This window comes from Prorops nasuta, unplaced genomic scaffold (assembly GCF_024137725.1).
Source record: "Prorops nasuta isolate Cenicafe-Biocafe unplaced genomic scaffold, Cenicafe_Pnas_1.2 PNAS00006, whole genome shotgun sequence".
Taxonomy (NCBI): domain Eukaryota; kingdom Metazoa; phylum Arthropoda; class Insecta; order Hymenoptera; family Bethylidae; genus Prorops; species Prorops nasuta.
This window is the reverse complement of record NW_027116803.1, coordinates 1,731,227-1,874,366: the sequence shown is the minus strand read 5'-3', so window position 1 is coordinate 1,874,366 and position 143,140 is coordinate 1,731,227. Positions and strand designations below refer to the sequence as shown.

The 143,140-nt window shown below is 36.9% G+C and overlaps 11 protein-coding genes across 26 annotated transcripts; 8 read left to right on the top strand and 3 right to left on the bottom strand.

Annotated features, from left to right (window-relative positions):
* Positions 1–47,861: 47,861 nt before the first annotated feature.
* Positions 47,862–49,765, top strand: LOC136774595 (cuticle protein 7-like). Its single transcript, XM_066729003.1, has 3 exons — positions 47,862–47,873; positions 48,096–48,336; positions 49,617–49,765. The coding sequence occupies exons 1-3, from the start codon at positions 47,862–47,864 to the stop codon at positions 49,763–49,765; spliced, it is 402 nt and encodes a 133-aa protein (XP_066585100.1).
* Positions 49,766–59,594: 9,829 nt separating this feature from the next.
* On the top strand, positions 59,595–66,030 carry LOC136774036 (putative leucine-rich repeat-containing protein DDB_G0290503). Its single transcript, XM_066728078.1, has 6 exons — positions 59,595–59,745; positions 60,890–61,008; positions 61,238–64,457; positions 64,514–65,161; positions 65,254–65,491; positions 65,581–66,030. The coding sequence occupies exons 3-6, from the start codon at positions 62,689–62,691 to the stop codon at positions 65,842–65,844; spliced, it is 2,919 nt and encodes a 972-aa protein (XP_066584175.1). The 5' UTR covers positions 59,595–59,745; positions 60,890–61,008; positions 61,238–62,688; the 3' UTR covers positions 65,845–66,030.
* Positions 66,031–66,388: 358 nt separating this feature from the next.
* On the top strand, positions 66,389–70,974 carry Tmem63 (transmembrane protein 63). Of its 2 annotated transcripts, none has more exons than XM_066728079.1 (13): positions 66,389–66,643; positions 66,774–66,947; positions 67,172–67,301; positions 67,505–67,722; positions 67,809–68,085; positions 68,160–68,263; positions 68,342–68,534; positions 68,599–68,716; positions 68,784–68,980; positions 69,052–69,378; positions 69,465–69,740; positions 69,803–70,036; positions 70,158–70,974. In XM_066728079.1, the coding sequence occupies exons 2-13, from the start codon at positions 66,913–66,915 to the stop codon at positions 70,359–70,361; spliced, it is 2,313 nt and encodes a 770-aa protein (XP_066584176.1). In that variant the 5' UTR covers positions 66,389–66,643; positions 66,774–66,912; the 3' UTR covers positions 70,362–70,974. The 2 variants fall into 2 exon arrangements, with proteins under 2 accessions (XP_066584176.1, XP_066584177.1); XM_066728080.1 differs by having other exon boundaries at positions 66,771–66,947.
* A 118-nt stretch (positions 70,975–71,092) lies between these two features.
* Positions 71,093–78,418, bottom strand: LOC136774035 (histone-lysine N-methyltransferase NSD2-like). Of its 7 annotated transcripts, none has more exons than XM_066728073.1 (15): positions 77,954–78,148; positions 77,567–77,776; positions 77,157–77,427; positions 76,643–77,049; positions 75,825–76,557; positions 75,576–75,739; positions 75,165–75,486; positions 74,838–75,060; positions 74,572–74,773; positions 74,079–74,508; positions 73,739–74,006; positions 73,375–73,595; positions 73,090–73,310; positions 72,113–72,149; positions 71,093–71,228 (listed from the first exon to the last, which is right to left on the bottom strand). In XM_066728073.1, the coding sequence occupies exons 2-15, from the start codon at positions 77,726–77,728 to the stop codon at positions 71,107–71,109; spliced, it is 3,783 nt and encodes a 1,260-aa protein (XP_066584170.1). In that variant the 5' UTR covers positions 77,729–77,776; positions 77,954–78,148; the 3' UTR covers positions 71,093–71,106. The 7 variants fall into 7 exon arrangements, 6 of the variants coding, with proteins under 6 accessions (XP_066584170.1, XP_066584169.1, XP_066584168.1 ...); XR_010822707.1 differs by lacking the exon at positions 71,093–71,228 and adding an exon at positions 72,280–72,487 and having other exon boundaries at positions 72,016–72,149; positions 77,954–78,146; XM_066728072.1 differs by lacking the exon at positions 77,567–77,776 and having other exon boundaries at positions 71,097–72,149; positions 77,954–77,989; positions 78,094–78,418.
* Positions 78,419–78,771: 353 nt separating this feature from the next.
* FucT6 (alpha-(1,6)-fucosyltransferase) lies at positions 78,772–83,501 on the bottom strand. Of its 3 annotated transcripts, XM_066728377.1 has the most exons (7): positions 82,582–83,501; positions 82,411–82,484; positions 81,463–81,669; positions 81,185–81,358; positions 80,882–81,100; positions 80,709–80,790; positions 78,773–80,639 (listed from the first exon to the last, which is right to left on the bottom strand). In XM_066728377.1, the coding sequence occupies exons 2-7, from the start codon at positions 82,434–82,436 to the stop codon at positions 79,578–79,580; spliced, it is 1,770 nt and encodes a 589-aa protein (XP_066584474.1). In that variant the 5' UTR covers positions 82,437–82,484; positions 82,582–83,501; the 3' UTR covers positions 78,773–79,577. The 3 variants fall into 3 exon arrangements, with proteins under 3 accessions (XP_066584475.1, XP_066584474.1, XP_066584476.1); XM_066728378.1 differs by having other exon boundaries at positions 78,772–80,639; positions 82,411–83,501; XM_066728379.1 differs by having other exon boundaries at positions 78,774–80,639; positions 81,463–81,742; positions 82,411–83,497.
* A 245-nt stretch (positions 83,502–83,746) lies between these two features.
* P32 (complement C1q binding protein P32) lies at positions 83,747–85,613 on the top strand. The gene is made up of 5 exons (XM_066728382.1): positions 83,747–84,088; positions 84,280–84,430; positions 84,508–84,710; positions 85,181–85,269; positions 85,375–85,613. Exons 1-5 carry the CDS (start codon positions 83,872–83,874, stop codon positions 85,522–85,524), a joined length of 810 nt encoding a protein of 269 aa, XP_066584479.1. The 5' UTR covers positions 83,747–83,871; the 3' UTR covers positions 85,525–85,613.
* A 142-nt stretch (positions 85,614–85,755) lies between these two features.
* Positions 85,756–88,463, top strand: Lst8 (MTOR associated protein, LST8). 2 transcript variants are annotated; one of them, XM_066728381.1, is made up of 8 exons: positions 85,756–86,075; positions 86,201–86,412; positions 86,587–86,739; positions 86,811–86,872; positions 86,931–87,081; positions 87,197–87,399; positions 87,468–87,610; positions 87,692–88,463. In XM_066728381.1, exons 2-8 carry the CDS (start codon positions 86,290–86,292, stop codon positions 87,814–87,816), a joined length of 960 nt encoding a protein of 319 aa, XP_066584478.1. In that variant the 5' UTR covers positions 85,756–86,075; positions 86,201–86,289; the 3' UTR covers positions 87,817–88,463. The 2 variants fall into 2 exon arrangements, with proteins under 2 accessions (XP_066584478.1, XP_066584477.1); XM_066728380.1 differs by lacking the exon at positions 85,756–86,075 and having other exon boundaries at positions 86,098–86,412; positions 87,692–88,462.
* Positions 88,464–90,059: 1,596 nt separating this feature from the next.
* On the bottom strand, positions 90,060–96,592 carry Gga (ADP-ribosylation factor-binding protein Gga). 2 transcript variants are annotated; one of them, XM_066728109.1, is made up of 12 exons: positions 96,580–96,592; positions 95,455–95,521; positions 95,182–95,342; positions 94,878–95,111; positions 94,619–94,795; positions 94,315–94,534; positions 93,901–94,251; positions 93,677–93,809; positions 93,225–93,604; positions 91,733–91,899; positions 91,537–91,647; positions 90,060–91,465 (listed from the first exon to the last, which is right to left on the bottom strand). In XM_066728109.1, the coding sequence occupies exons 2-12, from the start codon at positions 95,489–95,491 to the stop codon at positions 91,373–91,375; spliced, it is 2,064 nt and encodes a 687-aa protein (XP_066584206.1). In that variant the 5' UTR covers positions 95,492–95,521; positions 96,580–96,592; the 3' UTR covers positions 90,060–91,372. The 2 variants fall into 2 exon arrangements, with proteins under 2 accessions (XP_066584206.1, XP_066584207.1); XM_066728110.1 differs by lacking the exon at positions 96,580–96,592 and having other exon boundaries at positions 93,901–94,239; positions 95,455–95,591.
* Positions 91,873–98,357, top strand: LOC136774050 (acyl-protein thioesterase 2-like). 2 transcript variants are annotated; one of them, XM_066728113.1, is made up of 8 exons: positions 91,873–91,901; positions 96,848–96,939; positions 97,222–97,253; positions 97,322–97,384; positions 97,457–97,504; positions 97,583–97,829; positions 97,898–98,062; positions 98,126–98,357. In XM_066728113.1, the coding sequence occupies exons 2-8, from the start codon at positions 96,892–96,894 to the stop codon at positions 98,171–98,173; spliced, it is 651 nt and encodes a 216-aa protein (XP_066584210.1). In that variant the 5' UTR covers positions 91,873–91,901; positions 96,848–96,891; the 3' UTR covers positions 98,174–98,357. The 2 variants fall into 2 exon arrangements, with proteins under 2 accessions (XP_066584210.1, XP_066584209.1); XM_066728112.1 differs by lacking the exon at positions 91,873–91,901 and adding an exon at positions 95,850–95,947.
* Positions 98,358–100,449: 2,092 nt separating this feature from the next.
* On the top strand, positions 100,450–103,331 carry LOC136774048 (beta-catenin-like protein 1). Its single transcript, XM_066728111.1, has 9 exons — positions 100,450–100,674; positions 100,822–101,198; positions 101,267–101,598; positions 101,671–101,894; positions 101,970–102,152; positions 102,222–102,369; positions 102,451–102,617; positions 102,682–102,865; positions 102,940–103,331. Exons 1-9 carry the CDS (start codon positions 100,645–100,647, stop codon positions 103,026–103,028), a joined length of 1,734 nt encoding a protein of 577 aa, XP_066584208.1. The 5' UTR covers positions 100,450–100,644; the 3' UTR covers positions 103,029–103,331.
* A 560-nt stretch (positions 103,332–103,891) lies between these two features.
* Positions 103,892–142,522, top strand: LOC136774325 (uncharacterized). Of its 4 annotated transcripts, none has more exons than XM_066728537.1 (13): positions 103,892–104,447; positions 125,070–125,550; positions 125,650–128,022; positions 135,796–135,890; positions 136,269–136,398; positions 136,544–136,647; positions 136,762–136,939; positions 137,062–137,305; positions 137,378–137,552; positions 137,647–137,773; positions 137,851–138,024; positions 138,149–138,231; positions 139,177–142,522. In XM_066728537.1, the coding sequence occupies exons 3-13, from the start codon at positions 125,752–125,754 to the stop codon at positions 139,373–139,375; spliced, it is 3,780 nt and encodes a 1,259-aa protein (XP_066584634.1). In that variant the 5' UTR covers positions 103,892–104,447; positions 125,070–125,550; positions 125,650–125,751; the 3' UTR covers positions 139,376–142,522. The 4 variants fall into 4 exon arrangements, with proteins under 4 accessions (XP_066584634.1, XP_066584636.1, XP_066584633.1 ...); XM_066728539.1 differs by adding an exon at positions 138,597–138,635 and having other exon boundaries at positions 125,070–128,022; positions 139,177–139,313; XM_066728536.1 differs by having other exon boundaries at positions 125,070–128,022.
* The last annotated feature ends 618 nt before the right edge of the window (positions 142,523–143,140 follow it).

Below are 143,140 nucleotides of genomic sequence, written 5' to 3'. Positions count from 1 at the left end.
CTATTCGGAATAAAAAGTAATCTAATTTTCTGCTTGGTCTTCTTTCTAACAAATCACCAACACGAACCAAGAGCTCTTGACTGGAATAAACAACACCATTTCAGGTATACAAGTTATTTTTACGTGAAATCCAACGTTTTCGGTTATTGCGTGTATAAAAGGGACAGGAAGTAATGAATGAAATGGTGAGAAGCAGGAGGCATGCATAGTGCTGGGTGGATAGTTGTAAATTTGGCCCGAGAGCAAGGCGAAAAGTAGTGAGAAGGAGAGGTGGAAAAAGCATGCACGACCAGGAACGCTAATGTATAATTGAAATATTCGTTTAAGTGGGCGGCGAGAAAGCTCAGATGGGAATGAAAACGGGCGCGAGGGGGTAGAAAGGATAACAACGCGAGAGTTATGCATGAAAAAAGGGGAAAGAAACGGAGAGGGAGGGAGAAGGAAATAGAGCAGGGATAGGAGGAAACTTATTTAATGCGCTAAATTTCCATCAACAAATTCATAAAATTATACGAAATTATCCTGATTAAAATGACATTGGAAAAGCAGCTTTCTTCAAATATTATTTAATCTTCTTTATTTATTCAAGTTGCTCATTTAAAATACACAATAACGTTAATAATAAATAATGTTAATGGAAGTTCAGCATTAAATAAGTTTTAATTTAACCGTGTTTAATAAAGATTTATGGTTGAAAAACAAAAACTATGCGAGTAGCTGTACAGTGTGGAAGTGGTGGTCGCTGAGCGGTGAGAAGAGAGGGGGGGGGGGCGTTACAAGTTTAAATACGCTTCCCTACTTCACGCTGCACGCTATTAGTTGATTCAAAAAAGGAATATTTAGATTTAAAAAGTCATAAAAAAATGTATAACAGCATTTTGTTTATAACAATACTGAGAAAGCTGTGGTTAAACTGTGGTCGATACTTATAACTTTAAACCTTGTGTGGAAAGGTTTGTGTTTTCAGTGCTATAATAACTCACTGTACTTATATATGCATATAGTATAATAATAATAATTAATTAATATCTCTCTCGTTACTGGAAACTTGCTAATTAATCGTCATCCAGCTGTACGTGGCGTTAGAATTCATACGTCGAGACTATTCAACTGCAAACTCCCACCTTATTCTCCTCTCAATAAAATCCAGTCACGTCAAGATTTAATTTCGTTCAGGTATCCTGAATTCTCGTCTCTCGCGCCTCTTCCCGTTCTATGTGCAAGCCTATAGCGATATACATGCACAACATGTGTTCTCCATGTATGTGTATCCCTCCCTACCTCCCTACCCGAGTAGTACAGGTCTTTCTCGAAACTGCGAATCGTATTTTCGTAATGATAGTATGGAAAATTCTTGCTGCAAAATTTCGAGCTCTTTCATAATAATGCCGTGCAGATTCCAGAGGCGCAATTTCGCATGCTTTGAAGATGACGAAAGGGATGTTGATGGTGGTAGGAAAAAAGAAAGAGAGGAAAAGGATGAGCGTTGCTGTGGAGCCTCGTGGCACGCAAAAGAAGAATCTTTAGCAGCTCCTACCTTCCCTCTGGACTGCCTTTGCTTTCCACGAATGTCTCTTTCTCTCTCTCTCTCTCTCTCTCTCTTCCTTTACCCCCCACCCTCCCATAACCACCTCTTACTCACTCTCTTTCCCGTAATCGATTACGATCACATGGAGACCCTACATAACCTAGATCGATGCCAACCTGCGCACTCGATATAAGAACGAAACTACTGCGTGACCTAAATTCTTAGAAAAAAAAACTCACGATTCTCAATAAAAAAAAAAATCTAATTTGACGCGCGAAGGTATCCGTCCACTCGAGTTTATCTGAAAAATAAATGCGAAAATTAATAACGTTCTTAAATCAATCAGACGATATTGCAAAGTGAAAGTATCTGGTAATTTGGATTTGAATGGGTATATATCTATAGTATATATATATATATATATATATATATATATATAGTATCCTGACGGGGAGACGATGAAAGAACAGCGACTATGGAATAAAGAGGATCGTGATAAAACGAAGGGAATGTATAGAAAGACTGCGAAATAAAGAGAAAAATGCGAATAGAAAAAAGCCAAGTATCCAAGTGCCTATATCGATCCTATTTGCTCGCTGAAATCGAAATGGAGAAATTCGTAGAATATTTCTAGCGAGAAAGAGAGAATATCGTGTTGTGCTGGTGTACAGTAGCAAAACTACTGGTGCATTACTGTATAAGGAATCGTACAAAATCATCGTTTCGTGTGAGAAAAATTCATAACCGTTGAGAAAGTGTGGATATCCTGATATCCGATATGCATTTTTGTATATTCGATCCCGCGCGAGTTTCAGCTTGAGAAACTGAAACAAGCTGCGCGTGTTCCGATCGGTTTTACCCCCTGAAGAGCATTAACGTATAAACGGTATAGAATTTGATAACGGTTAATTGTGAAAACTATAATATATTGCCGACTAGTTGAAATTAATTGGCTTAAATGGAATAGAAGAGGAAATATGCGAACGACAATAATAACCAACTGGCCTAAAAACGCCAATGCGATATTGAGAATACTTGGGCGGTTATACGCGCGCGTTCATCGAAATATGATATTACGCATAAACGTCACTGTTATTCCAACTACGCAAAATAATTCGATAAATCGTCCGTTTACTGCAGCGTAATATAATTTCCCCACTCGCGGATGAATAGTCGAAATTCTGCTCCAACGAGACTTCCGCCGGATGTTTCTCTTTTAGTAATTATCACTTCGCTTCCGGTATTACGGTAGAAAATTGTAATTTAGCTCATCCCCTGGCAATTGTAGTAAAGAAAATCTGTCGTACAATAAATGCCTTATGCTAATATTGATAATCCACGAGAGAATCGGTATTGTCTTTCTTTGCAATTCACAAACGGATTGTTGCAATAAGCAACCTTCGGGTGGTTTCTCTGTATAATGGCAAAGGTAAAGCTCTTAATCGTCGATGCTATCTGCATCTATCTCCGCAAGGAATGCAAACGTAATTCATGGAAACAAAGTGATTTAATTACGCGAATCGATCGTAACCGAATAAATCGTTTTGCTTTTGGTATACGTGCAACAAATTGGCATTCGCTATTGCGGCCTGTATCGAGAATCAACGAAACGCGAGGTGGACGAATTCGTTTGCATTAACATGTAATTTCGCGCCTAACGGGATTCTCTATTTCTCTTCTTGATCCCCCCGCCTCTCCTTTCTCCTCTGCCCTCCTGCCACAACCCATTTCGCGTATTCCCATTTACCTCTCGCTGCACAAGCGAAACGCGTGTCATAAGGCAAAAAGGGAAAATCAGACAGTCTGGCCAGACCTCTCTTTCTCTTTGCATACGCTAATGAAAAAATCATTCGCACCAACGAAAATTTCGCATGAGATGATCACGCACTGGATGTATAATTTATGACTCTCATTTTTAAAAATCACACAAAATTAATTATAACCATACGTATATATATAGGAGAAGGAAGCCGAATTTTTAAGCGATCTAAGCAATTTATGGAATATAAAGAAATATGAATAATTTCAATAAAAAAGATGTAGGGACTTGAACAATCTTGTTCAAACAATTATATGCTTCGGTCCAATTAAAAAATTCCGTTTCCTAAATTGGATCGATAGCGTTCTAAAATGTACCAAAAATATTTTTAAAAATCGTAAATGGTGTAGTAATGGTTATCTCTTTTAAGGGTCGTTTTTATTGGAAATCATGTGCAACATTTCAGCAATTACTTTTTTCTTTAGATATTAAACAAAACCAAGTAAGCGTGATTTTCTTTTACTATTTTTCTTCTGCTTGCTTGTTCTACTGATCTTTTATTTTATAAATGCAGCGTGTAATAATAGCAACATTCCAAATTATTTATTTATTTCGAAAACCTGATAATCAACCTTCGAACTTCTTATTACCAAACGTGATATGTCATAGTCTAATTCAGGAAACTACAAGATGGTCTAATTTAAGCAACTCGTTCAACAATTTTAAAAATAAAATAAGCGTTGTTAACTGTATTTAATACATTTATTATGGTTATTATGATGCACAACAGAGCTGCTCTCTGAATCAACACAATAACATAATATTATTACTTATTTTCCAAGGAAAATAAGGTTTCTTATTTACTTTTCATTCAAAATTATATTTGCAATTTGAAAAATATTAAATTGTGTTTATACGTAACAACTATAGGCAATGCTTTTGACGAAACAATGAAATCGGCAAACTTACGAGTAAAATTATTTATGCATTACACATTTCAACTGTTTAAAACTACGAATATCTTATGCTAATAAAATTACATTAGCGGCCCAATTGAATCAACGGTTCAAATTAAATTACCCTTCCCTCTCGGTTTCATCATTATAATAGCAATTTCACTAAACTCTCTATAAATGGAAAAAATTTCTTATATTTCACCATTTAAACGAACTGTTGAGCCACGCGAATACCTTTTTTTATTCTTCGTTATATACCAACACACATCGTCTACTTGCACGCACGTTACAGCTATAAAAGCGGCTAGTAAATTTTGGTTACACAGCCGCTACGTATGAAAAGATAAACAATGTGTATGGGTCGATTGGTTCAAAGCAACGGTGAAAAAGATGCAAAAATCATGCCTTTTAACCAGAAATTTCGTGCACGTTACTAACGAGGCCCCTAGGTATCGTCCAAACGAAGCGTAACCGTAAAACCCATAAACGTTTGCGATTGCTATCACATATATGGATAGATAATGGAGAGAGAGAGAGAGAGAGAGAGAGAGGGAGGGGGAGGGTGAAAGGAGGGGTGAGGAAGGGGATGCAAGGTGAAAATTCCAGAGAGAAAGCACGAAAGTAGAGTTTACCCAGGAAAGTTGCCCACTAGCATTTACTTCCGCGGATAACTTTCGTTGGAGAGCCATTGCGAAATCACAAATTGATTCAAGGCGAGGAAGAATCCGCGAAGGAGATACAGGGAGTAACGCGAAGCTCGAAACTGGTTTTGCCTTTGGAAGTTGGTTCGTTAAACTTTGCTTCACTTCAAAGTACGAAAGAATTTTCAAGAAAACGTCACGTGCGATCGGCTGGTGTTGGAATTGTGGTAGGGGTTGGAAAGGGGGAAAGAAAGGGTTGGGAGGGATTGTTGCGCAGGTGCTGCGTGCTGCGGTAGAAAGAGAAGGTGGGGCAGGGGGGAGGGGGGTTGCAGCTGACTTTTTTACAACCGTTCATTAGAATTCCATCGTAGATTTTGGCTCTTCTGCTATGCAAATAAGACGCTACAGCGAGTTAGTTTAACTGCTCGAATGAAAGTCAAAGCCTAGCAACGCACGCACGTTTGGACAAGTCCCATGAAAAAGGAAAACGGTTAATCAGGCAGGAGTACATTTCAGGCTGATAAAAGGTCTGAGGAAACGATGAATGGAAGAGGAAAGCTAGCAAGGGATGATATGCGGTAGAAAAATGTTGGATTCTTGTGCACACTCGATCCCACCCTCATCCTCCGACGAGTCTTTTCAGCTTTTCAAAGTTCAAAGAAATCTGCGAACGTGGTCAACCCTCTGCTCGTTGGAGGTCATCGAGTTTACCCCGAGGGTCTAAGCTAAAAGCTCGGCGAATTAAAGGAATAAACCTAACGTGCATATTTTTTCCTAATACGTGCAAAACATCACTGATGTGTATAAGCAAAATCGAATATTGATCTTGGTTTGTAAAACGAGCAACTCGTAGTAATCTGTGAGAAAACGATGCTTGATATGAAATTTGAAGAATAAAGGTCTATCAGTTTTCAACAATCTTCTCGAAGCTCTTTCGAGCACCTGATGGTTGTATTACATTTATCCCAGGTGTAAAAAAGCACACCATTCATCTTCCATAATCATACCTGGAATACTACGGTGTACGATAAATTAGAAATAAGAAGGTTTTACTCTCTGATAAAAGGAGTTGCTAGAAACACATTTTTAGCTTGGCAAGTTGTCTCGGCATTCGCTGATGGATTCATACCAGCAAAGAATGTTATTGTAAAATAGAAATTTTACTTTCTGGTATAAGGTATATAATTTTAGGTGCAGTTGCATTTCCTACCACGACGTTATTCAATAGCCACCACACTGATCTTTCATCGCCTGTTGCACAACTCCAATTTTTCTTTTCGTTTCCTCAAAAGTTCCACGACGCTATGAGGTACGCGTTAAATTTATTATGTCTCACTATTACCATGGGGCGTGAATATTTTTCATAAAAGGAAGTTGGTAGGTGGGTATAAGAACGTCGAGGAATAAGGAACAGTGTGATTTTCATATTAGTTTCCAGAAGATTAAAATTGAGTGTTGGAGAATGTAAAAGTGCCGAATGTCAACTCTACAGGAGTTGGGGAATAGGAGGGAGATAATCTAGATAGAGAGAGTGGGGGCTTCTTTCATAAGACGCCTGCTTCCAGAGACTTTTTCGTCATATCTACGTATATATATATATATATATATATACAGCCATCGATAAAGTAAGTAAGCGAATTATAAGTATATATATTATATGTAATATAGCTATGGAGTATAACAAATCGTTGCTGACAGATTTGATTAACTTTGGGACTACTACCTAATGATCCTAATGGAACGAGGCAAGTTCAGGCTATTACATCGGTAAAACGACTTGAAGTTTTAAGAGTTCTGCTCGCAATGTTCGATATAAGTTGGAAGTAGAGCAGCATGCGTATCCAAGATTAAGGTTAACAAAGCACAAGGGTCGAAGGTCCCTGATGGACAAATGGAATACAGTTCGTCAATGTCGTTAGCACTGAGCTACGATCCTAATCGAAAATGGACAGCTCGATATTGCGAGCGATCCGTCCAAATGGCGAAAAATACCTCGAATGGACTACCATCGATCGATCCAAATTTTCAACATTAATACGAGGAATCTATTCCGGAGAAAAGGCTTCGTGGAAGAGAAGCCGGGACGGACGGTTATAAAAGGAACCAAGCGGGACCGTAAAAAATAAACTATTGTTAAAAGGTGGAAAAACGAAGGGCGCATCAATTCTCGCCATAAAAAAATTGATGGTAAAAAATTTGCAGGATTTCTCGAGTGAGCTCTTGCGGCAGATAAGGATCTTGGGAAGTATTGACCGACGGTGTACTTTTAGAAAATTTGCACTGCACCGATGGGACAAAGGACAATTTACGCGGAAAGGGCGAAGAGCCCTCTGCTGGCCATCAAAGCGTACGTGTTTCGTGGTCCCCTTTATGCCAACCGACGACTACGACCGCGACTACGACTAAGACTACGACACTGCCAGCAGCTAGTGTCACATCCACCAACGTACATAGCAGCGTGTCGAGGTCGCTCGAACGGTTAATTCGAGTCCTCGTTCCTTCTTGCCTGCCTGCCTGCCTGCCGCTCGTTTGCTGCAGGAGAAAAATGAAAAGCTTAAAAGGAGAATAGAGCAAGAGGGGGGGGGGGAGGACGTAGAACGCAAAGAGTTGGAAAAAGAGAGACCGAGGAAGCTTTGTGGCGAAGAAAGCATAAGGAAAACCGTAGAAAGGGGAGTATAGGAAATTATTGAAGGATGGCCGAAGGGTAAACGAGAGAGAGAGAGAGAGTAGAATAGCGCGAAATCACAAGTTGGCAAGAGGCATGTAATGTCGTCGGATTTGCAATTCCATTACTAGCTCCACCGGCTTGTAGAAGGTGCAAGAGTGTGAGTTTAGGTTTCTGTGGGTGAAAAGGGTGACGCTGCTCCTCTTGGTGTTCTCCTCGCTTGCTTCTCTTGGGACTCTTCGGGTTTCCACGGGCCGACCACTCACCACCCCCTCACACGCACACACTACAACCAAGTCAATTGAGCTTCGCAACCCCCTCCCCCCTCCCTCCCTCCCTCTCTCTCTCTCTCTCTCTCTACGATCTACCAACGACCTCTCATATTTCCCTCCCTTCCCCATTCTACCAAGCGACCATGTCATACATTAGCTATTATATCGAGCTTACTGCCAGCCATAAACCTGCAATTTCTTTCGGCGTCGATTACTCGAGCAAAAACAGTTTGCTAGTAGCTCCGAGAAAGAACCTCCAATTGGTACCGGAAGCCACCGAAAGGAGATGGAGAGACAGTATGGACAGCGAAGAAGAACAGAGGAGACTTTATTACATTACCCAGCTTTAATATCTACTCCTGACGCAAAGAAATACGTGATCCAATTTTGCCAGGCTGAAAGGTTGCACCAGCTGCTGGTCAGTAAAATTCTCTGGCAATTCCACTGCTCCCACCCTTACCCCCCACTACCACCCCATCGCACACACAGACTTTCTCTTTCTCACTCGATTCGATCCGACCATTATAATTTTATTATCAGTCGATAAATCGGCCAAATGGCTGACAGACCATACAACGCAATAAAGCAACATCAGGCTACTATCAGGCGAGGCATCTAAATCATATTTGGTCAAAGTTCAACTCTTAAACTCGGATATCCAGCTATATTTGGCATATGTCATTAGTGGTCACGTGCTCCATCAAAAAACGATAAAAGAATGATTTGCGACCCCCTATTTCCCCATTCTCCCTTAATATTACAGCAAGGCAGTGTTTGGTCAACATGCAATGCAAATAGCCGAAATTCATTGTGTACTCGCAAATGATGTACACGCTTCGAATACCTGGTTCCCGTCGATTTCGAAATGAAATTGACATGGTGGATAGGTGGTTACAGTGCATCGGACTTGGATTCCTAAACGTAGCATGCTCGGCATCTCTCTCCCTCTCTCTCTCTCTTTTAAACAGAGAGAGAGAGAGAGAGAGAGAGAGAGGAGAACAAGGAAACGCGTTGGTCTGTTAGACGTCACCAGAGAGAGAGGGTTAATTTAACTCTCCAGGGAGGTAGAGAAGTGTGGGAAGTCAGGGGTGAACATTGGTGTTATGGATGTATGCTAATGGAGACCTCTGGAAATGTCTAACATCTAACATTTCCAATTGCCTATACGCAACCGGACCAACCACACATCTCGTTTATACGAATACTATATAAATATAATAGTGAAACGCGCAAAATTTTCAACCTCCTGGTAAAACCAGAATTAGTATGAGAACCCAAGCAGTGCGATGCTGCAACTTTGGGAACTATTATCCAAACTTATTTTCTCGTTGAAAATTAATTCCCACAATTTCTAGCAACTGCGACGCTATTTAAATTACTGTTTGAGCAACAAAGAAAAGAGGTTTTATTTGATAATCGTACTGGTTGATAGAAACATTTACATCAGTTTTACCAGAGTATTACAGTGCCTCAATTGGAAAATTCCACATTTATGCGAGGAGTAGCAGAATAATATTTTTCCTTCATAGTCCAGCTCGACACGAGTTGAATCTTCTTGATATTTATATAAGACCAGCCTGCAAACGCTCGCATTTATTCCTACACGTGTGTTACGAGGCCATTTTATGAAAGAAGCGAGAATATGTTCGTTAAAAGTCGCTGATTCGTATGATTATCCGGGAGCTTACGTGTAGAGAATTCTTAAAGAAATAAACGGTGTAAACGAGGAATGCACTTTTCAATTCCATCAGCGAGCGAATAATTCAGGAAATCTGCGACGAAAAAATATTGAAAAATACGAGGGATCTTTATTTGATTAAAAAGCGTCGAGTGTTGGGGAAAAATGTAATCCTAGAAAGAAGAATCAAGATTGCGGCAGCCATTAAGTAATATTCCGTGGAAAGTAAAAGTAAAATTAAGCAAAGTATGATGGAAGAATAGTGGGAGTACAACGAGATGGAAAGAGTTCCATCTGTCCAAGTTGGCTGTTAGCGCCCTGTGGGCATTAACACTTACGTATAATCCGTGTTAACGCGAAACGACCCTTAAACCTGTTCTTCTTGCTAAAAGTGGAAGTCACAAGCCGCTTCTTGTCGTAGAACATTCTGCCAGCTATGTAAGCCAGTGCCTTAGGCTAAAAAATAAAGCTGTCTCGTTAGCAAAATTCCTCGAGAGAAATGTGAAGCGAACCGTTAAATACCAACCCGCATATTTTCCATAATTGCAAGACTCGTTAACTATCGACGAATCGCAAAACGCTCTGCACAAATTTACCAACTCTTTGATCCATGGATAGCAACTCCTCAAAATTTCATCAACTCTTATATATCAGTCTTACGAATCTTCCTGTATGAACTTGATCTCTTACCTGGGAGCCTTATTTAAATACGTACGGATAAAGAGTAAAAATTCCGAGTTTATTTCTTCATCCGTTGAGATTCGTTGACTATATGTATATATATATATATATATATATATATAGCGAACATTGAATCCTTGATGGTACGAACTTCGTCAGAGTTAAAATTCTTCTAGAAATACCTGCAGACGGAATATTTGCATGCATTTCCATTTCACGTAATGGCGACAAATAGGGATCGGACGTTACGTAACGCATTGGGAAACTATACGAAACTGGGAAGGGATAGAGCGAAGAAGCATGATAGAAAACGTAACTTGTAGAGCGTGGAGCTAAACTAATTAGGCGGCAATTTGAATTTCGTTGGAGCGTATATGGCGCGGTGCTCTAATGAATAAGAACGTCGATGGCGGGAGGAATTCGTTGGCACTGGCTGCATGGTGGATGCAAGTAAGCAACCATGATGGGAGGGGAGGAAGGCATGCAGGTAACTCAGTCAGTGCGAGACGCGACTGGAAGGGGCGAGTAGATCGATAAGTAAAGGTTCGCCACGTCAAAGGTGTTCAAAGAGCTAGTGGAGATGAGGATGGGTGGGCCGGGGGGAGTGAGGAGGGTGGGAGGTGCGATGACCAGCGTCCGAGGAATTAATGGAGCCGCGTCCTACTATTCGACGCGCACTCGTCCTGGATGACCAGCCATTTCCCAGAGGACATTCAGACCATAGCCTTCCTCACCAAAGGATCCTCAATGGATTAATTATCCCACCTGGAAATTCAACAGTCCGACTTTTATGGCGACACCACCCTCCACTTCCGGTGTATTCACTTGTCTCTTATACAACAAGAAATAATCGACAATAAATGTAGAACGATTGTTAATATCCGGTGCAATAATTTTTAAACACTCGTGCAGAGAGTGCTGTATAAATTTATAAATATTACTTTGCGAAATTTTGATAACGACGTCGAATTGCAATAAATATACATATAGAACACGGTATCAAAGGAGATTGGTTTGAAAGCACCAAAGAGAAAGAGAGAGAGAGAGAGAGACGACCAGTAGGAAAGATAATAGTTGTAGGCTCGAGAGTGGTTGAAGCAGGTATTGCGAGAAGGTGTTGGGCGAGGGTGGATGTGATTACACGATGGGGGAAAGTTTAGGGTGAGTGGGTCTGGGCAATGAAGGGTTCTTGGGAGAGCTGGATTGTGTAGGAGAGTTTCGTAAAGGGTTGGTCGCTTGGGTGGTTGAACGATACCCTAGGTACCACGGATAAAAGAGGTAAAAGGGGCAAGCATGGGGTGGGTTCAGCGAGGGAGGAGGTGAGATGAATACAGAGGTTAGGGGGTTGGATGCAAAGGTAGGGACGGACGAGCGTTGACTTTATGATGTTTTTTGATGCGACAGCGAGACGGGTGAGAGGGACGAGCCGAGCGGAAATGAACTCGAGAGTGCAGCATCCTATCTGCTGTTCAGCAATGGAATGAACACAGAAGCACTTTCGTACTCTGTAAAGCTTGGAAATATGCGCGTATTCCATTTTCATAGAAGCCAGAGGCTACATTATGAATCGGGCGCGTTCATCTCGTTTCGCTGATCATCCGCCAGCAGGCCGCACTGCACACTTCGGCGCTTCCGCATTGAAATTGATATGAATAAATGAAGCTTGTTTCCCCAGACAGCCTACTCTGCCTGCTGGGCTAAGGGTAATTCATACTGGTACAACCTACGTTCTCCAAAAACGTCCTCCCACTCTATGTATATATATATATATATATATATATATATATATATACTTGGACTGCTTAGGAAGTCATTCAACTGATGCTACTCACTGAAGCAACTCCTATACTACTTCTGTTATACCTATACTATACTTAAAACCAAAGGTCACTATCCTCAGTGGTACTAAAAATAAAATAAAAACAAACTCAACTTGAAGAAAATTCTAATTGAACTCTAGAGAACGCTGACAGGCTGAAAGTTGAAATGGTTGTTTCTATATTGATTATTTCGTAGGTTAAATTTTCATTCTTTTTCGCAAGTTACGAAGTGTTGATACAAATTGGAGGTAGGTGCATGCATATGCAGGGCTGGTCCATAAAACGGATGGATATAGTTTAGACGGGAAAGGTAGTGTAATAATAGGATGGCTAACAACGAGAGCCCGTCAATTATTCAGAGAATGCGATTGCTTGACGCGCTTGCGTGCGGCTTGCCGACACACACACACACACCAGACGTGTGTATATAGTTAACTAGCATCGGACCGTCGCATAAGTTCTAAAATCCCATTTCAACGGTCACGCTTGGACGACTCCTGACTAATTAATAGTCGAGTAGCAGGTTCCATAAATAAACGTCATTTTTTACGTGACCGTTACCGACTGTCATTTTGCTAAAGACCCTTTGCAAGCTGGGGCGTCTATATATGCGAATAAATTTCGCACGTTTCGTCACTTCCGCTGAAACAAGGGTAACTCCTTGACACAAGCTTTTATACGGCATTTGCAAGGTTGTTCGAATGGACGCTAGATAAAGAGCTGCGTAAAGTACTTTACTTTTAGGTGACATCAAGGACGAAAAAGTTGCGATGGCGAAACACTCTTTCGCTCTCGAGATTCATGGCGTAAACTTGTTACGGGATAAAGGCGTGGTCAACTTAAATTTCGCCTTTTCTCCGAGGAAATGGTAGGGCGAACTGAAATAAACAGTCACGGAGCCTTCTTTATTTATTTTTCATGACGCTCCCGTGACCTTCCAAATGACATTGCCTACAAAGACAAAGAATGTCAATTTTTACGACTATATTTCAAGACGAGACGAGTGTTACGCAATCATAAAACATTTCGCAATGTACCCAGGCAAACGCGCTTCCTCTATCTTGGATAGAGACGGCAGTTTGATATTTCGCAAATTCAAATATGCTTCGATATGGATGCTAACAATGTTTAACTTGCTGTGAAACCAACTCATTTGCCAGTACAGTGTATCATTCATAAAATGAACGTTGTACTTTCATTCGAAAGTTTTTATTCTATCGTGTAATTTAATTTTCCTCGTTGATAGACTTTTGCACATTATACTGAAAAATTGTTCACTGGAAAATTGGAGAATTAACGAGGACATAAGGATATTGCATCATGAAGGCGTCAAAGTGTAACTTATTGGGAAGAAAGTTGGTATAGAGAAAACGCGATGTATAGTATTGTCCGAAGAACTTTACGCTTTCTCAAAGCTGTGATTCTTTTTAGTAGTAATAAAGAACGCGCATATCTCTCGGATTTATACGGACATAAGAAAATTATTGCCTGGCAAGAGAATTTTTTTGATTTCAAGCAAAAGGGTTATGAAATTCATTGTAAGGCGCATTCGGGTAGAATCAGGATCTAACGTATTGATTGCGGCGAGCGTTCGGCTGTAAGGAACAAGGGATGTAAATCGAGCTTAAAGACTGCGCGCACTTTTGTAAATTCTCCGTCAGACGAGAAGCTTTGAGGAATATAGAGGTACATTTTTTTTTTTTTTTTTCAAAGAAAAGTAGCGCAAAACTGATAAAGGTCACAGACTACAAAGTTTTACGGTCAATATTAAAAATTGCTGTAACTACAGCTAAAGTCCAATCGAATAAAAGGACACGGTATATGACACACATCCACGAGAAAGACTATTAACATTTATGCAGTTTATTCCTCGGTCCCAGGCATAAATATATACTACATATATACACGCACAAGCGTCACAACTCGCGTATCTTAATTCCTCCAATTAAAATTATGCATACTGGGATTTGCGTTGAACGAGATTTTTTTGAAAAATGCACCCTGAGGCTAGTTGCAAATAGGAGGTCAGAAAAAGATAATTATAAATGTTTTCAGCTGTAATAATTCCATGGTGGAACGTGTAACGGCCCGGTGGAGAGGCTGCTATTAATAATCCACTTGGGTGAATCATTATTTTTTTTTTTTTTCTCGAATTTCTCTTTATCTTTATTTGGCTAATGAGACAGGTGTGATCGCGTCAACTCGAGGAATTATCACGAGGATGGAGCAGGGGCAGGGGCTTTTAAAGAGGAAAAGGAGCTAGACATAATGATCCTTTGAGGAAAATGAGCGGTGTACCAGCGGCATTCCATGAATTTAAGAACGGTCGATACTACTGCTGAATAAAGTGCGAAGCTTTCTTCTCGAGGTAGTCTCGAGTATCCAACGTCCTTTAGCCATAGCTGGTGATTCGTGAGACAATAGACCAGCTTCTTTGTTCCCTCATTCCCCAACTAAAAGAATTGCCCCTTTACCTCACCCGAGAGGCTATCTTCAATCAATTATTTCAGTCATTTCATTACCACTGCAGTACTCTTTGTTTCTTGATTAAACAATCTCTCCATCGGACTGGATTACTTTCAGTCTTGCCATAAGCAATCGAATAAGAAACAGCGAAATATATAGGCTCTTATAGAATCGCCAGGGAATTAATCGGTGAAAAAAAAAGCAATGACGGATATAATGGTAATTCCTGTTCGACCGAATGTTATAATAATGCAAGATAATAAACTAGTTAGATATACAAGCGAATTTTGGATGAAGGAAATGGAGGAAATGATATTTATTTTAACAATCCATAACTGTGATAATAAACACGCGCACGCTCGTTTCGCAGTGGCTGTATCCGGCCGAGGGGTTATAAAGCCGGCAATAACTTTGGTGAACCTCGCTATTAATTATCTTAACTGCCACGCTTATATGCTCATCCAAGCCTCGTACTCCTCTCTCTTCTATATGACTGCATCTAGTATTGCTCCGAATCTCCTCGGTCCGAAAGGGACCATCTGCTTGACGGGTAATCTTTTGCCAGAACAACGCAATAATTGTAATTTCCTCGCTGGCAGTCAGTAGCACGACGATCCACTAAATTTTACAGTGTAAATTACAATTTACTCCTGCGACGCTCGCTTAATGAAATCAAGACTGGTTTGCAATAGCATCACAAATAGTACATTTACCTCTAGTCGCTTTATTGCTTTCGCCTCTTTTCTACGACTGTACCTATATATATGTGTAATATATGGCATAATCCCGAATCATCCCCTCGGTCCAAAAGGGATCATCCGCTTGATGGGTAATCTTTTGTCAGAACAGCATAATAATTGTAATTTCCTCTCTGGCAACCAGTAACACGAAGATCCACTATATTTTACAGTGCAAATTATAATTCAGTCCGGCGAACCTCGATTAATGAAATTAAGACTGGCTATTGTGCAATAGCATCAGAGATATGATAATAAAAATATATAGGGCTTTGATCGTTTTATTGGTTTTTCTTTGACACTATGGTTTTCGGGAGGAGGTAATCCTTGTTGGGAGTGCGAGATTTAACGGGAAAGCATGCCTGTATCGACTGGAGCGTGATATGCACCTTGTGTATACTCGTAAGCTTCGGCATATATGTGAACGCCACTCGCTGCTACTGCTGATAGAAAAGGTTTTATCGATAAAAGAGCGCCGAGATCGTAACTTTGACGGGAATCTGGCCACAAAGCTATTCTCGTGGACGCAAACCGACGTACATTGGGGCAAAACGTATAATATAATATATATATATATATATATATATATATATGTCGTACATTTACGCGGGTAGTGAGAAAAATTGAATTAAACTACTCCCCACTGTCTTCCATCGAAGAACGCAAGATGATTTATCGAATATCTATGCAAATCAGTGTGGCATAAAGGATTTGAAAGAAAGGTCTGCTCGCTGGGAATTAAAAAATAAGGGATTCTGTGAAAAGTAGCTGCTTTTTAAACTTTTGACCTTTCTCCCGCTAATTTCGAGGTAACTCGAATGGCTATTTTTTTGTCGGAGGGAGGCAGGAAAAAGTAATGAGTCGGAAAAAAGGAAGCTGTTAGTTTGGTTAGTAGTGGTGAATAGTGGCGGTGAATAGAGCGAGGTTTGGTTGCAGCGCGAGCGTCGGGGGGTAAGAGAACGTTGGTTTGGGCTTATATGTATATATATAGGGGCTGGGAAAAACAGGTATAAAAAAAGTTAGCAAGCAGCGTGATTGGTGGATGAGCCTGGGGCTAGGAACCGAGTTCGTAGAGAGTTTGGCAAATGCAACGTTGGAAAGATATTTGAATTTCTGGGCACAAACCGACGAACCAACAGCCTCTAGGGTTGATGCCCGAGCGTTATACAAACTCGGGCCCTTGATAAAGAAAATACCTCGCAGCCTCCACTGATATCGATGCGCATGAATGTTACCATCGGATATATAGTAATTATAAACTTGATGAATATCCCCAATGAGCTACAACAATTTTAGCAAAAATATAATCGCTTACATCGCTCCTATGTATGCACTGGCGCAGCACGTAGACCACAGTTAGCCTCAATCAGAGCCTCTCTCTCTCTCTCTCTCTCTCTCTCTCTCTCTCTCACTATTTACTAATTGAAAAGCAGACTTTGTTTGTCGAGTGGTGGGCTGGATTAAAGCTGGGTCATCTAATCTGCTAATATAGGTGAAACCTCTCCACACTGTGCCAATTCTCCGGGAACCCCGTCTGGCTTGTCGATTGACCAGTTGTGGAATGAATCGAAGCCCGCAATTGTTCGTGGGGACATTGAATGTCGTCAAGGCGGTTCTTCGAAAATTGGACAACGCATCTAGATACAAACTACACGAGAAGCGGTAGCACTTAAGGCAGGAAATAATAGCCGATATAGCTTTCCTTCCATAGTCTCGCCGCGGCCAAACAATGTCACACCCCTTTGAGAAACCTTCGGCAGAAGGGGGACGCGGGAATCCCTATCAAATTGCCGAAGACAAACCATATGCTTTTTGTGTCACCGCGTGTGTTTAACTTGCATGAAGAAAAATTTTAAATCAAAAACCAAACACTAACGTAAGGCATTGTTCTCGTATTCCTTTATATTTTTTATTTGTACGTTTGCTTCGCATTGTCTGGCTTATTTGCGGGGAGTGTACTATACGTTGGTGAGACGAATCTCTCTTTGACTGGCAATGGAAATGGGTCGGTAGGGTTGAGTCTATTACGCTACCGTGGCACGAAGCAAGTGGTCCAAAGTGCTATGTCAGCGAAGCGTGACACAAGTAAGAAGCAGTCCTCCGCAAGGACGATTCTTAGCGACCTATAGTTCCGCTGTTTTTTCTTCATCGAGAGCTGGCTATATATAGCCAGGGAATTATCGATCCCAGCATCCAATTATTCCAACCTTTCCCATCTGTTTTCCCATAATCGTACTTTTGTCTCTCTCACCTATCTTAGCACCTGTCGTCCTTGTCAAAATTACTTTGATAGGTAAGACTCGGTGTAACGTGGCGTAATCCGAGTGAAAGCTCGTGTTCATATATTTCCTCATCGTTATTCTACTTTGATGAGATGTAAAAGGGGAGAGTGAGAAGAAGAAGAGGAAGAAGAAGGTAAAGGGAGCCCTACCGATGAAAAATAGCACGCTGGTAGACAAGGTACTCGTCTTCAAGATGATGACAAGGCTACAGGGCTGAGATGAAGCGAAAGAACTTTCCCTACTTCAATTCTGGCTGGAAATCACCCCTTCTCTCCGCTCGCTCTACGCTAACCAAGGCGAAATTTTAGAAACACTTACTCTTCCCACTGGGACTTCATTAATAAAACACTTTGATGTTCTCGAAACTTTTTTCATAATCTTCTTATAATGATTCCAGTAAATTTGTTTCCAATTTAACAGATTCGCATCTTTTCAGTCATATTCAAATTATCTGCTTAATTTGATCAATAATTAAGTTCTATTATCCAGTGTAATCAAACCTGTTCTGTCTGGCTGGTCCATTTAACTCGAAACAGCAACACGCGTAACGCGGTACATGCATATTCTAAACAATATAATAAAACATGCTCAATTAACTCCGTTCGTTTTTCTTTCTTGTCTCTCTCTCTTTCTCTCTCTCTCTCTTTCTCTCTCTCTCTCTCTCTCTCTCTGCCCCGTTGCAGAATTAAATCAATTTGTATCTGGCTATTGATTCGGTTCCCTTTTCGTACGGTCGTTTTGCAGAAATGGAATTCGAGCGAGCATTCACGAGCGACACTGTTTTAAAGAAATCAATATTCAGAAGAACGGAAGTACTTGTGAAATGACGCACCGCAAGTATCGAGTGGCTCCTTTTTCCGTGCTACACGCGGCTGAAGTATACTCGATAAAGTTGTTCTACAACGCGAACCCTCATCCATCTTACACCCTCGCTCTTTATCTCTTACAAAGTTACATCTCGCGTGCACTCTCAACAAACAAAACGAGAAGTAAATAAAAAAATTGCATTTCCTCTCGCCAGATCCCCGGAAAATTTCTTTCGATATTTGTCAATCCCGAAGAACAAATATCGTTAAGCTTTGCCATTGGCTCGAGCACGTGTCAGCTAGGCGGAAAAGAAACGAGAATGGTTCGATTACATATTTTATCTGCCGATATGTCAAACCACGAAGAGAATGAAAAACATTGAAAATTCGAAGGAAGGAATTAAGGTGTTATCACAACTGCGGGTCACGGTACGAAGTGTGTTAAATTACTGGACAGCATCATTCATCTTGATCCTCGTATGGTTTCTTCGCGTGACGATCACGTACGAGTTTTTCCACGATTTTACGATGCAAGTCGGGGGAGGAGGGGGGGGGGGGGTAGAGGAAGGGGCTGACGTGAAAAGTGTATAAGGGAGATTGCACGGCTACTATAGTATATTGTATTACTTTATAAAGGGTGGGGAGGGATAAGAAAGCTACAAGTAGGAAGTTAGGAAGTGTTGGAAATAAGAAAGAGAGAGAGAGAGAGAGAGAGGTCGTATAGGAATTGTCTCGGTTTGTTCGGTGCGAGTGAACAAGACGATTTGTCAATGCCGTATGGCACGTTTGTCGCCGTCGTTTACACGTTTATACGCGTATACAAGCAGCCAAGACAAAGCGGCTCGACTTGCTAAACCAGCCGAGTTACGAGCTCCGCTAAGCCACGTTGTTGCCCTGCCTGCTTGCTGCCTGCCTGGCTTATCATCGCATCGGCCAAGACTCCACCAGCGGCCACTCTAAATGGAAATAATGGAAGTAGCCAACGCTCTTTGCTAACTCCTACTACCTCGTCATCGCTAATAAACGTGCTCTCGCACGTATCCAGCTTCATCTAATTAAGCTGCGTCTCAAAATCATTTCTAAAAAGTACTCTCTTTATTTAATCTCTTGTACCAAATCCCTATATACCTTTTTACTTAGTTCGGTGTAAAAACTCACCCCCTGAATACTCGTCAAATCTATTACTGCGAATGAAAAAGGCACGCGAGCGAGACGAATTAAAACCTTGCCCATTTAACAAATCCTCGACAATCTTTGCTTTCGATCTTATGGTTATCCTGACGAGACGACGTTAAACGCGTAGGAATCGTAAATATTATCCTCTGTATTATACGGTGATAATTTCTACTTTTACAGATTAAATGCTCGAGGTTTATTTTAATTAAAAAATGGGTATTTTTTGAAGCTTCGGAGCAAATATATGCATTTAACTTTAGAAAGAGAAAAATATCGAGGTAATATTGACTGCGTGTTACGTGAAAAAATTGAAGCATCTGTAAACTTGCAAAATTGCAAAATATTTGTTCATAATTGGTAGGATTACGGTTTGCCATGAGTATTAAAAGTTCTCATAACTAAATAATTGTTAATTAAATTTACAATACGAACGGGGAAGGTTAAAAGAAAGTATCCATGGAGAGTAGTCAGAAAAGTATCAGTGAAGATTTCTTGAAATGCACTATGAATAAAAGAGTAAGCTCTTCTTTCGTGTCTTGAAATGTCAACATGGAATTGTTATAAATGGTCCAAAAGCATTATTATTATCATATAGAATGCTTCTTAAAACCCGAAATATTTACCAGAGTAAAAGCATGGAAACTCATTTTCATATTTCAAGAGGATGATGAGAAGGGAGCGGTTTACTGTACGAAGAATACTAATAAATATTAAGAAAGTTTTATGGAAGGTTATTTCTATCGTTGTAAGAAAATTGACAATTTCTAATAAAAGCATAAAAAGCGAATGGTACAGCCATAAATAAATAGCAATCGAATAAATGTCGACAATATTTTCTGAACATTTTTCAACTATAGCTTTGAGATTTTTAAAAGGAGAAATCTGATCCGGGTTGCATTGTGTGGTTTTCTGAAGTAGACAACGTTCGTTATACTTTTAGAGAGAGAGAGAGAGAGAGAGAGAGAGAGGTATGTATCATTTACGAAATATGTCGAACGAGCAGCGGGCCCTTCCTTTCAAAAACAGTGGCACTTGTAGTGGTATAGCAGTAGTAACAGCCCCAACTTGGAGTCTTAGTTCTTCGGGAACGTGAGGGGCTCTATATATTGACTGAGACACTTAAGCATCTATCTCACGTAGCTTGCAGGTCGCCAAATGTCGCACGAACACCTAAGCCGGACGCGACAATTGTTCACAGAACAACGCTGCTACTTACGAACAAAAGCCCCAAACGACAGTACGGGAGCCGGGATACCCCTTCCTCCGACTGGAAGGGAACTGGAGATGGCCAAAAGCTCGATGTAAAAAGAAGATCCGAGGACTGTGCTGTGGACGAAAAGGACAGAAGAGAGAGGAATAGGGGAGGGTAAGGGGGGGGGGGGATGAGCGAAACGGGAGGCTGTGTGACCAAAGAAAAAGAGAAAAAGCCAGGCGGTTAAGTCATGCTGGCCCAATGCCAACCAATTACGAATGTAAAGTTATGGTAATATTGATATCGAGCGGGAAGGGAAAAAATGGCTGTAATAAAAGAAGAAATCCCCACTCTCCGCTACCTCTCATTTCTCCGTCTTTCATTTCCCACTCTGATTCCACCCTTCTCATTTATAGCGCCTTTATATTGTTCCGAACATTCGTCATAGCTAGATATATACATATATATATATAGAGTTACAAGCTCGCGTATCGACGCGAGTAATGGAAATCCAATATATCTATTTAACAACTAGAATCTCTTGCCATCCGTCGTTCATCGTCCGACTACAAACCACCATTATCCCCTTGCTTCGGATTCTATACATAAATCTCGAAAGGACACAGTTTACAAGCACCCAAATTAATTCCAACTTTTATTTAAAGTGTATGGTACCTATATTTGTACAACGTTTATTAAACGTTGCTACAGTTTTATGATATTTGCAAACTTGTATTATATAAATTTAATTGCTCTTCTTAAATATATTAACGAAGCTTTTTAGCATAATATTTATAAAGTTTTTGGCGTAACGCTGATGGCCATTATACCATGGAGAGAGAGAGAGAGAAAGAGCGGCAATATAGATAACTGCGGCAACTCGATTAATGAAAGAAAGTGTTTGTGTAAAACTGTGTTTGCATCGACTCTGATCCATTATCAACTAACAAGCTGCTAATGAAATTGCGCGTCCTCCATGGTTGGATGCATCGATCAGTGCTGTGACAAAATAGTCTGATCTTTATGATTTTAGTTGATTAATGAAAAACTGTACCACCATCAGCCACAGGAAATAACCACGTAGAAGCGAATAATTTCCATGTCAACAGGGCTTCCACCGTAAATATCAAATGCTGATTATCGTAGCTTTACTCTGTATAAATCTACCAGAATGTTTGAATTTGCTGTATTTACCGATTGATTCGAATGTCAACCGCAAAATCATACATTTGATTAAGAAACGAAGAGAGAATTTTTGTTTCCAGTCACGTACTATATATAATTGCAGGGAATATTAATCAACAAGGAGTGGCTGAAATTTCATAGGCAGCGTCGAATATGTATATAAATGGAAGTAGTTTTCTCGTTAAAAAGTGAGAGAAATGAAATTATGGACGATAGTATGATTAGAAAAATAATAGAGTAGTTTCATGGAAGAGTTTATACCTACTTGAGTAACACTCGCGATCGAAATGTCTCAGGAAGATGAGGATAAGTCCGTGCAGTTGGACGAAAGTTTTGGTGGCTCGTCTGCAAATTACATTTAACACAAACGAGGCTAGGCGAACTTCGTCAAGTGGGTTTTCCTGTTGGTTCACCGCGAAGAGGAACTCGCCTCTTTTTCATTTCCCTCCTTGGCCTGCCATTGGCCAGGTACGTAACACCAGGCCCCTTTCCATTTCTCTCTCTCTCTCTCTCCCTCTCTCTTGGAAATTAAATCTTCGCCTCCGATCCGTGAGAAACGACAAGTGAATAATCGAATCAACATGTTCGGCAGCTGCACTAAAAACTTCGTCAACCCTCGAGCTAGTATAGCTCCTCCTAAAATTACTCGTCTAATTAGACTGGATCTGTACAAGGAGCTTGACATAATTTCCATCCACTCTTCTTTTATACCTGAACAATTCTCCTTACGTCGCTCAAAATAATGTATAATACGAAAAATCTCATTTATTCCAAAAAGCTCAGCAGCAGAGTCAACAGAGACATCATCCGCAGCGAGGCAGTTAAGCGAAGTTTCTATATATATATATATATATATATATATACGAGTCGGAAGGTTTATTTATTAGAATTAATACGTTGTAGGCTAATACCGGTACTTGCCAACTCTATAAAAGGTTCAAAGTTTGAAACGAGTTCTCTTTCATGCAGAGATTACGAGGGAGGAAATAAATTTAGTTATGGTTCATTTTCTAGACTGTTAGAAGAGTGCTATAAGGGTAATGGTGAAATCTTGATGTAGCGGATTTAAATTGATTAAGTGTGGCGGTGGGTGAGGATATAATGTAGCGTATTTATCGGCTCGAAGAAAAAGAATTTAATGGCGGTGAGCAGTGGATAACCGACAGGGCTGCTTGGAAGGGGAGAGGGGGAGGAGAAGGGGCAGGAGATGATGATGGAAAGGATAGATGTGAAAAGAGAAAAAAGGAGAACTCGACGTGGCTTCAATCAAACGGGATTTTTACCGACCTTAACGACGCCTACGTTCAAGAAAAAGGACTCCACCTCCTGTTCCTAATCTCGAAGTCGTTTCAGCCATTCACCCCGCCTCGCCTACCAACTTTTTCTCTCGCACTGCAGATGCAACTATAAAATTACTACCCAGCCATGTATACGCTGATAATTCTCCCAGAATTAATAATCTTCAAGTTTTATTAATTATTCCTCCTATCTTAGCTATTCCAAAAGATTTATCATTGCGCTACGCACTATAAATATATACCACAATGTTATCTCGCTGAATATTTTAAAGACACGATAATATCAAAGTGTGGCTCGAGTAGGCCGACGAAGCTCGTGTCACGCAAACTACTGGGTTAATAAAAAAAACTTTAAGATTTCCAGCAAATAAAGCTCCCTCTAGCATCGAGCATTCTATTTCCTCCCCCGTTCCTAACTAACCTATATATCGTGAGCAGTGAGCGTTTTACCTAAGCACAGACACAACATAACTTTTATTACATTGTTACACCGCCAAGCAAGTTTTATTTTAATGAGAAAAAAAACGCTACCTACTTGTGTTTCCTTATTAATTTTTCTTTAGCCCTATCACTGTCGTTATCTCGGCAGACTGAATTTATTTCGGAAAGAGAATTTCTCTGTAGTTTTATCAGTAGGATGATAAAATTGTTAAAGTGTATATACGCCCAAGCTATTTATAAAATAAGACGAAAAAAGGTGGGAGAACTGTTTCAACAAGATAGTTAAATCTGACTTAAGTGTGGTCTTAGCGTGGTGGGAGCATAAAAGCATAGTATACAGGAGGCAAGTGTCGAGATTGTGGCACGGCGTTTCCACCAGGTACTTGCTGTAACGACGTGAACCGACATTAAATCGTCGCAATTGCGCTTAGGCGATCTTCTATAAAGCTTCACTCGGTTGCATCACACCAATAAAGATCATATCGACTATCATATACTCCTGCCGATAATAATTGCTTTATCCTCGAAACTCTGCTTTATAATTCAATGGTACAAACATTCGACTATTTAAAGCCTCTTCGGAACCTTCGATCACTCACGCAAGTCATGCGTATTCATTTTCTTCTCTCGATTCCTTACAATTTAGATTTTAATTGCAGCGAAATGAAAAAGAAGAAAATAGTGCAAAACGCATATGTGTCAATTGCCCTTGAGATAGCTGCTAATTAGAGAAAAAAAAACACGGTTATTAATTAGCCTCACTCGACGATTACTCGTCTTCGAATATGGTGGTTCTGAAAAGAATTTTCGTCTAGTTGATCCACTGTATCACTGCGGAATCCAAAGGCATTAATGAGCCTCGACCGATAAAAGGGGAATTTCAAATAAGTTTCCCGGTTAACGACAAGCTTTCAGGAGCAGGATGCTTATGCAATACACGCGTCACGATTATTATTTAACGCAGTTTTATACACTAGATCGTAATTATCATCTAATTCATTCGCAAGATCTCTTCAAGCTCGATACGCGTACTCTCGTAGGCTTTTAATTGACCGAGAAGAAGAGTGAAGAGGGCGGGTGGAGGGGGTAGAAGAAGAAAACACGAAGGTTTTAATCGTTAACTGCAAAAGCTGCACCGCAGGATGCTTGACGAGGAACAAAACTGCCATTAAAAGCGGCCGTTACGGAAAACTCAGCCGTGATAAATACGATGGGGAAGCACAAAGTGGAAGAATCTCGACGAAATAACTAAGCTGAGTTTTAACAAGAGATGACAATGCTATTAATATTATGCAAAGCGGAATACCGATTACTGAACAATGCAAAGTTGTGGCTGGTGAAATGCCAGTGGTGAATTCCATGGACTACAAATTATTACGGCTCCCGTGCATGCATTTGCCCTCACACGTTTCGGTCTTCCGCTGTACTCGTTCCTCCTACACTTTAACAGAATTTAGCGCATCCGGCAAGTGGAACAACACCGTTGAGAGTCCGGCTTTGCTCTCCTTCTTCATCTCCAGCTCCACCCCCCCCCCCCTCTCCCTCTCTCTCTCTCTCCTTTGCCATTCTCCCGTCAGAGCATCAACTGGCATCAACCATGTTTCCAGTTATACGCCAACTGCACCCCCTCCCCCTCCACCTCACCACTCTCGTGCACATTCCATCCCCACAGAGGAATTCATTAACTCCAATTCTGACCTCGTGCGAATTTCCAGGAAAATCGGACTCATTTAACCTATATCTAATATCCCTTCTATATCTTCTTCGCGTTTTCTCCCACAACGATCAACTTTCTATACTTGGCCCTTCGTCGTTCATCCATAAGAAAACGCATCGAGTTCACATTGAAATAAATTAATTGTCTCGACTGTGAATAGCTGTAGAAAAAGATTAAAATTACTTATGCTCATTTTTGATGTAAAGTATAAATATAGAACAGCAGGAGTGTAATATTGTTTCAATTTTAATTGAACTATACATAAATAACATATCGTATATTTCAGTAGTATAGCTGTACTTTGTGTCTGCCACCTGTCAAGTAGGACATGTCAATATTATCTCCGACATAATTTTAGCAAATACGAAAAACTGGTCCCTACTCCATCCTTGCGTGCTGTATATAATAATATATAGGATGTCGTTATACGAGCAATTCTAGGCTTTCAGAGATTTACCGGTTGTGCCTAGGAGGCCAAAGGAATATCGGACGATTGGAAGGGAATTCTGCTGGCTGAATTAATAATAATTCTCAGGGGTAATGAGAGAAGCGCGATGAGAAAAATCGCCACTAAAATGCATCGCTCGCTTCACGGAGAGTGGAAAAATTGTTGCTGGCGATATTAAAAATTAGATTTCACTGTCGGAATATATGAAGGGACGTTCTTACCTGGGGCAATGCGACCACTTTAGGATGTACGAGCACTACGTGCCGTAACTTTGTAAGTAAGATCACTCTTTGTCACGGGCGTAAGCGTGATATCTCGCAACTGGTGTCAGTTTTATGCTTGTAGCTGCCGCTGGATCTCGAATGGCTAGTGCGATAGCTCGCTAGTTTCGTTCTACGTGCAACTAAAAGACCGCACGTTCCCGAATAAATCAGACACACGTGTATAGTGGAGCTACCAGTGAATTTCGCAAGAAAAACTAGGATATCGATGGACCAGCCAGCAGCTCTTGCCTCGCTTTCTTATACGGCCGTAGCCATTTCGCATGAGTAGAGCCCAAGAATCTGTTGGCTCCACGTTAATCCCTTCTCACAAATACAGCGAGCTGTGTGCGCTCGGATAAAAAGTAAGCTACCAATTTCCTTCAAAAAATAAATAGCCCTATATCTGAAACTCATAAAATGCAATGCAGTGGCACGATCTTCCAAAAACAAAGATATGGATTTTACTCTCTCTCTCTCTCTCTCTCTCTCTCTCTCTCTCTCTCTCTCCAACGAGCTAGATCGACCTTTATACCGAAACTTGCTCGTTTTCCTATTATTTCTGATTTTCATTAACCGCTTTACGATATTACTCCTTCTCTATCAGTAGTACGAGGAAATTTTGCTGAGAACTCTCCCATAAATAAGAGTGGATTCAGCGTATAAAGCTGAGAAAGTTAACATGAGAAAAGTAGCAAAGTAGATTTCTCGGCACATGATTATCTTATACACCATCGGAAACATGAATGAACCATTTACATTTAGACTGCTGCATCAGCGGGAGAAGCGAGCAATAAGAGCCTCGTAGAACCTGCGGCTCTAACAGTCTGCACGTTTCCGAATAAATCAGAGACGAACGTATTCTTGCGCGCGATCGATTCGCTGGTTAAGGAGTTTCGAGTGAAAAAAGGAGGGAGGCCAATTGGAAGAGTGAGAGAGAGAGAGAGAGAGAGAGAGAGAGAGAGAGATAATAAAAAAAAGATGAAGAAAAGGGATGGAATAGGAATCGAATGAAGGGCGATTCGCGTGTTATGGATAGTCGCTCGGTGAAGAACCGAATATATATAGATATACACGCTCTGGCAGATACACACGTGTAACAAAAGAGAAAAAGCAGAGAGAGAGAGAGAGAGAGAGAGAGAGACGAGGGTGATGGTAGGACGTCACCAGCAGGAGCGTTATTGGTTCACAGAGATATTACTCGCCTAAACGTTTAGCCAAAAGCGGATCACCATAATTTGCATAATTTTCATAATGCATTAGTGGAATTTTCATCATGACTGCTAGCTAGAGGCAAACTGTAAAGGCGTTAGGTGGCTGAACGTACAAACAACGATGCCCTCTTGGTTCACCACGTTCACCACACCCGATTCATTACAAACGTGGCCAACTCCCTGTACCCGAACTAAGCTCCAATCGTTACTGCATAACGATATATAAATAAATAAAGCAATTGACGTAAAAGACACACGATATCTACTCGCATCACAGTTACAAAGCTGTATTTTCGCATAAACGCAGATAAGAATTATACGTATTATTTAGTTCGACTTTACCTTGTAATCCCACATTATACCCATTCTCCAAAGAAGCTTCGTACAAGGCTATAGGAGGGATTTGGAAAAGATTTATGCGAAAACAGGCAGAATGGGAAGATTTGAAACTTTAAACGTATCATATACAGAGATTTGAGATATTATACATATATATATATAGAATGGTTCCGTGGCTCTCCTTTTTTCTTCACTGGCTCGGCCGAAGCGCGCAGAGGTGGTCGAAAAAAAATTCTCTGCATAAGAAGATATTTCATCTTCCTCCGAAAAGACGGTTATACGCGTTCACTTCACGCAAATGCGTTAATATATCACGAAGCGGAGCGCGAGCATCTCGCGTATAGCCCTGTAAAGGCATTTAATGTAAAATGTATAGCAGTGTAATATAGTATATCTATATACACACATGCAAATGTATATAAACGAACGATGGAAGAAAATCGAGCAACAAAGCTGAGCTAACGCGATGGTCCAACTTCTAATATTTGCACGATAAATCAGCAACGTAGCCGAGCTGTGCCGACTTTTCTTTCGGGGAGGAAAGCCAAAACTCCCGACGCAATCCGCGTTTTCCCAGAAAATGATTTCTTTCCATGGCGGCACTGAGAAGATTCATGACGTGGAACGTTATCAATTATTGATTGAAACTACTGCGCCCGAGTTGAAAGTAATGGTGGTACGGTAGTGGCGGCTTAACAAATACGTAAATTTTGGCCTCGTAACACCTCGTAAATCTCACGCTAATTTCTCGGACGAAACTGGCAAGCATCCAGAAGTAGAAAAACTTTTGTCACTGGAATAAAATCGATCTCGGAAGCGACCTAAGAGATTTCCTGCGGATATTCTCCGCGTCCTTAGCCATTCTCTGCTTCGACTGATAAATCCAAGTGTCTATATATGTATATATATAGTGATCACGGAAGGAGGGACTGATCTCTCGAAACCTGCTCTCTTTAATTCTTAGCCTATTATATGAATGGTCGTTATACCTTTTTATTTTTACAATAGAATTAGCCTGGCTCTCTGGAGTCGACCCCCTTTAGCAGCGCTCGCACTAGAGTCCTCCTCTGCAGCGAATAAGAAACTTTGAGAAACTTCAAGTTTAAATTTGTATCGCTTGAATTCCCGCTCGGCTATCCACGCTGAAATACATCCGTGAAATAAAGTTTCGCAAAGGGTGCATAAAAATTTCATGCTGATTGGAAAATGGCGCTTTATATTTCCGGCCCTTCGCAATAGGAACAGAGAAATATCCAGGTTGACTGTGCTTTCGACTGCATGGTGGTGGGTATATAGGTGAATGACAATAATAAGTATCGTCGCGAATTGCAGCTTTTATTCGAGTAGTCGGTCGTAAAAGAACGTGAAAATTGTTTAGGGGCCGAGGAGAAGAGGAGGGGGGAGGAGGAATAGTGTGGAATTAACGAATCGATAATGTCATTTTACGCAGATGACACGAGTAGCTCGCAGGCTGGTACCAGTGCAGTGCAGGCATTCGCGATGCTTCCCAGCACGGAGTCTACTTTTTCATTGGCATCGGCTGATGGTTATCGGCTGCAGTCACGCAATTCCATCTGCTCCGTGCAACTTTGTGGACGGGAATGAATTGTGTGTCCATCGGTCTGTGCCCGAGCCCAGCGTCAGGTGGAACCATTTGAGCAAACCACCGATACGACGACACGACCGCGAGATGACTGATCATTTCCACTCTAGCGAAACGCGCCTCCACCTAAACAGTAAACATACTACTTGTCTCTCTTAAAAACAAAACTAATCCCTTTCTATTAGCCCATAAATAATAGCACCAAATCTCATACCTCTCCAGCAGGTTACTCTCTCCTATTACAAAGACCAACTTTATACGAGTTTGAAAATCCATATTTATGAGTCGAGCAAAAACACTGGGGGATTTTAACAATGCTCGAATATTTCCTCGACCATATTGTCCTGCTTGCAAAACTTTCTCTCTACAGGCTACACAGCACGGAAGAAGCACGCTTAACGGTAAATAGAGTGAGATCTTCCTCTCAAAGTTCCTGCCTTGGATCAGCTATAGAATCGAACTTATTTCTCCTCTAAAGACAATGGAGAGGGAGAGAGAGAAAGATTTTATTGTCAATCGTTGATAAACGATTTTTGCAAGAATAGCTTTCTTGTAATACGAGTGGCGCGCGGTTCAGCTCCCTGTATTAACCGACACCGCTATATCTATATATAATACTGTGCAAGTAAAAAATCTACTATGTACTTGAAATCCATTAAAAAGAGTTTCTCTATAGATATATATATATATATATATATATATATATATATATGTTCGTATCCCTAGTACCTGATTAATTGGAAGATTAAAATATCTCCGAAACGCAAAGTTTCGTTGTGCTTATGTGTGCTGGTAGTACTATACTATATATATATATAGTATAGGAGAAGAGATATTCATAATGAAAAACCGGTAAAGCATGTCTCTCTTGGATACTGGTTCCATCCAACATTTTAGTCTCGCATGCCAAGGAGTCTCCGAACTCGGGATATATCTCTACGTAGAGACTATGATCCAAGGACAAAGTTCTCAAGAAGTTTGAGCTTTCGCGGGTCACGAAGTCTTCTGCTCTGAGCTGGGATGGAAATTCCAAGTTATTATCTACTGGGAGCAGAAGGCCGCGCAGTCCCCCCTAGCCAAGTATTTATTCCGCGACTCGCAATGGTGACTGCGATTAAAGCCAACTACCCAGCCAACTTATAATCGTCTTCTCCTTATACACTCTCTCTCTCTCTCTCTCTCTCTCTCTCACTCTTTCTCTGCTGGAACTCTGTCCTAGGCCACTCTCGTGCAAGCTGGAGAACAAAAAATCGTACAGACAAAGGTGCAGGAGAAGCTCGTTAAAATCGCAGAATTCTCCAGCTACCTAATATAAGAGGCAAGGGACGAAAGAAGAAGAAGAAAGCCTGAAGAAAAAACAACTAGCTTATCGTTTATTAAAGGAATTTTTCAAATGGTTCATTTAGTTTCGGCATATCGCATCATTTGCCAGAGGGATAAGAGAGAGAGAGAGAGAGAGAGAGAGAGAGAGAGAGAGAGAGAGAGCTGGGAGGCAATTCTCTCCTGGTATCAATAACCGGCTGGTAATTAAGGAACTTATAATCGTCCGAATTTTCTCACGTAGAGCTATCTGGAAAAGCGGATGCGCCGAGAGGAGAGACTACGAAGAAATATTGCTGGGAATTATTTATCCCTTCAGTGCCGGAGTCTCGCTGCATTCCCATAAGGAGGACAAGAGAATGCTGCGATGATAATAATTGCCTCTCGTAAAGAGTATCTCCAAGTCTGAGATATATCTAAGGTATAATATAGGTATATATATATATATAGGATGAAACTGGCGAAAGACAAATGAATTTCTTTGTAATTACGAGAAAACTCTTTACTACCGTCCAGGATCGGGCTGTGCGAGCTCTTCCTGGGGGAGTAATGTGTGCAATAATGCCTGCAGCCTGCAGGAGAAACTGTGTAGCCAAGACGATGTTTACCATTAACACTCTCTTATGCAGTATAATGCAAAAGGTGCCGGATAATCAGTCAAGCAGTCCTTCGATGATGAAGCTCGTTACGACGTTGCTTCGACGCGTAAAATTTTTCCCACCAACCCACCTCCTCAAACAGCCCTATATATATACACTTGTTTGGATTAATAGGATCGTTCTGAAACACAGGAGCTGCTGCCTTGGTTGGTGGTAATACGTTCTTGAATAAAATACGTCTAATCTGGACGAACGATTGAGAGACCAAGGCCAAACTCGGTTGGCGGGAAATTCACACGTATGAGAGTATAAATTAATAATGGCTTTGCAGCTTCGGCATCCAGATTTCCCAGATGGCGCTTCACGTGCACCGCTTATAAATACTCTTAAAATAATAATTATTATTGCAACGCCCGGAATTCACGCAGATATTTATACGCATGGCAAGCCGCGCAAGGCGAATTAATCTATATCCTCCTTAATCGGACTCATTGGAAAATAGAGAATACCCGGCGCATTCCTAGAATTCATTTTACCGCGTACAATAGAAGCATGCTAGTTAAATTGCATTTAATGGAAGAAGATGGAACGCTGGCAATTGAAATGTCAATGGATTATTAAATGTGTGAGAATTATGGCAAAAGGATTTTCGCTCTTGCTGCGCTGTTCGTTGCTTGCTTACCTGCTTCACTGCTTCACTCTCTTGAGAGTCGTGGAAAAAGGAAAGTGTCACGCTACACAGCTAAACCAAAAGCAGCTCAAGACGTATCCTGAATTCATCTTAATCACTTAACGCGCGACACGGTTCATTTTTTCCATTTTTTGCCACCAACATCTCTCACTATCCTATTTCTTACTACCTCCTACCCTCCCCCTTCCCCTCGCTTCCTTTCAACCCATTTTCATCCATCCATTCGTGTTTCCTTTATAGACCATTTAACTCGACTTCCCGTTAATGCCACATAGACCCCCCACCCCCCTCATTTCTCCCTCCAACCCCTTCCACTATTCTTTTCTCAAGAACTTATCTCGTCAATACCATCGATAAAAAGAATTTTTTTACTCCCTGACAGATCATTAAAACTCTCTTCTGTTTTTTTGGTCAAATTACATCTCTCATAGCCTTTAATCGCTTACTCGATTCTATATACCAGATACATTTTATACGAATACTGTATCATAATAAAGGGGTCACATTTCCACTAGTGCTCGTCTCTTAATAGCGATAACTAGTCACCAAAAGATAATCCATAAATTACAATGTTTCAGAATCGCTGCAACTGCATTTCCAGTGACGTTACTTTACCTTATGACAATTTCAAAGCGTTCGTTGCCATCAGCCAGCGAAGGGAGGACGAGAGTTAATTAAATTTCCCCGAGATAAAGTTTAACCGTTCTTGAAAGAACTACGCTGTTTGCTAAACGCCACTTGAAAAGTTCTCTACGAATTTCCCAATTGCAACGATGTGTAAACGTAATTTGGAATAAACAGTCGCGATAAGATTCTTAGTTAACTGTAATTTTCCTAAGAGAACTTCCTGGTTTCAATGATGAAAATTAATCACGGTCGAAGTACAGATATTTACAAGTGTTGATTTTACTTGTTCCGGTTGGTTTTTGTCACCGATCAAAGCGAAACGAGTATGAAATCGTGTTAACATCGAAACGTTGTAAACTGGCAGGCTTCTTTTTGTAATGCTTTCTGCACGCACAGCCTGTGTGACCGAAAGTCAAATTTTTTTAACGGTCAGCGCGAAAGTTCCAGTTGCTACATATTGCACAATTTCGACGGTCCAGCGAACACGTAAACGTCGATACGCAACAAGAAAAGCAATTCTGCTGCTGGAAATACTCGAACGATGTAGACTCGACGAAAAAATAACACAATATCGACAAAAATGCTCATTCGGAGAAGTAATTTTATCGTTAAAGTCCTATCAACAATCAGTTTTGTAGAGCCAATAAACGAGAGTTTTTAATTTTTAATTATTCCATTTATTAATCAATGTAATGCACAATGTATGGAATATAATAAATAAGCACTTTTACAAGTACTAAAATATTATTTATTATTCCTATTAAGAGAGATGTATTAAATGAATCATAAATGAAAACGAAAATATTTAAAAATTTATTAATGTTATTATAAAACTACCTATACCTCTTTTAAAGATAGCCATTTATTGCAAACTTTTGTAATAATGATAAACCTATTTATTACTACAATATAAAATGTATTAATAACGCTGTTAATGAATATTACCAACGAAACTTCTTTTATCCATTATTTAACATGATTTTTAAGCCACTTATTTCGTCTCACTTTTCACGATATCTTCGTTTCATTCTTCTGTTACAATTTATTATCTTTATCTATACTTTCTTTTATTACGCTATTCGAATATATTCATATTTTAGAGATTCAATTGATATCTTTTTAATTCGGATTTACATAATTACATGTAGTAAAAACAAAAAGTACATTAAAAGCACAGTGCTCTTTTTCTGCTTCTCTCTCTCTCTCTCTCTCTCTCTCTCTCTCTGTCTCTGTCTCTCTTGATTTTTGGAGGGGAAGAGAAATGCATAGTAGAGAACCAAAGGTGTTAAGTTTAGTGTTGTTGTTATTGCTTTAAAAGTTTGGAGGCTTTAAGATATAGAGACTGCAACCATTGGCAAGTAACCGTCCAACTTGGTGGAGTCTATATCGTTTGTATCGTACTACTATTGTGTTAGTACGAGAGACCCTGCAGTATCCACAGCCATAAGAACCTCTTCGTGGCTTTCTACTGGCAGCAGGTCTCGTTCAGTCTCTGTTAGTCGAGGTAATTTAAGGTCTGACCAACCAAGAGGAATCCTAATTAGCGCAGCTAGTCGATAATCCCCCTATCACTCCTCCTCAGTCCCACCAAAGTTGCAAAAAGAATTAAAAATTAAAATCAAAACAATAACCATGCATATTTGTGAAATTATATAATATCTTTTGCTATATTTTAAAATATTATCATAAAAATAAATCCGTAATACAAAATAACATTTTCATAATTAAAGTGAACCAAATAGCTTGAAATAATAAGTAGATAATGATATTGCAAGGAATCAGAATCGTTAGCCAGTTCTGCGCAGGAAAAATGCATTTCTGATATTTTACATTATTCAAATTTATACAGATATGCAGAAAACATGCTGTATACTTGAATCGATGTAGAATTGAATATTAATTTTTAAGCTTTGTCCTTTATGCAAAATCGAGCGAGATAGTAAAAAAAAGCAGTGGAAACAAATGTGAGTGGTATAATTTTTCGATTCTTCCACTCAATCTATCGAGCTCTGTTAAGCTTGTTGACTTGAAATATAAGGAATATTATCTCTTGCTATTTATATGGATTGACGGATATTTCTCCCTTTCACAAAGGATCAATTCCACAAGGAATTTTCTCGTTTCTTTCCTTACTAGTCTTGCCTTCACGTGCAAAACACACATACACTGAAAGAAAGTAAATAACATTTTCGAAACTTAATCTGGGATTTAAAGCTCTCTAGTGCACACACTCGCGCTCAAATCCTTTGAAGCCCAACAGCCATATTTATAAGTATAAATGCAGGACGATGATAAAGTATTATGAACAAGATTCTTCTATTTTTTATACTTTTTATTACCGTCGCTGTAAAGATTTTTATTGCTCTATAACGACCAGCCGTATTGCATGTCTCTCGTAGTATATTGGGCTACCCCCTCCTCTTCATCATCCCTCTCTCTCTCTCTCTCTCTCTCTCTCTCTCTCTCTCTCTCTCTCTCTTTCATTTCGATTGCCAAACGTCAAGCTCTTTTAAAAGGCGTTAATTCTCATTGGACGAAAAACTTTTATTATTCCTATTTAAACGGTTCGATTGGAATTAAAGGAAAAAAAAACAAGGTTTTACATCATTTGAGATTATTGGATGATTTTTGGTAGAAAATGATATATATATATATGTTACAATGTTTTTATATACATATAGAATCGTGGAATCATCGACGTGAAACGAAGCACGTCAAAGCCTCGTTTCGATGCATACACGGATCGGTTAGAAGTGGAACGTTTTGACCCCGAGGTTTGCGGACTGCGGGAACTGAAGGAGCTGATTCAAACCACTTGCCGAGGCCTTCCTCGACTTTTCATCTTATCCACTTCCGGCCCTCGTGATACGCCAGAAATCTTATATAGGATGGAAATCTTTTAAGATGCGAGAAATTCACTTTAACAGAACTCTAGCTGACTCGTTCTCGACACATCCGTGCAATTTTCACTGATAAACAATTTCTCCATTCAATGTGCGTACATGCTTGCGTTATATGGTTTTAAACGAATTTACAAGGATTGAAAATATTACACGAACGACGCTCGTAAATAGTATATAGTTTCCGAGTTATGACAGAGGTTAAAATGTCTCCTGCTTCAATGCCTGTTCCGATACATTTTAACAGCTAAGCCCCTCTTATAGCGTATTTTTTGTATCGTAAAACCTGCTGTTATTGGTTTTCCAAATATTAATGATTTCACCTCTAATGATTTTATGGGCAATAGTTGAAAATGTTATTGCAGCTGCAGTTTATTTAACGTGCAAAAATGTGTTTATTGTTGCAGTAAGGAAATGCGAAGCTCCATTATCCATTAGTCAAGACTGCAGTCTGTTGTTTAAACCTACAGAATAAACAGCCCTGCGTAAACGTGTTAAAAAGAAGGCTCTCTAGAGACAGTCTTTGTAAAGCTAAATTGCAGGATGGCCAATTCTAGTTGCAAGACTTTCGCTAAATATTTCATCGCTGCGCTATAATGACTACGGTGCTAATTGCAATTTAATCTTGTTTATTTTACTATAGCGTTTACGCATAATTACACGTGCTACTCCGGTATCGAGTTTTAACATAAGGGTACCGCGGTAATAACGACATTGAGTGGTGTCTATAGCGTAATATCTCTGGGATTTGTTGGTGGAAATGGTCGATAATGCTGATCCAGAGATAGACATTGTGCTGTAGTATGTTGAATTCTCATAAAACGAGATCAGATCCAACAGTGGAGGAATATCTTGACCCCGGAATCCGCTACTATCGGACTCAGAGTCTCGATTCCGAGTGGTTCTTCTTCAGACCTTTCAGCTTCTCACCGACTACACTCCCACCTTCCTCATCTTCTTGCGATTTTTCACGAAAATACGAAAGGCGAGAGCCGATCGTAAATAGCATTGGTCCAGTATTTTCTATAGAGATTCATTTATCCGTTATTCGTATACATTGCGATTGAAAGAGACATATGCTTAACAATACTGCAACATCCAAATGAATCGACCATCGTTACATAATTAATATCATGCATTCGTCGTTTAGCTATAATAAAACGTCCAAATCTTCCGCATTGCAACAAACGTGGATATGCGTTAAAAGATGATTCATCGTATTTCTATGCTAATCAGTGTACATGTGTATACTATATATATATGCAATACATTGTAGCAGCCATGAGGCTTATTAATATAATAACGTAGAATACTGGGAATAATAAAATAATCGTAATTATAGTGATCCATCTGTCGATCATTAAGTTTGCATATGGCACACAGGCTATTATCAAAACATGCATATTATCTGTTGGTTTGGCCAGCCAATACTGTGGATCGGACCGAAACAGAATATCGTATGATAAAAATATTGAAGGGAAAACTATATATAAGGAATGCGTAAAATTGAAATATTTTCAAGCGAACGAGGCAAATTCCTTTTGTACGCGGGAATAAGACAGGCATGAAACTGCATCTGCGTTTAGCACCGTTTCAGTCGCGCGCGAATTCTTTGGTAAACATAATCAAAGAGTGTCAAGCACAGATTAAAGTACGAGATAAGATGACGTTGCGGAAATATCGATAGCTTTCGGAGAATTTCCGCTGACGGAATATCCAGTGACGAGCGAGTCAGGAAAATCTTCGTCTCTCGACGAAATAATAGAAAGTGACGGGACTCTAATTATATAACTATTATAAAGGCATCGGTGTATACGAATCATTAATGGGAATTCCGTGTAACATGGACGGAGTCGAAAATCAACGAAGCGCTAATTGAACACCGTGGGAAATCGACAAGAGCATTATATGTAACGGTTGAATATCTACGTGCATATATACATATTAAAAAACTTTATTAATACGTCGAGCTTTACGCTTTAATAAATTTCACGTTATACTATATCGCATGTAGAAAAATAATTATAAGGGAATCAGTGTTTCCATGCTGGAAGAGTGAGAAAAGAATTGACGTTTAAAGGGGCAGATGTAGAAATGGCTCGGTTGAAATGCGAGAGAGGTACATGTATACATACGTATATATATACGTACGTTGCAGCAATAAACCACAAATCATTGTTTTATGAATATTCAATGCCGGCCGCGAAAATAACGTCGCCGTGCTAGATCGATCGGCATTTCCTTCCTTCCTCCATCCTTATGCTGACGTTTTAAGCTCGCCTTATGCAAATCCTCCCCCTCACTCGAACCCAACCGTCCACACACCACGCATGCATCCTGCACAATTCCAGACTGAGTGCCCGCGGAGCCGCATCGCAATTGCAGCGTCCTTCTTCTCCCGTTTCCTCGCAAATTTTTATGCCAACGAAAGTTCTCATACGCAAAGCAAGTAGAAAAGCGTATAATAAGAAGGGCCGAAATCTCTCGCGAAGCGAACATCTCGACTGTACGCATATAGATTATAATGCAAATAAGTTTAAGCGCAGCTATAGCGTACAAAATCTGTAATAAAGAGTAAGGGAGCAATAATGTAAACGACAGTTTATGTAGTTGTTAATCCAATTTATGGTGCTTGTAAAATTGAATTGTGAGATTGTACATCGTGAATCTTGAAACGGAGGAGGATCGAGGGGGTAAAATATGTACGCTGCATATTTATACATATGTGCTATATGCAGTAGCGACGGGAAAGCAATTACTCGGTTACGGCATTTCCACCGACACGTATGAGGGTATTTTGGGATTAGTGGGAGTGTTCCGTGTACGAAAGGAATGTACGAGAGGAACAGTTTCCCTCCGACAAACTTTCCAGAAGGAGTAAGAGAGAGGAGGGGGTGGGGTGGGGTAAAAAAGGACAGCAGTAATTCCGGCGTTAGCCTACTTTCATTAGTTTTGCACAAATTTCACAAACGCAAGAAGCTGAGAAGGAGCTCCCTGAAATCCACCAAATGTATTTCTAGGCCCACAGCATTTGTCAGGATTAGCTTTGCCAGTCCGTCTACTTCGCGAGAATTCCAAGGTGTTTGCTTGAAAAACAAGGATCCCGTACAATGTATTTTTCCAAGTTTTATTTTCGCACGCGGGACCATCGAGGCTCGTCCCACATTTTTCACCAGGAAAAACCTCATTTCGCCATGTGTTCATTGCGCGCGCTAAGTAATTTCAAAGCGGCTCCGATCTCTCTCAATTTACCGCTTGCCAAACGTCATTTCATCTAATCTTGATAAAAGCTAATGTAACTGCGGCCTATTTCCTCGTTGCTCGTACTTTTACCCCGTCTATCCAGTAGTTTTTTTTCTCTCTTCTCTTCTTCCTTGATTTTTTTTTTGTTTCCCTATTTTTTCCCTGCTTTTTTGTTTGTTTGTTTTTTTGTTTGTTTTTTTTTCATTACTGCGTGAGAATTTTTTCCATTTTCGGATATACCACGAGCGGACTATAAAAATATCCACACGACGATTTATTTAGCTTCTCGAGCACGGAATCCGTCCGAGGAATGAAAACTGCCCGTTCCTACGAGGATTGTGCAAAACTTCTGATATCATCACATTCTCGCGTATCGGGAAGCTAACAAATGTTTGACATATTCGATCAAATACCGTATTGATCTTCGTACTTTTATGAATAATTCATACTTTTTATGAATTTCGATAAATCGCTACTCTTTCTATATGTGCCTTGCGTATATATCTTACGAGCGATCTATTTGGGGATTATTGTTTCAATAAAATAGACTCGATATATATATATATATATATAGCAAAATTTGTCCACTTTGCGGAATTTGGCGAGGCTTCGAATTAGCAGGTAACTAATTTTTTAACGTCAACATTGAACTTACGAAACCTTTCTCGTTTGGAAATCGAAAGGTATCCGAAGCCTGCAAAGTTCAGCTGTATTCTAAGCTCCTCTTGTGTTTGTCTAATTCCTAAATCATTGCAATAGCAAACCAAACGAAAGTGCATAAATAACTCTGGTCTCTATTCGAGAAAAAATACCATCTGATAGGATAATGCATATGCCTGTATAAATACACGTTTATTTTTGTAATTCTAATTATAATAAAAGAGTAATTTCAGCATGCATTAATTTTTCTTTCGAAAAATAAAGCTACTGTTACAAAAAACACACATACACATTAATTTGACAGCAAAGTATAATAACTGTTACGTTAAATATAATCCTTGATAGTAATAATTATCGACTACACAATACGTGACTCAGAAATACATTTCGATCCCAAATGCAGAGTCATAAATTTATTCCTATTATGAAGTTTTCACAGTAGTATATCTTCAAACAAAACTGGGCGAATATATGTGTATATACACACGTACACTATTTTAGTATTGTTTGTTGTATCGAATCTCTCCTCGCAATGGCGCCTCTCATTGAACAGAGAGAAATCTCCATCAAAATAATTGCTGATTTGTATAAAAATAGAAATCGATGCCGCGCTGCGTAGCTTTATTTATAAACTACGAAATAATTCATAAATTTATGTAAACATCAATTTCGCTGTATAAATTATTGCCGAAAATTATAAGTTATTTAAAAAAATATTCGGACACTTTATTAACGGTATAGCTAAATTATTGAACATTTATTATACATGTACTATACATTTGTTAAAATTAAATAGAACGTATAAATTGTCAAAAGGGATCCAACGAAACGTTTTAAAGCAGGGTCGTGCTATTTCTCTTCTGTTAATTACCAAATATTAGGTATATCCAATGGGAGCGCTAATTACAAACTTGTTTATGCAACTATCCGTTGTGGCAACAAAAAGCAAAACAAAGGCCCTGTATGGATGAAATATAACACATCAGACATGAAAATTTAATAAGCTTTGATGAATGGAAACTTTACGTGTAGAACAGATACGATCAAAATTGCATTATAGTGTGCGGTGGTGTACGTAGGGAGAACGTGCCTTACGCGTGAGGTTATTTTAGGGACAATTGAAGAATCTCGAGTGAAAGAACGACGCTACGTTATTACACGAAGGAATTGTACACGAAAAGCCTCTCGGTAGAATCCAAGGAGGATTTTCTACATACATTACTCCGCGTCTAAAATGTCGAGAGTTATACACGAAGCCGCGTTTCTCACCGGCAAAGTGGCTCCTACGACCTTCGAAGCATACGCTATTTATTATTATTTGTTTTTATATTATACCAACACGTTCGCATATATTAAACGTCCACGCGAAGCTTGAAAAAAGAATGAGCGAATTTACATACGTATACGTAAACGTATATATATCGGTACAGGATGAAGAGGAAATGGAATGAAAACTAAGCATTTTTTGCGGATATTCTATACTGTGAAAATAAAAGATCGAACGCGTAAAAAGATTATAGTGAAATAACAATCGAGAGGAATGTAAAAAAAATCGGGAAAAGGAATACCTGAAAGCGCGTTTAGACGATTTTTGAAACGAAACTAAAACGTTTAAAGGATGAATGAAAATTTTTTATTTAAGCAAAGAGCAGCTTTAAGGATTTGAATAATGGGAAAGAAGAAATTTGGCCGCTTGAAGGTGAACGATGAAATGGCTATTCTCTTAGGAAACGAGTAAAATCGGCGAAATCGGCCAGCACTTTGAATCTTTTATGTTCCTCCGCTTTTGACAATATCCTCTAGCAGCAGGCGTCAGGAACTTGCCTCAAAGGGACCAGAACGGACACCCATTAAACGGTATAAGGAAGATGACAATGGCTGGGGACAAACTACAAAGAAGATCTCGATGTGTACGACCGCTTCTCTCTCTCTTTCTCTCTCTCTCACACACACACACACACACACATAGACACATTTTTCTCTCATTTTTGACAATTTTCATAGCATTTTGCATAGCAGCATAAAATGAAAATAACCCAGCTAAACACGTTAAAAACATAAAAACCAGGGAAAATTTACTATGGCTCCCCTCGAATACACATATTACAATGTATGCTTTCATGAGAGCTTGTAAAAAACGTGCAATAAAGAAATATAAGGTACCAAGAGTCATACAGCGAGGATGAAAATGAAGTCGAATTAAGAGTTTCAGTAAAAATAATACAATCGTCTCTAGTTTTCACGGCTGGTAGGTACTTTGTTACTCGGCCATTTCTTTGACCTTTTCAGCGTGTGAGTGTGTCGTAGTCGCTGAAAGAAAAAGGGGATACGGAAGGTATAAAAAGAGATAAAGAGAGAGAGAGAGAGAGAGAGAGAGAGAGAGAAGGAGAAAATGCGAAAGAAGAGAGAAAAGAAAAAGAATCGCGCGAAGGGTCCAGGGTGAGTATCAATTACATGGGTAGCTCCTGGTGGAGTTTTCCGGAAATTCGTGTAGTAAGTCAGGCTCGGGACAGTGGAGCTACGGGGTCGAACAATGCCTGGAGGTCGGTGCTCGGGCATTTGCATATGAATTGGCCGAGTAGTCCTTGTCCCAGAGGTCGGTAGGCTAGCGGCGCCGACGCCCACATCGTCACCGAGGTCGACAGTGACCCGAAAACGCCGAAGACGCCACGTACAAGCCTCTCTAAATGCTACAGCGTAGAATAAAAATACCAGTAACACGCTTCGACAGTATATAGTTTTGCCAGTTGCGGAATACATATTCAAGTAGTACGACTCGAGACTCCGACAACTGCGAACAGTGACAGAGCAGATGTTCCACTATTACAATTTGACAGTATAACTATGATGGATATTTGGAGCAGGTTTTAATCAACGTATACTTTGACGATATATAGCTATTGGCTTTGACATTATAGAATAGGTACCCAAGTAGTATGGCTAATGCTAGATCAGACATCTTGGGTGGGTCGAATTACCTTGACGACGAAGACAAAGTGTATAAAGTCCTGTATATTTCAGTGGCTATTCTGTAAACTTTGAAATAAATATTTCAGTGATATCGAGTTGGACGGTATAGCTATATACTCCGTGAATTATGCAAAATATGATTTTAAACTGACTGTGAACAGTGATAATGCGCAGATATTATTCGAGTAGTACGATTTGAAATTAAGCGTGAACAGTGATAGAGCAGATGTTTGAGGCGTTTGAAGTAGAAATCGAAGCTATAGGGTTTGATGGTAACCGTTAACTGTAGCATAGTGGAGTAGATATCCAAGTGGTACAACTAGTGTTGGATCCAACCGAGTGGTTAACGCCTGAGAGTTGGATGGTCCGAATTACCTTGGCGACGAAGACGACACGCTATGGATAGGTCTCCTCGCAAGCCTATTTGCCAAAGTGGCGAAGGACGAGGACCTTACCCTCTCTTGCCTTCCAGGTCATTGCCAATGGTGCCTCTCTCACCCTTGCTTTCTACTCGAATTACAACTGACTAATTCACGCGCAATTACAATTCGATTGTTCTATAGCTAAACTGCATTCTCTACTACATATATATATATATACATGGTATCTCGCAATTTCATTTTCAATGACAGTCGATACAACTCTTCAACCTCAGATCTTCTCTTTTTTTCAACATTACTTCTGCAGAGTGTAATTTCAAGAGAAACCACCAGCAGGATGAATAGAAGCAGGATGGTTAAGAAAGTGTGCGAGAGAGAGAGAGAGAGAGAGAGAGAGAGAGAGAGAGAGAGAGAAAATTGAATGAGGCTGACGACATTAGTGAGGAAAAGCTCGCCTCTTGCTTACTCGTCCACTGTCTACCCTCTACTTCTATCCAGAGCGTGACTTGCCAGCTTTCTATCCTTAAATTACACGCGGTTAATTAAGCTGCAATTACGACTCGGTCTAGCCACTTCTCCACCCCCGCCCCTTCAGCAATTGCGAATAGACACCTCGGGGACGCTCCCGGGGCCTGGACTGTACTTTCTATACGAAACAGCCCGATTCGTTCCTTGCTACGCAACGTAACCTCGGAAACGTCTGCAATTTCAAGCAGGAAAACCAATTAGAGCGACGACAAAGACGAAATTGCTTCGGGATACTCGAAAAGACGAGTGATCCCTACGGATTTATGCCACGAAGCACCAGACCTACAAACCGCGCACCCTTTCCATCATCAATTTCAAAAACACGAGTAGTACAAGTGCTTTTCCTTCTCCAACGGCTCTTCTTTCTCCACCCCCCCCCCCCCACCCCCTCGGCATTCTACGTCCGCCATTATTACCGCTGCTTTTACCACTACTGCTTTTTTATCGTCATTTTTTACAAAATTTATGAAGCCAGGAATTCCTTCCTTTTCCTCTCAAGATTCGAAGTAATCAGATACTTGGTTACTCTCTCGTGTAATGGATCCTCTGACCAAACCAAACTTTACAAAGTACCTTGAGTTATGCTTGCTTTGTGTACCTGGGATCCTTGCAAAGAGGACCGTTAAGTAAACACACTGCTGCCGGAGGTGCACACCCACCCAACCTTAGCTGCCTTATGCATATATGTACTTTGCCCAACTTTTGCTGCAACCCCTGTCACTACTCGCATTAAGCACAGTGCGTAAGCCTGCAATATCCCAGTTATGCGTCTGGAATATTCATTGTCCATAAGCCTACGTATACGAATGTAACTGAAACTCTTAGCAAATGTACACGAGCAATAACTATTTCGCAACGTCTCGTACTTAATAATAAGAAAAATCAATTTCTCCTCCTCTACATTCCTAAATAAGTCTGTATCAAGAGACAGTCGTGTCTCGACGGCAAGTACATATATTATATGTTTTGTTCGTGCGCTACCGTGTAACTTATACAGCAAGTTTAACCGTCCCAATTTTTAAATCGACATATCTCTGTGAATTATGCATTTTCATGATTTAATCGAAGCTTATATTAAGAAGGTTTTCAAAGAGCTTTCGAATGAGACAGCTCGAACATTAAAAACGGCTCACGCAATCCAGAATCTCTCATACTCTGTTGTCTACATGTATACCGAAATATTACATTTCTTCTCCTTCGATCCTCAGCGAATGTCTTCGCCCTAAAGTTAGTCGCTTTGACGTCACTTTTCTACTGCTACGCTGCCAACCCATTTTTGACTTTGACAGTTTTGCTCACAGTTACTTATTGTAATGAGGTTATATGTATTTAGTATTGCCTCGGATTATATATATATATATATATATATAGAACGCGAGAGCTACAGCTAATCTTTAGAATAATTTAATTGCTAGTTCGTTACACTGATGGTGTTTCCTCTGATGTATTTACATTACGGTCGAAAGTTTATTACAGGCAGCTGTAATCCACGGTTCGCAGAAGAATATCCAAGGTCTCGACATGCCCACTTTCCACCCATAAATCTTGCAAATTTAGCGAATCTTTCGAACCTCTAAGAGCTCGGATTTCCTGTTTACAGGAAATTTTAATCCCGAAGAGGACCGGAGAGATTCGTAAGTTTAACGGTGCTCCTGAAACGCGAGGAATCCCGACGGTCAGGCTATCCGCTCGTAATCGAGACACTTGGAAAATTAGCAGAGAGCCGGAAAATCCCACTCCGAGTCATTAACGCCCCACGAATCCCCCGTACCAAGTTGCGGTTGAAATTGCAAAACGAGAAAGATAAGTTTCGACTAGTGAAACTTTGCCATATCTCATTTGACATTTCACAAAAATGCCCAGAGTCAAGATCAACCATCGCCACAGATTCTTGGCAATTTTGAACTCGAATCAGTCCTTCCGTACCAATTTTTTTCATTCCACGTAATATATATGCAACTGGGAGGGTAATAAGGAACCGTGCTTTTTTAGTACAATTTTACCTTTCAACAGCATGCAAATTTTATGGAATGGAAAATACTGGTAAGTAGGAAGTGGATTATTGTGCTTACAATCTGCACTGATCGTATTTATACAAGAAAGCTTTATTTTCGTTCATTCCTTGCTGTGGGAATAGCGGGAGGATGATAATTTGTAGAGGTAAAAGCCATATATGGCTGAGAATTAGTAAGGGAGAGACAAGAGTCGCACATACGTGCTACCTATCACTATATATATAAACACGAAAGGGAATCAATGACTGATTTAGAAGACGAAATAGCTTGAAATTTGCTAACAAACAGAACTATTCGTCTTTATCTCAGTAAAACTATCTTCTTGGAATTTATCCGAGGTCCCAGAGCCGTACAATGCCAGTAACAATAGCCTTCGCGACGAGTTTGCGGAGAAGGCTGAGGGAGGACAGCGGAAACGTAGCGTCACGTTATGTAGACGGCAAGCCGACGCTAATCTCTGGATTTATCCCCCGGGACTCCTCTCTTCTTCTCACGATATTGCCTCGGGATTGCTTTCGTGCACCTACATATACTATTACTATACATACCATTCTATGTATATATAAAAGTATCCATGAAGAAACTTGAAACACACCAAATGGGATACGTGCATTTTCAACACACACCATGCCAACTCGTTTTGCACGAGGATCTTTTTATCCAAATTTCTCTAACCCCTTTCTTTATCCCGATTCAACTTTATCCCCTCGTACAATCTTTTTCTCTCTTTTATTTTCTTTTTTTTCTTTATTGTAAAAATGAGAGCTACATATATATATATATATATATATCCAATCCGCTGAACGAACGTTTCGATAAAGGCACAATATGCGTATGCAGATACTCGTGTAAACGATCATGTATAGCATATATTAATACTTGTTATACCATTTCGAATAAAAGTGCTACAAATGAGAATATCTAGTCAGTGTACGCGGTGCTTCATCCACGTATACAGAGAAAACAGATGAATGAATGCGTAGTGTGTATGTATATGTATATACTCCTACGTGGAAAAACTCGTGCACTCTTGGGAATGTATTTTTACATAAGTGTGCATGCTCGGTGAAGCAAGACCGAATCATGCTAAGAACGAAAAAAGGAGGGAGAAGGGCCATCGTTAATGCAGTGGAATTCCTACGTGTGTGGGAATACACACAGAAAAATGGAATAGCGTGATTTATATATCGCTTTAGCCAATTTGTCTCGTTATATATACAGCTTTGTCCGGTGCTTCCTGCTGAAAAACAACTGCACCCTCGTTTAATTTGGAATTAGAGGGTCGAGAATGAAAATCTGTAATCCCAAAAGTTGGAAATCGTGCCAGACGATGGATAGGCTCTCGGTCGTCCAGTATCATCGCTCCTGCAGTTTTAGTTTACCCAAGAGGAGTAACCATAGACTGCTTTCGGATCACGACGAAATGTTTGGAAAATCCGATCCACTCGGCTGATCGTCGGTGCGCAGCAAGTTGGTCGATCCTGTAGCAAAGAGTCGGCAAGTTTGCAGAGGACTTTGGGCAAAATGAAAAGCAACCCTTTGGAAATTGCTTTCTTACGAGTGGCAGCGAACGGCGGGCTAGTAGTAGCGGTAAATAAAGCTAAATAAAGCTGAATAAAGCAGAATCTATCAGCGGGCTCGAAGCTCGAAAATCGAGCGTTGCGCGCGCCAACGGCTCGAGCCATTGGCCCGTGAAGAATGCAAATTCAATAAGAGTGCTGAGTTTTGGTAAGATAAATTTGCGTCGATCGTTGATGGAAGTTGGAAGGCCCACTCGAGAGGTTTTATAGTCGAGTGTTATTGGGGCTGAGAGAGGAACGAGAGTGAAAAAGTGGCGTAAACTGGACGTTGGTCGATTCCTTCTTTTTATTTCGTTCCAACGTCACTGGCAAATCTTATTTAAGACAAATTTATAGCCATAGCCGACGAGCCCTGCTGAGCTGAGATCGAGCTAGCTGGATATTACGCCGAAGCCGGATGTGCCTTCACAATGCGACTCCTCCACTCAAAAAGTATCATAACTCAAAAGCCGAGCGCCTCTTCGAGCACTTCCGTCGTTGCAGCACATCGTGTGCCAGAAAATTTACTCCCCTCCCCTCCACTCTCCTATAGATATTATATATACAGCTTTAACGTATAAGAGTAAACGGAAGCAAAGTTTTTCTTAATAAGGAACGAACCCACGAAAAATCTCGCCTTTTCCCGAACAAACTGTCAACATAAATTTCTCTCCCATACCCGCACTTACTTAGCATGAAAATGCAATAGACCGAAAAATTACCCAGCATATCTCCCGCCCACTCTTGTTTTGCTTATGAAAGCAAATTCCTCCGGTCTGGAACACTCTCTTACGCGAACGGATCTAATTGGGTGCGTCTGCGTGAACGAAAGTTCGATGGATCGAAATATTTGACACTTTTTTCGGCTTTAAAAGAAATCAAAGGTTAATCGTGCAAAGCAATTTGATCGCGTGAAATAATCCAACTGTGTTATTCACTTTTACCCATTTTCAGTTGCCCTTCTGACCGGAACAGAATCATCCAATGAACTCGGTTAGGCCTCAGCGATCACGATTGTCGACGAATCGATCGGATCGATTGAAATTCTGCAATGTCCTCCGTTGTCCAATGGAGATCAATGAAAAAACACAAAACTGGGCTTATAAAAGACTTTCGTTCGATCGATACAGTTATAGTTTTTGATCCACCGTCCGAACGATCGATCTTGATCTCACGCTGGAAAGTTTCATCGTTCTTTGGTCAACATGGCTTTTAAAGTGAGTTGAAATCTTCTTAGATTATTGTTTTTATTATTAACAATAACTTGTCATTAAAATTTATGAATGTCCAATTGTTAAAAAAAAACACAATTTACCCGTAACTTCAAGGACATCATTAGTGTGGCAGGGTTGAATTAAAAGCAATTGTCGGGATTACAATTAAAAGTTACACAGTAATTAAGCCTGGAAGTTAAGAAGGTCTAATAATTTGCCTCACAGGAATTCTCGTTGCTGTTGGTTCTCCTGTTTTCGTGGATGAAGGGCAGCAAAGCTGAGGGGCATGCTCATTCTTTTCAACATTTCGAGGGTCCGGTGATCGGCGAGGCTGAAAAAATCACCTGGACGGATAAGCACGGCCACGAGGACTACGACTACGTTGCTCATCCTCACTACGAATTTGCCTACGGAATCGAGGACCATCACACTGGTGACTACCACGGTCAAAAGGAACACAGAGACGGTAAATACGTCATAAGTTTAAAATGAAAACATCGCTTCTCCCGATAATAATTATCCTGTTAAACTGAAAAACTCGACCTTCAAAAGGAATAAAAAAGTATCACGCAATTATATCCATATTTCACTTATAAAACTCCAAATTGATTAATAACGACGAGCAAAAGCACAAACTCGAGGCTTATTTATTTATCTTAAACTAACGTAGCTGTCATATCTGTGTAGCTTTGGGTATATAGGTACACAGAGCAAAGCTTTGCAAAAAATTTTAAATACAAATTGCTAGAAAGTCGCATAATAAGATTAATTAAACTATCGCTTTGAGTAGCTTTTTATCACTGCACGGCTCGAAGCAGTAGCTGCTTAATTTTTAAATGTGAATTTGTTAGCATTAATAGCCTGCTCCACTCGGTATATATTAAAATAATTATCCAACTGTGCCAATTTGAATGGCGAATAATTTATGAATTTTTTCCTACATAGCGAAGTAGAAATTTTTTGTACACTAAAAATGCGAAAAGACGGAAAGCTTGGTGAGAATCGTGAGAGAGGAGTGAAATTTTCAATGTTCGACGATCGTAAGTGAAAATCGATTAGGCGTACAGTACCTATATATATATATATATATATATTTGCGTCTTTGCTTACATTCGACTAATTAGCTGGCGCGTTAACTTCATCCTGATAGACCTGGGTTCTAGTAGACATAATGAACATAGTATAGTATTATGCAAACGCGAAGTAATTACGTGTTTCCTCTACACAGGGTTGTCACGCGTCTTTCAAGTACAACTAGATGACTGATTGCAATTCTATTACGATAATTCTGCTGGTTCGAAATACGAGAAATAACGCGGTTACTCCTTCTGGGTGAATCCCTAAAAATCGACTTTTTAATTAATTTGAAAGAATCTCCAGCAAAACTTCATTATTATATACAACCGGTGTAACGAATGCTTTCTGGACAGTGCTATAGGAGAAGCATCGTTGTCCAAAGAAAGACATAATGATTATCTTGAGGAAGATGGTGTTCCCCTTTGCCATTATTGCGCGCAAGCTTTTTGTCCTGCGAATCGTACATAAATCTCAATCCGCGTCTCTGCCAAGCAAGAAATTGTGTCTTGGGACCTGCAGTGGGTATGGGGAGGGGGGGGGCGGTGTCTTGTGGCCAGACTGGCGCACCGTTGTTAAACTTTGTCGTATGCCAGTGAGAGCAGACAGAGAGAGAGAGAGAGAGAGAGAGATAGAAAAAAACCTAAGAATTTCTCTGTTTTACTCCCGCAGGCAAGGATGTGGTCGGAGAGTATACAGTGAAGGAGCCCGGTGGTAATGTCAGGACCGTGAAGTATCGCGCCGACAAACATGGATTTCATGCCCACGTGCACAACAGTCACGGAAACGACCATCAACACCAACAACACGATCGCAACTAACACTGAATTCCACTTCGACGTCACCTGTTACCAAAGACAACTTCACTTTCTTCTTCTTCTTATTCTCTATTTTTATATACGATTAACGTTTTATTCGCGTTTATTCTTGTTCCTATATACTTTATACATGTTTACTATAGTTATATATATAGATCTTTAATAACATTAAATCGTTGATGATTTAATTCTGTCCGTTCTTTCTCTCAGCAATCGTCCCCTGAAATATTTTTCAAATTCCACAACCACCAAGTCAATCTCGCCAATTTTCACGGGAACGTTGAAATATTTGGCATTTTACTTACCGAGGAATTCGCGAGAGCATACTAGATTTCATCTATCATTGAAGTGCAGCTAAAACTCGACGAAATTTATGTTATCGCGTCATCGATCGGCTCCGGCAAGCAGCAGAATTTACGAAATATTATAAGTCTCGCAAAATACTGTGCATAATTCCGCGCTTCAGGAATTTCACTAATCGCGCGTTCATGTTTAACGTTGTAAAAGCTCGCTTAATAGTATGATGTATTATACAGTATATACATATACATATATAAAACACGCGCACACGTATCACGTACGCCGTATAGTCGTTTACAGGGAATAATTGACAATTCACACCAGAAATTACAGTACAAGCTCGAATTATAGCCGAGAGGATCGGAACCGACGATGGAATAAAAATAAAGCGAAAAATCTTCTTCGTTTGGCTTTTTGCTGCGTTCGGAGCGAGATAGTAGCGCGGTGACGTCATCGGCTATAGAAAATACAGTCGGACGATTTTCGTTTGCAGAGATTGCACGTGTGTGTGTGTATATATATATATATATATATATATATATATTTGGAGAAATCAGAGTATATCAATAATGCTGAAGGCAGGGATCGGCTGGATGGAAAGGAAATGGGAGAGGGAGAGACGATGAGAAGAAATAAGAGAGCGAGGCTTGCCGGGAAGGATAAGAGGAAGATCGGTGGAGGAGAGGAGGGGGGGAGGGTCGGGGAGAGAGTACGATGCAATTTACGCTGTAACAAGGCACCGTGGAAAATCTCTACGCGAGAGCAGTTTCGAAATTCGACTCATTAATGACGCGTGTAGCTATTGCGTAAATCGATCTGCAAGCACACTTAATTGCGTTTGAACACAATTTGATCTCGCCGTATAGCAATATCAGAGCTATACACGCGTCATTGCCCAAGCTGCACCAACGTCATTCCTCGAAAATGCACACGCTACTCCTATCGTTTCCCTTACGTAACATTTTCCCATGAGCCAAACGATTCCTCGAAAATCCCCAAATTACCGATCGCCAATTTAATTCGATTCGATCCTGGCCCGACTCTTTCGCTCATGCACCATCCGGAGAGACGTGCAATTTTCTTCGGCGAGCTAGGAAAACTTTAAATATATATATATATATATGTTTTTCGAAAGGCCAGCAATCGAAATACGATAGCAATAGCGAGATAAAGCGACCGATCCAAGTGGAAAGTGGAAGGTGGAGACGACGAGAAATGAGCTGGTCTTTGCACCAGAGTATAAAAGTCATTAAAACGCCCCGGACGAACAAGACCGATTGCTTTTAGACCCAAAGAATTATCAGAACTTCTCGCAAGAGAGCGCCTCTGACGGGAAACTCGCGAGAGTGTGAAAAGCGTTGGAACTAATAAAATAGTAACCTTATTTGAGCATTGCTATTGGTCAAACAAGGAGAGAGATAGAGAGAGAGAGATTGAAGAAAATTAGTATTGAAATATGATAATATTAGTTTAATGGAAGGATTTTACCAAGCTTCCTTTCCCGTATTTTTTACCTCGAGAATGAAATAAGGATCGGGATTTCGGTGAGACAGGACCACGATGAAAAATTCAATCCTGTAGGGTGATAAAAGAAAAAAAAATAGACAGAGGACGGAAAATGGAAGGTGAATGGCAAAGTTATAGCGCTAGCGAATCTTTCTCTCGCGCGCGTGTGTCTGGTTGGTCCGCGCATGCGCGTGTACTAGCGCAAACCATAAATTACTCCGGGAGAAACGTTACTTTCACGTCCGAGGAAGCGCGTGAGACGAATTCGAATGGACGTTTCGCTCGTAGGGATGACTCGACTGGCGCGAACGCTTCTCGCCAGTCAACAGATGTTCCAGGCAAACCTCTCTATTCATAAACATAGCCGTGATGCACTTTGCATCCCCTCGTGCTCACCACCCCACCCTCTAATTTCCCTAAACATTTTACAATTGATTTCCAACCCTCCTCCCCTCCCACCCCTTATGCTTCCCTCTAACAAGTCCCTCCTGAGAGAACGCTCTCGTCGATATATTTATTACAAATATATATATATATATATATATATATATATATTATTGTTGAGATACTGTGGAATTCACAACTGCCCAACACACGCTTGTATACCACACCCCTCGTTCCTCGAACTTTCAACACTGACTGTACCGACTCTGGTGTAAGGGAAACGTTCGATACGAATCGCCGCAAAAAGGGTCATAATGCAGTGATGAGATAATGCATAAATCAGGTTCTTACGCCGTGGTTCTTTCATTTATTCCTTTTAGGAGCAATAAGAGGAGACGCCGCGAGATAAATGACTTTTGAAATCCTGTCAGCTGCGAGTGGAAAAAGAAGCAGGCGTCAGCCTAACGCTGTATATTCATAAACATCCAATGCACTTTCTAGCTGAAGGGCCAGCTTTTTCACCGTGCCTTCTAAAAATTCCACCAACGTTTTATACCCTCTACTTCTACTTCTGTATGTATATATGTGTGCTCGCGCGCGCGCGATTCTATACGTATACAGAAGACGAATCCTTCGTTTTCACCCGTTTCCTTTCCCTACCACTCGCGCGTCTACGTAGATTTACCGGACTTATCCAGCCGTCGTTGCTGCATTCATCAGGCATTTTCCCAGCGTGCCGAGCAAAGAGAAGCAAAAACGCACGCACGTCAACGTGAAATTGGAGAATATAACTGTGGGGAGCCGCGTGAAAGACGACAAACCTGACAAACGCTGAAAAAATGGACAGCCATATTTTGCAGGTAAGCTCGGATTGTGTGTGTATATGTATATGCTGCACCTGGTTAACGATATAACACAAAATGCTTCTCGCTTATGATGCTCCAACGTCAGACTCATTCTCGTATTACAGTACAGAAATTAAAGCCACTGATAACGAGAGATATGATAATGAATAATCAACCAGGGCATCAAAAGAATTTTTTGCTACGTTAAGTTATCATGGATTTATCATAATAATTTAATATACGTACCCCTGTAAAGGTATATTATATACGTGTATATTTAATATAGGGTAATTGGCAGAGTCGACGGATTCATGGAAAATTACTACTCGCTCTAACATGGTAAAAAGGAAAAAAAATGAATGGCTTGGGAAAAATTGATATGGGAGCAGGAAATATGAGCGAAAAGACGGATGTATAGTCGGGGGGTTATTCGTTTGAATTAAAGAGGCAATATTGCTCGTAATGGTGGCTTTTGCAACGTGCACATTATTACATGGTAAAAGAAAGCTTTGTTGAAATTATATACAAAAATTGTATTTTTTTAATCGTTATAAACCACGGCGAGTATATATATAGAAATTGTATATCTATACATAACGAGAAACATTTCGCAGCTAACACGAATTTCAATTGTACGCAGGCGAGTTTACCGATGCCACAACGAGATCCTCTAAATAGCCAAAGGATCTACTTTGGAAAATTACTTGCGGCAGACCGAAACTGCAGGTTACTTGGCACGTGAACGTGTGTTTTGAAGATGGAAATGGGGGAGGGAGAATTCGAAGCATCGCAGAGTTTAAAGTTGTTGTTCGTTTTTACGCGAAACGCCGAGGGTCCTGTGTACCACACTATTCTTGCCTTGATCAACAACTGTTCCATAAAAGAAATTTATACGCCCCATGAAGATGCACGTTTACAGCCGTTGCACGAACCCGCTGATATTTTTCATCCACCTCCAATTCTCTCCATTCGCACGCTTATCGATACGTCTCAGAATTTACCCCCCTCCGTCTTACCCGATAGCGTACCAGTATTTTCGAGTCTGTCGATTATTCCATGCAACGATGACGTCACTGGTCCCAACGTCTACACTCCGCACGAATGAAAGTTCCACGCGACGCGAAGGTATATACAGTATTTCTTTAGAGAGACAGAGCGTTCGGAGGAGAGAAATTTGGCGAAGCGATTAAATAGAAAGAGGGTGTGTATCGGAGAGAATGTTTCGACGATGATTCACGGTGTCCTGGCAGAGACCGACGAAACAAATAACTCGGTGGGTTCTTGCGCATTCCGAAAGGCTGTATCGGTCGACCGTTAGTCTACCGGTTGACTGCAGGGGCGAGGGGAAAAAAAGGTTAGAGCCGTTGGAGCACACAACGTAGACTAATGGTAGGATTGGAGTCGGGCCGCGAAGATTAAACGAGTGCCGAAAAAGAGACGGAAGTGGGTGGAGGATGGGGCAAGAGCCGCAAAGTGAAACAAATCACCGTGAAAGAACTCGGGCGTTGCCGACAACGCCGTTGATTTTTCCCCTAATACCTTGGTAAAAAGGACAACGGAGACCACCCCTACTTGTCCAACTTGACCTTCGCAAACTTTCATCCCATCCGTACGAGCCGGAGCCTCCGTCCGGACCCATCACACACGATCCTCTCGATCCTTTCAGGGCCACCAACTTTCTTCCTGCAGGATTCAACGTCTCTCGATCTCATTTCATCCAAAGCGTCCACGTCAAATGTATTTTCCTTCAGGAATATCTCGACTCGCCAGTCGATGCCAGCTTCGTTCTGTGCTTAACGAATTATTCGTCCTGCCTGATAAAAGCGACGAATATTAATTTTAACAAGAAAAACTTGACTTCCTCCCTCTCTCTCTCTCTCTCTCTCTCTACTTCTTCTCCCCTTTACTCGGATTTGTTATACGATGAAAAATCTTTTCTCGTTATACCGAATGTTCCTGATGGTTATTATTACGAAAGGAAATGTTCGAATCAAATAGTATAGCTCCGCTTCGAGTGCATAAGTGACAGCTTCATTTAATTTTTCATTGTTAAATTCAATATTCATGCTGAATTATATTTCAAAGTATTTCCTACGACAGTTTTCGTTTATTTACCAAATTGTAAAAAGCTTTCGCGACAAGGGAGTCCTATTTCTGATTTCTCGTCTGGCAGCTGGTGCGACTGAAATCTCTCAGGGTAATTAAAACTTCCCAGGCGTCATTTAATAATACGGAAGAATGGAAATAAAAAGTCTACTGTATAAAATGAGATTTTGAAAAATGGAGCAGTTTGAAAGTTTGGTGATTTGTGGTACAGGGTGGAGGGTGTAAAAGAGGGGAATGTGGTGGGTGCCGGGGTGGAGATTAATATTATCTATATATATATATATAGAGAGAGAGAGTGAGAGGACGTATATATATATATATATATATATATATATATATATAACACAGCTAACAATACGCTATAATAAATGAACAGCAGCTTCCCGCAGCGTTATTAGACTAACCTGTGCATAATTGCAGTACAAGTAGCGAAGCTGGCAGAATTACACTATATATATATATATATGGGCAAACAGCACATGACGAACTGGAAATTATATTGCTATATTGCGTTGCAATGCGAGGATCAACCACAGTCTAACATTATACAATATACATACATGTACGGACCTTACGTAAGTATGTACCACGTAAGCGAGTCCCGTGCATAAATATTCAACGCTCCCTTTATTCAATTATTATACTGCATCAAATTCAATATTTGCTCGCAGCAACAATACGCCTCCCGCGATTTCATTATTTTCAGCCACTGCTAAATATTGCCTCGATATATCGCCAAATAAATTGATAATTCGTCCAAAGTGATTTCAGCCCAAAATTCTATAGCTATATATATATATATAGATTGACGAAAAATCAACGCGATCCTTGTGTGAAATTCGATAAGGGAATTATTGGCTGTTGGTGGCGGAAAGAGTAATAATATAGCTAATAGAATATAGTAGTGGTAGTAGATTAACTGGAAGATGGGGGATGATTGTAGTGACGGTTGAAGGGGGGCAAGGAGAGGCGCTTTAATATTCTGGTCAGGCAATTTTAATAAGAGGCACGCGGAGTAATTTGATCTAATGTCCTGGACAGGCAGTGGTGGCTGGCTGGCTGGCTGGCTGGCTGGCTTGAAATCGTACGAAGATAGAACTATTATAGCCCGTCTCAGGCTAGCTCCCTTATAAGCGTGCACGCGTTGCAAATTATCTCGGCACCGTGTCAGTTCCACGTCTCGTTATAAGAGGGCTCGTGTTCGAAAACCTATTATGGCGTTCTTCTCTCTCTCTCTCTCTCTCTCTCTCTCTCTCTCTATGATGCCCTGGCCTCCTCCCCCCACCGCTCTGCTCTATCGCCACAGACGCCACCGCCGCTGCTTCTGAATAATGTAACTCGGATGATCTATATATATATATATATTATATATATATATATAGGAAAGAAGACCGCGGACCGGAAGGAGAAGCCGGACGTCGAAGATCTTAATCTACTTTTAATATCCTGCGAGTGAGAGCTAGATCGCGGATCAACTTAAGAACGAAAAAGTTTATGCATTCTACCACCCCTCCCCTCCCCTCTGCCACCCCCTTTTCACCCTGTCATCTCACGTCCAATCGAAATTACGAAAAAAGAGCCATGGCGATCCTGCCAAGAGTGCAAACGCCAAATCCAATCGGGAATTCCCTTTCAACGATAGGATTGAAATGTCAATTCTCGATCGATATCACGAGAATTTACATAAATCTCTCTGCATCCAAACCCCCCCCCCCCCCCATCATACGTCGAAGAAACGAAAAATCTTTCTTTCATTCACCTGTATATATGTGTATATAAACAAAAGAGTCTATAAGTCTCAACGTTTATGATAAATTAATATTAATATCATTGTCACACGATATAAGCTTTCTCAAAGTTTTAAAGCATTTTCGAGGGAATTTAAATTTTAAAGCCAAGATTTTAAATCTCCCAGCGATTTAAACTGCCGGTGGCCATTTAAACTTGCATATCCGTTTACTGGGACGCGTTTCTAGCGGTAGAATTTTTTCTTTTGCCATCAGCGATGTTCTGGGATAAAAACGAGGATGGTATATAGATCGATAGTCGATGTATAGGATTTACCTGGCACACTCGCTCGTTTTTCTTATAATCACCCAATGCACGTATCGACGATCAATCATAATTCATCATCGGCTGGAGACTTTCGTGTTAATTTAAACAAAGTGTAAATTTCGTATCAGAGTATATACCGGTCGCGATTAATCGAACTCGGAGTGCGAGAGAGAGAGAGAGGGAGAGAGAGAAAAGTTTTTCTAAATGACTATTCTTCGTGTATATAATATATATATATATATAGTGTATATGGTGCGACTGCTGGTAATAACATTAACGCTGTAACCCAGTGGCGTTCGTGTATCGGAATGACACGTCAGATTCGGATTGATTGAATAATTAATGGAACGCGGAACGCACCCCGGGTTCCCGCATGGATTAAATCAACAACATTTGATTCCCCTCTCACACTCGCACGCACATAAGCACACACACACACACACGCATACGACTAAACTCCCTCGACTGCTGCTGTGGACGTCTTACTTTATCAAATTTTATGGGATGGAAAGCTGGTATTTTCCCGTCTACCGGACTCCACGATTCCCCAAAGACTCGAACAAGCAATCTGTAAAGTATACAGAGTGACAAATGCCAAGAAAGTACGAGATTGAAGAAAATTGATAACCGCAGATCAATGGGACCCAAGTTTTACCTATTATAGTCTTCTTACAGTACTTTAATTTGAAATATCATCTGGCACGAACCATCCTGATTACAGAATCTTATATATATATATGTAACCGACTCAAAGAGCATAGCAAGGAATCCGCGTGCATTCGTATATATAAAAATAAAGTCACGAAATCCCAGAGAACTTGCAAGTTCCAAGGGAAACCATGCAGAAGTTCTGGTTACTGTGACGTAACAACCACACGCAGATATATATGTATGTATATATACACGAAAGCTGCACAGAGCCAAATTTCTCTCGTGTCAGCTGATCCACTACCATTCTGCAAACAGAATGAAATGTAACTCCTAATTCGACCTATCATAGATTTTCACAGTCAAAATAGGTCAAAAATGCAAGGAGATAGCTGAACTTTGTTCCAAACGTGCTTCTTTTTCTTGAAATAACACGCTTCTGCTAGATTATGAAAAATTCCACTTGCAGAAAAGTGCATTGAAGTGGAAAAGTTCATGAATCAACTCGTGTATGAATATATTGTAAATTTATACAAGAAGCAACCTTTTACACGTGTATATCCTTGCAAACGAGGCAGGGAGCAAAAAAAAGTTGATCAAAAGTTTAGCAAAATAAACAGGAAGTACGATTTTCAAGCTACAATATTTCCCAGGAAATCAATCAACTATTATATATATATACGTACTTCCATGCTCGACGTATTTATCTTATCGGATGAAAGACTCGAGTGGAGCTCGCGATATACCTTCTCCAGTCACGAACTCAAACGTTTATTTCCACGACCACGCGTGCGATTCGCAGTTGAAGAAACTATGCAGATTTTAAGGAGGAGTCGAAGAGAGAAGGATTTTTTCATTGAATTTTCTGGCCTAAAATAATCCACGGGGAAATAGTTTGGCGCGCAGTTTTCATTGTATTGTTTGCGCGATATCGCAGAAGCGCGTCGCCGTTCTCACGGGAAAACTGGGCCTGGCACGGGTGGAGCGAAACGGATGAGAGTGGTAGGTGGGGGTGGGGGGGGGGGGGGAGAAAAAAAATGGGGGAATGCAAAGAGCGAAATAAAGGTAGCCATAGAAAAGAGAAAAAGGGAGAAAAAGGTCGGCGGTAACTCAACGGTTATCCCGTTAGCTTTGCTCGGCGCGTGGTAACGAAGCGATGTCCGGCCCAGGCTGCAAAGTAAATTGGCGAGAAAAAAACCCACTGAAATCGATCGCTTTATATTCGTTGCAGCTGCGGAATTTGCAAGTTGCCTTTTGAACCGCAGGTGTAAAAACCTGATGCAAGAAGATCATACCAAACTCCATTCTGCTCTGTGCAGGTCGATCTTCGCAAATGCTGTATCCAACTTTCACATATATAGAAAATATTATCAGTCTGAGATAAATACATTGAAACGTGTATTATAATCTTTGTTGGCGATTATTGCGATGGTATACCTTATCGAACATTCCACGTAACAGTCGTTCTCGTCAAGTGAGTTAAAATTTTAAACGGAGATTAAATTCTATAGTAAATCGAATGGTTGAAAGACGAGGCTATGAAAAATCTTTTTCCAAGCGTCGAGGAAAAAGAGAGATAAGGGCTGGTGGCAAGGTTTTTCCCAGGAATCGCACCGGGTCGTCTTGGAATGGCCGAAGGGCTCGACGAGTCAACGATCGCGGTAATCCTCGACTGTATAGGTTTTCTCACGTGCGAGATTCGTGGTGGAGCTATATACTTTGGTGCGATACACCTCTGCACCAGTGTTCCCACACGCACGCACACACACACACACACACACACATATATATATATATGGCCACCCATCCACCTATCTGCGTGTATCAGCACGTCGCAATGCCAATTGCATCCACCTGTCATGCATTGTACCCTCGCTGCAACGGATAAGATAAGCTCAACATGTATACACCAATACACGAAAACACAGCAGGTTACAGCGGCCAGCCAGCGAATTCGTCAAGCGAGCAAATTATCAACGCTGCAAAATGGTGGTCGCCTGATAACACCGCGAGGCCCTCGTTGAAAAAACTTCCTTATTTACGTGTCCGGCCTCCAGCGCGATGACAGCCACAAAGTGCGTCCTCTTCGTCCTCTTCCTCTTCTGCTGCGCTTGTCGCGCCAGTGCCAGTAAAAATGAGGTATTTATTTCGTTCCAAACCCCTCTCTCCGAGACTCACTGCTCTTTTTCTGCAATTTTCCTAATTATCAATATATATATATATATATATAGTATTGCTGTTCCCACCTACGTGACTCGTGTATCGCGCTTTCGTTCATCGAAAAACGTGCTATAATATTCAAGAGCGCGAGTACAGGGACAAAGGAAAATAGAAAGCGGAATTTCGGGGGAATCGACGTGTACGCCGGCTGCTAGTGAAGTTTTTGCACACACGCTGTGCACCTGCAAGTTGCAATTCCGCCTGATTGTCGGACGACTAAGCTGTTTATGAAGCCGATATTGCGTTTTCGGGTTAAATGATGCTAACGAGCCAAGTTAAACAATAAGGTGCTGCTTTGGTGGAAGAAGGACGCTGTGTCGTAGAAACTTTTAATGAGAATCGACGATGATGCCAAACCTCGTCCAATCGACATATCCCATTTTCCCCTTTAATCCTATTGCACCGAGCCTCTCCCAGTCAACTTCGTTCATTTCTTAGTGTCGAAATTCCATCAGCTCCCTTAAATCTTCATTCCAATTCATTTCCACTTTTAAATTGCGGGCTTTAATTTGCCAAGCGTATTTTTGTTGCACCAGTGCAGGATGGTGGAGGAAAATGGATAGAAAAGTTTCGAAGAAAACCGCGAGTGTATAGAGGGGGGAGGGGGTGGTTCGATTGGATGGGATAATTGTGGAAGGGGTTAGCGAAGGCTGCACGCGTCCGCGTCCAAAACTAGATTATAAAGTTTCGTTGTGTTATCACTGCTTAAAGTATTAACGCCTGCTTGTGGAAAGCGCCGCGGGAATTCCAATCAGTTCCGTTACTCCGTGGAAACTCGATCGAAATGATTCAAAGTTGCGATTCTCTTATCCGGCAACAATAAAAAAATCCATTGAATCGATCATTTCTCTTCTGCATTGTCTCCCTCTGTTGACCTTGAGTCGTCCTTGTTGAATGAAAAAAAAGATGAAATATGGAAAGCGCGCGATATTCCGCATACTCGTATATATAATCTTTGCGATATAATCGAAAACTTTTGATAAAAGACTCTCACCCCCTTATTATTCATCCCCCATTGTTCTTCGATGAATATATACAACAATGAAAGCTTTACTATTCACAGGAGCCGGAAGAGAAACTGAGACCTCCTACCCCGGAAATGATAGGAATAACAGCAGCTGGCGTTTTGTTATCAACAACCTTCAGTTTCCTCGTAGTTTTCATTCCAACTGTGATCTACTAGTAAGTATCAATTTCCCTCTTAACGTCTAATCTTAAATTTCTCCAGTCACTCTTTAGTATCGAGAAACTTATATCTGAAATGTTTCTAAAACTTTCCTGATTTTTCGTAATTCGTTCCAATGTGAAGAGTGTACGTGGATAGAACGGATAACAATGACTTTATCTTATCTATTAGCGATTCAAAATCTATTGGTTTATTTTACGTAAAATTGACACGTGTGTTTTTCAGCCGATTCAAGAAGGCAAATGTACCGAAACTGGAAACTAACGTCGCATGGACCGCTGGAGCGGATTAGAATTTAATTTAATAAACTAGTACCAGTCTGAGAAGTATTTTTCCGTAATATTTTAAATATACTACTCAAAGTCTACTATATAGCTTAAAACTTAGCAAGCGTACCAGGCCATTTTATCGATTCTGAGCAAAAGCCATCGAGGTCTTTAAATAAACTCAATTCAAACCCATCTCATATACAGACTTCTGTTTAATAAATATAGGTGGATAATTTAAAAGCCTTTGCATAAATATTATTATTATTATTTATTTAACTTATACTTAGATATTTATAGTAAGCGAATATTCGAGTGTTACTATAATATGGAATCGACAGGGATTTTAATTAAGCGCCATTAAAATATTAATGTTTTGTTTTGAATTGCATATTGTTTTATTATCTTCCAACAAAAATTCAATCGCTGGTATAATATAAAGTCATCCGTGAAAACCTCTGACTGTAAAAGCGAAGCTTTTCTGTATTCTATACTACGCGTTTATGAGCGAAAAGAATAATTAAAAAAGTAAAAATGAGCGTTTAAAAGATGTGACCGAGAGATAGGGAATGTCAGTCATAAATTTTTAGGGCGATATGGACGCAAGCTACTACTATAAAACCATATATAAACCTTTCCCCTGGCGAAGGATAATATAAAGTTTAATACAGTCTCAAAACTTTCACGGGTTATGATCAGAAATGCTGGCTTCTGCTACTGTGACGGTTACTCTCGTCGCATTGCAAATTCGAAATGCTTCTTTAAGGCATGAGGAACTTAGGTTTTACGCCTCACGAAATAACTTTACATTGAAATTTTAAAAGCACTCTCCTCCCCCAATCCCTGCTTCTCTTTTCTTCAAAAATATTATTATTTGCTGCCTTAAATCTCACATAATTCTATCTCTTTCAACGATACCTTATATCGCACGATTATCATTCATTCATATTATATAAATGTATTTATGTTTATATATTTATGAACGGATCTCAGCAAAACACTTATTGAGAAAGATTTACCTACAACAGGTATCTCAAACATCGTTCTATATCTCGAAAGTTTGAAATTATTAATAATTATATATACACCTTCAAATTTTCGCATTATTTCAATGCAACTATCTATCCAGTTCGCTCTCGTCAAAATACAATATCATAATAAAATATGAAGTTGTCTCTTGTAACTTATTTACCGACATGTGGTAACTAACACTCCCAGAGATACGATTTTGGGAAAATATATGGAGTCTCCGAAAGTCTCCGAACGAAGGCCCCGAAATGAACCGAATCGAAGAGTAAGTAAACTTGTCAGAACATGTTTTGTGGTAGTGAGTCTAGTGCGTCTGTGTAGTGCGTCTCACTTAAATTTACAATTATTTTGACAAGCGTACAAATAAAATATGAATGAAACATGACGACTCTCAATAAGCAAAAACAGGGAGAGCTACTTTTTGAGGATGATGATAGTTCGAAGCACAGACGCAGCTCATTAGCTGTTAATTTAAGTAATGATTCTGGAAATGGCTCTCTTAAAAGAACTCAACTAGATAGTAACAAAACAGTGTATTTAAATAATAAAAAATCATTGTCTAGACAAGATGTATCAGAGAGGGCATCGCCTTATCAAAACCGAATGCTCAGAAATCAAAAGAATAAAGTTATCAATGTAAAATCATCAGAAAATTTAAACTCTGAACTGATTGACATAAAGCACAAAGAAGAATCGTTAAATAATACTTTGGAGCAGTTGAAAATTGCTATTTTAAATAAAACTAAATCATTATTTGACCAAGATAATGAACTTTTAATAAAAACATCAATGATCTTAGATAGCGTACAGAGTGATCAGTGTTTACACAAGAGAATTAATGAACCATTAAAGGGTCAAAGAGAAAAACAAAAAATTACCACGTTAAAAGGTGATATTATGGAAGGCAATAACACCATTCAAATTCTTACTTCTACCCCAAAAACTAATAATAATAATAGTGGTTCCAAAAAAAAATCAATGCTACAAAGAAAACGATTATTCTCAAATGAAAATACAACCCATCCTGACATATCTAAGAAAACAAACAATTTATTTACAGTTGATAGAGTATTAAGATCTTCCAACTCAAAACATTCTATTACTATTGGTAGTCCAATCTTATCAGGTAGTAACAGAGAAAATTATAAATTAACTATACCTAATAGAACATCGCTACATGTGAAAGCAAAACAGAACAAGTTTTCAACACCAATATCATCCGCTAAACCATATGCACTGAAGGCTCTATCTAAGATCTCCAGTACTCTAGGCAATGAAAATACTTTTCAGGAAACTCCAATAAAATGTTTAGCTTATTTAAAAGAAAGTAAGAAAACTACTGAAAAAGGAGCAGCACATTCTAGTTATAGTATAAAAAATATTGATGAAAAAGAAGCAGATATGAAAACTATAAATAAAGCAATATCAATGGAGCTTACTAATATTGAAAATAATTTTCTAAGTAATGATGTAGCTAAGATCACCAATAATGCGCCCAGTAATATCAAAACACCAGCAGCATTAAAAATTCAACAAGATGTTATATTAAAGAAAAAGATTACCATTTTAAAAACAGGTCATAACAAAAACAATGTAATAAAAATAAAAAATAGTAGAAGGAATAATGACATATCTCTAAAAGTAAATACATCTATTGATACAATGCAGGAAGATGATAGCATGTCTGCCAAAGAAATTGCTTTAAAGGAAAATGTAACTAATTTGAATAATGTTCTCCAAAATGAAAATTCTGAGGAGGAAAGGATAGATTCATCTTTGGATGTTAACACATCAGTGGATTCTATACACATGCAAACTGTGAATAACTGTAATACAAAAACTAAAGTGAGTGAAGATCAAATCCAGGAACCAAATACTCCTTCCCAAGAAAATGTTCCTATATCAAAGAGGTTAAGGAGTATTTCTATACATAGAAATATGAATAATTCTCATCAAGAAATCACAAAATCCAATTCTTTTAATGGTATACATGATAAACTACATGAAGGTAAACTTATCGAAGGACCTAGCTTTGTAGAACCCACACCATATCCAACTTCAAGGTCCACTTTTTTTCTTTCCCGCTTAAAAAGTGAGACACACCTAAATATGGCTAAAGATTCTCAATGTCTACACCCAATAAGCTCAATGTAAGTAAATTATATTAACAAAATAGATTGAGTACTAATATTTTTGGTTTTTGCAGGAACCTTCTGAAAGAAACAAATAAACCTTTTTCACAATCTAAAGTGGACAATCTTAAACATAATACTATTATATTGGGCGATTCTTTTACACAGTCTGCTGCAAACTCGATGCAACCATCTGTTATCATCGCAGATTCTACTAATGAAAGTGAAGATAAAAACTCCCAAGAAAATTATCCAAAAAAAGGAAACCGTAGAAAATTATTTTCGCTTCGAAGCAACTCTCAGCTAGTATCGTTGACTCCGATGCAAGAAAAATCACTTTCGCCTAAAGCGCCTACAATTCGAAAGAGATTTAGAAACTTATCAAAACCAGTAAAAAATAATATAAAGCTAAATTTAAGAAGTAACAGTAAAAGAAATTTAGAAGATTTTAGTAGCTTAGAAAATTTAGAGATAGATCTAAAATTACTGGGAAAAACTAAAAAAGATCGTAAACCTAGAAAAATTGTTAGTAAAAAGATAGTTATAAAAAAATTTGCAAAGCCCGATCTACTAGAAGAGATAACAGCTGATAGAAGCAGAAATAACCGATCTGCCAAAAGCACGGAAGATGATTTTAAAAAAAATAAAAATATTCCTACTCAGAGCTGGCATAAAAGAAAATCTGAAAAAATAGTCGTTGTTACGACAGGCTTGTCAAAAGGGTACATTTAAAAACTAATTCTTTTATAGAAAAATACATTTTTTATTTATTATTTACGTTATAAATAATTTTTTTTGTTAACTTTTTTTGAAGGGATAAGGCTTTAGTAACAAGTGTAGTAAAACATCTAGGAAGTGCAAAAATTGACCAAAACGTGACGAAACAAACTACGCACGTTATTTCTTCTGGTGTAAGAACAATTAATTTATTGTTTGGAATTATAAGAGGTTGTTGGCTTCTAAGTTTAGAATGGGTTTTAAAATCACTAGAAAATGAAGAATGGATAGATCCAAAGCCATATGAGTTGGCCCATTTCTCTAAAGCTGTTACGGTAGGAACGAGATTAAGAAATTATTTTAAAATCTTTAGATTCATAAAATACTTTATTTGTAATGCATTGTTTTCAATTTGAATATTTAGGAAAACCGTCGAGATCGGCAATTGTTCGGGAAAGCCTTTGTTCCAGAGCTGTTTGCTACTTGTGGTTTGATTTATGTACAAAATCAAACCACACCTCCTTGTGACGTTTTAAAAAATTTAATAAAAGTTGCAGGCGGTCGAATAACAGAGAGTGCACAAAATTCAAAAATCATCGTCGGTAAAGATGGAATTAAAGAAACGTGGATCATCGACTCAATTACTACGGGTGATTTACAGCCGATTGATTCCTACCGACAAAAATAACAATATCCATCCTTAATTCTTTTTTCTTCAAGCAGGATATAATCAAATGATTTAATTGTTCTATTTATTGAAAAATGTATTATTATATACTTTATCATTGTTATAATAAGAATGATGATAAATTTGATATTTTTGTAATTTACATTTAATTTAATTAATGTATTAAATCTACTCTAATTTATTTATTATTATAGGTCTTGTTACTTAGGTATGTAAAAGCTAAGTATAGAACAAACATTGCTTGAAAAATTTTCAAAATGTTGAATAAAATCATCACGAATGTCACTGAATACCTGAATTTCAATCCAGATAATTATTATTGTTATTATCATTGTGATCTTATCTGTGTTTACTACCATTACTTTTCCTTTGTTTGTATGTTTACTTAAACTTTGAATTACAGCATCTAACGATAATAAAGCGTAGTACTTTTAATCGAAGATTGCAATCTACATAAAACAACCATTTTTAGTTATACTTTAAAACAGTATATACTGAATAGACTAAGTTTGCAGGGTTTGCAGTATTAAACGCATAAACACGAACAATTCTACGAGGAAGCAAAAACTATTTATTAATCATAAACTTCTTGTTCGATGATTCAACACAACTTTCGATAATAACAAATTAGAAATCGTTCATTTCGCTAGATGTTTGGTGTAATCGCCGTGGTATTTAACTGTAAAGCACAATAGGATAAGGAGGTCGTTGCCAACCATATTCAAGTAACAAAGAATAAAATCAGAATGAATCCAACTGACTAAGCAGAGACTGAATTACGTTTTCTTTATCTGATAAGGTTAGGATTTAGTCTTAATAATAATCATATTAATTAAAGATTTCATAAATTGCAAGTAAAATCGTAAAACTGCAATTCTTCACTTACACATGCATCACGCACTATACATTTGTTCGTTTTTGATTAGCAGAGGCTGGCCAGTCAAAGTAGTTAAACCGTTTTATTGGAGGTTGAAGGGTTTGGAGCATATGTGTCAGAGATGTGTGCCAATTGACACATGATATAACTAATATGAATTTTCTTATTTTGCTCAATATATCTTAATTATCATGCTTGAAACAACAATGGATGAAAATTATTTAAGGTAACCAAAACAATTATAATGTAAATCTAACAAAAGAATTGTATTACATTTTGCATATCAATAGCTGATACCTTTCAAAATTTGACATAATGTAATTATATTATACTTTAAAATTTATTTATTACATATTTCCTACTCTAATTGAAAAATAAGCCTGAAAATACATACAACTGTACTGGCATATGAAACATAAATATTAGTTTCAACCATTGTTAATGTTACAGTTTACGTTTATATGAATCCCCAACTCCTGACCAATGCATACCACCAGTACGCAGATCAAATACCAAAATCATAACTGATCTTTATAAAGGGATTCCTGATAATTTATTATTAAATGCTGTTGGATTTTTGGTAAAATTTATTGTATATATTAATACAGTATGGGAAATTGATTTAGTTATATTTCAGCTAACTTTTTTATTTTTACTTTGCAAAATCTGTATATTATTACACTGTAATATGAAAAGAAGCACTCAATTTCCCATAGTTTACTATCTTTGTATCTTTGAGATACTATATTGTTAAATTTCTGCTTTACATAATATTCTTTGCAGTGCTTAGTTATACTATTTGGTCTACTGAGAAAGAAAGCTTGGAATTACGGGCGGCTGGCCTTATTGCAGAAAAATAATGATAGATGGATGGATCTATTCTATGGCAATAATGATAGTAGAGAAAACGATATATCATATATAGAGGCATCTATAAATTCTCAATTGTCTCAAGTAGATAGAGGTTTTCTCTCATGGATTGTCACAGCATTTCGAGTTACGTAAGTATTAAGCAATGTAAATGTCAAAAGTTTATTATTTATGGAAATATATATTACAAAATTTAATATTTTTTCATTTTTTTAAGGGATGCAGAATTACTGCAACGTGCTGGCCCAGATGGCCTTTTATATATTTCTTTTCAACGTTATTTAATTGTATTAACAGGACTGATGTTAATTGTGTCAATTGGTATAGCATTACCAATTAATTTCCATGGAAATATGCAAGGGGATGTTGCCTCATTTGGCCATACAACTTTATCAAACCTTGATCCAAACTCTTCGTTTATGTGGGTTCACTCAATATTAATTCTATCTTATTTACCGATTGGAGCCTATATAATGAGACGTTTCTTAAAGCAGGTAAACCTATTAAGGTACTTTGAATATATTTACTTATATTTTTAATTATATATAATAAACTTAAAATTATATAGGTACGTGATGCACGGCCGGGTGAAGAATTAGCGGCAAGAACTTTGCTAATCACTGATATACCAAAACACCAGTGCAATGTTGAAAATCTTTCATATTACTTCAAGTAATATTTTATCTGCACAAAGCATTAACACATTATCATTAATTTTTTCATTAATTGCATAATTTCCATTATTTTTAGAGAAGCATTCGCAACCTTAACAGTAGAAGATATTACATTAGCTTATGACGTCAGACGTTTATCGGCATTAGATATTGAAAGAGACAGCGCCGAGCAAGCAAGACTTTATTGTGAAAATTATATGAGGCGAAAGGGCCCACTATTGATGTACCCATATCCATGTGGTCAAATAGTTGGATGCTGTTGTAAGAAAGTAAGTGTTAAGGATTATTAATACAAAAGTACGAGTGGTATTAATAAAAATTTATTTAATTTAGAAATTAGTGAGTGCACACGATTTTTATGCAGAAGAAGAGATGCGATTAACAGCTTTAGTGGAGGAAGAGAAAAAAGTAGCACTGGAAAAACCACTTGGAGTAGCATTTGTCACGCTAGGTATAAATATATAGGCATTATTAAATACTGAAATGTTAAACTTTTAATAATGGGTATGAATGAAAAGGTACACCTGGAACTGCTAGAACAATGAGAAAACAACTTAGGTCTGCTACCAGTGTGAAATGGATTGTAGATTATGCACCGACTCCTTCTGATATTTTCTGGGAAAATTTAAGTATAGCAAGACCCTGTTGGTATTTGAATGCAGTATTAATAAATTTATCACTGGCAATTGTTTTATTTTTTCTAACTACACCAGCTGTAAGTATTAAAAGATTTACTTACATTCGTGTAAAGTTAACTAATAACTACAATTTGTACTTCATCTTAAGATTGTAGTAACTGCTGTAAATAATCTCATAATAAGGGGAGAAATTAAGAAATTAGGCCCGATTCTATCTACTTTTCTACCAACGCTACTCTTGGTGAGCGTTGCTGCTTTGATGCCCGTGCTAGTTGCAAGAAGTGAATCCCTTGTCAGACACTGGACCAGGAGCAGCATGAATCGCGCTGTCATGAGAAAGACTTTGTCGCTATTACTGCTTATGGTACTCATACTTCCTAGTTTAGGATTAACGAGCGCTCAAGCTTTTCTAGATTGGACAGTTCATGCTGGGAATAATACAGAGCGGTGGGAATGCGTTTTTTTACCTGACCAGGTAAAATAAAAAGAGAAAAAAGTATAAAAATAACAACACACATCTCAATATTAATTATTGATTTACTTTAATGTTTAATTTTTCAGGGTGCACTATTTGTAAATTATGTAATAACAGCAGCATTGCTTGGAACTGGATTAGAACTAGTGCGATTTCCCGAATTAGCGCTGTACACTTTTCGTCTTTGCATTGCGCGAAGCAGAGCTGAAAGAATACATGTCAGAAAAGCTGTTTTATGGGAGTTTCCATTGGGTGCACATTATGCATGGCTTCTTCTTGTTTTCACAATGACTACTGTCTATAGCCTTGCTTGTCCTCTAATTACACCATTTGGGTTATTATATTTAGTCGTCAAACACTTGGTGCGTTATTCAATTAATTATCCTATAAGTCAATGATAAACTTAATTTTATTTCAAATCCAGGTGGATAGACATAATTTGTGTTTTGCATATGGCCCAAGCGTAGGAGGTGGCCAATTAGCAGGTGCAGCTGCAAGTGCAGCCGGAGCTGCTCCAATTCTAGCACAAGCTGCTTTATTAGCTTTAGGTTTAGTTAGAAGGGGATTATCACCTTTAGCCGCAGTTCAACTCAGTGGTTTGGCTATCAGCATTTTAGGATTGGTTACAGGAGCTACTTTACCATCATCAAAACCTAAAGTAAGATTATTAAAAGACAACGGTGTTTTGACGTCAAATACATACGCACACAAATAATAACCTTTTTTAATAAAATTATTAAATTATTTTTTTTTTTTTCATAAAATTTTCCTCGAATCAGTACGAAGTACCCAAAAGAGATCTTGCACCCGGTCAAAGCTTTGTTCCACCTGTATTACGAGAAAAAAAGACTTCGGTGGAGGAAGAGCCTGCTTCTCCCAGTCCGACTCTTGAAGTTCAACATCCTGATATACCAAGTTCTGCCTCTTCCATACAAGAGAGTCCAAAACTTTATCAAAACTATGGTAAAGATCCACCAGTTTAGCAATTTATTTGGCTCAATCTATAAAAGAATTATTTCAATTATGTGTGCTCTACCTTGAAATTAACATTTCAAGTGTAAAATCTATTTACTCCAAACTTTATGCTTTACTCTAATTATAAAAGTAAGATAGATTCCAAGCTATTTTCACACTCAGTTATATAATCTTAATTTAATTATTTTAAATATTTTGAATATTTTTTAAAGTTCGATTTTAATAACAGCAAATTATGTATCATAAAAACTTTATAATATATATTACATATATATATAAAATTATAAGCTTAATATTAATGCAGAGCACTTCAAAAATAATAGAATTTTATTCGATTAGGCTGCAATATACAAAAAATGTGATTCCATAGACTTATAACCATTTTTAATGTGCAGTATACAATACTGCAAAGCTACCTTAGATTAAATAATAATGCTTAATCTACTTGTAAATATTGATATGATAGTATTAATACTTTATATTTGAATACAATAAACAATCTCACTAATGTAATAGTCCGCAGCAGTTTTAAGTTTATCTACGAGTTTACAATGTAGTATACTCACTTTTTTAATCACGCTAATAAATTATGAAAATCGAATAAGCAAGTATAATCGTTATTAGATTTTCTCACCTTATCATAAATAATGGATTAACTCTTGATACTATTAATAATATAATATCGCACAACGCATTTTTTAACTTATAATGTTAATTTTTCGCGCACAATTATACGTCTTCCTTACACCGACATTACAGAACGAAGTTGAAAATGCATATCAACAATAAAGCCTTAATTAACGACAGATTGCAAACTCGCTGTACAAATTTAATGGCATCGCATGCTGCATTTTCGCGTAAAATAATGGGATTCCCTATAACAAAAAGAAAAAATTTTCTTTTAAATTTCCCTTAGCAATATAATTTCTTCTTTTTTATTTTTCTCGAAAGTCTAATAATTTTATTAAATAAAGTAGTTCGTAACACCTGAAATCAGAAATCATATAAAGTCGAATCGTTGATTGACACACATTTTACGATTTTTTCTCTACAATGTTTATATAAGAAGGATCCCGTCAAGTGGTATTGTCATACTATGTATCATTTGGAAATATACAACTAATTTCAGTTATAAACAAATTAAAATTTGTAAAAAAAAAATAATTGTAAAGACTAATTTAAAAAATATATTTCATAAAATAGTTACACATATTATTAATTTAAAAGAAAGTTAGTAAAGTCTGATATATCATTAAAAGGATATGTGTGTGGCATATATAAAATTTCCATAAATAATAAATAAATCTAAAAATCTTGTACAAATTGTAATTTTAAAAATATCGCTTGATCGACGAACTACTTTTCTGCTGTTCTACTTCTAGCAACAGAAAGATAATTTAATTCTAAAATTTTTGAGACCCTAATATTTTTATAACGAAGCTGCTTACATTTTCACACACAATACTTTAAAAAATATTAAATATAACTTAAGTCTAGTGATTTTTGATAATAGGCATATAATGAAATCCATCTTAGAAGTGTTTAAAAGCCCATCATCTCGTCTCTTCATTAGATTATTTTCTATTCTTTCAGTTTACTAAAGTCCCACCAATTATAGCTTCAAGTTGACTAAAAGTAAGATTACTCAAGGACTTTGCTTCTTCCTCTTCCTTTTGCATTTGTAGAGTTAATCTATGAAACGTTTTTTTTTTCCATAAATTAAAATCGTTATTATCGTTCTCTGTATAAGATTCTTCACCTTGAGAGCCTTCACTTTCCTCGCTGCTTACATGAACCTGTTTCATATACAGTCATTTAAGTTCAACTATTTATAACTTGCAAGATATTGTTTAGTACACTTGTAAATGTAAAAATTGAAGATAGTAATTTTAACATTAATTTTTAATCAAAATTATTACTACTCACCATTTACTATTTTTAATGTCAAAAATTGATGATAATTAAGTAAGGCCTGCTACTAACCAATATTCATACTTTAAATTTACTTATTACAAGCTACCACAAACTAAGAAAACAGAATGCTATTAACCACAATCACTTTAACAAACAAAACTAAGATTTTTGTTTGTTACTAAGATAATCACTACAGCCAATTGAAAGATGCAAGAGGATACTGGGGAAAAAGAAAAAAAAATGATGTTTAACGTGTATTTTATAAAGAGACATTCTAGTTTTGAGTTACATTTTAAGCGACAGTACTTTAATAAATCTGTTGCTGAATATTTATTTATACCCATAAATCAATATAAAACATAAAAAGTGCAATTAAAAATTAAATCAAATTCATTTATTTAAAAAAAAAAGTTATCAGATTACTGCATTAATAATTGTTTTTGGTAAAATTTTTTAGAAATTCCAATTACAGCATGTGAATTTAAATGTACAATTAATGTTTTGTAGAAAAATTAGTATACTTATATTTGTAGAGTTTAAATGGCTTTACAATCGACCTTTTTTTAGTAACCGGAACATGATTCGAAAATTCTTGACTACATATAAATATCCTGTTTAAGAAGTATATGTATATACGCATATTCGCCTTTTCATGCTTAGCCACCACCAACGTAACACATGGTACACTTTGCTTTGTAAAATTACAAAATTAAATCAAACTTAAAGGTTCTTAGCATATTTTATGTATACAAATTAGTTATTTATAGCTCCATTTCTTACGACCAGATCTCACGAAGTACTGATGAAAAGTCTTCATCTTACCTCCACGATAGAAACTCTTGGCGAGGATTCACGCGTTGCAGATTTTTCTGTTGCAGCTGGACTGCTAGATCCTATCGAGGAGTACTCTTTATCTGTCTCAACATCGTTGTCAGAAAAATCTTTTTCATCTTCAGTCGATTTAGGTGCATCCATATTTTTATGAATCTTACAAACAAAACCTCCTTTTTCTCCACATTCTATTAAATTTCCATCAAGATGCACTAACAAAATTGATTTGTTTAATAAATTGATTAGGAAAACATATTTATGATCTAAATTTCTTACCTTGACAGAAGGCAATGCTACAAAAGGAACAATGGGCAGAAGTTCTTTTGCTACATTCTATGCAGAAATGCCAGGGACATATAAATTTTAAGTCGGCATTTTCAACTTCAACACAAGTACTGTGATATTTTCTATTGCAAGTTTTTTGACTACAAATCAAATAATTGCTTTCTTTTGGAATACTTTTTCCACAGTTCCAACAACCGTTATTTCTCCTTCTTCTAAGCAAAAATTATTTTGTTTTTGATAAAGGCATTTAAGAGTAAAGGTAAACATATACAATAATTAGAACAATAAAGTCCGATTTATTGAAGAATCTTATTTACGACTACATTACCATAATATAAATAATATCATTACTTACTTTTTTCGTCGTTTCATCTTTTCAGCCTTATCAATTTTCTTTTGTTGCGGCACACTCATTTGTTGTTTGTTTGCTTTAAGACCTATAAATCCACTACAATTCGGAGCACCGCAAAGACAAGGTTTTCGCGTTTCCCCGTCAGAAGCTAAGTTATAATTAAATGTTAATTCTTCACCTTCGTCTATATCTCTCAATGCAAATAATCCAATACGCGTGTCACCATTAACCGTCCATTTTTGTGTTTCACAATTCGGCAGACATGAATGATCTAAAATATGCATAATATAAAACATATAAAATAATAAAAATGGGTAAAAGCAAAGAAATTTTAAATACTCACTCATAAAACGACTAAGATTGCCTTTTGGCTCAGCATCAATAGTTCTATTGTTATCTATTGTTAAGAAATAATAGTTTTCATTTTTCAATTCCTTTTTCCTTTGTAATCTTTGCTTATATTCAGCTTCATCTATAATTTCTCCGACATATTCTATAACAAACTGACCAGATTCAATCGCTTCTAGGGTTTTTAAGCCCCAGCCTCGTCCCGCAGTATGAAACGGTCTCATAGCAGGGTATTGCCTTCTTACAAAAGCTTGATTATTGCATTTCGTTCCAGCTGGGCATATTTCAGGGCTACACTCTACCAAAAGAATTCGATTAAGGCAATCTGTACCTGGTGCGCAAGGATTTTCTTGCTCCTTGCTACAATCACAAGCAACAATACTCTCTACCTCAACAGGCTTCACATTTCCTACAGGTTTATTTATCTAAAACAGTCAGCTTCATATAAATTTGAACTAAAATATTTATCCATTAATTTAATCACTTACTTTTAACTTTACATATGAAGGAGGTTTTAATTCATTTTTACAGCCATAATCTTTAGCTGCAGCTTTTTCAATTTTTAAACGTTGATGAAGTTCATTAGCTTCTTCTAAAGCTATTCTAAATAAGTCTTTTCGTATTCTCTTTTTATTATTAACAGTAGTTTCCAAATTTGCATCCCCATCTTGATAAAGAAATGCACGACCTCTACAATAAAATATTTTGTTACAGTAAAACATAATCTTTCCACTGATAAATACTTGTAACATACCTGTGCACCCAGTAATAGTTATGTGATCCAAGAAACATGACGCAAAAATTACCAGCACAATGATCCAAAGATTCGACCTTTTCAGGTATTTCATAAGGATAACATATTCTTGACGGCCACCAACGATAATTTCCAAACTTAACCCATACTATTTCTCCATACAAAGGTAATCTTCCCGTCTCACAATCTTCGCAAATAAACGCACCGTCTGGAGCGTCAATACCTAGAAATAATTAATAACGTTGTGTCTAATTAGCTAAAGAGAATATAAATTTAAATAATGTTGTTATTAAGAAGCATTTAAGATAAAAAAAACAATAATTTTACCGAGACATTCTATGTGAAACGATGTTGGACATGTGTCACAACAAATAAGACTACCTCCTCGTGAACACAAGAAGCACCAAGCAGCATTTAAAGGTGGATGTGTTGATTTGTAATGTTTTGGACATATAATCTGGCTTCCTGTTAAAATTTGAGAGCCAGCAGGTAAACACGATGAAGATGTATGATACGCGGAAGGACATCTAACGCATCGTGCCAGTTTTTCATTTGTAATACGTGAATGTGTTCTATCTCTAGGATTATCAGAGATACATATGTGACACATGTGATACGGACAAGTGAGACGGCCTCCCTGCCATTGTACCTATTTATGAAAAACATTAATATTATTTTATTCACAAAAGAATTTCATTCTTATACTGCCTGATACACCATTAGCATATATTTTATTACCTGAGGCCAAGACTTTAAACATGCTGGATGATAATGTCTACCACAAGCTAATGCCGAACATCTAGTTCTGTCACCTTCTCTTTCATTGCAAATAAAACAAGCAGGTGCTACTCCAGATAAGCAATCGATGCACTTAAAGTTTCCATCATCTACCTCTTTCTTTTCTAAACATAAAAGAAAAGAAATGAAAAGTGTGTCTACACACAATTAAATATTAATCACTTTAAACGATTCTGTTCTCTAAATTACCTTCTAATTGATTGTCAGATCCATTACTTTCATCTAAACTAATATGTCTTTTAATTCTCTTTACGTTTTCTATTTTTTCATCAATTGAACTTTCATCCAAGGAATGCTCCGGGCTAGATTCTTCAGGTTTGACACAAGATAAATGAAAATATGAATAACATGGACCTTTACATCTTGTCAATTTTCCTGGTTTTTCACATATTTGACAAACTTTCTCTGGTTTGATTCCCTTAAAAATATTGTAAGGTCTAATTCGTTTGGTTTCTATTTGAAATACTACTTCTTTTTCTGTTTTAGCCTTTACTTTCTTACTTTCTTTTACTATCTCTTTATCATCTTCTAACTCTTCTTCATTGTCAGAAGAGCTCTCTTTTGATAAAGTCTCTGAAGTAGCATAAACCCTATATTTCTTGCGAAACGCTAAATTCATGTTTTCCCAAGTTTTCTTCATATATTTTTTAATATCATCTTCAGAAGCATCAGGATACTCCTCTTCCACCATATCTCTATTCCTTTCATAATAAACCTCAAATATTCCACCACTACCATTGTCATCATTATTATTTTTAAAGCTTGCTTTAGGGCGGATAGTACTTTCAATGATACTACTAGATGGAGATGATGGAGGAGTTTCTGCAATCAATTTAACTTCCTCTTTACCATTTGGTGTTGTTTTTGCTGATTTTGGTATTTTTGGTGTTTGTACTTTATCATAAGATTTTTCTGCACTTGACTATATACAAATAATTACAATTATTAAATATTTGAATGATACATGTAGATAAATATTTCTGATATGAAATATTATGTTAACTTACACTTTCTTGTTTAATACGTTTAGCAGCATTTTCATCCATATCACTAGAATACTTTCTTTTCTCAGATTTCTCATCAATAAAGGATGTAATCTTTTTCTGTCGTTCTATTGTTGTCACTTTTGGCTTAAAAGATTCTATTCTTTCTTTGTCTGTCATTTTTTGCACTGCCATAGCCTCGCTAACAGCACTATCCCATTTAAATTTTATACCTGGCTTCACAATAAAAGCAGCTGCATACTTTGGATCTTTCTTTTTTATTTCTACAGTTAATGATTGTGACAGCTTTCGAAAATCAGCTAGACTAGTAAAACTTATCATTGCATTAGCAGATACCCAGCCATGTCTGCCCCTATCTCCAAAATATTGGACATGGATCATCATGAAAGAATTTCTTCCCTTTCCCTTACCTATAAAAAATTTAAGATAATTTATGTTCTTTGCAGACTTAGTCATTTTTTAAAAATAAATTTCTTTAAATTATAGAAAAGTTAAGAAATATGTAAAAATTAATTACGTTTGTAGGTATACACCATTGTAACAGGATCTAATGTTACTACACAGGGCCAAAAGGGAGAATTACCAACTCTAGCCCATGCCAATTGACCTAATGTCCATGGACATTCTATGGTACTATTACTGGAATTTAAGGATACTTCTTTTACATCTTCATTGTTAGAATCACTACTGATGTCTCCAATATTATTTTCTAGGTTATCCTCTCTTATGCTATCATTATTAGAATCTGTAGAATTTTGGTGTTCTTGAGTCTTTGGCATTTTGGAATTCTGTAAAAAAATATTTCTTTCTTAAATAAGATTAGAAATAAAATTTATAATAAATTAAATATAAGTATTAGAGAAAATATATTATATATCTCTCAGGAGGAAGTTAATATCATAGTATACACAATAATGGCAAAAGAACCTTTGAAGATCCACTGTGCTTGTTCTTAGAAACTTTAGCCTTAAAATTTCTACCACAATGACTTTTATTTGGTGATGATCCATTACATGTGTTTACATTCATTCTTTCTTTACAATTCTCATAATCTTTTATTTTAATGTCAGATACTTCAGATCGCGACATATCAATTATTGCAGAAGCTTCTCTCTCAACGAATGATAAAGTCCATAACTAGATTATAAAATAATTTCCCCTAAACTTTCATTTAATTAATATAAAAACATTTATTGATGTCTTGGTTAAAATAATAGTTTAAGAAATTGAAGATAGTATATTTTACCACTCAAACGTCATACGTAATAATTATCGACTTTAAATAAATGCAATTGATAATTTTGAAGAATTTACCTTATCTTTTACTAATTCTCCATTTGCCCATACGTACTACAATAACGTCAGCATGCAACATTCCTGAATTATTAGGAGAGTCAATTTTTTTACCAATCCAAACTATTTAAGATTTAAATATAAATGGATTATAAACGCACCACAGAATAACCTAAGGACAATAAATATAGTATAAGCGTTTCCCGCGGTTTTAAGCGACCCTCGTAGGCCTCATAACCAAACTTGTGAGTATCTTGTAACAAGTAACAATTAACATACATAACCCATATCGCATACCTCTTCTCGTTTTCTTTTTATTCTTTCTTATCCACAACATTTAAAACACTAATTTTACAATAAAGCATTTTCTACGATATGTCACTTTTTTTAACATATCATATGCAGTTATATACAAACAAAAATTTCTATGTCAAAATTTATTAGAACAAACTTTAATACTAATTTCCCTCTCAGCAAAGCCGCAAGACTTCCATTCGCCGATTGAACACCTTACATCGCTATTTGCTAGCCAATCAAAATCGATCGTTATAGTGGCCTCCCAATTCCGACCTATAGCAAAAGCTTTAAAAACTGCCATGCAATACTGTATGTATACCGTACATAAATACATACAAACAAATCCGACCATAAGGGAGCGAAAAAATTAATAAAGTACAGAAAAAATTATCAATGTCACATTCTAATTCAAATGATTATTTAGTATGTAGCTATAATTACAATATATTTATTATAAAAGCTGAATGTAATTTTTATAATTATATGTATAATAACAGTAATCTGTATTGGCTTTATTTCTTCAGTAAAAAATATATTACAGTTTAGTATATTTAAATGTAGAATAATTCTAATACTTCTAAGCAAGCAGTTTGTAATTGTATAATATTTTTCTTAAAAGTTGAAACAACTTTACATTTATTACATCGATTTATAATTTTTATTACTATTGTTTTTATTACTTACAGTATTAAGATGAAGTATTACATATTTTATTGTATTTTATGAACAATTGTCGTGAAAAACCTTGCATTCAGCTTGTAAAATTAACTTAAATTTTTTTAGAGAAAAAAAAACAATCTTAACTACAAATACTCCATTTAAATTATACATAAAGGCAAGATTTTTTCAAAAATCTACTGTTAATACATATAAAAATGTTGTTATTTTAATTGAATTTATAAATTCTCTCTTTTTATTAAAGCAATTTGTGCACATTTGACTCATATTATATAAATAAAACTATTTAAATTAATATAATTATAGTATATATGTGTGTATAAAAGATAAACATATAATAGTTTATTTCAAATAATTCTTACCTAAATCTTTGATTAAATCAACAACAATGATTTCTAACATTAATGAAAACATGTTTTACACACACTGGTTTTACTATCCAATACTTACTCTATGACTGTTGATAATTATTAAATATTGATTAGAGAAAAGATTATTAAATTATAAAATTAAAACTTACAGCTTTAAAACACTATGTACTTTTTCAAGAGTGTTACACTTTTGCTTTTGGCATTTTAAAAGATAGCAACAATTCAGTCATGTAAAAAGAGTAACATGATTTTATAAAATTGCAATTTGACTATAAGCCCGTATGCCTTTGAAAGCTGGGTCATTTACTTTTATTAGCTTGCAAGGGCACATTTGGATATGTTGGAAAATCTACGGCATCAACTGGATTCTTAACTTTAAAGCTAGGAAAGAGTCCGGTAATACTGGTTCTGGTATTATAACCCTTGGAGAAACCATCCCAATGATTACCATAAACATCAATTAGATCTCCAACTTTCAATTCCATCTCATTAGTATTTTTTGGTTTGTGGTCTAGGATAGCAATGTGTGGATGCTGATTTTGTCCTCCATAATAATAAATATCGTCTAGTGACGAAAAACGATTATAAGCATCTGTATAATAGGTTTGCATCAACTCGTATGCAACCCGACATACTTGAGAACTGAATGTGCATACTAAGTAATCAGACAATGACAATAGGTGGATATCGATAATAATTCCTTGTAATGAGGAATCTGAGTATCTTTTTGAGACAGCTGCAGTCTCAGCTATTTTAGGATCACCAATAATTTCGTAATTAGTATACCGATTTCTAGCACTGGTAATCACCTTTGGATCATCGCTAGCAATAAACACTCTTTTAACATCTGGTGGAGTCTCAAGTTCTTCAAAATATTGGTCTACCTTAGCCATGTATTCATCGATATGATGAAAAGCTGCTTCTGTATTGATTTTATCAGTCCTACGTACATGCACACCAACGATAGGCTTTTTAAAACCAAGCCTTTCCTTTGCATTGTCCAGTATAGTCTGTAGATGCTCCTGTGGTCTCATTAAATATTTTAAAACCTGTCCTACCCACCACACTATAGGATGACCATGAATTTTGTCTAATCTTGGTGCCAAGTCAGCAGGCACACTAGGAGGCTGATACTTCGGTTTTGGATATACATTATCTACAATTGGTAAATTAAGAACTTGATGTGATGAGTCACCAGGCCAATTTATATGAGGCACGCCACCTGTGGTTAGGCACGTATCACTAATTGGCTTGAAAACAGACTCCCAACCCTCTTTACGATATTTCCAACCTTTTGATTTTATAATTAATGTTCTCTCAGTACCATATGCAACTAAGAAGCAGTAGGTGATATGATGAATCTACAAACAATTAAATTATTTAGTTAAATGATAATTAGTACATTAATAGATTATTGTATCGTTATATACCTGACAACCAAAACCACATCCTTTGTTTAAATTACATAGAAGCTTCTTTGCTTTACTACAATCACTTGGATTTTGTAGATACCTTAAAATTTAATATAAAAATAATATATACTATTCCACATATATTATGGTTAAATAAAATATTGGTAACAAACATCAAAAAAATAACCAACCTAAATCTTCTTTGGACTAGATCTGATAAATCTTTTACTTCCTTTTCTCTCCATTTATTAAAACCATCTGCTTTTTGTAATCTATCAAGATCGGTTATTAAAGATTTTTTGTGTTCCCAAACATTTTTTATAGTATTATGAATTTCTTTTTCCTTTTGCTCATAAGTAAATTCATTTATATGTTTCTTAAATTTTGTTAATCCAGCACTAATATAGTACCTATAACAACAACAAAATAAATTAGAATTCTTATTACAAATTGATGAATTTATATAAATTAATATGAATTTAGATTATACTTACCACATTTCCTGTACATTGTTTCTTATTCTCCTTCGTAACTCTTCATATTCTGAAGAAGGTACACCATACTTTACATTGTTCTGTTGATCTATAAGATCAAAATAATTAGAAGCTTTCTCCAAGTTCTCCTGAATTGACTCTAAGTGATCTCCTTGTAGAGATTTTGTGCCTTCTCTGGAAATGAGTTTATCCTGTACAATGAAAAGGTCAAAATGCTATCCCTTTAAGTGTTTGAAAAATTCTTCAAATATAGAAGAAATTGTATACTATAATCTTACCCCAAAATAATATTTCTTAATGCTTCATTTTGCTTTTTTAAAGTTTCAAAATCACTAACCATCTGAGCCAATCGTTGTGCATTCTCATTGAAATTGGAATTGTGTGTTGATGAGGAATTAATTTTGAAGATATGAGATACGGATACAATTAATACTAAAAGCCATGTTGCAAGAAGCACTAAGCCCAGTTTTCCTAGCCAGCCTGGCCTAGCAGACCAAAATTTTGCCATTATTTTTATTTAATATTCTATGCTTTATCTATTAACATTTTTTAGAAAATCTGTAATAAATAACTATTATTTATTTATTATATCTTTCATTAAATTATAGTTGTATTTAAAAATCATTGAGGATTGTTTTTTTTTTATAGACTGAACTGAAAAAATAAAAAAAAAACAAACATTTTCATATATTTCATTAGCTTGACAACTAACCTATAGCAGTTGTATCTTTAAGAATTTGTTATTGTTAAACTAAAGATGAACATATTTTTACATTTCTCTCCATTTATAAGAACTATTCACACCAACACAGTCCCAGTACAATAAAAATCTGGGATAAACCAAATGCACATATACTATCAGCATTATATATACCTAATTTTTATCATTTTTAGATTCCAATTTCCATGCATATATATATACAAACATATTGTTGCATATTCTAACTTTTATGTGTTGTGTTGGTGTATATGGTCCCTATAAAATGTTTATATTTATGTTTATCCTCAACATCAGCAAAACTTAATAGACTAAAGAGCAATTATTTTCTTATTTATTTACTATATACTTAAGTTTTTATCTTTCACTAAATCAGCAAAAAAAATCACTTCAAAAATTTATTCAACACAGCTCAGTAAAGACCCGAAATATCAATAAAATTTTAACTCATTAAAAATTAATCCAAACTCGTTCCAATATGGTAAAATATGAAAATAAAGAGACTTGCCTTCTATTTATCTCTCCTCTATGCATCTATCAGAATTTGACGTGGTTGACTTGACGTTGACGTGGATACATTACCTTAGTATGCGTGTAACACGTAAATTTTTAAGTACGGTCTATATATATATATATATATATATGTAATACGAAACAAGATAACAACCATAAAACTTACTGTTAAACAATGAAGATTATAATTAATAGTATTTTAATAACAGGATTACAGTAACTTTCTAATTTTCATGTACGTTATGTGTAGTTTATATTCTCCATAAAACGTACACCGCAAAATATTTCTAATAACTTTAAATCCACTTAAATAAGATGAAAATGAATGAATGACCGACTTATAGCTGTTTCGCAATTCATACCAGTTGTATTATGCATAAAGCTTGTCTGTATGGTCTTATCTTTCTCTACTTTCCGTTTACGTCTGTCAGCAGGGTCAGCAGTGTCAGCGTGTCAACTCAGCGGTCAGTCTGTTCTGTCGTATCCGTATCAACTATCAAGTCCAAGTACTCCAAGTCCACCTAAACAATACATATCCACTGTTCCATATTCGACTTCTCCTCCACAATCTCTTCTCTACGTTCTCTACTCTTTTCTACTGATTTTCTCTTTTTTAATGTCTATTTCTGTAGATTTTGAAGGAAAAACGATTACTTCTAACATAGGCCACAGCTTAATGACGACGCCACCACCGCTTAATCCTGAACAATATTAAAACTAGAGTATATAGAGACTGCTAGAAACCAGATAGAAACTAGTAGAGAGTGTAGAGAGTAGAGACCTCCAGTGTATTAAAACAAAACTGACTGAACGCTTTCTATCGACATAGAATAAAACTATAATGTCACACAAAAAAAAGGACAGTTTAAGTATTGGATCAATGGAATTAATATGATTAATGTGTGTTATAATCAATAAAATTACTTTTACAATATTTAAAACACATTACATACTAGTTTATTTGAAATATTTTGTCAAGGTTTTTTTTTCTAAAGTGAATTCTGAAAAATTAGTTACTAGCTAATACTGGCTTTTGCATGTATACGAATGAACGAACTACTCGAATGAGTACGAAAGCGAGTAATTGAGTAATATACATATATATACATATTAGATTAGTGTTTATTTGTAACGTTTAAAATTATATTAGAAATGTTCGTAAAATTACATCTGATCTAATATTATCTCAAATTTTATACATAAGATTAATCCGACAATTTTGTTCTAATAATAATATCAAGGAATTCAAGTCTGTGGTTAAATGAGATTTTACCGACTGAGTTTTTTCAAATTGCCTCAGCTTGCACACTTCCGTAGATAGCGGAAATAGGTGGGATGATGGGAATTGAATAGTGTATGAGTAAAAAGTGTAAAGACGGTGGAAGAGACCTCCATACTTAGTTTAAGCGTCTGAATTCTTATTTTAGAGATTCCTTTAAAACTTCTTCTTGGTAAGATGAACGGAATTGTAAGGAAAACGCTGCGCTCGTCAATCGTAAAAAATTTTCTAGTTTCAACATCTAGCAATGCAACTAATAAAAGTCAAATAAATCGTTCATTGTGGAGCATGTGCAGCCGGCACAGCAATGAAGTAGTACCTATTTCAACTGTTAAACATCATATTCACAGTAATTTATGTGGATGCGGATGCTACAGAAATGCACATACCAAAGGTAAGCTACATTTGAATACTATTTTAGCGATATATATATTAATCAATATTGGCATAAAGATATTTTTCCCAACAAGAAAACCGGTCATTATAAAAATTTTCACAGTAATTTAATAAGAATGCAAAACTAGTTGTAATCATTTGCCAAATTTGTGCAATTTTCTTAATTTTTTCATCTCCATATTTTTTCAGCTGAGAAAGAACTAGTGGAATTCCTTGCTGAAGAAATAGTAGCAGAGAAAAAGGCCCAAAAGCTTAAAACTATTCCTACTGAATTAGAAGGATTTAAAGTTTCCCTTGATGGTGCTGAAGTTACTTTAACAAAAACTGAAAACAATGAAAAGTTAGTTTTCATGCGATACTAAATTTTATTACAGTTAGCATTGTCATATCTTGGTACAAGCTTCATTTAATTTACAGAATACAAATTTCTTTCAACGTTAATCACACAGTTGATGCTGATACTGAACCAGAAATTGATACTAGTAGTGATAAGGCAGAAATTGGAGATATGAAAAGTAAACCAACATTTGAAGTTGATATAGTTCGTGGAAAACAAACATTAGGATTTACATGCTCCTTTAATAATGTCGCTGGTGCATCTGGAGCTGATGATAGTTACAGTAAGATATTAAATTTAAATTTCAAGTAGTTTTTATAAATCTACGAGCTAAAGCACTTAACTAGCCACAGAGCACAAAGCACAGATAAGATAATGTTGTCTTATTAACTATAAAGGTGTTACTGTTTTACTTAAAAATTTTTTGAAATTCATTTTTACTTCCTTTCAGAAAGGTTTTACATAAAAAACTGAAATCTCTTAAACTTAAAAAAATAAATTACTTTTCACATTCTAATTGTGAAAAGAAATATAAGTGCTTTACCTTATATAAGTAATGTTTGTCCAAAGAGTTGAGTACAAATTGGCAATATAAGCCATTTTGATAATTAGCCTTTGGTAAAATAATACATTCTAATTCTTAATCCATTTTACTGCATTACATAAAATGGCAAAATTAGATTGTTATAAAATAATTAAACATTTGTTAATTAAAAACAAGATGGATTAATGATAAAACTCCTTTTTTTTAAGATGACATTTTTGGAATAGATGAAATAACGCTATATGAAGGAGAACATAGTGATAAGATATATGCTGTAGCAGGAGAAATTGTGGATGGTGTAAGTATTTTATAAAAGTGTCCAGTAAAAATTTTATTTTTAATTATTTAAATTAAGGGAAATGATGTAATAAATAATTCTTATCAATCACTTTTATCTTTGCAGTATTTGTATGACCTGCTAATGAACTATCTTGAAGAAAAAGGAATTTCTAATGAATTTGCTGAAAAACTGATTGAACTTAGTACAAACTATGAACATTCTGCTTATATTAGTTTACTAGAAGGACTCTCAAAGTTTACATCCACAAAGTAAATTTTTGTTAAATTCTGGAATCTTATTTTATATAGAAAAACTATTGTCATGCATTAAGTATTATCAATAAAAGCGTACTGTGCTACATATTGAATATTTGTTTAATTAGCAGACCTAAAAGTAATGAATCTCTATGTTAAGTATAACAATAAAATATATTTCAAAAGAAATTACAGCTGAATCATGTAGAAACCTATAATTCATCAAGGTAAATCAAAATTTACTTCGAGGCTGGAGCGGTCAAATCTACTGTATAAATTACACGGTATTACGGTAATGTTCAACGGTATATACTTTGCAGTTACCGCCAATTGCCGTCGATCGACTACCAGTACTATACCACCAGTACCACCCGTGTTTCTTGATCCAAGAATTTATTAACAATAAAATGTTCGTGTTGCTTGCACTTTCTGCACTTTTCATTAAAAGTGTATACTTCGTGTGACATTTGATATACATTTTTAATGAAAACTGAGGAAAGCGCAAGTAAGTAACAGAAACAAACCTATCAAGGTGAGGATAGTGAATGGTGGTTGGTGAGGATCAGACTGGTGAGTAGTGGTGAGGACCATTGGCGTAGTCGCAATTCGCATAGCATCGCATTCGCATAGTACCGTTCGGTTAAGTCTCTTTGTAGCGTCTCTAACCCTATTTTCACGTTATGCTGATCACATAGGTGGCATAGGTACTGAATAAAGTGTAAAGTAAAGCATTTAAAAATGCCAGATAACATATAACAAAATTTATAAAATAAGTTAAACTAAAATGACATTAGTAACACCAGGTAATGAGCAAGTTATTTTTGTTACTGGAGGTTATGATCATACTATAAAAATTTGGCAAGCTCATACTGGAGTTTGTCATCGAACATTACAACATCTTGATTCTGTATCCTTAAATATTAGTTTAAAAAATTCAGTTTAAATACAAACACAATACCTAAATTAACTTTGCCAGAATATCATCTAAAAGTTTATATGTGATTAATATTTTTTTTTAAGGTTTTATTTTACAAAGGCTTTAAATTCATAACATTTATATTTTTCTTAACAAGCAATATAGCAAGTAAATGCATTAGATATTACTCCTGATAAATTTGTGATTGCTGCTGCTGGCTATCAACATATTCGTATGTATGATTTAGGAACAACTAATCCTAATGCATTTATCAATTATGAGGGTGTTACAAAAAATGTCACTGGATTAGGTTTCCAAGTAAAACAATAAGATTTTTCATTTTTATACATATTGCTTAAACTCCTTATAAGAATTATTCTTTCACTTAGGAAGATGGAAAATGGATGTATACAGGAGGGGAAGATTGTTCTGCAAGAATATGGGATTTAAGGTAAAGTTGTTACAAAATGTTGCTGATTATTATCTAAAAATCTTAATATATTTTGTAGATCAAGTAGCTTCCAATGTCAAAGGATATTTCAAGTATCTGCTCCTGTCAATTGTGTTTGTTTACACCCTAACCAAGCAGAGTTAATAGTTGGTGATCAAAATGGAGTTATACATTTATGGGATTTACGTTCAGATCATAATGAACAATTGGTACATTATATTAGTATAAAATTTATTTTTTGAATAATCAGTTTAATAATATAATTTCTATGGTAAAATAATATTTGATGCTATAAGCATTGTTACAAACAATCCATCGTTTTAGATTCCAGAAGCAGAAGCTTCTATTCAAGATATTGCAGTTGACCAAGATGGTACATATATGGCAGCTGTTAATAATAAAGGACACTGTTATGTTTGGACCTTAACAGGTGGTATTGGTGAAGAACCAACAAGACTGAATCCACGCCAGAAGCTTATAGCACATAAGCGATATGCACTTCGCTGTAAATTCAGTCCTGATTCTACGTAAGAGCAATCTGTTTAATGATTAGGAAAGCACTTAATATTAAATCCTTATTATTTCTTTTTAATAGCTTACTTGTCACCACTTCTGCTGATCAAACAGCAAAAGTGTGGAAAACAGCAGATTTTTCTGAAGTTCAAGTACTCCAACATGAACCCAAACGATGGGTCTGGGATGCTGCATTTAGTGCAGATTCTCAATATGTATTCACAGGTAATTTAATATTATTTCTAAAATATACACTAAATTATATGCAATTTTTCTATTAGATATGTACTTTTTAATTATATTTAGCATCATCAGACAATGTAGCAAGATTATGGAATGTATCTACTGGTGCTATTGAGAGAGAATATCAAGGTCACCAAAAAGCTGTAACTGCTTTAGCATTCCGTGATGAAGTGTTACCCGCTAGTTAAAAAAACTCGAATTTTTTCATAATTCTTTACTTACAAAACAAGCAAAAAGTGTGAAAAGTGTTCATCAGTTTTACATTTAACTAGTATGAATGCTAAAAAATAAAAAAATTTTATTATACTAACATTGGCATCAAAAACATAGGTGCTATAGATACTAGACTCATAAATATATATTAACAAAAAAAAATCGGAATTATTGCTGTCACCGTGTAGCAGCAAGAATATTATTTGAAATAACCGATTTAATTATAAATAGTTTAGCGACTTATAAATGCTGAAGCATCTATTGCACCTACGCTTCCGGCGCTTATGAATACTATAGTTGTGTGTGTGTGTGTATAAACTCTTAAAATTATTTAGTAGCATTTTAGGTTCTTCTGTATCAGATAATTGTATAACTTTATGCCTGAGAGAAATTTAAAGATAAACTACAAAAGAAAATCCTCTCGATACGAATTTATACAATAATTTAATATTATAAGTTTTTTATAAATAATTTACTACTATTTGGAGCCAGGTATGACTAAAATTGAATTGAGGAGGAAGGGGGGTAGAGGATACCAACTACCAAACTACCAAGTTAATTTTTAACAATTCTGGATAAGGAGAAATGCTGGACTACTGAAGCTGGAGTACCTATAGAGTACCTAGAGACCTACTCTAGACTGCTCTAGGGCCGTATTCATAGACGTCACTCGAGCTCAACTCAAGTTTTAATGCTACAGTTTACGTTACATATACTGTAGTAGTTTAGCCTGTTTCGAGTAACGTCTATGAATACGGATTACGGCCCCTACTCAGTAATGCGGGTAATAATGGGTGGCAATCAATAGCTGTGTTTTATTTAGCTACACTTTTAACACTTTTCTACACTTCCCGTATTTCTGTCTTTGTCCATTGTATAAGTTGACACCTTAAAAAGTGCACAAAGTGTAAAAAGTGTAGCAACTTTTTGCTAAATAAAACACAGCTAATGGTAAAGTGTGGCCGTCCCTTCTTTTCCATATGAGATATGGGATCGTTTTCAATTGACGTTTAAAACTGTACAGTTTGTGTCACGTAAACTATAGAATTGTAGTATGTTTTTTATAAATTTTAATTGGTATAGGCCGTGTTCCGTTATTGACTGTGAGTACTGAAAATCTATAGTTTATGTCACGCAAACTATAGATTACTAGTACTCACAGTCAATAACGGAACACGGCCATTGTATGTACATACACGCTTATGTAAATTGTAAAGATACCTTTATCTCATTGATTCCATTCATGACCACTGTTGGTATTATTGTTGTGGCGCTTTAGTTCTTTCCTTGTTACCGTAAATTTCGTCAAAGATGGTTAGTGCGTGTTCTAAGTTAAATCCAATTATTTATATAATTGTTGTTTGTGAATCAATGACATAATTAATATATTATTTTTTATTATGCAAGCTATTATTAGTTCTATTAAGTATTTTTATGGTTTTTTTTCTGTGAAGATTTTTGTTTAACATAACCTAAAATAATAAGTTTATTAATAAACCATGCTCAGCTAGTGCGAATTTGTCAAGGAATTGTTAATTTTGTTCTTATTGAAGAGATTTATATGTTAATCGAAAAATTTTAATAATTGTTTATGTAACTTATACAATTTTTCTCTTTTAGGGTAAAGTAAAGTGTTCAGAATTGAGAACGAAGGACAAAAAGGAATTGCTGAAGCAATTAGAGGTGCTTAAGCAAGAACTTACAAACCTTCGTGTTTCTAAAGTAACAGGAGGTGCTGCTTCAAAGCTTTCCAAAATGTAATTACTTGATGCAATTGGATACATACCACCTAGACAAGAAATGGGTAAGTAATCAGTGATACTATCATCTGACTGAATATTGTTTGACTTTATCCAAAAATGTATACAATTACATGATAGAATCACCGATTGCTGACCAATTGTTGCCTGGGGTGAATGCACCTGATACTAAATTTTAATTCTTTTTCAAGCACTAAGTGATAACTGATACTTACTTTAACTATTTACAGCCGTGTTGTTAGAAAGGCAATTGCTAGAGTATATATAATTATGCACCAGAAACAGAAGGAAAATCTGCGTAAATTGTATAAAAATAAGAAGTACAAGCCTTTAGATTTGAGGGCCAAGAAAACTCGATCAATGAGAAGAGCTCTTACGCCATTCCAGGCTAATAGGAAAACATTGAAGGAGATTCGAAAGAATTCAGCATTTCCTGTGCGAAAATATGCATTAAAAGTATAAGGTTAATAATTTTTGCTATCCCATTTGAAAAAATATAAAATTTCTATAAGAACTTGTTATGTTAATTACTTTTATTTAAACACCATTACCCTGTATACTCCATAGGTGGCATAGCTGTATTACTTCATAACTTGTCTTTCTATTTCTGCAAAAAAATCCTACTTATAAAAAATAATTTTATTTAGATAAGAAGTAACTCCATTTTATTAAAATTTATTAAATATCAATTACAATTTTAATTGGTACACATTTTGTGAGGTACTTGTATAATTAATCATTGTGGTAATATGGTAGTTTTGATTTGCTACGATTAAGCCTGTACTACAAAACACTAAATGCATTTTACATGAATATTTTAAAAAATTACTATCTCAAGAAGAATCTATAAGGGACTTGAAAAATTTAGTTATCAAAGTTGAAAGTAAAATTTTTTTTATTATATGTAGTATATTGGAAGCATTTCTTTCTTTCAAATTGTATTAAATTCATATTTAGTAAATTTAGAGAATTTTAGCTTATGGAAGAATTAATTTATTGACATTGGTAAAATCCCATCCTAATCTTTAATAAGTATAATTGCAACTTTTTAGTAATCTGCTTATATCACCCTGTCACTTTATAATTATTTTGATGAAACAAATGTAAGAGCTAAAAAATTCCTAATTATATACTTTAATCTTTATCATTACAAATAAATATCATTTGCATGAAATGTCCTGTTTCCTATACTAATAAAAATGCTAAATAAGACATTTTAAGTAGGCCATCTCATTAATTTTGTATATAACAAAATGTAAGATGTTTATTCGAGTGTAAAATATAGATAATATTTTCTAAATTAGGAAGTAAATAAACAAATAGAATTAGAAGTATTTGCATAAAATAAAAAATTAAAAAAAATATAATTAAAATGTTTTTTTAATGATGGCAATATGAAGTAACTGAATAGCCCAGCTATTTTGTATGGCTAATCTTCTAGTGGAAACTGAAATTATTGAAGATACTAAATGAAAATAATGTGCGCAATAATTCGCATTTATTTCTATATTTGCCAGTCTTAAAATAGATCTACATACTTTAAAATATGTATCATGAAGAAATGTAGTGTATAATTACAATAGATTTTTGCTTCTCTAGCACTTTAACAAACAGTAAATAAAAAAAGAATACTTTGAAAACTAAGTACAACGTTCAATAGATTACAAATGAAAACCATATAAAACAATCAAAAGAATTTAAAATGTAAGTATACTCCGCATATAGTCATTTCTTAAGCATTTTAAAACATCACATCTATTCATATGTAACATTAAATATAAGGTATTTTATCAACTTCTCCCATTTCTGTAAAAGTTTCATCATCCATTATGTAACTTAACATAAACTTTAATGATATATTTTCCTAAAATAAAATTCATTATAAAAATCTTTTATAAATTTTATTAAATTTATTTATTGATTTTCTCTGATTACCTTATGAGGATTAGCGATTAACATAATTTGGGTAATCGCTGATGGAGGTAGAAAAGGATTGTGAGCTGGTAAGTTGGTACCAGAGGGTGGCTGGAGCCTACACTTACACCTCTACAAAGATGTATAAGATTTATAATTTAGTAGTAACCATAGCAGATTATCATTACGCTTCACAATAGCATTTATCAATATTTACCTTTGGTACTACAGCCTGAAACAAATAATTACTTAGTGGTTTGGCGCTCTTACTCATTGTTGTAATTACTACAACATATACATCAGGCCTTGGACTGTCTTTCGCAAAATGTAAAACAACCGATATATCATTCTTCTCATCAATAACAGTCATGGGAGGAATGGAACCTGTAAGTACAACTAAAATAATTACCAACCAAAAAATTCTAATATATAGCTAAAATATAATATACGAAATTCATTAGGGGGTGAAGAAAAATGACGAAAACGGTCAGCATCTTAAAATCAAAGGGCGGTAGAAAAAAAAATTCTAAATAATTTCAAGTAGGATATCGGTATAGTTATAAGATAGTTGAGGAACGTTTTTTGATTGAAAACCTCTTTAAAAAATGAAAATGAAGCAATTCTGAATTGCAGTTTTCAAAAAACACAGCTATTCGACTAATTATGGTAGTTAGTGTATAAATGAATTACAGTTATTAGACATCTAACTCCCTAAATTTTATTCATCCTAGTTTTCTTAGATTTTTCATTTATTTCATCAGTCTCTTCAAGTGTATCATTATTTATCAAAATGTTACCTATTACGCAACGCATCGTGAAGTCAACAATAAAATTCACTGGTACTTTGTAAAACGTTCCCCCTAGTGAATCCTCGCTATTTCTTAGTTGATAAGTAAACAGTCTCATTAGCTTTCAAAAAAATATTAAATTATTACAATTTTTACACTTATGACAGATTTTTAAAATGAATTTGCCCAATAATTGTCGACGTCTAATAACTATACCGTTTACTTTACTTTTAAAAAACTATCAGATGGTGTCTTTATACGAGTGTTGAAGGTCGCCTTAAAATTTTTAATTGAAATCCCTTATTTTTATCGCATATTCGTGTAGTTTATCTCAAGAACTTCATTAACACTTGTAAATTTATCATTTCATCCTATCAACCATTAGATATTCTGATTTGAAATTCCATATTGTTGTGGGTTTAGCTGAAATATTTTACCACTTTCACTGGTGGGTAGAATATTAACGATCATAGCGGTCACTGTGCTTGTAACCATCAAAATTAGTAGTATTTCTGACAAAACTGTATTTTACGATTTCGTGTTATTAATACTTCGCAATTTATACTGAATTTAAGTCAATAGTACCTGTTAACGCTAATACTAATCTAAGCGGCCTGAATGTATATATCTCCTCAAAGCGGCAACCGACTTACTAAAAATATATATAATCTTGTTGCTGTTGGTGTTACACATCGTGCGCCGTCAGCCCTGCTTGAAGTAACCCGATAATCACACAATGTACCGTCATTAATAAACGCGTTGGATAAAAGCATGCTTCGAAAAACTAGATCAAATGATAAATTTCTAAGTATTTTGGAAAGCCTTAGTTTTTAAGATTGTAGACCAGTTGTATACGTTTTCGACATCTAGCATACATATTATAGGATGAAAAACATTGTGTATGAATATTATATTTATTACCAGGTTGAATATCTTGAAGACTGATATTAATATCCGTTAACGGTTTAATCTCTAACTCTTTAATAGTATTAGCTTTACTAGGAATATTTGTGTTCTCATATGATGTTAAATCGGTATTTTTCTCGTCTCTCCATTTTTTTTCAGTATCTTTGACTGCTTGATTATTATCTACTTCCATTGTTATATCAAGCAAAGTATCATCGCCATTTGACAATTCTCCAAATGTAGAATTAAGCTTTTCACTTTCATTTGATTGAAACTCCAATTTGTTGATTGTATTAGGCTGTGCTAAAATACCAGTTGATGAGCTGTTTAAATTTAAATTTACCGTTTCCAATACTGATTGACTTTTCGGCGCAATATCTTTTAAAGGCAGTTTACTGAAAGATAACAAAATTGGAAAAAAAATATATTAATTACAAAATAAATTCTATTTGTTAATAATAACTTACCTAAAATTTTCTAAACGTTTTCTTGTTACTGAATTAGAAAGGCTTTGTTTAAGAAGTGTTTCACCTAATTCATTTAATTCCTCTAATGCTTTAGCTTTGTTATCTAACTTTGTTACATTATTAATTTCTTCACCTATTTATATGATATTCTTTGTTACTTAAAATTCTTTGCTCTTATTTCTTATTTCCCCTATTTATATCTATTAGAATACTAAAGTACTTACTCTTTTTAATGGCTGGTAAAATACTAATAACTGGCTGCATTATAGAAGTATTTGGAAGTAAAAGATTTGCATCAGTAGTAAATTCTTTAGATTTTTCTAAGGTACTAAAGATATCTCCTAATGCTTCCAAGTCAGACTGCAGAGCTTTTGGTAATTTGTTAGAAGCTTTTTCTGCATTTAAGCTGAAAGTAGATTCGGAAGAAGAAATTTCTGAAGGAGAGGATAAATCTAATAATGAAGGCATAATATTTGAATTAGTTTTAAAATCATTCACAGATTTCCCAAGAATTATAATTGATGTATATTTGTCCATAGCTTGTCCTAATTCATCACTCGCAGCTAGAACATCACCTACAAGAATGTAAACATCAGATATTTTTAAACGATATTTTATTCTGTACAAATTAATCTTACCTAATAGCTCCTCATTATCTTGAGTTTCATTTGCTAATCTTAATATGATAGATTTTAATCGCTCACACGATTGATACAACTCTTTCATTAATTCTAAATCTTCTGTTCTTGCTTCATTCTTATCATAAGAATCTAACATTTCAGATAACAGCTTTGCATTATTATGTACAGACTCTAATTCCTTGATTCTTCTTGAATTTATTTGTACTCTTCTCTCATCCTAGAATTTATTTCAGATATTTACAATATTTTTAAATAAAATATGCAAATTGCATTACATTATTTAGATGCAATGAAAATTTACCTCCTTCACCATAGTTTTTATTAATCGATTAGCAGCATGTAGATCAGCAGGATTTTTGCTATGAAGCAGCTTTTGAAGAAGTTTCGATTTTTCTTCATCTTCAAAAAGGGTATTTTTTATTTTGGATGAATTCTTCAAGATATCTTCTGCACTATCAAGGACAGATGATAAATCTTCCTAAAAGTTTATACTAGCTTTGTCATTACTAAAAAACACAAAATACGTTTGTTTATTTGATAAATCTTAAAATTAAACCTACCTCAATTACACCCTGCTTTTTCAGCATGTCATATGCTTCTTTAATCTTCACTTCTCGTGGGTATTCCTTTGTCCAATTGTACAACAATTGTAAAACTTTTTGTCTAACAGCTTGAGGAGTTTTATTTCCAAAATACTTTGGGGACACAAGACGTACCATTTCATTTAAAAAACGAAATTTTCCAATTTCTGCATGAAATGAAGGCCCACATTTTTTCATACATATATCTAATAGCTGATAAACAAAATATGCATTATGACATTAGTCTTGACAAAATATAAGTTACTACTATTTTACTACTAACAAATAATGCTTGAAGTGCTTCTGATTCTGTTGATGATTGTATATAAGTTGCTAATAGTTTACTCCCAATTTGTATTCCTTCTGATTCTTTTGTAATCATAACACAAAATGCTTCAATAGCTGCTGTATCAGGTTTTTGATTTTGAGAATTTGTGGCCCGCTCTAAATATGCAGAATTTTTTTCTTAAGCATAGTGTTAAAAAAGTATCATTTTAACCAAGAATTTAATGTAATATATATATGATGTTTATAAAAATTAATTTAAATAACTTACGAATCAAAGCCTCAAGACTTGTAGTGACAACATCCATTTTTCAACTTATGTCTGTGTAATTACGTTTCTGCTCAAGACAAATAATGAATATTATTTTTAGATCGAATGCATTCCATTTTCAATATTTCTCAAGTTACATTTATGAGAAAAGATAGTGGAAGAAATTCACCGAATTCAATGTGTAAACTTTTACAGGTTATAATACAATATATAGCTAATGCACAAACATTTGTTGTAATATTTATCAATTTGTATTAGTTAATGTTGGTTGATGCATGTTGCATTGTTCAAGAACAATAGTTATTAATTAGAAAATCTTAGTTCATATAGGTTTTCTATGAACAGCTGTCGATGTTTGATACCACATTGACATTTATCACTTAACTGAATGACCGCAGAAAGATCTCTGATCTAAGTGTATGCGTAACGCAGCATAACAGAGTGTAACCTGTGTAACTTGTGAGGTTGAAGACAAGAGGGTGTAAAAACTGAAGTGTGTACATACTTGTCACCGAATTTCGCTTACTTATTCTAGTTTCTGTTTAATAAAAAAAAGTCACGATTTTTAAACATACAAATATTACAGCACTATTCGATTTTCGATCTAATAATTACTATAGCACAGAAATATTACGAGTCTACCACAATAGGCTAAATATCCATCCCTAAAGCGGCTAGATATTCCAAATTTGTTTTTGAATTTTGCTTTTTTTTTAAATGTTCAACAATTCATTCATGATAAAATTTAGTGATTATTCTTTAACTTTAACATATTTTCTATACAATTTGTATGCATAGCATGTATGTACAGTAATACAATATAGAAGAAATGTTAGATTTGCATTATTAGGACCCTTGCCCTTAGGGCGGAAGAGATTAGTTAGACATTTAGGAGATTATTGTAGCTGTATATTGTAGATTAGTACTGAATGTATATGTATAGCACACTCTATAAATTTGTGCACATATACACATACATATATGTAAACACATTAGCACATTTGTCTAGCTGTATATTATGTATATGTACATACATTGTTGGCAATTGTTGGTATTCGCCGCGTATTCACATACGTATAAGTATTGTTTGAATTAATTACTATATGTATAGCTGTTGCCAATTACCATTGCTCATATTAGTTACCTACACTATTCTTACTTAGATGTTCCTACACAATTATACTCATTACGCTACGTACAAACTATAGTTGTAAGATTTATACGTACTATACTCACTAAACCACTACCCCTACCCTACCCTCTGTACTAAAGCACTAGCAGCCGCCAGCCGCCGCCGTTTAGTTTATAAAATTAATATCAAGAGATAGTAGCCATAAAGATAAAATTTGGCTAGTATTCCTATTTTCTATTAGCATTTAATACATTTCGTCAGGTTTTATTGGAATTTCACAAACCCATCCAGACAAGCAAGACGTAATGTCAAATCCAATTGTAATTGCTGCTACAGCCAGACACACGGCTACGGTAATTATTTTTGCATAAACTTTTTGGTTACTGTTGTAACATTTAATATCAAACACCGTATGGCATATAGCAAAGAATTATACTTTAATAGTGGATCATAATTTGTTTAATTTTAAAGCTTTGGCACTACAAATTCCAAAAATACTGTTATTAAATTTACAAATAAAACGGTGTTTATTTATTCAAGATTATCGTTAAATGTTAGAATTTGTAACTAATGTTATATTACTTAAATTGAGCTATTATATAAATAATACTATACAATTTGTATTAATTTTTCAGCTTATATTTTTTCATGGGTTAGGTGATACAGGGTAAGTTTTTAGGTCTCCTACATTGATTCTTCTAATTAGATATATATTTATCTTATGTCCCTATTTAGAAATGGATGGGCTAATTTAGCTAACATCAGACCGCCACATGTCAAAATAATTTGTCCTACTGCGTATGTATACCTACATTATATAAGAAAGATATTAATTAAAAATTTCAATAACTTTTATTATGATTATGGCAGCCCAACAATTCCTGTGACATTAAATGGAATGTTCCGAATGCCTGCATGGTAAGAATTAAATTTGGTTTAAAATTTTGTATTATAAAAGTAAATACAATATCTTAAAAAGTATTGAATTCTTTGTAGGTTTGATTTACGTTCATTAGACCAGAGTGGGCCTGAAGATGAAGCAGGAATACAAAAAGCTGCAGAAATGGTACATGGAATGATTCAAGAAGAAACAGCTGCAGGCATCCCAACTAAGCGAATTGCTATTGGTGGGTTTAGTCAAGGAGGTGCCTTGGCAATATATAGTGCTCTAACATTTCCAGAGCCCTTAGCAGGTGTTATAGCACTATCAGCTTGGCTTCCTTTGCATAGACATTTCCCTCAGGTAAGTGTCATTATTATTCTTTATCCTTTTTGGTACAGTGAAATTTTAAATAATATATTTTGATATAGGCAGCAATAGGTAACAAAGATACACCATTATTACAATGTCATGGGGATAATGATACTATGGTGTCATATAAAATTGGTCAGATGACTGCTACAGAACTGAAAAGATTTATGACACAAACTGAATTTAAAACCTATCCTGAAATGATGCATGCTTCATGTGAAGAAGTTGGTATCTAAAATATATATAATAGTTTTATTTCTCTTGTAAACCATATTCTTATTTTACAGGAAATGCAGGATGTGAAGAAATTTCTTGAAAAGGTTTTGCCACTGTAATAAATTAATTATCAGTACTTGAATTATTGCTTCAATTATCTTATTGTCCATTAATAAATTGATTACTTGTTAATATATTACGTATAGAAGTTCCAAAGGAAGAAAAGCAAAGACAGTAGTTAGGAATTCTGTAAATTAAAAGCATATATTAAAATTATGAATGAGTAAATAGTATGTTTAGAGATTTTATTATATTTCAAATGCAGTTTGTTATTGGTACAAGTATGTATTATTTGATATAATGAGATTAATAAGTAGGTGAAAAATCTTAACATTTACTCATAATTAAAAATCCTATACTAAAAACAATCACTCATCTTCCAGTTGAAGCATGTAATGAGGTATTACATAAATTCCTAGTAACATTATTACCTTGATTTATGTACTTTAATTTATAGAATTATAAGATTATTTGTAATAGAATTAATTGCGCATTTAATTTAATTTATAATTACATATAACAAATCTTAAAGTTTATTACGTTTTAGTATTAGAAACTTCTATTTTGCAATAGTTTTATTATATAAAAATTAATAATATATTTCTATGTACTTTTATGAAAAAAAAACAATTTATTTTACATTTAATTATTTTGTGCATTCCAACTCATATTGCAAAATATATTAAGCGGTCTAAAATCAGAATATCTACAGTGACCAACTGTACAAAATTATAGTTTAGACTTTAGTATATAACATTCTGTTCTATGATGTAAAAATTGAAATAAAGCAGTGAACGTATTTCTTCAAATATGTGATGAAAATTGTATATACTTGTTAATCATACAGGGTCCATTAATTAAATGTCCCTAATTATAGATGCAAAAAGACGTATATTTCCATAACTATAAGAGATATTGGTAGCTTTCGAATTAGCCTAAAAATTGAAACAATCAGATACAAGTGGTACATTGCATCTCACATAACTGTTCATTTGTGTTTGATTGCGTCGATTTTTAAACTAATTGGAAAGCACCCAAAATACAGCGCAAATTATATAAATTATAATACTGTTAACAGGACCCTTGCTTGTACCAATATTACGGAACGAAAAGGTATGTTTACATCTTTATTTAAAGAAAAATTACAAATTCATAATATTTTAGTGACTGAAAATTGTTTTCCGAAACAAAATACTTTATAAAAGCAATTATTTAAAATATTTGTTTTTCGTTCTTTACAACAAATGTGAGTCTTATTAAAAATAAGTATAGTTCGCGATATATAAGAGCAAAACACTATTTACAGAATAAATTAAAGCTTGGTTTTCAAAAAAGCAATATTATTTAAAAACCGCGCGATTATAATCTCAACATGCATCTATTATCGATCGAGTCGTCAGAACAATACTTTTCGGATAAAATTACGAAATATTCGATAAAAATGAAAAACAATTGTTACCTAATAATAGTTAAAATTTCAAAGTTTTATTATTATATCTGAAAAGACTTCTCGAGATTCGAAAGCCGTTGTTGAATTGATTGAAATCTCGGTCCTCAAACAACATTGTTTTTTAAAACAAAAGTTTCAGATGAAACTGCTCAGTTATAATACTTGTATAGCTATCTTTTCCTTTAACAAGATATAATTTCAAATTTGTATGAGTGAAAATTCATAGCGATCGCGCACACTAGGGACACTATATATGTATAGTCTTTCTAACTCTATTACTATACTTATACATACATATTGACTTATAGGTATGTATACATATATACTGAAGGCACTGAAGCTAAGTAAGCCCCTCGCAATTCGTATGTCTCACGCCTCATGTGCAATTTTAAATTTAAATATTTATAAATGCCTCAAAAGATGAAATTATGTAGTGCGAAATTATAGGCATAGTTAAGATTTATAAATTAATAAATACTTATATAAATATACCGCTCGCACGACCGTAAATACAATACACAGATGTTTTGAAAAATATAACCGCTTTGTAAATTTAACACGTTCGCTGCTTATAAGACTTATGTTTAGACGCAGTATAGAGGTTTAGGATATTGCATTGCTGAATGCTTATAAGCGTATGGACAACAAACATGTTAAACAACTCTGAATGACCTTTATGTACCATTCAAATGGCTTCTCAAGATCAGATGAATTTTCAAAATCTTACGTGTGCTTTTTAAAGCCTAACTGGTTATATATCCATCATTTGTTGATAAGACATAAATTTCAGTAAAGTTGTTATTTACAATGAGACACTCTGTATGGACGGTATAGACTACGTTAAAGAGTTGAAAACTTAAGAGTATATGTATTAATTTAGTTACCATGTAATGCCCACTATTCGAACATGATTCGTATACAATCATTACAACCTCTGTCGAGTTTGTCTGTTTAGTCCGTCGAGTCTATCGTATATATATGTATGTGACTATTGTGACTTGCTGTTCATCATCATCATAATACTCATCGCAACCGCCAATTACAAGAAAATTTCAAACTTTTTAAATCGAGTCAAGCAGAATGGATATTGGTGAATTATTATCATATAAGGTTTGTCTTTTCGTAATTTATAAAAGTTGCCTTTTACTTACTATATTCAGGAATATTCATAGGTAGAATTATTTATAATATAATCCCTGAATAACTAACTAACCTCTTTGGTGAAATCAACTTTTTGTCTTTTACATATATATATAGCCACCAAATACTCCTAAAAGACCAACAGCTGGAGAAGATGATGATGAGGATGAGTGGGAAAGCAAAAGAGCTAAACGAGTAATTAAAACTCCTTATCATGCACGTCAACCAGCAAGAGAATTACAGCAAAGTAGTCCAGATAGTAGAAAAGAACCTTCAACTCCAGTCAGAGCTACTGTTTCCTCCCCAAAAAATGATGTTATAGAGCCACAGCTATCTCAAAAAGAAAAGGAAAATATCCTTAGATATGTTGAGTCTGAGGCACAACATGTAGAAGCTATTGATGAGACTAGTTTAAAAAGATTAGTTCTTTTGTTTGAAAAACGAGCTTTAAAAAATCAAGAGATGAGAGTTAAATTTCCAGATCAACCAGAAAAGTACGTTACTATTATGAATAAAATTATATATTTTATGATTATATTTTATTTAATTAATTAATTACTAGGTTTTTGGATTCTGAAGTAGAATTACATGATGTTCTTCAGGAACTTCATGCAATAGCAACTAATCCAGATTTATATCCACTAGTGGTAGAGTTAGGAGCAGTACCTTCGTTGCTTGAATTGCTTTCACATGAAAATACTGATATAACAGTTGCCATAGTACATCTTTTACAAGAGCTTACAGAAATTGATCTTTTGCATGAGAGCCAAGAGGCAGCTGATACTCTCATTGATGCTTTACTGGAACAACAAATCTGCGCATTACTAGTTCAAAATTTAGAGAGATTAGATGAGGCTGTCAAAGAAGAGAGTCAAGGGGTTTATAACACTTTAAGTAAATGACGAAAAAGACAAATTAATTATTTAACATATAATAGATGCTAACTAATCTTCTGAATTATTTTAGCTATTTTTGAAAATCTTCTGGAATTCAGACCTGATGTATGTGTAGAGGCTGGTAAACAAGGATTGATGCAATGGATTTTAAGACGTCTTAAAACAAAGATTCCATTTAATGATAATAAATTGTACGCTAGTGAAATGTTATCAATTTTACTGCAATCAACACCAGAGAATAGACTATTGCTTGGAGAAATGGATGGCATTGATGTACTTTTGCAACAGTTAGCTGTAATCACTTTATTGGAATATTATTGGATATACTTATTTTTTTTGCACATACTAAATATAATTAATGATTTATAGTATTACAAACGACATGATCCACAATCAGCTGAAGAGTTAGAAATGATGGAAAATTTATTTAACGTATTATGCTCAAGCTTAATGATTAATGTAAATAGAGATCGGTTTTTACGCGGTGAAGGTCTGCAACTGATGAATTTGATGCTAAGGGAAAAGAAAATATCAAGAAATGGGTCACTTAAAGTATGTTCTGCTTATCAAATTTTTACATCCTTTTAAAACAGTCACATGTGCATAAACTATATTTTTTAGGTTTTGGATCATGCTATGAGTGGCCCAGATGGAAAAGAAAATTGCACTAAATTTGTTGACATTCTTGGACTTAGAACAATATTTCCTCTTTTTATGAAAACTCCAGCAAAAAATAGAAGAAAAATATTTTCTGCAGAAGAACACGAAGGTAATGAAACTATAAATGTTTTGTGTAAATGCCTCCAAAATGTGATTATTCTAATATTAAATATGATTTATATTTTTATAGAACACGTAATTTCTATTATTGGAAGTTTATTGCGAAATTGTAAAGGCCAACAACGTCAAAGGTTGCTTAGTAAATTTACCGAAAATGATTGCGAGAAAGTAGACCGTTTAATGGAACTGCATTTCAAATATTTGGATAAAATTGAAGCCGTGGAAAGGAGTTTAAAGGCAAACAAAACCTAAAAAAATTAATGGCAATTTATATAAATGATTTAACCTATATTATTTACAGGACGATGAGGATGAAGAAGAATCATATTTAAAGAGATTAGAAGGAGGTTTATTTACTTTGCAGCTAGTAGATTACGTTCTTTTAGAAGCCTGTGCAGGATGTGCTCCTGAAGTAAAGCAACGTGTAACGAGGATACTTGGTCAAAGACGAGCTTCCGTGAAAACTATCAGACATATAATGAGAGGTAAAGCTATTTTATAATATATACTATATCTTCAATGAATAATAAGTCTAAAATTTGTATCTATAATTTTCCAGAATATGCTGGAGACTTAGGAGATGCTGGAGATACCGATTGGAAAGAAGCCGAACAACGCCATATTTTACAACTTATTGATAAATTTTAGTTGAATTCCATAATAAAAAAATTGAAAATTCTGTAATGTATGCAGAGTTTTTGCGGCTATTATAATTGTATAAAACATGTTTATACTAAATGAATGACGATGAAATGTTCACGTAAAATAATGAGAGGTTACTGACGCGTTTAGTATAGTATTTTGCAAGTATAATTATAAATAGATAAGTTCTTAATTATAGAATAATTCTTTTTATCATAAATTGTAAATAATAAAGAATTTCATTGCATCTTTATAAATTGATTTGTCCAATGTAGTAAATTATAGCAAATAATTCACATGAAAATATAACGATTATTAAACATTGCTGCAGATAGATTAAACTTCATGTTTTTAATAATCTTAATTCTTTAATTGTAGGTAATGGAAATCAACAGATGAGGTCTGTATGTTTATGAATTAGATTAAGTACATTCTAATGATTGTTGATCTATTTTTTAAAAGTTTGAGTAATATTTTCTAAATTCGAGTGAAATAATTTGAAACAGTATTTTAGTAGGTGATAAATTCAGATAAATAATTTTTTATAAAGCAGAAATGTAGAGAAAAAAGCTGTGTGCTAATAATTCTAGTATTTTGGTCACTATGACAACGGGGTTGAGCGCATGCGTCAGCAATTTTATTAGTGCTTGACCTGATGCAGTGATGCCAGAATTGATGCTCTTACAGCCAACGAGTCGAATGGAGGGGGATACATATACATATCACAAATGCACATCTATGTGGAATATGTGATTGTGTTTTGACTGTAAAAACGCCAATTCTGGCAACTCTGGCCTGGTGTAGTTCTGGTGTATAGGATATCGTTCTAAAATCTCGGAGCTAGTTGTACCGGAGGAAGAGGTGAAAAACTGCGGAAGACTTTTAATAGACAAGTTGACATCAATAAACGAATAGACAGCAGCATTATAAAATATTGGATTCATTTATCGTGAGTTTGTTATTATCACGCAAGTTAGTGCGAATACTTTTCACCCTTCAACGTAAAATAGAAGCATGCGAAAGAGGGGGTCAACGCACTGGACCGATCGATCGCGATTGGCTGTTCGAACTCGAGGCGACCAATCGTATTCCAGCTTCTTGTCTTAGGCGAAAGTCTTTGCCACATGAGACGAGGCAAAACTCAAAAGACGAGGACACCCAGTTCACATCAGTTCACATTGCTGCATGTGTCAGAAGCGGAGGTGCGGTCGTTTGTTCCTCTCCTAAAACTAATATATTTTGCTTCTAGTTTTTGTGAGAGTTGTGATCATTTGTGAAAACCACCCTATAGACAACAAATTTATACTTTACGTGCCGTGAAACGTTGTTGCCCTTTTAGTGAATGTTTTACACATTAACCAACATGTGATGCTATACAATTTTCATACTGATTTTATTCGATTTTCTCGTTACAGTATCAACAAGGTAAGCTTTTTTAATTTAATTTTTCGGTATATCATCAGTTTTCTCTAGTATACTCCATCATTTATTTACTCTATGCAAAGATTTGTCTTTCTTCGTAAATTTCAACGTTCTTTCAAATTAATTTTCAGATTACTTAAACTTTATACTTGATATCGAAAGAAGGGCTATAAGAAATACTCGCAAATTATTGCCTTAAAAGTCCATTTATTCTTTGAGAAGGTACAATTATTTACAACAATAAAATAGATATTCTTTTCACCTCACTTTTTAAATTTGTTCTTAAGATTTATCACAACTTCTCGTATCACTTATAATTTCAAAGTTTTTATATTCATAAATTACGTGTACATATTTTATAGAATTTCGCTATGGTGCCATTTCCAGCTGGATGTATTTCACAAATTTTTTAACAAATTTTCAGTTCAGAATTTTTTTTCTCCATAACCTTCTAAAATTAAAGCAAGATGCAAGGCCGTAAAAAATGTACAATTATTGTGCGTGTTTTAACATTGAATTGCCCTTGTACTACATGCACATGCTTCAATTTACTAAAATTCATAAAAAAGAACAAAAGAAAATCCTATAATAGTGATTTAAAAGTGGAGAATTTCGAAGGATTAGAAAATAGTACGTATGTTTTATTTAATCTTCTATATCTTCCCACGTCAAGCTTGATGCAATTCAGAAAATGGAAATATGATCGCGCAGGTATATGTTGCAACAATATTTTGTGTCATTTTTATTCTAGTTTGAAAAATCAACTGTAAGAATTGTTGAGAGTGAAACCATATTTAGGAAACTTGAGTAGAAATAGAGTAATGCGCTGGCAATCTCGCTTCTCATTTCTATCCTATTCAGCAGTGTACCTTTTCTGTTTTTATCGTTCAATCGTGTCCACCTAAAGCTCCATCTGTTTATTGCCTTTTATGGGCGGGAGGGAAGAATCTTTAAATTTACATTCATTGTCTATAAAAAATGTGCCCTCTTTTTGCTATTAATTATTCTTCCTGTGAAAGAATTAAATAACGATTATTTATATACTAATAATAGATATATACTTAAAGTAATATGTTCGATACGAAAATTTTTATTCCATTTAAGAAAATGATAATTGGAGGAAAATTACATTTTCTCCGGTTAACAATGAAAACCTCCATCGTCATCGTTTACGTTTTAATTCATGCGATACGAGTAACACGACCTTGAAGGCGTATCTGTAGAAAGGTAAGGAGGTTTGGAAAGAAAAACACGAGATGCAAATGAAGTTTTTTTTTAAATTATAGTACACGCACACATATACATTGCTAATATATTCTTAATGTCTATCGATAGTATTTTTTTCGTAGCTTAGGTTACTTGATATAAACAATTACAGATCTCATTGCATCAAAAAATCACACTGTGTTTCATTGCGCTAAATTAGCGCATAGTGCATTAAAATTTGCGACTTTACAATGTTTTTTGCAATATTTTTTTGGAAGGTAAGGTCAAGTGAGACTTTCAGTCTTTAATTTCTTTAGGAAGGCTACAATCGTAGGCTAAGTACGAGGGTAATTTAGAAGAAGTCTTATAAACATTCATAAGGCCCTTGGTCTTTAAATATCGTAGAAGATGAAAAAGGTATAGATAGGCAGCAGTTAGATTTGTGGAAAGTATGAAGGTAATTTGAGGAGGGGGGGGGGGGGGGAGCATTTCTGGAAGCCTTAGAGACATGTTCTCACTGTTATTGATCAAACTGGCCTAGATTTACAAATTCCTTAAGACAGGCTTAGGTTTTCGAATCTACAATTGAAAACTACAGTTGGTAACCAGTTAACAAGATAATTCTCTCAGTTTCATCCCTGAAACGAATCTAGTTACCTTGTCCCTACTCTTTTCTCACAGAAAATATTATATCTCAACAAATTTGAGATAAATCTACATTTTTATACCATTTTTAGTTAGAATCATGCATGATGAAATGCCAAAAAAAAATATGGTAAATGAAAAGTGAAGTATTTTATTTATTATCAATTTCAGATATGATTACATCTAGATCTGCTGTTTTATTTTCATGTGGATTGTACATGATAATTTTTTTCTGTAAAATTATTTAAGAGGATTAATGAAGTGCTGAATAAAGGTCAGTTTCACAGAGCCAACTTTCACGAGTCTTTTTCTCGTTACCACCTACGAGCTTTTGTTTAATCCAGATACCCTTGAAGATCGTTCGCCTCTTATCATCGTATTCGTCAGCTAACACTGATTGAAGTCCTTCTTCTTCGCGCCAAGTGGTATCCACACGTGGAGAGGAAATTTGCCATTTTTGGGTCACGTTTGCAGCTTTCGGCTCGATTGCCTTAATTCACTTACCCTGATTCTTCTGTAATCTGTACTTAACTCTAATGACTAAATAGACATTCATAGATTTTTCTCTTTTCTCAATGTTTGCATTCAGTTTGAATTTCTCAGTAAGAGTCTCTTATTAAGAAGATATAAAATTAGAATTAATTCTATTGTATACCTCCCAAGTGTTCTTCCCGTTTGTTTACAATCTAGTGCTACTCGAAGCTTTTTTACAATTAAAACTATAGCTGCCACTGTACTTTGTAATAAAATATTTTAAATTATTCGAACTTGATATAATTTATGATTTATGAATATCAAGTATGTAAGAACCATTATTTTTCTGTGAAATAAGGGAGTATAATGGATACTTTATAAATTCACTGTATATATACTTATCATTTCTCTGTAAATCTTCGTGTTTACATTATTTCACTTTCCAAAAAAAAGTGGTAACCCTATACAACTATACAATGTAATTCGCGCGCGCGCGCGCTCACTGGGCAATAGCATGCAGCAAGCATCGCTTCCAATTGCGTCAATTTCTGGAAGTGGCTTGTTGTCATGGATTTTTAGGAAAGAGTAAATTAACCTGATTTGTATAGGCGACTCTCTATATTGATGTTTGTCAATTCGAGGAAATAAACGAACACATTGACGAAGGTTTTTTTCGCTGGAGGAATAATAAACGGCGTTTTGGCAATGGCGCCTGGCGCGTCGAGACGGTTTCATCGATCCATTCACTCTCGCTGTCGTTTACGTAGCTTACCCTCCTCCCGTCCTTCTTTCTGTCCCTCTTTCCCCCCTAAAGAGTACCTTCTTCCTCTTATTTTCCACCGATTTCTTCTCCCTTCTCGAAAAACCTACCTTAACAGGATCCCTCTTACCGACATTACAGAGCGAAAAATTCGAAAACATGCGTCAACGACACGACATTATTTGACGACTGATTTCAATTTCATTATATATCATTTCAGTGACGTCACAAGCTGCTCTGTCTACTTAAATATAATTATATTTTCGAAAAAAGAAATTTGAAAAAAATTTAAATAGCATAATGAGTTTGAAATCGGTCGTGAAAGAACGTCGTATCATTGACACGTGTTTTGCTCTGTAATGTCGATATGAGGGATCCTCTTAACTAACGCCTACCGTGTCTTTCGCTACCATTTTAATATTCCACATCATCCTATACAGTCTCCTCCATTCTCAAACTCCCTGTTTATTTCCCAGTAATTAATATTTAATAGAACACTCTTTACCCCCCTAGTTACTATCGTAGAACACATTCTCGTTTATCCAACAGGCATTTCGAAAATATCCAGACTAAAAAGTGTCGGACGTGAGCCGAAAATGAAAGTGGGAAAAGCGCGTAGGAGAAAAATTCATTTAATAGAATCATATTTACGTATTCCATATTCGTATATATAGAGGCGCACGTTGCTACACGTGATTAAATTTGCCCTCGTATGTTAATTGGAAAGTATTCATATGTATGTGTATTTGTGCCTGTCACGATTAACATTGGATAGACTCGAGAAGAAAATCCTTGTGCTGATACATATAAGATTTATCCGACTGCACGAATTAAGTAGAGATAAAGATACTACGCGGAGCAACAAAATAAATCTCTCTCGCGATGCAGGAATAATAGATAAATAAAAGGAAGATTACCGTTAAATCTATCGATCTGCCGGAGGAACGCGCGCACGTGTATAGAGAAATGAAAATATTATGAATCGGGGAATGGCTAAAACATCTCCCACGAGCTTTTCAATCTCGGTTTAAACAATTTGCGGCAATGATCGATTTTTTTCTCCACGTCTAGTTGGCGAATTCTGCTTTTACCGAGTTATTTTTGGCGGAGGGTTACGAAAGCATGGCTGGATTAAACGAGAGCAGGGAATTTTCTGCGTCACGTGCATTCACTCCTTAACCGACATGCTCCTCGACCTTGCTACAACAGGTTACATTCAGTGATATAATGCTCTCCACTACTAGCAGCAGCAGCAACAACAACACACACTCGGTTTATTCCTCGCTTTGACTTTTATAATCGCAGCCAGTTACGTTACAATGTAATTTAAGCTCGAGCCAGCTATACATTAACCGTATTAATATGGCAGGTACGAAGGGTCACCCATATATATATATATACCGCGAGCAACTCTTGATAAATCATTTTTGCCATCAGCAATTTTAACAGCACTCACCACACCCTTCTGACAGCCTTCCATGACCTAGAAATGGACAAGTAGCCGCACCCGTCCCTAGATACCAACCTTTTCCTCTCCTGTCAATGTCTATTAATTTCCAATAATAACCCCATTGCTCGTTATACACACGCCAAAACCATCCTTCGTGATTATTCGATCCTGTATATGTGTAGCAGAGTGTATATATATAGATAACCACCTCTCTTCTCCCAATCCTGCGTTTCTTATATACAGCGCACAGGATTTTTCAACCAACATTTTCCATCGATCGACTCGTTGCTCTTTGCAAAGAGTTAAAGAAGGAAGAATATTTTCTATACTCGAGTGAAATTCTGACGAATGAATTTAAGCGATATCCTTGAATTCACGCATATTCTCACGACATTCTCTCCGTCATCCACCATCACGCTTCGCGCTTTCTTGGCGACAGTGAAATTCCCCGATAGAGATCCCGAAATAACGTGCTTTTGGCGAATTTTCAGAGCAGAATTTATTAAGTCACTGTACGTGGACATGATGGTGAAAAAATCTGCTCTTCATCGCCTTTCACTCCTAACGGGGAGAAACATTTTTGTCTTGGCGTCTCTTTGGCTAAAAATAAAATATCTCGCAATATGGGACGTGTTAATCTCTCCTAAAAACTATCCGTTCTTTCCACACGATTCACCGTAGAATAAGAGTTTTTCTGTGAATCAATAAAGCTTTGTATCGAATATAACGAAGCTTTGCGCGGATTCACTTTTTTCTTCCATTATTTGGAACGTGAAAGAAAAACTAAAGGAGGGGGGGGGGGGGAGGGGTTGTTTATTCCAGCGCACAGAGGTTCGTGGATGTCGAGGCGTCGAGAGGTGGTTTGTGTCGTCGTGCAATACATATATATATATAGAGGGTGCTGGTAACGGTGGATCCCGATGATTCGATTTTGGCGGCAGACGGCAAAACAGCCAACTACAAACGGTAGTATGTACGTGCGTATGTAGATCCGAGTAGATCGTAGATCGTGGACGATCTAGTGGCCGAAGGAAGAGAGACGGGAACCGACTCGGCCGAATCCGTCGAGTGTCGTTCGCGCTCGAGCAGTGCTAAGAATACCGCGTCCAGCCATATTTGGCAATGGGACCGCGTGACTGCGGCTTCATAGCCCGCGGGAACGGACTCCGGAAAGGGTCTAGCCAGATCGAACCCTACAACTTTATGCCACGTTCTATGGAGAGACCTTCAAATTCTACCGAAAATCGAAAAACCTTCTCATCGAGTCTTCAAAATACCAATGGAACATTATTGTTTAACAATTATTTGCACCCTCTTTGCTCCAATTCACAAATAAATCAATTAACAACGTTACCGAGTCCAGACATTTGCCAATGGGACCACGTGACTACGGCATCATATAGCCCGTGGGAACAGATTTCGGAAAGGGTCTATATAGTCTCAAATCTAACCTCACCACTTTATGTATACTCTCTGTACTAATTTATAAATAAATCAATTAACAACGTTATTATAGTAACACGACTTATTATTACCAAGACGGAAGAATGTTTTCCCCTCGCCAAAAATTGTCGCTCCAGGTTAATAATAACGTGCACGAAAGAGTAGTCACCGAGAGTAGCATTCGTCGCTTTCATTGAGATAATTCTCCAATTGTTTCAATGACCGCAGCCAGACGGACAACGAGCAACGCGTTGCAACGCATGGATGCGAAGGATACGCGAGTAACGAGAACCGTAAGTGACTCGTACACCGCCCACCTAGCGCGTGTAACGTGAAAGACGTCGAAGAAACGTTTCTGGACTGAATTTGGCACGTTGGAACGTTCCAGGAACGTTCCTGACACCATACGCGCGCAGAGACACGCGGAGGAATCGACGTTTCCTCCGGAGCACTTTACACATCGCGCAGTTTCCACAAGCACGTCGAACGAGTCCCTGTAACGAAAAATATTACAACGCCGTGCACTGGAATAAAAGAGGAATTTCGACGGATAATCCACGCGGAAATGATAGAGGCGAATCGTCAATAAAGCTGCTGCCTGGGACATTTTTCTTCGGCTGTAAAAGCTTTGCATTAGAATTGCTTCAGTCTCGGAGAGCTTTCGAAAGAAACCTTTCACGGCTTGCCGAGCGTGATTCTAAAGGGTGATAATGCGTGTGACATTTAAAGTGCCTCTTGGCGCTTACACGATGAAACTCGTGAAAAATAAAGCCTCCTTGTACACCTCTCACTCTCAAAGACGTTATTTATTTTCCCTCATTAACATACATTCACAGGTAAGCGACGGGGAGAGAATGGAGGATGAGCGGACGAAGAAAAATCAAGCTTATAGTCTCTTCTCGCTGTGTAAGGACAACTACCGCCGCGGGAAAATATAGTTGTGGTAGGTAAAGCGTCGAGGTCCAATATTAGAATTCTCCGAAGCTTTCGCGATGGCTGCGAAGCAGCTTTGAAGAAGCTCGAGCGACTTCCTGGAGAAAGTCATTGCTATTGGTCGCGAGCGAGGGAGAATGGCATTCGCATCCCGCGCGAGTTCCTCCTCGTCTTTCGCTCTGCAGTTTCCATCGGACAGTGTTTGGACGCGACGTTCCGTTGGATGCTGATACTCATCCGCCCGTTGCTTCTGCGTTGACCCTAATAACCTCGTTGGCTGCTCCCAGCGATCAATTAATTATCACCTAATTGCCATTAAAACGACAGTATCGTCGCGATAAAACCACCGGCATCCTAACACGATTCTCTCTCTCTCTCTCTCTCTCTCTCTCTTTCAATTTCCTCGCACCTATCAATTATACGAGGTCTGATGCGGTTCTTCGGTAAATACTCCATTGTTTTAATGACAAATCACGCACGAGCCAAGTCTGTACCACGTGTTCTCCCGTAACTTTCTTTCAACGTTTCAATCGCTCGAGCCTCGCTCGTGTATAAACTTCACGCCTTCTCTCCTTTTCTCCTCCCGAGTCTTTCTCTTTCTTTTCATTGATTCTCATCTCGATAATAAAATCGTCCCGCATCGCTGCCCCCAAACACAGTCTCAACGAGGTTTTTCAATCATCGACCCGTATACCAGTGATGATACTCGTGGTTAACGTGTCTTTTATTTTATTTGCTACTTTAGATTCATCGGAATTTTCTATCTCGCTTTATTATATATTAATTTCTTGTAAACTGATAATGGAGAATGTATATATATATATATATATATATGCGTTAGAGTGTTATCGTTGGGTCCTTCCAAATGGATCTCGCGTTGTTGGTGCGTTTCGACGAGGTTCGGATACTCTACCTACGGATTTTATGCATGAGCCACCATGATCGATCGACTGATCTAAGATCTAGCGCGATACGAAAGAGAAGTAGCTGTGCTTACCACGTGTAACCATCAGCCTACCATTGTTGAATGCTCGACCGATAGATCCCGATAATAAATCACAATTAAGTGGATCAACGAAAGCCAACGGACGAGCGAAACGCACCATTGATCCTCGACTATCGCTTTCAACAATTTTTTATCGCCAATTTTAATCGTTGGTAATAAAAGAAGAAAGACTCGGTTAATTGAGTAATTCTCCATTAAGCTTCCACTTAAATACGTATTACTTGCCAGCAGCTCTTTAACATTTTACACTTTATAGAAAAAGCTGCGAGAGCTACGCAAACACGTAGATCCGTCGATAATTTATTTTTAATTTGCTTATTTATAGTCTTCTAGATAGCCGATTAACTAGGCTAACGAATCTCCATGAAAATTCTTTCGCGAGTTTGCTAATAAATTTAACGATGTTACAGAGATTAATTTTAATCGTTTCGTTACTTTTCCCGCGGTTTTATTCACTCGCACGGTTGATACGTGTTTTTAAACACGTGGTACATCCACCACTTGGCACATTTTCAAATCCTATTTTTTCTCCTCTTTCTTAGCTTGTTCGTATTTTCTGGAAAAATCTCTGGCATGCATTTCTCTCTCTCTCTTTTTTTTAGCTTTCCTCGTTAATGACTGTCTCTGTCATTTTGTCCGTTTGTCTCCCGAGAGGCTTCTTCTTCGCAGGGTTGCATGTGGATTCTCGTGCTCTCTTTCAAGCTTTTTCCCTATAGACGGACCGTCCCTTGGTTTTGAATTCTTTCAAAGCAGAAAGATGGATGGTCGAGAATTAAGCATGGATTGCGCAGCCTCGCGCGTTCGCTAAAAACCCACGCGTGTACCGAGGGGCACGTTGCAATGGCACGTTTTGCAATCGTAATGCAAAACGCAGCAGTCCTACGTGCAACGCGCTTACGTCCGGCACGAATTAAAACCGTTAATCTCCCCAACATTATTGGATTATTACAACTATACTTGTAATATAATAACCTGCCAGCTCGACTTTAAATTCGCTGGTAAACAAACCCCAAGCAAGCTTCGACCTGTACACGCGAACGTTTGTTTTGCTTCTTCGCCATTCCAGGAATGTCACGGGACTCGAACAAAAGCCATTTATTAGCCTCGCACATTCGACAATTTCCTTTTTGTAATAGCGTTACATAAAAAAAAACAGTATATAGTCACGCGATATCGCGAAAACGTGGCAAACATTTTAATGCAGTACTATACGGTGTATATATATATATATATATATATAGAAGAGAGTTTCTTACTCGCAGTCGTCTAATACGTATTCATGCACATTTGTCATTTGTCATTCATCATTCATCATTGGCCATTCATAAAAAACAGTGACAAGCGCATCACGCGAGAGCCAAAGGATAAAATATATATCCGTGCATTGGTGTAACTTTATACTTTCGACACAAGTTTATCTCAGCCGAGTAACAAACTCGAAATTTGTCAATATGCTTGTTACAAACATGTTTGATACTTTGTAGGAATCGTTTAATTCTCACGCACGAACGACGCACCTAGAGCATTCCTTTGTTTATTCGAATAATTTACGATTTGAGAGAGACAAATTGATTAAAAATTCCTTAACTCTGATGCATATAGTTATACGCGTTAGAATTATTTTCTTATTTCGAAGAAAGTTCGCGTTTTCGGTTTAAAAATTGTACGAGTGTTGGTTTCGCCTAGCCACGAGGGTTCTCATTGGACGGCGTAGATTCGTTGCTTTGACGGATGAATAGCTGACCGCTAGACCGAACTAAGAAGACCTTTTCATCGTCGGTTTAAACTCGCGTGTGACCGTGAACGCGTGATTAAGCTGCAATGTGTGGGTGTGCTAGACTTTTTAGTCGAACGATAGCCATCGCTACTACACACGCACACGCACACGCACACATATATGTATGCGTAGATTATACGCCGAGTTTACCGTCTCGCTCAGCCGAGTCTCTCTTGTTTCAACGGAAATTTATGAAACCTAGCTCGATTATTCTATATATATATATATATATATATATGTTTATACGATTGGCGGTCCAATTCCATGTTTCATTTCGACGGGCGTGACTTGTATCGCGCTTGGGCGTTTCTGCGTAAATCAAAATTTGCATGAATTTTTCTGCAATCTTGTAATTTTGCATTAAAATAAAATATGTATGTACATACTGGTTTTACATATATAGAAATTTTGCTCTTGGATTGTTATTTCTGTGGAATACACATAAAAATAGACGAGAGCTATATCGCGTGAAAGAAAAATGTGTAATTTAATTTGTGGCTCGCTGACGTCTGTTAGTGCTGAATATATGAATTTTGATTATTGGTCCCCATTGCAGAGCCGCTTCTTGCTTCACCAGCTCGGTATCTATCATCTTGAGAGAGAGAGAGAGAGGACTATATAGCGCATTCAGCAAATTCATCTTGATGTATTCTTCAATTCTAAAGATAGAAATATAGGAAGTTACTGCGGTTTTTATTATTATTATAATAAGGGTCAAACGGAATCTCCGATAATTACATCGAGATTTACAATCAGTTGTAAATAATTCCCCTTAACGAATCTCGAATTACTAATGTTATATATAATTCCAGATATTTACGAGTGATTAGCTCGTACCGTATGGGATATCTCGAAACCCTAGCGCAGCTAATAATTCTTGGTACTCGGCAATAATTAGCTTATGTTTCAGGAGGCTTTGAACTTTCTTACTTTGTAGCGAGAGGAGCTCTTGCTAAATGAAAAGCGTATAATTCACTGAGTTATATATCGATGATTGAGATTTTCTTTTTTTTTTAATTAATGATACGTGAAATTAAGCGTGAAATCCACGAGGTAAGGATAAATGATCCGGAATAGGAGATTCTTTCTAAAATAAGATTGTAAATACTTTTATATATAGGAGAGGTGATATTTTTAATTAAAAAACTTGGAACGTCCTCGATGGCACCCAATTATAAGCACACTCGAAAGAACGGTTGTTTGTTGTTTCTTCCTCCCTTCCACAAAATCTCATAAAATTTTTTCTTCCTCTCGTCTCTCCTTTCCCCTTTCCTTTTTTTACTACCGCGGCGCATGCTGAATATTAATAGAGTAATAGTGGACAAGCCGGTTGATCGCTTAATCACGAATCTTTAGATTTCACTCGTTAAAACGAATCTTGGGAAGAGCATAACCGTGACCGAATTTCAGTCATCCTTGTTAAATTGTGCCCCTAAATTGTTAGCCAGAAATGTCTCTTCGTCTAAATCTAGGCATCCTATTTCTGAATAACACCCCCTAACCTTAAGTATATATACACGTACATCTCCTTATATTCCTGTTTAACTATTTTTCGTAATAAATCGCCACTAAAGTAAAACTAATGAAAGTTAAAAATTTCAAGGAGACACGAATGATATAAAATTTGATAAAAATGGGAAACGAAGAAAATGTTGAGGCTAAACATTAGAAAATTTCAAACGATTCTCTTTTTATCACTGTAAAGAATTTTGAAATAAAAGAAGCGTATAAATTAGAGGTTTCTAGGAGACATCAGGGATACGAAAATTCGAGAGAGAAATGGGACAGAGGGTGGAGGTTATAGGATTAATAATGAGAAAATGAGGCTGAAACGCGCGAAGAGGGAACGCGCGTCTCTCTGATAAATTCTTTGGGTCGCGATGCATCCTTGAGATTGCTCGAGTAGATAAAATCAGAGAAGACACCGTACATTACATATTATATTACATTATAGGAGGAAGCGATCTTACCGTGCGCGTAATGAGCTACATTTGAATAGGCGAGTGCAATTTATAGCGAGACCGGAGGCAGCGGCAAATTATTAATAACAGCGCCACTAGGAAGTGCCGATTACACCAAGTAAAATAACTTTAATAAGTGGGTAACGAACAGCTTGATGGATTTCAAGCTAAACAGCTTGCTGCTTGCTTCTGCTCCCTCGACTTTTCTTTCTTTGTCCTCCCCAACATCACCGAGACTTTCCCTTAAATTACTCCGGACCTTGCATTCTATTTCTCTCTCTCTCTCTCTCTCTCTCTGCTATTTTCATGTATCCTGATAGTGTCGCTCGACTGGCTCTCGATTGGAAAAAACTCAGAGGCCAATCGATCTGATAAATTATTTACCAGCTAATTTGCAAACTTGATTTAGTTTAACTATTACTCGGCTCTCGTTTCGCTTGTACATCGATCATTGTATATTCTCGATAAATGACCAAATGTTTTCTGTAATATTTAAAGTGATCCAGAGTATACCTGGTACGAGTTATATTTATATAGATTTTAGGAACTTTTCTGTTCCTCATTCGTTTTACCAGGATTTTGTTGAGGGAATCTGTATTTTCGTATATATAAAGGCTACGATAATGACATGGTTTGCTAAGAGGGGGGGGGGGGGGGGGGGAGTGGTGGAAGGTTCGAAGAAGCACGACTACGTTGCTGACGAGCGATTATGTTACGGTGTGGATAAACGACTCGAGCCCATGGAAATCGAGTAAAATAATTGCTCCGCTGGTTTATCGCGTGCCAGCAGTATCGCGTTTCACCTCTACCTAGCTAACCTTTTTCTTGCAGATACAATTCTTAAAACTCTTGGCAAATTACAAGATTTCCTCTTTCGTTCCACTCGACGATAACGATAACATCTTAAAATCTCTTTCTTCCCTTATACGACGATTATCGTAACACGCGCCTTACTTGTCCCATAATCATTTCTCCCCATACACCTACTCCACTTTCCACCAGTATATATATATATAGATCCAGGACTGAAAATATCAAAACATTTACATCGCGCGAGATTATTCATGTATAAATGGAAAGCGGATATATCGATTCTTCAAATTAGATTACGGAAGATTGATGATATATATCCTGAAGTAGGACTAGAATTAATAGGATTATTAAAATTGTAATAAATATAATTACAAGCTTGCCTCCTGTCAAATATTAATTTATAATCATGTACTCTTTTTCGTTCCTATATCGAGAGAGATTTGAAATTAACGAAAGTCTCGCAAACTAGTCTGTATATTGAAGAGTGGACACGTGGGATGTATGCTATATATACAGTGCGTAGTCGTAAATCGCGAAACTCCGTATGGTATATCTGTAACGAAGAAGCATTGTTCCGATAAACAATGGATTAGCCGGTCTCTCTGTGTAGAGAGACAACGGAATCACCTGGGTAGAAATGACGTTGGGAAGAAAAGGGAACGGACGGTTTGAGAGCATGAAGAAGTATGGGAAGGGAGGGGGGGGGGGGGTGATGTTTGTTTAGCCGCTCTTCCCATATGCGTTAATTCATGCGAATGTCTATATATATATAGGCCCTAATCAAGAGAGAGAGAGAGAGAGAGGGATACACCCTGAAGAATTACCGGTGGCCTCCGACGATGACGTAGATGCAACGTCAAAGACGCACGTTGCGATGCAAAAGAGAAGAAGAGGTGCCAAGGAGAAAAGAGGAAAAACAATCGGAACGCTTCAAAAATATATTTGGCTCGACGTACGTTCTTCTTCGGTTTAGTGGCCTCGTACCGGAAAACTCACAAGTATCAAACAGCTTTACGAAGGATATATCTTCTAAGCAAACGATAAAGTCAACGTCCTGATACCTCGAGCGAGTTGCAAAAATAAACCCTCTTCGGGATCTTCTTTTCTGGAGTGTTTTCTCCAAATTTTATATCGATACAAAGAAAATTATACAGGCATTTTCTTGGATACATTGTTCGATAATATATAGCGTGTTTATGGAATGATCATCAGTGATGATGACTTCCAATTGATATTCCACAAGCTGCGCTTTCTAATAACTATACACATCCCGCGTCATTAAAGTAGATCACACGGTGCGAGACGTGAAATTTTCCCGAGTGCTGCTGCGTTGGAAAGAAGCGATGACGATGACGTACGCATCCTGTGCAGCAATAATTCAGTGGTTCTGTCTAATCGTCGTCGTGTGGGAGTACGGGGAACGGGCGAGACCGGCCCATTGAATTATAGTTTCCCGGCTCAGCTTTCCAAAGGATGACTTAAATCTCGCGCATGGCAAGGAAAGTCGTAAGAAAATTTATTACGTGACCCAGCAAGAAACGCCGACATTCTATTGTGCCTGTTGCTTCGATAATCCGCATGGAGGAAACTCTTATCGAATGATAAATATTCGTTTCTATATATACGTGTAATAATCGTTGCTAATCGTCCGCTGTATTTCGCTCATACTCGTCTCCTCGAAATAAACAAATTTTGTCTTATTTATTAAAGCGCTAGAGTCAGCTAGAGAGTTAATATAGGCGGGTGAAAATAAACTTGGCATTAACTATTCCTTCAAAGCTATTTTTTCATGGATCAACAGGTTATTGTTCGGTTTCAATAAGCTGCCAACGAATTGCACCTATGAATTTGTAGTAGCCATGCAAAATAGTTGTTTAAAGGGGTTATAAAGATAGAGAATTTATTTTTAGTAGGTTTTTTATTTTCTTATATATATAGAACTGTAATTTATAACGAAGTAAACTAATATTTCTGGGCTAAATTTATCACCGTAATTATCGTGGAATTATATTTAGATTTTTAAATGAGTTGTTAAGATAACAATTATTATTAAAGATAATTAATACTGATGTTTTTTTCTTTACTGGTGATAACACCATGCCTTATTATTTAAATGACAATTAACTTTAGTTTGAAGATGATAAACGATCTTCTTTTCCTATATATTACAAAGATACAAAGAGTGAGAGTGTGGCCAGGGGGTCAATCCTGTAATCTTTTTTCTAATTTTCATTAATCCATTCTCTCAAGCAGAATTTATATTAAATATTCTGACCTTCTGACTTTGATTCAAACGTGATTTACTCGTAAAGGTATTATTAAGACAAACTCAAGCGATAATAGAAAGTAACCTTTAAGGATTTCTGCAATATCCATCAGTTATTTTTCTACGATACAAACTTTTGCTGCGAAAATATCACGTATATGCTTCGTTTTTCATTTTTAACACTATATAAGTTGTTTCCTTCAACCAGGATCAAAGCTTATAGTTTAGTAAAAGTTGAAGAGTACAAAGTTTTGAAAAACTATTAGTAATTGCATAGAGAAAAAATATATAATGAATATAATTTAGAATCATTTGAGATGAAAACTCGACTTAACTATAGCACAAATGAGGTAATACTCTGCCACTGCATGGCTCACATGGGAGCAATCAATTAACAATCGATCAATATTACACATTCGTGCAATATATATGCTGCTTTCAAACTATTGACACAATGATTTCTACATATTTTTTAACATAAAATCTAAACTAAACATTAAATTCTTACATTTCACAGTTTTTCAGTCATCAGAATTTGAAAAATAAATAACAAGATTAAAAACTTGAAAGAAAATGTAGCAAAAGCTTGTTTCTAATAGCATTTAATTATAAACATGCGAAAGATAATTTTCCTTGGAGAAATCTTTCCGTGATAGTTGTGAGACTGCCGTTTAAGCGATCAAGTGTTAAGACTCTGATGCGATAAGATTGCAGATTAAAATATCCAGTCTGCTTTATTGCTCCAAGGAATAACACACGAGTTGTGAAAACAGGAATCAGTTTATCGAATAAAGCTACGGATAAACTGAATTAGAGCGGTCTTGTGGTTTCATCGGGTTAAAGCATCGCGCGTGAGCCTCGCAGCCAGCAAATTTTTCAGTTTTTTCACTCGTGAAGTTTTCTTATCGGTACAGTGGCCTCTGGCTTGTGCCAAATAAACTACCTGCTTCGCTCCTCCATTATATACGTTTCTCTCAAAGAAAGAATAACTCGGGCTTTGGTGCAAAAATTTTCCATCAAAATTGTGGTTTTACTAAAGAATTATATAATATATGAGTATTATAACTATATATATAGGAAATTGGAACTGAGAATGGAAGTAAAATGGTTTATCTATATATATATAAATGAAACAAAGAAATTCAAAGTAAATTAGTTACTACAAGTACTTCCATGTAATTGATTCTGGTGGTTTCATTACATCTTTTGTAAATTGGATCCAAACTTTGCATGGCGAAGTTTGCATTTCGTAGCTTGGAACGACTTTAAAATTAGTTGGATTTTACTTCCTTCCCCCTCCACCCTTTTACACGAATTTGATACACACGCAACTCGATAGTATCGACCCCTTTTCAGCTTCAATGAATATTTTTAATCAGAACTCTGGCAATTTTACCCAACTCCTAGATATCCTCTGGCAAATATCGCAAAGTTATCGAATTCCAATTGCCGAATTTACTTTTATCTATTTTATTATCAACTTTGCTGGATTTTAAGTTACACTCGTTATATTTGTTTAACTTATCACTCGACTCAACTACACAGTCTAGTATTATCGAAGCAAGGATAAATCGAATGTGGAACTCGAGCTAATAGTACTTGTATAATGGATACGAGGAAAACAAAAGAATTTGGTCCGGGGAGTTTTTGGAAATCGGGCAAAGTAAATTATTGGTGGATTTGTCCGGAGTGGAGCGAGACTATTCGGGGGGGGGGGGGGGGGCGTCAGATAGAGCTAAATTCGTGCCAGAAATACCGGACGATACAAGTCGAGGGGAATTTTGACTACGCATGTGTGTGTGTGTATCAATATTGGGCACACGTACGCAATACATACACGAATTACATGCAGCAGCAATTCCTCCGAGCGATAAGTCGACGTAACGAGGCAATGCTACACACTCCGGATTGAAAATTAATTAACCAATCTCTCCCAGGCCAAGTAGCCATTCACTCCAGGCCGTGTAATGACACGTGGCGAGGCTTGCAATCTTTGCATACCATTTCAGGAACGACTTTGCAGTAATTTAACCCAACTTACTTTCCATCCTCGATTCAATATTGCACGGAAAATATACACATTTATTTATGCATATACATCTATAGCACACACGCGTGCGATATAATACAACTTCTGACATTTAGCTATATATATATGTATACACTAAATATTGCATTGTTTCCCGAGGGGATTTAGAAAGGAAATAAGATTGCGATGGTGCATCGGCGGTTCTGATGAGGGAAAATGGGGAAATTAGGGGTGATTGTCGTTGCTCGAGAAAAGATTCTTCGAGTTTAACGCTGAGGAAGACTAAGTGGTGGGTCCTGCATCGCGTCTCGGAGTCTTTGCATCACGTCTAATATTACAGGAGATGTACCGAAATAAACTCTACGTACGTTTACATAGTATTGGTACACTTAAACGTAGTGCCCCATTGGATGAGTAGAGTAGCTGCGTTTTTTTGCTCCCCTCGCCTTCCTCCGATTGGCCATTGCAACAGATCTTCACATCCCTGAGACGATAATTTTCACTCTCGTTCACCAGCAGAGTCGCCAAGCAACGCTGATAAATCATTCGAGTTGCTCGATTACTCCCAGCAGTTTCCTACTCCCCCCCCCCCCCCCTCCCTACTCATAGTTTTCTATCAATTTGTTCATTCAACACCCGCATGCCTATCAATGCTCGATTGAAATTATAATTATCGTAAATCACAACCGAGTGTAATAAAGGATGAAGAAGTTTTCATACAAACGATAAATCCAGATTACTAAAAATGGAAAAATTCTCGATGGAAAATAAAATTTTTGCAAGATTTTTCATTGATTCGATTATTATTAATACGGTATTGAACGTTTGATAGTGTTTTAAAGAATTTCTCTACAAGTGCAGCAGGAAGGAAATGTTTGTTATTTTGTATTGTGGATCGTGGAATAAAGGTAAAGAGAGAGAGAGAGAGAGAGAGAGGGAGAAAAAACCTATATGCAGTATAAGAAATACACCTTTCGCACTCCCTTATTACTCGCGAGGTTTTGCTTGTTTTGCGGTACGGCGTAATCTGTTCGCGTGGTAAGAATCCTTGGTTGTAGGATGGAGGCTGCCCCGGAGACTTTTCCGCGAGCTGGGACGGTAAAGAAAATTTCATGATCGCCCGCGGAAAGAGTGAGAAACGAGGTGATTTCACGCGAGCCCGACGTAGATGGCATCTCGACGTTTATTCGATAGAAAAACGTGTGTCGACACAGCCAAGTCGATTTAAAAGCAGGGAAAAATACCAGAGCTAAGATCGTCCAGTTTTTTTCAATCGTTTGGGACAATAATTACAATCGACGGAGCGGACGTTTCGCTCGAGGCACAATCGTCACGAAGCTTCCACTTAACAAGCGAGAATAAGTCGCGTTACGATTTCCGGGAAAGAATAGATAATCCCTGGCACGTGTCGTCGATGGTCGATTATGCGAGTTCATCGGTGTCAGCGCGATAACTGAAATGTAATTCGGTGTAAGTTCGCTGAGAGAAAAGCCGAGTGAGTTACGTGCGCATATCTGTCGCATCTTATATCGCGCTCACGTTTTGTGGTTTGTCTCTTTAGCATGCGGCCTGGCTTACGCTAAAAATAACGCCGAGCAAATGCAGCGCTCAGCAGCGACCGTCGTCGCCGTTCTGCCGGCGTTGCTGCTGGTCAGACTGGAACTGGCCGATCTCTCAGATCGATTACATATCGACAAATACGTATGCGTCACTCTTTATATAAATCTCATTATTGAACCCGACACTCTATCTGTGACACTGCTCTGCATCCCATGGTCATAGATAACACTGCTCGTAACTTTGGAATTTTTGGTGATTTCGTTAGAAAAGAGGATTTTTGTCAATTCTTTAAGGGAATATCGTGGAATGTTTATTCAGCAAGGAAAATGATCCAACGTCAACGGGTCACGTGACCTTTTTAGAAAGAAGAATGCACGTGATCCTTCGAGAAAAAAGGAATTTGGCAAATTATTACAGGTATAGAGTGGAATATTCACGCGGGGAGGAAAACAATCCAACGACATCGAGCACGCGTCGCTTTCTCGAGGCGATAAAAGCGACGAAAGTGTTTACAATTAGTCCTACTTTGAGACAAAGGAGCGTTTATGGTTGTGGAATATAAATGTAGCGATGAAAGGAGGTAGGAGGAGAGGAGGAGAGGTGAGTGCGGCGAATAGAAAAGGGAGGAGGCTGAGAAGGAGAGCCGCGACTGAGCCGAGCCTCGAGCCCCGAGCCTGAGGAGTAGAGAGACACGCCTGACTTTACGTGACGCGACGCACGATCGTGCACGCGTCTCGTACAGTGACTGCCTTCGTAGTAGTAGCACACTACACACGCCTCGCTTCGCTTCCCTTTAACTGCGACTTCAACTTTTAGTCAACTTTCGTATTTTCGTCCCGCAACTCAACTCTCCTAAACGTAAATAAAACCTAAAACACGCTGTACGCACGTATTTATATTTGCGTTTCCGCACTTGGCTGCAAGTAGAAAAAGCAACCAGTCGTGGACACCGATGCTCGTTTTCTTCGAACAAACGCGTTCTCCCAGTCCTTTTTTGTAATAAGAGTACACCTGTACTCGTTTTTTCTTTGTATCAACAATAATAACGATCTCTTCTAAACGGGATCCACTCGTTTTTTGCGCTCCAACTGCCTCTGCACCGTTAAAAGTAAAAACAAAAAGTAATCGGCTGTAGGCCTTAACACATTGTTGCTTCCCGAGCCACGAAGTGTTTCCGATCTTCTCTATGATAATAATAATGGTTATTTATCCACAAAAGCCTTTCTTATATGAACAAAAATAACGATTCTTCGCCCGAGGTTCCTGAAACCTCGCTTGCTTATTTCATCAGATTTATCGAGAGAAACAGTTTAGGATGACTCGAGTTTATTGGATGTTACGTGCATCAAGGTCGTTGCACAAAAATTTGGAAAAAATATACAGATGGAAGTTCGTGGAGGGATCCAAGGATGATCCAGCCTAGGAATAAGGCATCGAGGCTCGTCTATTGGAATTATGATCGTAGAATGTTTAGAATCAGCGGGGTTTGTGTGTGCGAACGCCCTCGAATGCATTGTCGTCCCACACGTTTCACGGCCATTTCCTTATAACGCCGAAGAAGGCAGGTGAAAAGTTCTGGGTACGTATGTACAAGTGCTGCCATAAAATCGTCATCAAAATTACCGTCCATTCTATTCTTAACGTCGCAAATGTCAATTGTGTTCCGTTATACCGCGAGTAGGCTCTGCTAGAGAGAGGGAGAGGGGGAGGGAGAGAGAAATGGCTAGGCTAGATCCGAATTTAGATAGCGCGATAGGTTCTGCGCTGGCTGGAAGAAAAAACTTGACCGAGTATTAAGGACACGAAAAAACTCGCAAAGAAACAGCATTGGTCGCGTGGGAAAGGGGAAATTGTTGGATGCGAGTTTAGAAAGTGTCGAGAGCGTTTTGCAAGCGGCTTGGAAAAACTGGCCCGTCTCTCCTGCATAATTCCCTTCTTCCAACGCTAAATTCGCCGATAAATTTCATGCAATCCTAATTAGAACAGAATAACGCTTTAACGTTTCATACTCGTAATGGCGTAATCAATTGGAAAAACTCTGGCATACCAAATATACGAACGCTGATAAATGATCGGTTCTTGCATATACCGGAGCGATCTGTAAATGGAACATGGCGGCGATGAAACTACGCGATAAAATTCTTGATGCAATATTGTTTAAGCAAATTTTCTACATTGGTGAATATGTAGTCCTTTTTTCTATCCGTGACAGGCTAGAATTGTAGCAGTATAAATATGTATGTAATGATCTCGAAAGTGACGCAACTGATTAACCAGATGTTGGTTTTTTGTCGAATTGCAGATTATTCGCGAGCATCGCATCAGAGACTCCGGAAGAGCAGCGAGGTAGCAGGATGAAGAAATTGGTGAGAAAGTGAGGCAGCAGCGGTAAATTAGCGAGGACAATCGCCGGAGCGTTAGCGTGGAAGGAGGAGGGGGAGGAGGAGGAGAGTAAATCGACCCTCGCGAGGGAGTCCACGTGCCAAGAATTCCAAGTCGAAGCGTCGTCGGAAGCGCACAAAGAGACTTCCTCCCTGCGCCAGTTTAGAGCTGCCCTCGCGAGGGTGTCCGCATACTTTGTCACCTTGCCGTTAAAAATAGGACGCCGTCTCGCTAGCACCGAAGGGAAAACTTGTACAAGAGCAGAGTCGAGTCGCCTCCCAAAAACATCCGAATGGACCGACGAATCTCGCTGGAGAAAAACTAGAAGAATCTTTGATGCCATTGAAACACTGCCAAGCGTAGGCTCTTCGTAGAAAGAAGAATTTAGAATTTTATAAGAGGTATTTTTTGCGTCGAAATAAATCTTCACCTTCCACTGGTCGTGCGAGAGAGAAATCTACTTGGTTCTCATCGAGCGTAATCATATCCGAATTCTTCAGGAGGATGCATAGAAGAACCGGAAGGCCATCGGTGGAAGAGCCAGGTGAGAGTCGGGCGGAGCCACGAGGGAGGAGCGGAGAAAGGTGGATGGTTTGAGAGATATGCCAACGGCAGCAGCTGCCGGGGCAAATTCCGCATCTGCAGAAACGGCGGCGGTGACGAGGACGACGCGTCGCTCCTGCGGGCGCCGATCAGAGACGCTTGAAAGGACCGAGCGGCGGGTCTGTGCGACCCGACGCGACCTCTTCGTCCCAGCGACGGTTGACCCGAGACCAGCCAGAGCCGTCCACTGTCCCGATCTCAACGCCTGCCTCATCAACGAGAAGCGCGACTCCTTCGACGAGGTCGACTGCCAAGCCGTTCATTTCGGCTACGCCATCCCCATCAACGTAGTACCCCTCGAGGACAGCCCGGATCTGGTCGAACTGGTCCTCGATCGGTCCTCGGATCTCACCAGTCGAACCGTCAATTTCCTCCTCGAGCATCATCCGGACCTGAGAAAGACTCGTCAGCTGGAACTAGAGAGCGCCAACTGGAGCCGGAAGCAGCAACGGGATCTGCAGGTGTACCAGAGTCTTTTGGATATGGCGGCAACCGCGAAGCACGACCTGCGCCGTAAATTCCCGGCGGAAACCACGACTACCGGCGAAGAGGACATTGCTGCCATTGCCAAGCAGATCAGCGACCACGCCGAGGCCATCTACCAGACCTGGAAGAGCCGAGGATTGGCTCCGACCGAAATTCTAAATTGTCACAGCAACGCGACCGCAGCGGACAAGTTTGGTACCGCTCTTACGCCGTCCACTGGGGGTCAAAGTTCGCCTCAGAATTCCGCTAAAATGTCCTCCAGTGGTGGGACCACGGCAACCGCGGTGGATATCCTGGCGCAGGCGCCGAATCTCGACAATGGTAACCTTGAGAAATTGGTGAACAATTTTGTGGTCGAGGACAAGGCGAGGATCGCTGCTTCCAGGCAGAGGTCGCCGTCCAAAACTCTGCCATCCTCCATTCAGTTTGCTCTGCAGAAATTCGAGAGGAATTCCCTTCAACAACAACAACAGCAGCAGCAGCAGCAGCAGCAGCAGCAGCAACAAATAAATTCGCCATTGAAAAGTGGTACCGCTACCACACCTACGAAAGCAATGAAGCAGAACTCCCTCCTGTCCCCTACCTCGCCGTTCTCCAACAAGCCGTCGCAAATCGTGAAACCACAAGTGTCTACGAAGGCCCCTGGCTCGCATCATCGCGAGGTCTTCCTCGAGACCATCGAGACCACTTTTCCAGCTGATCTGACGCCCTCGAAGATAGTCGTTCAGCAAAAGAGGCCAAACAGCACGGTCATCGGTTCTCCGAGCAGTCCAACGTCCGAACCAGCGTCGGAGTCCAATGGTCCCTCGAATTCCGGCCTGACCACGTGGCCGTTGAAGAACAAGCTGAGCGAGGCTAAGAAGACGGTGGTGGACGGTGCCGCGTCGACCTTGAACAGAGCCTCCGAGCTGAGACTATCGCCTGGGAAGGAGGAGAAGAGGACGGGCTCGAATTCGAGTGCTTATTTGGACGAGGTGGCACGGGAGGAGGAGAGGTTGATAAACGCCTTGAAAACGGGCTCGGTCATTACGGAGGAGCCGGTGGAGAGGACTGGTAGTCCTTTGAGCAGGCAGAAACCTGCGATCAAACGGGAGAAGCCCAAGGTCGAGGTGGTCAAGCCCATCATACTGGGACACAATCATCTCATAGGTAACCACACTGGCAGTCACGCGAGTCTCAGCAATCACGTTGCTGCTGGCAGTTTCGTGCCAACGTCTGCAGCTATGGTTAACAATGTGCTGACCGGACCCAACAACGCTCAGTCGATCGGCCCCGAAGCAAAATCCTTGAGCAAGGACGATCTTACGAACATGTCGATAGTGGACTACGCCAAAGTGCGATACAGAGCTGCTCAACAGAGTCCAACGACTCAGCAGCGACTGGACGACCAATCCAAGATCTCGACGTTCGCTCCGACGGAACAACTGGTGTCGAGCACCAGGACAAAGTTCGAGGTGGACAGCAAGAAGATCAAGGAGAGCTCGAGGGACGAGTTGGATCTGGTGACCTCCAGATGGGGCCCCAGAATCAACTCGCCCAGACCTAGACTCGACCAGGTGCCACATCCCGAACTGACCACTCAACAGAAGCAACATATCAGAGCTGCTGCTGCTACTGGAACCGGAAACAATCCTGTCAGACCCTTCCTCACCAGAGGATCCGTAGCGGAGCGAGTACTCATCTTCGAGAAGTGCCCCAGCGAGCTGCTGCTGGATAAACGAGGACCGCGTCAACCTACCATCAACACCTGGAGAACCGGTCATGAGGTCCAGAACAAAGCTCAGGTAAAATAACTTTAGTTTCTTGTACCAGAACTACATAATTCTTTCTTCTTAACAATTATATATCAACCAATGTTAAACCGATTCTTTACGTCTTCTGCAAATTTAATTCAATTAAAATTTATACGTAGTTAAAGAAGTTGTAGATATTTTACTAACGATCAATTTGTCCGATGATTCGCATCGGAAGATTCAAGATTCCTCAGGGTTTGTTCCGGGAAAATTCGCTCTGGTTGTTTCTAAGAATCATGCTAATTCGAGATTGAATACCGAACGGAGCAGAGCTTTGCTAGGGCTTCGACTCGATGCAGACTCCTCAGCATTCGAGACGCGACACGTACGGTATATATCGTATGATTTTGGTAGCCGTCCAAGTTTCTTTCACCGACACCAATAGCCCGTGGAGATACATACCCTTCGCGTTCCTATTATCTAGCACCGATACTCGACACAGACCTATCGATCCTGCACGCTCTATGTAGTCAGAGGTGTCCTTCTACAATTTGCACGTCGTTGCTCGTTTCTTTCTTCTGGGAAATACCTCTGCTCCAACATTCTATAGGAAAATAACAAAAAAACCGTCCAACAAACTTCATTATGTATTCCCAAAGCTTCGAGCATTCCCAACCCTGTAAAATTAACTTTTATCAATTCGGAACATTCGCCAGGATCTTTCGCTAATTTTCATAGCAATAAAGCAAACTTTCGCCAGATATCGAAACTTTGTTAATATGTCACTGTGTGCTTCAATGCCAATGTTCAATACCAATAAAGCCACAATGACTGATAAATTAAACAGACGTTCCCAGGACTTTTCAAGTTTTTACGATGCTCTTTCTGTCTATGACGCATCTCTTTACGATAACCGTTACGTCATTCACCACCACTTATCTCATTAAACTTAACGCGAAGCAAATTTTACATAACTCGCAATGCAAGAATGACCTTAATTATTCGCAATATATTATAATTATGTCGTGCACTGCGTTTGCTTTATTTTCCAAAACGAGTGTAAAAATTGAAATCTTTCGTTCCATTTTTCACTTATCTACAATTACCTTACAATTGTTATTATATTATTTATCGAAGAAAAATGTCCAATGCGTAGGAGTAGCTCGATAAGAGAATTCATAACGAAATATTTCGGTAGATTATTGTTTTTTGCTTTTGGATGCCGAGACTGTTAAAAGAAGTGGTATAAAAGAGGGTGTAATAAAGTCCAGGTTACAACCGATGGTGGTTCCTCAAAGGAACGGACTCGAGCAATTCTCGCACGTTTCAAAGCAGAATCGGACGGTGTAAGGTTTACGCGTTTGGGTTTACGACGTGGGTGGACCCAGCAGCAGCCTTAGGAACAGGTACGTGGTCGTTCCACCAGAGGATCGTGGATAGATAGCGCATTTTGGCAAACATACCTATCCACCGTAATCCCCTCCGGTGGTTCTGGCCATCGTCCAGATTCATCGGAGAATACCGCTACAGTTCCTCGAATTATCCCTTAATAACATTCGAATTGAAACCTTTAATACCACACACTCCCCCCCCCCCCCCCCCCTCCCCTAATAATATCCTCTCCCTCCCTACACAATATGTAAACAAACTTTCGAAAATTATCCAAAAGACTCGACAAAATTCTATAGTAAATTCTCAAGGTCAATCACTCGCCCCACTATGTTTATTTTCAAAATAAAGAAAAATGAAGTTTCTTTTTCGGCTATTATATAATAATAATGCTCCTTAGTCTCGTAAATCCGAAATCCGGTCTCCTGTCGAACACAAGCTCACCACCGGCAAAACGAAGGGAATAAGAAGAAGAAGAAGGAGCTGCGAAGGTCGTTTGTCTGGGAGCGAGACGCCGCGCACCGAAATCGAGTTACTTTGTAGCGGAGCACGAAGAATTACGTGTCCGGTTACAGGAGTTAATGGGGAACCTTCGAAACGTATTTCGCGTGGGGATTTTTCGCCACCCCGAAGGTGCCTCGACGGCGGCTCTTGAATCGGCCAAGCTCTACCGCCAATAGACCGCTTATTTATCATATATATATACACAACGCGCGAAATTAAATACATATATCATTCCCGTGCAATTGTTTGTCACGCTAGGATGATTAATATTCCTCGAGTCGCACACGGAGGAGCCACAGATTTATTATCGCAACTCCGTCCGTTTAACCCGTACACTTATCGAAAGAATTTCGACTCGCAATTTTCGCCACTCTCCCGCGATAATAACAATTACCCAGCGGCCATTTGCCGGATGATAAATTTTTGTCCTGGCTAATTAGAAAATTAGCATTGCGCATTTGTTTTCCAGCGTACATTTGTTATTTGGTAAATTGCAGTAATGAGCTTTGGTTGCTCGCACTGGCCAATAATAAGAAGCGTGGCGCCTTATTCGCAGCAACGCGTTGCTCAACAATACTTATACTGTCGTGTCGTGTCGCGCGAGGGCTTGGCCTGCCATTGTTATTCGTCGATTATTGCGTTCCCATTGCACTCCAAGTTCGCTCGGTGCACGTAGTCTGTGACTCTAGATGTAAATGCATGACAAACAGATTTTTCTGGAAATAAAGTCGAGCAGTGGTCGTCCCTCCAGGGATAAACAAACGTAGATTCTTTCGTTGTTGGAGCAAATCATATTTTTCATGGGGGAAGGTCAAGGAAATTATTAATACAATCGATCGATGAAACTGCAATATTTTTACTGGAGAAGATGAATTTATCGAGAAAGTATTGGTATGAGGAATTCTAGGGTCAAAATAGTAGTTTGTTATATCGTATTATGTTTGTATCGAGATAATTCAAAATTTGTCTCGTCTTTTAAATTATCCAAATTCGAGAAAAATTAGTCTAATAATTTATGAAAGAAAATATTGAATTTTTTTAGAAATAATAAATGTTATTGAAAATGTGGTAGAGTGAGAAATTTACGAGTATCAAATACATTACGTCACTGTACTCGCTTTAAGTTGCTTTGGAATTTTTGTCGTCCTTTAAATTCAACAAAAATGACTAAAATTGATGATGAAAATGGTGAATTTTGAGAGAAACGATAAATTTATCGAAACAAAGTGTTGGTGGTAAGAAACCCGAGTCTTAGGATAGTAGCTTATTACGCGTTACTGTGCTGGTGTAGAGCTACTTTGACGGAAGTGCGTAGGCGCCCAAGACCAGCGCGAGGCAGTGAAAGTTGGACGTTGTATAATTACTTTCAGGGACATGAGATATAACGCAATTATTGGATTAATGATCCTGCTGGATCCTCGGGAGTTTCAGCAGCGATCGGTAGCCTCCGCAGTAGAACATATATAGATCAAAATCTTCGCTCTTGTACAATTGAATAATTTCTGTATATATATATAACAAATGTAAAATCCGGTGGTCATTAAAAAAAAAAGAAAAAAAAAATACAATGGCTGCTGGAATAATTGTTTCCAGCAAAGATATAATAATAAAAAGTTTATCGTGCTTTTCCCTTATTTAGCCGCACACAATGTATAATAATAACCCTTATATTTTTACTCCTGCTAAAACTTGCATCTCTGTAATAAAATAAATACGTCCGTCTGTCTATCTGTCTGTTACGCCCACTGAAATAGGCTCTTTCAAGAAACGCCAGTAAATTATCACATCCTTTTTTGGTTATTGATAGCTCGCATCAGATTTGTACCGAGAAATGTAGAAATTTCTCTCTCGCGATTGCTCGGCTCTGATGGAATGGATAATTGTTTGATTTAGTAATATCGTACGAGTGGATGAGAAATTATTGTCGGAGGCAAATGATTGGCGTGAAGAATGGAACTCATTGAATTTAATGGATAACATTTCACAATTCATCGAAATATAAGAGACATTTGTGGGATTACCACTTATGGCCAGCACGCTGTGTTTATGTTGCTTTGCTCGATCTCCTCAGGGTGCGCGCGTATACCGTCGGTCGACCGTGGACGCGCGGAATAACGTTAATTGTAACTAAAGCAACAGTTGGCGAAGGCTGACTCACCGATTACCAAATATAAACAGTGCAATTCAGCATGGTCCGTGCCGCCACTCTTCCTCCTCTCAATTTAATCAATTAACTCACCATTCGGACGGATACACTGTGCAACGTGTACGTCTTTACCATTTCTGGATGATCATTTTTCCGAGTTGCTCAATATATAGCCCCGTATATACCAATTCAATTCCAACCTTTTGCCTTTTAATCAATTCCCCCTCTCAACCACGCACAGCCTCATTTTTATTGCTCGTGCATGGTGCATCCTTCTTGTCCTCGTCTCAGTATCTTCTTTCTATTCGATTTCTATATTAGAAATTATAGAACAATTTTCAAGCTTTCTTTTTTGTATCGTTCAAACGATGATTCTCTGTTTAATGAAGAACAGTGGTGACCGTTATTTTTCTATATTTGGTAGAGCGGTGGAAAAACTGGGAGATTTTTATGGATATTTGTGATAGGAGAGAAAAGTTCAAAGTGCATTCCTAGTGAGAAAGTGCAAGTGAATTTTCTTGCGCTTTCTCTCCAGCAGTACAGCAGCATCCCTCGTGGTGGCTGGCTAGAGCATCGGTCTCTGGCAGCTTCCTCGTAATTCTAAAAGTAGCTACGTAGTGCGGCCATCAATCCGCATATTCTATACGCTGAGACCACATTCTCATCAGCGAGAAACGCTCCAAGTCGAAGCTTCGTCCAGGCACAAATGGAATTTCAACTTTGCGGATATCGAAATTCGCAAAAAAAAAAACTTCTTCTTTTATTCGTCCTTTTTGCATTAAAATAAAAATAATTTCCACTCGAACATTCGCCTGTCCATTTCGAAATTCAGTACATACAAATGTCCATTTTTCATTGAACCAAAAATTACATAGAATTTTCCAAAGAACGTTTTCTCACGATTTTCTCCGAGACTCGAGTGTGGATAGTTGAATCTGGGAAGCTTCGGAGAAATGTCGAGTTGGAAAAGGTGGTAATCTGTGTAAATCGTGGAAAGTAGCGATAAAAAAGGGTCCTCTGGTTCGTGTACTACTGTGCCGAGTCTGACTGAGTCACCGAGGCATATTCGGTTCCATACTGGATCGAGTGTGCCAGATTTTAAAAGGCCATCTACCATGCACACGGTAACGCGCGTGTCTCCTTCGTATGCTCAACTGCCGCTGCAACTCGACCAGTTGCCACAAAGAAAAAGAATACGCGCGCGCGTCTCTGTGTGTGTGTGTGTGTGTGCAACGTTGGAAAGGAAAACCTTGCTCGCGCCGATAGAAAAAGGAAAACAATGCAATATCGACGAGCCTGGCGAGAACTCGGAAGCTGCGCGGCTCCTTTCAACTCGCCAGCAACAAAAACCCCTCTGTCTCCTTTGAATACAACGGAAGCCAGCTAGTAGAAGTACTGCAGGGATCGAAATCGAGAAGTCTCATCTTAAAACTCTGCTCGCCAAGCGCAGAGATACCAATTTGCTGTAAAATGTCGAGTTTATCAGAGAGGATGCGGTTGATCTTTCATGATAATTTATTAATATTGCTAATTGATATATTATATTAAATTTCGAGAATTATATATATAGCTGTATCTTTAACAGGAACACATGGTAGTCGAAATAGGGGACCACGTAACGCTATATAATAAACGTAATGGTGGGTCTCGGATTTCGTCGTTGAACCATCACCGGAAATAGTGGCTATGGTTCAAGGTGTCCTTATAGGCAAACAGGAAATAGCTTCGCTTTGGCATCTATATAGGTAAATGGGAATTGTTTTAAGAAGCAGTCGAGCGAGCAAAAATCGTCCAGCGAACGATGTACAAGTCGAGATTTCTCGATTCATTATATTTGCAAGAATCGCTTGAAAATGATTGATCTGCACGTTAACGAGCATTTGGCATGGTCTACTGGCCTGTATATACGGGTACCGTCGATCAGCCTTCCCAATCGACATGGTCAATTCGACCGCACCTACTCATCACACTCCTCGTTCCGCAAACACCGCAAAGCTGCACACGCGAGTTCACCTATATGTATATATGTGTATAACGTCAGCCTCTTTAATTCCGATACATAAACCGTCAGTCAAGCTCGAAAGATCTCGTATTAGCATCTATACTGGCCATCATCCATTTTGACCTTTTGACCTTGCCTCGTCAATGCGAGGATAAATTGAATCTCGGACCTAGGAGCTTCAATTTTTTATTTTTGTTTTTTTGGAATTAGTGTATTTAGAAAATTAACAAATTTCCATTGAAATCCGAATGAAGAATATTTCATGATGAAAGTCCTGGGACTCGAACGTTTTGTTTCGCATAATTGATCGAGCATTCCTTCAATTAACTGCAGTCCTATCTTTGATGACCTTGGTATACTCTAACATTCGTAGCAAGAAAATAGTTTGGGAGAAATTCCGCTTGATTTCTCAAATAACAAGTGCAGTTTCTTCTTATCGGATCTCTCACACTTAAACGTGAGAAAATTTGATTTGGCTTAATGATGAAAGTACCAGCACTTACATTGTGCAGAGAAGTAGGCCAAAGTGGGTAATATATTATTAAGAGGGGAAGGTTCAAGTAACACCGGAGATGATATTTGAGAAAATGTAATTTCTTTGCACATCAAGATTAGCTCGACTCTCCAATAGAAGTGGACGTTGTTGCTCCTACACATTTTTATTTTTCCCTCCTCCAAGTTTGTTTACTCAATCGCTATCATTCGATCTTGACAGTACCGTTACGTTGACACAAGCAAGATAATGATGTTGTCATTTCCGAGGGTTCGATAATTCGCTAAAAATTCTCTATTTATTTTCCCAATTTTTCTCACAATTCAACAAACCCATTGTCCCAATTTTTTTCAACAAAAAAATGTTTTCTTTTTAACGAAGGATCGCCGAAAAAAGCTACGTAATATCATGTAAAAAGATAAATTTGTTTTAATAGTAAATACAAAATCCAGGAAAAGTATAGAGAAAGAAGGAAAGAGGAGACATTGTTAGTCGCAGGTTTGTCTTTAGGGTAGAGAAAGGCAGATGTAAATTGTAGATAATGTAAAAAAGAACTAGGGGGTGTCTACGAAGTGTGCGTGGTGCACCAGTCAATTTGGACGCTGGATTCAGCTGGATGTTGTGCATCGGCTGCGGCTGTACTGGCTGGCTGGCGATATCTTGGAAGAAGTAACCGCGGGCGAGAGAGCGTGATGTAACCAGTTACATGGGCGAGGCACGGCAGCGCATTAACAACCTCAAGCAGGCCGGCCTCTTTGCATTCTTCGAATCTTTCTTACAGCATCGTGTAACAGGATGCTGCTGTTCCATGCTATTCCATCCCATATCGCGTCCTTCCTATGTTACCACTGCTCTCGCGCTGCACCGAGAAACCCTACGTCTCTTTAAACCCCAATACCACAATCGTTTTATACAACTTTTATATCACTGTACTCGTGTTTACACCTTTCCTACGATTTACCATCGAATTTCTCACATCTTCCTATTCGCATATATAGACAAATTTTAAATCAACATCACCAACTCGCATCTATGGACATTTTACAAGAGAAACATTGCGGATGAAAAACTATTTAACGAAAAAACCACGGTATTCTTTGCTATAGATTTATGAAACGCCAGGAGCAAAGTTTTTTATCCTTTATTCAAGGTAGACTACTACTCTCTTAACCATAAGCTTGGCTAAGTTTAATCTCTTATTCTTTCTTAACAAAATATTTAACTTTTCGAAAGGAGAAACTTTTTATTATTTTTCACGATTTACAAACTAACTCTCTTTTTTTATTACAGACTTATGCCAGGGACAAAAATCAGCAGAAGGGCTTGCCACCTCACACAACTTTACAGAGGCATGTCAAAGCCAACAGGAATGTTCATATACCAAGGTAACTTCTATTTCACGAGTAAATTATCGATTAGCGATAAATAGCCTTTCACGGAATAGGAGCCTCGGTATAACGAAGGATTTTGTTCAAGTTATTTCATCAAACTTTTTATGTTTTATTATCTGTGAAACGAGACTGGCAAAAAATCATTTGTTTTTTCCCATTGAATTTTCTCGGTGGGAAATTGTTGTACGAATTCGTGCAATGAACGAAATTCGAATTCTTATAATTGCTCCATTTACCTCGTAGGTATTAACTTTTTACCTTGGGTCGAGTGCTAATAATTTTGAAATATAAACCGTTCTTTATTCGGGTAAACAAAATAAATGTAGGATTTTCTAATGGTAATATGTTGTAATATAAATGCTTTTTTTTTAGGTTTTATTTTCCTGGGGGAAAACCGACCCCGATATCACAGGTGGAAGCTACCATCTCGAAGATCACCACAGCGTTTCAGAGTTTACCAGGTCATCGAACTTCTCGTGCACAATTTCACACCATTACCAAGGTATTTTCAAGTAACGCACATACTATTTACATATTTTTCTAAAGTTACTTTTTATCGCTTTCTCTGCTCTTTTCCATTCACTCAGTTATATCGTTTATTCCTTTCGCACGATGCATAATACTAAATATATGCCTTTATTTTTCAGGCTTGTGATTTACCTCTATACTGGAAACTACCACTTTTCCTCGCTGCTGGCGGTGACCAAACTGGATTTGTGGAAATAAACGCTTTTCTCGACTTCTGGAAAGAGTAAGGGATCGATTGCCCATTACATAAACTTTAATTATTGTAGAAGGAATTTGTCATTAGCGATGTTCTTAATTATTACGAATGAATCATTGAATTGTATCATTTCAAATGTAGATTGACAAACACATACCACGATGCGGCTAGCAAATTCATTAGGATTACTACCAGAGGACTCAGGAATAATATATTGCCAGAGGATTTAATTCCCTTAGTGCAGGATGTAGTGGAAACCCATCCTGGTTTAAGTTTCCTTAAAGAGGCAACCGAGTTTCACTCACGCTACGTGCACACTGTACGTACAATTTATAATTAAAAGCGTCGAACAATTTTATGCTATAGTCCCCCTACTTTTGAAAAATTACGTTCATGAAGATCAAGCATCGATTAATTTACCAATGAAACTGTATGTTCTAGGTAATCGCTAGAATATTTTATTGCGTCAATCGCAGTTGGAGTGGAAAGATTTCTGTATCGGAATTAAGAAGGAGCAACTTATTGTCTGTGATCACTGTCCTTGAACGCGAAGAAGATATCAATCAAGTTACTGCTTATTTCAGCTACGAACATTTCTACGTCATTTATTGCAAATTTTGGGAGCTTGATAGGGATCACGATCTTTTTATTGATAAAATGGATTTGGCACGACACAATGATCATGGTAAAAGAAATTCATTTCGATTTTATAATCAGTATCTTTAAGGCGTATTATATTTTTGTCAATTTTTTGTAGCATTGTCAACGCGTATGATCGAGAGAATATTTAGCGGAGCAGTAACGAGAGGTGGCGTGAAGGGTGCGAACGGAACACCGCAATCGGACGATAAAATGAGCTATACAGAGTTTGTTTGGTTCCTTTTGAGCGAGGAAGACAAAAATCATCCAACTGCCATTGAATACTGGTTTAGGTATAAATTATATCTTTTAGTTGTTTAGCAGCTCAACTTTAATTAACTACTCGTTGATAGAATATCTAGAAAGCTCATTTAAATTTATGTGCAGATGTATGGATTTGGACGGTGACGGCTATCTGTCGATGTACGAGCTGGAATATTTTTATGAAGAGCAACTGCATCGCGTTGAAGCCATTGGAATGGATACACTGCCATTTGAAGATTGTTTGTGCCAGGTAAAACACGCTTCTTCCCCTCGACACTACAATTCTTATACTATTTACAATATTATTGTAATAATTACTTTCATCAGATGTTGGACATGATTCATCCAGCAATACCGGGGAAAATATCTCTTAGCGATTTGAAAAAGTGCAAGATGACACCGATTTTCTTCGACACCTTCTTCAATTTTGAGAAATATCTAGATCACGAACAAAGAGATCCATTTGCATCAGCCAGGGATCATGACGCGGATGGACACGAGGTATTTAAACTATTATAGCTTTCATAAATTGGGTACTATAATTGTCACAATCAAGCTTATCTTTAAAAATATCAAAGTACTAACGGGAATCACGAATATCATAACTCTTTTACATTTCTAACAGCTATCAGATTGGGACCGATTTGCTGCTGAAGAATACGAGCTATTGGTAGCCGAAGAAAGTGGTAATGAGCAGAATGACCAAATGTAAGTATTGACTTTTTTTACAAAATTGCTCTATGAAAATTGTATAATGTACGAATAGGCTTTTGCCATGGGTCTGCCTAAATATTATTTAATTGACAATTTTATTGATATTCTTCGAGCTTAACGTAAATCTTTGATATATCTACAAAATTTAAATAAAAAACAGTATTGAGATGTAGGGTTTCCTCGAGTTACTTCTCCAAAACTCTTTTGGTGTTTCCAGTGAAACTATGAAACAGAACTCATAGCTGTTAATTTCGTGCTCTTGCATGATACTTTATAATTATATGGAATATTAGAGAAGCTAACAAATGGTATCTTGTCTTTTCTTAAATATAATGGTTGGATATATGCGTTTGTTGCAGGCTGTGTGATGATGAAATGTAACCATCATCTACAGCTCAGTAAGTAAAAAATTTACCTGCATGCCATTCAGAAATTGTAACGGCTACAATAATTATCGTTAAAGATGATGCTTTGCTTTTTATTCTGTTTTTATTTGTTTATCATTACTAATATTATACAAATATCATGCTTATACATTCGTGCAATATAATCCAGAACCATTGATAAGACTTCACAGATCAAATATTAGACTACTATTATGCAAATTTTAAATTTATAATCAATAATTCGCTACAATTATGTTTTTCTTTATAAGTTGTGTATTACTTTTAATTCAACAATAAAATGAAAGTAACCTGTGACCTGTAGAATTTAATTAGTTTATCTTGCTTTTATTACAATATCTTGTTTCTATGGGTCTGTTAATTTTAGTCAAGACCTCAAATTGTTCATGTAACATTTTATCTTGAAATTCAAGTTCATTAAATGCTCTTGTGACTTTATTAAAATTATCGTAATGTGTATTTGTTTTAATTAATAATAATAGCTATTATCCACTGATATTTAATGAGTACTAATTACATTTATTTTTTACCGAAGGTTATACGAATCTATGCCAGAAGATGTTTATTCTCCAAATTTGGATATTTTGGTCGGAGAATCAGTGGACATTGTCCAGGGTATGGATTCACTAGGAAAGTCTACAAGGTATATCGATGATGTATCGACGATCCGTGACCAAAAAACTAAACGGTACGATAGTGATGACAGTGACGATTATGCGAGCAGCGACAACTAGCATCGCTGAAGAAATGTTCCTAACGATGTAAAGAAGAATATCAAAAGAGTTTATTGAAGCAAAAGCTCATGTTATCATGCACCATATATGGAATATCATGATCTCAAATAAAAAGGATTCAGCCTAAGTATTTAGGCTTCCTTGAACTATGAGATTCGTGTAACTTTGGAAAATAAGTTAAAAGTTTTGATGACAGGTATTTCTAAACAGGATCGTAGTATTAATAATTACAGCATAGTCTATTGTAAGTTCATGGACAATTATACTTACAATCAAAAAAATTGAAATTCTATTATCAATTGATTTAACAGCTAATCGATTGAACTGTGTCAAATTGGTTTGTATAACGACGAGTTCGAAGAAAAATCAGGCCACGGCCCAAATATGTGATACATATTGTTAATCAACGTAATTCTTTACGTTGTAAACTTCAGGTTGTACATAGATGCAAAATTATCGAATTATTTTTACGAAATATAAGTATAATTAAAAGATTTTAATTTGAAACCGCTGCAATTTGTAACAATGTTGCTAAGGGAAATCTTTTAGATCAAAAATTACTTCAATATTCTCAATATAAATTAAGATGGATATCAAAGAATCATTTTCAAAGTGTTGCAACTTAAGGGAGAACAATCTTATTATTTATTACGTGATACAAAGAAAAATTCCGTACACTTTCTGGTCATATATTTACTAATTACAATATAAATATCAGCACTGCAGCTTTTAATACAAAAAAACTTGATATTTATACACTTTATAGAAATATAAGTATTTATAAACATAGTAACTCGCTAATAGACGTTGATTTTAATAACATTTTTATTAACGGTGTTTAATTTATTGGCATACATTGAAGTTTTATTACAGATTAGGCATACAAAATTCTATTTAGTATGAAGAGAATCATATCAAAAGTATTATTAGTATTCGAAGTGATTAATAGATGAAAATATTGTTTGAAGTAGAACATTATTGTTGGATGCAAAATTGGAGAAAAAAATTTCTTCAAAATTTAATCTTTATATGTTTATCAGGAATAAATATGTGTGCGCATTTAGTGAAACTATAATAGAAAAGTATAAAGTAAAAAATGATTATGCTTGTGCAATATTGAACTACGTTCTTGATATGTATACAATCGATATACTATTTAATATAACTTAAGACGTTTCAGAAATCTGTAATTATCTGACCATTGTTTATAAAACATTACGTAATATATTTATATTACATAATAATATTTCAATCGTTTAAAGAGATTTTAATATCGTAAAAGTGTCGGGATATTTTTCGTTGAAATTTCATGAAAACTTCTGCTTTAGAGTTTATTTTGGATTATAATTACAAATAGTTGACTATAATTGTTATACAAATTTATTGTTGTTTTATATTAGAGTTATGATCTCAATGAGTAATTTCGTTTTATTTCAAGAGATCAAATATGTTAAAAATTGAAAATTAAAAATACTTAGTTTACCTTCGTTATATAAAAGCAGCAACAGTATGTATTAAAAAATATTGACTTTCCTGCTATTCTGCACTGTAAGTTTAATTAATTCAACAACATTGCTATTTTATTCTAATCAAGGAATTACAATATTCTACGTCTTATTGTTCTAAATAATCATTGATGTCTTCTATAATCCGAGAACTATAACGTTTTTGCTTCGTGGCGATAATTATAAAAATCCTTTATCGTAAAGAGTCGAGATATTCCATAGATTGAAATCGTGAAGACTGTTGAATTGTATATATTTTTTGTTCTCTCAAACATATTCATCAATGCATATAATCTAAATAAAATTTTGGAGCTATAATATGAAAAAACACATCGAAAATAAGATTAATGCTTCTAGAATTTATTTAAACTCGCCAAAGGCATGTAATTGTTTAACCCTATGCATTCGGTTGTCGCCTCAGAAGAGATATAATGTTCTCTACTAGGAAACAGCCAAGTGCAAAAAGTTAATAATAGAGCAAACCATGATAGAGTTGAGACAATTTGTTTAATCATTGTATATTCATGCTCCAAAATTGTATGAAACGTCAATATTCTAGTCCAAATGTGTGCTATAAGTTACGTATTTTGGGCGTAAATGCCGTTTTTTTATTATAAGGTATTTCTTGTTATTTGTTAATATCGAACGATTAAAAATAAAATCTACATATTATAAGTAGTACTATCCGAATATAAAAATATTAAGATACTCGTATTTTTTATGTGCACAGATTAAATTTCTCATTTTGTATTACGAGTCATTAATATTGTTACTCCCAATGTTACTAATTGCGTACCTGTTTTACTTATGTGGTACAGTTAATTCAAAAACTTTATCGCATCATGTTTGTTGAGAAAATTCTTTTTTTTTCTAAGTACCGACATACCGTACTTCGTTATTCGTAAAAACAATCTCTTATTATATGTTCAATCTTATGTAATGTTTTATTTTTCTCAATTCTGAAGGAAAATGCCTAAAAACCTTTTATGAAAATAGCCTTATTTTAACGCCGTTTTTTTATATAGACTCAGTACGTCCATTTTGTTGACTGTCCAAAGATGTAATTATATATATGTAATATTAAAAAAGAGCAATATAAGGCTTGTATCATTTTTATTATAATATGTAAATCATTTCATGGTAGATTATCATATCTTATTGTAGTTATTGGGTATTTTAAATATTTTGTTTTAGACTTAGAGCAAAATGTGGGGTGCGAATGAAACCGGCTAAATGACGTTCACTCATATTTACCAACGCATTTTGGGCTGATTTTCGAATTGTTATATTTATTCATTATTCTATAATAGGTTTATTATTGTTCTAGTGATTTATCGCGTGACTCTTCCCCCTCTCTCTCCCTCCCCCTCATTCTACTTGAATGTTATTGTAATTTTGTATGTTATTTTGTAGTAACCAGCGTTCTTCGCTGGGAGAGAACAGCTTTATTATACATTATATACGACTGTTCATCGGGTATATTTTAGTGTGTCTATATCGACACTTATCTGTTCGAAACTCTGTAAGAGAAATAAGAGTGCAATGTCACATTGTATTGTATTAACATATTCTGTATGTAACGATACGTGCAGCTATGGTGCGTACGTTTAAGTTTTTGAAAAAAATAGACTTATGTTTACTACTTACGTACATTTTTATTTATACATACATATATATTTTATGTGCATGAGTAGCCGACTAAGGTAATTTTGCAAGTTAATAAAGATGAATGATAAAAGAAGTGAGCAAATTGTGTAATTAATTTGTTAAACTCATTCACCCTCTGAGATTTATAGCATATATATAATTCATCATTTTTTTTTGTATAGTTTCTTTCATATTAAAGTTAACGATAAAAAAAATATTCCAAGGCCGAAATCAAATTTATTCGACATTTTAATAGCGACATTGCGCAGAAGCGCTCTATCTAATAAAAAAATTAGATTTCCAAAAAACTAAAAACAAAAATGTTATATTACCAAAGCAATTATTTAGATTTTTCCGTTTTAGGGTCAACGACATTTTTCCACCCGTCATTTGGATAATTTATAACATGCAGGTCTCAATAGTTTAAGCATGGAATATAAAGAGCTAAAGGATGAGTTAAAGAACTAAAACCTTAACTAGCAAAAATTGTGATCATATTTGACATTTTGACAGCTGATTATAATAAAAGATTACTAATTAATGCACATTTATAAATAAAATGATGAGCATCATAGAAGAGGGAACGCGGTAAGTGGTAACGCCTGCCAGTACA

Excerpts from the sequence above, each read along its gene's own strand:
- P32 (XM_066728382.1), top strand. The coding sequence starts at position 83,872 with ATGAACGGAATTGTAAGGAAAACGCTGCGCTCGTCAATCGTAAAAAAT. Across the intron at positions 84,089-84,279 it reads CAGAAATGCACATACCAAAG|CTGAGAAAGAACTAGTGGAA; the intron begins GTAAGCTACATT and ends ATATTTTTTCAG. Across the intron at positions 84,431-84,507 it reads AAAACTGAAAACAATGAAAA|AATACAAATTTCTTTCAACG; the intron begins GTTAGTTTTCAT and ends TTTAATTTACAG.
- Lst8 (XM_066728381.1), top strand. The coding sequence starts at position 86,290 with ATGACATTAGTAACACCAGGTAATGAGCAAGTTATTTTTGTTACTGGA. Across the intron at positions 87,400-87,467 it reads AAATTCAGTCCTGATTCTAC|CTTACTTGTCACCACTTCTG; the intron begins GTAAGAGCAATC and ends TCTTTTTAATAG. Across the intron at positions 87,611-87,691 it reads TTCTCAATATGTATTCACAG|CATCATCAGACAATGTAGCA; the intron begins GTAATTTAATAT and ends AATTATATTTAG.
- LOC136774048 (XM_066728111.1), top strand. The coding sequence starts at position 100,645 with ATGGATATTGGTGAATTATTATCATATAAG. Across the intron at positions 102,153-102,221 it reads CAAGAAATGGGTCACTTAAA|GTTTTGGATCATGCTATGAG; the intron begins GTATGTTCTGCT and ends TATATTTTTTAG. Across the intron at positions 102,618-102,681 it reads CCGTGGAAAGGAGTTTAAAG|GACGATGAGGATGAAGAAGA; the intron begins GCAAACAAAACC and ends TATTATTTACAG.
- Gga (XM_066728109.1), bottom strand. The coding sequence starts at position 95,491 with ATGGATGTTGTCACTACAAGTCTTGAGGCTTTGATTC. Across the intron at positions 91,900-93,224 it reads TCTTCAAGATATTCAACCTG|GTTCCATTCCTCCCATGACT; the intron begins GTAATAAATATA and ends TTGTACTTACAG. Across the intron at positions 91,466-91,536 it reads TAATCGCTAATCCTCATAAG|GAAAATATATCATTAAAGTT; the intron begins GTAATCAGAGAA and ends ATTTTATTTTAG.
- LOC136774050 (XM_066728113.1), top strand. The coding sequence starts at position 96,892 with ATGTCAAATCCAATTGTAATTGCTGCTACAGCCAGACACACGGCTACG. Across the intron at positions 97,385-97,456 it reads AAAATAATTTGTCCTACTGC|CCCAACAATTCCTGTGACAT; the intron begins GTATGTATACCT and ends TGATTATGGCAG. Across the intron at positions 98,063-98,125 it reads TGCATGCTTCATGTGAAGAA|GAAATGCAGGATGTGAAGAA; the intron begins GTTGGTATCTAA and ends CTTATTTTACAG.
- LOC136774325 (XM_066728537.1), top strand. The coding sequence starts at position 125,752 with ATGCCAACGGCAGCAGCTGCCGGGGCAAATTCCGCATCTGCAGAAACG. Across the intron at positions 128,023-135,795 it reads AGGTCCAGAACAAAGCTCAG|ACTTATGCCAGGGACAAAAA; the intron begins GTAAAATAACTT and ends TTTTTATTACAG. Across the intron at positions 138,232-139,176 it reads AATGAGCAGAATGACCAAAT|GTTATACGAATCTATGCCAG; the intron begins GTAAGTATTGAC and ends TTTTTACCGAAG.
- FucT6 (XM_066728378.1), bottom strand. The coding sequence starts at position 82,436 with ATGCATAGAGGAGAGATAAATAGAAG. Across the intron at positions 81,670-82,410 it reads AGAGGAGAGATAAATAGAAG|GCCAGGCTGGCTAGGAAAAC; the intron begins GCAAGTCTCTTT and ends TTGGTCTGCTAG. Across the intron at positions 80,791-80,881 it reads CTAGTCCAAAGAAGATTTAG|GTATCTACAAAATCCAAGTG; the intron begins GTTGGTTATTTT and ends TTAAATTTTAAG.
- LOC136774595 (XM_066729003.1), top strand. Across the intron at positions 48,337-49,616 it reads TCAAAAGGAACACAGAGACG|GCAAGGATGTGGTCGGAGAG; the intron begins GTAAATACGTCA and ends TTACTCCCGCAG.
- LOC136774036 (XM_066728078.1), top strand. The coding sequence starts at position 62,689 with ATGACGACTCTCAATAAGCAAAAACAGGGAGAGCTACTTTTTGAGGAT. Across the intron at positions 65,162-65,253 it reads ACGACAGGCTTGTCAAAAGG|GGATAAGGCTTTAGTAACAA; the intron begins GTACATTTAAAA and ends CTTTTTTTGAAG. Across the intron at positions 65,492-65,580 it reads ATTTCTCTAAAGCTGTTACG|GAAAACCGTCGAGATCGGCA; the intron begins GTAGGAACGAGA and ends TTGAATATTTAG.
- LOC136774035 (XM_066728070.1), bottom strand. The coding sequence starts at position 77,728 with ATGTCGCGATCTGAAGTATCTGACATTAAAATAAAAGATTATGAGAAT. Across the intron at positions 75,487-75,575 it reads GTTTAAAGTCTTGGCCTCAG|GTACAATGGCAGGGAGGCCG; the intron begins GTAATAAAATAT and ends TTTCATAAATAG. Across the intron at positions 73,311-73,374 it reads TAGCATTGCCTTCTGTCAAG|TGCATCTTGATGGAAATTTA; the intron begins GTAAGAAATTTA and ends CAATTTTGTTAG.
- Tmem63 (XM_066728079.1), top strand. The coding sequence starts at position 66,913 with ATGCTTGAAACAACAATGGATGAAAATTATTTAAG. Across the intron at positions 68,086-68,159 it reads TGAGACGTTTCTTAAAGCAG|GTACGTGATGCACGGCCGGG; the intron begins GTAAACCTATTA and ends AAAATTATATAG. Across the intron at positions 68,535-68,598 it reads TTGGATGCTGTTGTAAGAAA|AAATTAGTGAGTGCACACGA; the intron begins GTAAGTGTTAAG and ends TATTTAATTTAG.